The sequence below is a fragment of the Myotis yumanensis genome, unplaced genomic scaffold, assembly GCF_028538775.1.
Source record: "Myotis yumanensis isolate MYYU_CA2020_CCGP unplaced genomic scaffold, mMyoYum1.0.hap1 SCAF_5, whole genome shotgun sequence".
Lineage (NCBI taxonomy): Eukaryota > Metazoa > Chordata > Mammalia > Chiroptera > Vespertilionidae > Myotis > Myotis yumanensis.
Window position 1 is genome coordinate 12,081,637 of NW_027223756.1, and position 144,179 is coordinate 12,225,815.

The 144,179-nt window shown below is 40.4% G+C and overlaps 4 protein-coding genes and 1 pseudogene across 5 annotated transcripts; 2 read left to right on the top strand and 3 right to left on the bottom strand.

The window, feature by feature from the left end:
- Window positions 1-10,308: 10,308 nt before the first annotated feature.
- MAT2B (methionine adenosyltransferase 2 non-catalytic beta subunit) lies at window positions 10,309-27,366 on the bottom strand. 2 transcript variants are annotated; one of them, XM_070414463.1, is made up of 7 exons: window positions 27,203-27,366; window positions 19,969-20,163; window positions 17,225-17,339; window positions 16,869-17,021; window positions 13,052-13,245; window positions 11,607-11,720; window positions 10,309-11,221 (listed from the first exon to the last, which is right to left on the bottom strand). In XM_070414463.1, exons 1-7 carry the CDS (start codon window positions 27,230-27,232, stop codon window positions 11,051-11,053), a joined length of 972 nt encoding a protein of 323 aa, XP_070270564.1. In that variant the 5' UTR covers window positions 27,233-27,366; the 3' UTR covers window positions 10,309-11,050. The 2 variants fall into 2 exon arrangements, with proteins under 2 accessions (XP_070270564.1, XP_070270563.1); XM_070414462.1 differs by lacking the exon at window positions 27,203-27,366 and adding an exon at window positions 25,322-25,478.
- A 3,636-nt stretch (window positions 27,367-31,002) lies between these two features.
- HMMR (hyaluronan mediated motility receptor) lies at window positions 31,003-56,734 on the bottom strand. Its single transcript, XM_070414464.1, has 18 exons — window positions 56,663-56,734; window positions 53,834-53,932; window positions 53,067-53,146; window positions 52,532-52,579; window positions 49,830-50,018; window positions 48,719-48,805; window positions 48,530-48,630; window positions 46,785-46,859; window positions 46,472-46,650; window positions 45,813-46,015; window positions 44,075-44,289; window positions 41,443-41,559; window positions 39,340-39,486; window positions 38,698-38,850; window positions 38,512-38,611; window positions 37,697-37,873; window positions 36,071-36,233; window positions 31,003-35,516 (listed from the first exon to the last, which is right to left on the bottom strand). The coding sequence occupies exons 1-18, from the start codon at window positions 56,676-56,678 to the stop codon at window positions 35,497-35,499; spliced, it is 2,169 nt and encodes a 722-aa protein (XP_070270565.1). The 5' UTR covers window positions 56,679-56,734; the 3' UTR covers window positions 31,003-35,496.
- Window positions 40,079-40,174, top strand: LOC139011856 (U6 spliceosomal RNA; annotated as a pseudogene).
- A 147-nt stretch (window positions 56,735-56,881) lies between the features above and the next one.
- NUDCD2 (NudC domain containing 2) lies at window positions 56,882-65,579 on the top strand. Its single transcript, XM_070414465.1, has 4 exons — window positions 56,882-57,331; window positions 58,950-58,998; window positions 59,211-59,362; window positions 63,790-65,579. Exons 1-4 carry the CDS (start codon window positions 57,095-57,097, stop codon window positions 63,871-63,873), a joined length of 522 nt encoding a protein of 173 aa, XP_070270566.1. The 5' UTR covers window positions 56,882-57,094; the 3' UTR covers window positions 63,874-65,579.
- Window positions 65,580-68,177: 2,598 nt separating this feature from the next.
- CCNG1 (cyclin G1) lies at window positions 68,178-76,064 on the bottom strand. The gene is made up of 7 exons (XM_070414466.1): window positions 75,844-76,064; window positions 74,534-74,797; window positions 72,497-72,750; window positions 71,492-71,570; window positions 71,312-71,410; window positions 70,687-70,881; window positions 68,178-69,407 (listed from the first exon to the last, which is right to left on the bottom strand). The coding sequence occupies exons 2-6, from the start codon at window positions 74,795-74,797 to the stop codon at window positions 70,690-70,692; spliced, it is 888 nt and encodes a 295-aa protein (XP_070270567.1). The 5' UTR covers window positions 75,844-76,064; the 3' UTR covers window positions 68,178-69,407; window positions 70,687-70,689.
- Window positions 76,065-144,179: the final 68,115 nt, after the last annotated feature.

The window sequence follows — 144,179 nt, forward strand, 5'->3', positions numbered from 1 at the left end:
TAAAAGTAAGTATGCTGCCCTAACCGGTTTGGCTCAGTGGATAGAGCATCAGCCTGCGGACTCAAGGGTCCCAGGTTTGATTCCGGTCAAGGGCATGTACCTTGGTTGCGGGCACATCCCCAGAAGGGAGTGTGCAGGAGGCAGCTGATCGATGTTTCTCTCTCATCGATGTTTCTAACTCTCTATCCCTCTCCCTTCCTCTCTGTAAAAAATCAATAAAATGTGTTTTAAAAAAAATAAGTATGCCCACCAGGCCGGTGTGGCTCAGTGGATTGAGCGACCTCCCATGAACCAAGAGGTCCTGGGTTCGATCCCCAGTGGGCATGTGTCTCTCTCATTGATGTTTCTATTTCTCCCTCTCTTCCCCTCTATCCAAAGATCAACAAAAACATTTTTTTAAAAAGGCAAGTACACCCAAGAACATGACTTGGTACAACCTCCGAGAAGGTGCAGCCCTTGCCTAGGTGGACCAAAGTGTCCAAGAGTCTGCCAATCAGAAATGTCAGGATGCCTGAAGTTGCCTCAAAAGAGAGGGAACATATTAAACCACACTCCTCATCAACATACTGACGTCAGCTCATTTCATTTGCCAATTACGTAGTTGAGAGGATAGTGAGGGAAAGGGTTAGCGAACACTTTATATTTTCTCAGGCACCTACGATGGCCATGAACTCTTATGGGGGTTAGCTTTCTTCACACGAATATTCCTATTTTACTGCAGAGGAAACTAAAGCTCAGGAAAGGTGCTTCCTATGCCCAAGGTGGAACTGCCAGTGAGATGTCGGGATCTGCACTTGAACCCAGGTCTGTCTGACAGAAAGCTGATCTAGGAGCCTATGAGAAGCAGAGGTGAATAGTGAGGGCTCTGGGCCAGATGGATCCTGACTCCACCGCTTGCCAACTCTAAGACAAACAACATGCTTATCATCGCTGTGTCTCCCATTTCTCCACCTATAAAGTGAACACAAGAATAGTTACCTGCCCTAGCCAGTGTGGCTCAGTTGGTTGGGTGTCGCTCTGTGCACCGAGGTCGCCGGTTCAATTCCCGGTCAGGGCATGTGCCCGGATTGCAGGCTCGATCCCCAGTAGGGGGTGTGCAAGAGGCAGCAGATGACTGTTACCCTCGCACATCGGTATTTCTCTCTCTCTCTCTCTCTCTCTCGCCCCTCCTCTCTCTCTCTAAAATTAATAATAACTTTTTTAAAAGTTACTGCCAAGAGGATTATTTTGAGTATAAATGGAGTTATCCATGTCAGGCATGTTCCTGGAAATGTACTTAGAAATAAGCATTATTATGTCAAACGCTGACTCTGGAGAGCACTGGGACACACATACTTTGATGGGAGCTAGAAAGGAATGTGATCAAATTGTAAGTCAGAGGAAGGTCAATCAAGGGAAGAGAAATAATGGGGAGGCTTTGGTGTGTGGGCCCGTGGTGATATTTGAGGACAGGCGTGGGGAAAAGCTCACCAAGAGTGACTGCGGACCGATGAAGGTAGAATAGAACATTAATGAAGACAAACTTAGCAATCAGAGGTGTCCTGCGGAGAGGGATGCCCTGATGTTTGTTTTTCATTGGCTTTGTTAGTGTTCCTATTCTTTAAACAGAAAAGACATCCCTGTATTGAACCATCTCAAAAGGACTTGTGTAAAAAGCAAAGTCTATACAATTTGAACTCCTATGAGGGATTTAATTTACCTTCTCGGGCTCAGGCAAAGGCTTCCGGAAACAAAGCACCAACTTTGATTCCTAAATGAGCATCGGTCCCCGTGGTTCAGTTCCTCCAAGCTTCAGGCAGCACAGAACCTAACGGTTCACGCACCGCAGCTGGGTTCTGAGCCTGGGGCTCCCAATGACTTTTTAGAGAGTTTCGTGATTGGTTTGCTTCTGTGGGATTTGGATCAAGATGAAAAATGAGCCCAAGGTTATTTGGAAACGGCTCATAGTTAAGAGACCTTCAGACACTTCACAAATAAAAAAAAAAGTGGCCTATAAATATTGTATGATAACCCTAGAATAACTTCCCACTTGCAAATGTTTATCAAGGGAGGGAGAGGGGAGGGGGCAAGGGAAGGAATTAGCAATGGGTTCACCCATATCTTAAAGGTTAGGATAAATTTTTTTTTAAGGGGAGGGTAAATTTTATTTTATTGGAGATAAAAATCCAAGTAGTTTGGAAGAGTTGAAATCGTTTTACTCGGAGGGGAATAGCAGTTCATAAGGGAAGGAAATTGCATTTGAATTTCCCAGCATTGTGATGAAAGTACTCTATCTGAATGATACCTATTTGTGACAGTATCCCCAGCCACCAACATTCAAACCACCCACTTCTGTCCCCACCAACTCATATGGTCACCGTTGGAGCTGGTGTGGTTCTGTGGTCACAGGGATGGGGTTATGCAGATTGAAGATCATCTGACTTTCTTAATTCATAAAGAAGAAACCAAATGCAACACTCTCACAGGCACTTAACAACCAACATGGTCTTTTCAATCCCTGTCCCTCACCATCCTTTGTGGCACTGGGGCAAACCCTCACCCCTCTTTCTGGCGCAGCTGCCTTTAGGCCCCGCTCCACAGTGGTGAGCCAAATGGGCCAATTTTTCATGACAGGCCTGCTGGCTTAGAAACCAGCACTCACCAAGCAGCCTGTGAGGCACTGAAGAGCCCAGGCGGAAATATAATAAACAATGTTTTGAATTACATTTTGGGCATTTAAAAATGCTCTGGGCTCAATTTCATAAGGCATTTGCATTCGTAACAGAGAAAAAAAAAAATACATCTCCGAGCTTCCAGTCTCAGGTTAACAGACTCTTTTATGTTGTAAATTTTTGCAGGAGCAATTACAAATCGTACACAGACTCATTATTTCTCGAGTACTTTATCAGGACATTTCCCCATACATCTAATTTGTCCTGTCTGAACTGTAACTTGACAGAAGGGATTTCCTTAATTGCTTTTGAAGCCCTTCCAAGATAATCAACTGCTTTTTGGAGCACGACAAAAGACAGCAGACAATGGTGCCAGTCTGTCTTAGGATCACGCTGAAGTTTTTGGGTATGAGATAGCACGGAGAGGCAACATTTGCCTCTTAAACTATTCAGTATCTCCATTTTAATTTGGCTTCCATTTAAATGACAATGTCTGAGAATAGTAAAAAGAAAAAGCCCCATTTGTATCTGTCCCACTGGGGTGGCTGTCACTTTGGGAGTAGATGCAGTCAATATTTACAAAAGAATAAAATACCATCTTTGTTATTATGAAGAAAGAATCTTCACCAAAGATTAAATAAAGATTATAGTAAAAATAAAACAACCAGATTTGGGGGGAAGGAAAACTGTCAAAGGCTGGTTGTTGTGTTTCTGCTATCCCGATTTAACAGTTTTAAGCAAAGGATGGAACATGTTTACCTTGAGTTTTCAAGCTGCCATTTCTAAATTTCATTTTGTAGTTACAGAACACACCGCATCTAATTTACATAGTAGGTAGGATTATGGTCACCAACAGATGTCCACACCCTGAACCCCAGAACCTTAGATGCAAAAATAGAATTTGTAGATATGATTAAGATTACTGACCTTGAACCCTGGCCAGTGTGGTGAGTGGTTAGAGTATCGGCCAGCACACCAAAGGGTCTGGAATTCAATTCCAAGTCCAGGGCAATTACCTGGGATGCAGGTTCCATCCCTGCCCGGTCGGGGTGCGTGTGGGAGGCAGCCAATCGATGTGTCTCTTTCACATCGATGTTTCTCTCTCTCTGCCTCTCCCCTTCCTTTCTACTCTCTCTAAAAATCAATGGAAAAAATATCCTTGAATGAGGATTAACAAAAAAAATTACTGACCTTGAGAAGGGGATAGTATGCCTGGTTCTCTGGGCTACCCAATCTAATCACATGCTTCCTTAAAACTGGAGAAACTTTCCCAGCTGTGGGCAGAGAAAGATGAGACAGAAGGCTTGGGTAGATTCGACATGAGGAATCGACCAGCTGAGGCTGGCTTTGAAGATGAAGGAAGAGGGCCCCAAGATAAAGAATGTGGTATGGTGACCTGTAGAAGTTGGGAACAGCCCCTGCCTTATAAACAGCAGGCGGGGACCTTGTTCCCAGAGACACAAGGAGCTGAATTCTACCAACCAAATGAGCAGGAAATGTATTCTTTCTTGGTGCCTCCAGAGAGGTCTGCAGCCTGGAGACATCTGATTTTAGCCCGGTGATTCCTGTGCCAGACATGTCACCTACAGAACTGCAAGACCACACACTCGAGTCTTAGCTGGTGTTGATCAGTGGTTAGAGGGTCAGTTTCCAGTCAAGGGCTCATACCTGGGTTGCAGGTTCAATCCCTTGTGCAGGAGGCAACCAATCAATGGCACACTCTCTCACTTCACCTCCCTCTCTCCCTTCCTTCCACTCTCTCTAAAAATCAATGCAAAACCTGGGTGGGGTGGCTCAGTGGTATGGTTCAGTTCCCAGGCATATGATCAGGGCACATACCCAGGTTGCAGGCTTGATCCCCACTAGGGGGAGTGCAGGAGGCAGCCAATCAATGATCCTCTCTCATCATTGATGTTTCTATCTCCCCCTCCCTTCCTCTCTGAAATCAATAAAAATATATTTAAAAAAAAAAAAAATCAATGGAAAAATATCCTCAGGCGAGGATTAACAAAAGTAAATCAATCAATCAATCAATTGATCAAATTGTTTAAGCCACTACGATGGTGGTAATTTGTTAAAGCCATGTAGAAAATGAATGCACTGTCTACAGCAAAATAGTCTATTTTGGCACCCAGACCATTCTTGACATGCCCAAATATAAGACATTTAATATTAATTATCTTATTGTGTACTATTCCATCAGCAACACCCTGAAGCAATGGAAATTCAAATACTGCTTGCTAACATCAAATTAAATTATATCTCACAAATGGAAAATATAAAGATTCCAGTGTCCTTTCAGGAAGCTGACATTACTAACCTAAGAACACTGGTTGAGACATTAGGTACAGAATAAAAATCATTAGCTTGTTTTTAGATCAACAATGTTAATACGCTGTGCTGACCCTCCATCGTCTCCCAGGAATTGCTCTTGGCAGAATCAGAGTTGATTGTTCTCTATTTTAAAGCTCAACCTTGGCAGACTGCAATAAGAAGCCCCCAGGAGTTCAAGAAATATTTAGATCTTTTTAACTAAAAGAAACTCGAAAACAGTAGGAACCGTGTCTAATGACAGCGTCACTTTTCCCAGGTGAAATCCGGGCAATATTAATAACCCAAAATAAAATGGTTAATTTTGTGCTTCATTTGTATTAAAGGATGACCTTATCTAAGACACTTATGTTCCAATTGTAGTTAATTAACTTTCCCAGAGGCTAATGGCACATAGCAATTCAGGTGAGCCAGATCACCAAACCTGCTATGGAAGATATCAAATTAAAGGAAGTGGAAGGTTCCGCTCATAAAGCAGGTCAGGAAGGGATTCAGATCCAAGCCTATAAAAATCCATGAAAGCCCGGCCAGCATGGTTCAGTGGTTGAACGTCGATCTATGAACCAGGTCTCAGTTCGATTCCCAGTCAGGGCACATGCCCAGGTTGTGGGCTCAATCCCTAGTGTGTAGCGTGCAGGAGGCAGCCGATCAATTATTTGCTCTCATCGTTGATGTTTCTATCTCTCTCTCCCTCTCCCTGCCTTTCTGAAGTCAATGAAAAATAAAAAAATAAAAATAAAATCCATGAAAGGCCCAGCTGGCGTAGCTCAGTGGTTGAGCCTCAGCCTAGGAACCACGGTTTGATTCCCAGTCAGGGTGCATGCCCTGGTTGCAGGCTTTCTCCCCAGTGTGTGGCATGCAGGAGGCAGCTGACCAAGAATTCTCTCTCATTATTGATGTTTCTATCTCCCTCTCCCTCTCCCTTCCTCTGTGAAATCAATAAAAGTTAAAGAAAAAAAGAAGTTATATATTTTTTTAAAATCCATGAAAGTATGATGTTCCTTTTTAAGATGGTGGTTGGGATACAGGTATCATTTCCTCCCAAAACCCCAGTAAAAAATATTTTTTAAGGAAAGACATAAAATAACAAGAACAGGAAGAACTGAAAAGGAAATTACAGTAACAAGATTCTGGAAGCTAGAAAGGTAAGGGTCCTAAGGTAAAGGAGTTAACCAATCCCAAAGGCTGAATTGTAGGCAATGGGTGGGAGTGCTGAGAACCAAAGTAATTTACACTGAAAATCCTGAAAGGCCTCAGATCATATACCTCTGAATCTTGGGTGAAAGAGAAGGGAAAGAGGAAAGAGAAATTAGTGGAATTGGATCCCCTCCTCAACACCTCCAGATTACTGGACCTCTATCCTTTGGGGAGATTAATGTAGATGATTTCTGGATTGGAAGGAGGGGAGTGGGTGACATGGGCAGGCTGAGGATGAAGGCATTGCACTGAAAACATGAATAAGTCAACATATGAAAGCTGAATGCTAATTGTAGGACCTGAGAATTGTGTGGGAATCCTAACTTAACCCAGCAAGGACCCCAAAATTGCTTATCCTAATCTGGGGCCTAGGTCTATACTAGATGAGTTAGTTGCACTTTCATGTAAGACTAGAGACCCAATGCACAAAATTCTTGCAAGGGCCTTGGCCCCGGCCCCCACCTGTTGCCACCCCCAGGGGCCTCTGCCACCTCTGCCTCTGTTCCCGCCTGCTGTGACTTTGTCCAGAAGGAAGGACATCCGGTCTGATTAGCATATTATGCTTTTATTATTATAGAAAGCCTGTTATATAAAAGGCAAACTTGGTTCTAAAAATGGCTCTCTCCACCACTAATTATGGAATCTCTATTGTATTAACCTAAGTAGGAAGAGGATGGTGTGAGAAGCCCTGGGTGCCCAAGTGTGGCCAGCCCCCCATGCCCATCTGGCCCCTTTTATCTCCAGCCTCTCAAAATAGCTTGAAGGCATGAGAGGTGTTGATTTGCTTAGCTCTCTCCTCCCTAGAGCAATACTTTTTGTGATAGAACTTTCACCCCAACACAGTTTAAGAGTGCAGACCTTGGGCTTCTCTACCCAGCCTCCACATTGCTGGTGGTCAGACCATTGCCCTCCAAGCAGGGGACTGGAAGGCCCTTTTCTGAGAAATCTGACCTGAAAAACTTAATGGCATTGGGGGTTCCCCAATGAAATGGGACCGTTCCCATGGTCCTGGAATAGCTGTTCTCAGTTGCAATGACCTTGCTCCCAGGGAACATTTGGTGATGTCTGGAAACATGTTTGATTGTCATGTCTGGAGGAATGTGACTGGTATCTAGTGAGTAGAGGCCAAGGACACGGCTAATCATGCGAGGACGTCCAAGCCAGCCCTCCTGCACAGACACTCAGCAATTCCAATTAGCCTTTTATGTCTCACTCAGTCACGATCAGACAGCCCAGGAGTACTGGACAGCTTAGCAAAGCCCCTAAAGAAAACAAAACAGACCACGTGAGGAGGAAACAGGTATCTTTTCTTTTTATTGTTTTATTTTTACTTATTTTTTATTTCAGAGAGGAAGGGAGGAGATAGAAACATCAATGATGACAGAGAATCATTGATCAGCTGCCTCCTGCACCGGGGCATGTGCCCTTGACTAGAATCGAAACCAAGACCCTTCTGTAACCCGACGCTCTATCCACTGAGCAAAACCAGCTAGGACAGGAAACAGGTATCTTAAAACTAAAAAACAAGTACAAAAAAACTAAACTATCATCTAGCACTAATATTTCAGAGAAATAAAGAATCCAGCCCTGACAGCTTTGGCTCTGTGGATAGAGCGTCAGCCTGTGGACTGAAGGGTCCCGGGTTCGATTCCGGTCAAGAGCATGTACCTTGGTTGCGGGCACATCCTCAGTGGGGGATGTGCAGGAGGCAGCTGATCGATGTTTCTCTCTCATTGATGTTTCTAGCTCTCTATCCCTCTCCCTTCCTCTCTGTAAAAAAATCAATAAAATATATTTTTTTAAAAAAAGAATCCATACATGTATAAAATAGGATGATGGTTTGTTTCTTGTCAAAGGAAACACTGAGAGAACAAAGAAAAGCTCTTGGAAACTCAGGTAACAAAAAAGAAAAATTGAGAATTGGGTAAAAAATATTTTAAGTTAAGGCAATCTCCCAGAATATAGAGTAAAAAGATAAAGAGCTAAAAAATAAAGAAAATAAATGAAAATCAGAGGATCCGTTTATTAGTTTCCTATTGCTACTGTAACATTGCTACTGTACCACAAATTTGGTGGCTTCAACAGTACAAATCTATTACCTTACAGTTCTAGAGGTCATTATTCTGAAATGGGGTTCATTGGCCCAAAATCAAGGTGTTGTTGGCAGGGTCCTGCTCCATACAGAGGCCCTAGGGGTGAATGTTTCCTTGCCTTTTTTATTATCTGGAGACTGCCTAGATTCTTTGGCTTGTGACCTCATTCTGGCATCATCACTCCAACCTCTTGCTTCTGTGACCACATCTACTATTTATCTACTCCCCTGCCTGTGATACACTGAACCCACCAGGATAATCTCATTCACGATTCTTAATTACAAAGTCCCTTTTGTCATATAGTGTCATTCACAGATCTGGAGATTAGGACACAGACAAGTCGGTGTCGGGGGCATTATTCAACCTACCACAATCAGACTACAGGTGTAATATCCATGAGGTAGAATGAAAGCAATAATGGGTAAGAGACAGCAATGAAATAGTGAAGGATTTGTATTGAAAGGTCAAACGGTCTAGGTTTGACATCAGGGCCAGGGCCCAGGGCTCAGGAATGCTCATCTGGCTCAAGGAGGCCTGGGTGATGAGGGGACCAGTGGGGACCTGGTGTGATTAGAAAATGATTCTTATCGATGACATGAACAAATGAATAAAGGAGCTGCAAATATGGAAGGAGGGAAGCTAAAAGAAACCCTCCAGAGCAAGACCAGAATTGGAGCTATCAATGAGGATCAAACAATTTTATCAAAATTAACTGCTTGAGTTTTTTGACAGTTATATTACAGAGTTATGTGGAAGTGCATTCTTATTTTTATAAGGCATTGTTAAGTTTACATACCATAAAGATAAAGTGGGTGATTTGGCACCATGGCCGCAACTTGCTCTTAAATGGTTCAGGAAAACAGATAATACTCTCTTCTGTGTATATATACAGAGAAAGAAAAAATGATAAATGTGGCTAAATGTTGACAACTGGGGAATCTGGAAAGGGGAATACAGGCATTCTATACAGTTAGGGCAATTTTTCTGTAAGACTGAAATTTCAAAAAAAGAACATGGACTTCCTTTGTAATTAATATAAACAAATTCCAAGGCATATTAAATGAAATAATAAAGTTCAAGAAAATGTGTACTATGCTACTCTGTGTAAATAAAGAAGGGATGGCGAGTGTGAACACATACACGTTTTGCGAGTGTAGTCTTATATACGCAGAGCATCTCTAGAAACATACCAGAATCTGATCTACACTGGTTTCCTCCACAGTTGGAAGGATTGGTGGCTAGAGAAGAATGAGAAAGGTTTTCAAACTCTAAAAATTTGAATTTTGTACCACTTAAAGAAACAGAATGCTTCAAATATATGTGCCAGGCTGGCTACCTTAGTAGCACGTGGGGAACATTTAAAACTAAATTAGCAAACATCAAGGCCAGAAATTCTATTTCAGTGGGCCCAGGTGAGGGCTTAAGTATCGATTGGTGAATATTCCCCTAGTTAATGATAAACATAGATAGCATGGTTTGGGAATTGCTGCTTTAACCAAATCTCCCCAATTGGCTCTTCTTTAAACCTCAAATTCTAAGTAAATTAGGACATTTTATCCAATGAGAGAATAAGATCATAATCCAGGGAAAGAATACCGCATGAGTGATACCAGAAAATCTGAAACTAGGGTGTGCATGGACCCCCGAATAGAAGCCAAGTCATACCTTCCTAAGAACCAAAGATATTGTTGAGGCTAAGGTCACCTGAGTATCACTTAGTGCAGATAATATATTCGGATATTCTGCATTCTTCAGAAAAAACGTTCTATGTAAATATGTAACATCTATGTTACTAGTTATTTTAGTAAAAAACAACCAGCTGACACAGTTGACATAATATCTGGAACAATTTAGATCTCAAGTGGTAGTTTCCTGGTGTGTGTTAGTGTTTTCTATCTCAATATATATTTTAACTACGTTCTCTTGTATGCATCAGATGGTAATAATGTAATTTTTAAAAATTAAAGCAACAAAATAACCATCAGTCTATATGGTTGGTCCTTACATTTAAAAAAAGAAATATAAGAAAACTCAGCATTCCCATGCCAGTAGTACACATTTATTATTATTTTGAATGGTCAAAAGACTTACAAGGCCCATTATTATCAGTATAACCATACATATGAAATATCACTTAGTGACATGGAGTGAAAACAACAGTTTTATATATATTTAAAAATACAGACACATACACACATTCTCTTTCAAGTGTTCACCATACACTGCTACACAAGCAGGAGGCATGGAGCTGCAGGAGTGACAATATACATGACATGTAGAAATATCTCAAGCATAAAAACCACACTTAAGTTGCAAAAATAAAGTTTCTTTATTCAAACATTTTGATCTGGGCTCAAGCAAAGAAAATAATGAACACCAATGATTTTCATAGTATTTAACACTTTAAAACAGAAAAGGGTCAACAGTTGCAATAGTCCTGAAAATGTAGAAGTTTGAGGAATGAACAATGCATTTCATCCCCACTCCCTCAAAAATAAAGTCTACAGCAGATCTGCTTCATCCCGGCTCACAAATACTGAAGAATCATAATCTACTACATTCAAACAGCAAATTAAGCCAGAACAAACAAAATGATAAAAAGAAGCATCATTACATCAAGCAAGGCATTATTGACCTCAGTTTCTTTACACGATTTCACTAGTGCAAGAGCATCGTTTACCTGAAGATCCTAAGTCACAACTAAAGAGCACTCATACAAAACTATTTCCTTTAGAAAGTGCCACATACTCTATCGTTAAAAAAAAGACAACACATACACTAGTGAAAGACCGTCTGTCGCCATCTCTTATCAATGAGGAAGGGCCAGAGTGACTCTTTGATTCCAATTCGAAACGGTGTTCGCTGGCCAATGCCCAAGGTCTCCAGTTTGGAGCAGTCAAGCTGAGAATTTTTTGGACGTTGGGCTCCTAAGACAGGACTGTCAGTTATCTTGAAAGAAAAATAAAAAGAAAACATAAAAAACACATGAAAGGCTACACGTTGAGGTTTTATATACTCTATTTCATTTAGCCCTCAGTACAAATCTTATTAGATCCCTGGAAAAAAAAATATATATATTTTTAAAAAGCTGCTGTAATCAAGACAATACATTTTCTATAAATGTCACCAATACTGATTGGCTCTTTTATGCATAACAATTTAGAGAAAATTAACAATATAAATTGCCACATACAAGCGAGGGCCACTGTGATTAATACCGGAAAATGGAAGTTACCAATACTTCCAAAGCAACAAGGAAATGTTATCAATAATACACACTACAGTGTTAGTTCTGGAATTTCAAAAAGTGAGGCTTTAAATACCATATACTTACTGGTCGTAAGTGACTGCTGGGGAGGTTGAAGGCGTCTGCAATTGCACATGCCATTTCATATTTTGTCATCTGTTCATTTCCAGACCAGTGAAAAGTTCCCTTAATTGATGGATCCTGACAAGGACACAAAATTCAAAATAGTTTTAACTTTCTGATTTGAGTTGAATGGTAGGTTTGACAAGAAAGGTAATCAAAAGGCCCAGGAATTAAAATCTCTCCTCTTTGGAATGTTCTCCACAAGATATCTAAAATCAAGTATATTCCCAACTAACATGAAAAGCAATTTCTAGAATTTAGCCTTGAGTATTTTTTAAAATAAAAATATAGGTGATGCCGAAACCGGTTTGGCTCAGTGGATAGAGCGTCGGCCTGCGGACTGAGAGGTCCCGGGTTCGATTCCGGTCAAGGGCATGTACCTGGGTTGCGGGCACATCCCTGGTGGGGGATGTGCAAGAAGCAGCTGATCGATGTTTCTCTCTCATCGATGTTTCTAACTCTCTCTATCTCTCTCCCTTCCTCTCTGTGAAAAATCAATAAAATATATTTAAAAAAAAAAAAAAAAAAAATATAGGTGATTATTTTAGCGAGAATCCCCAAAATGATTACAGGTTTTTATGGAAGCATAGTTCAATATAATGAGTATTTCTAATTATTCTAAGCTAAAGACAAACCTAATAGAACCAGTTTTCAAGATGAGCTAATTAGTTATAACATTATTAAATACTGTCAGAGTATATATTTAAGATATATATAAAATTTTATGTGTTAAAAGTATAGTCATATTATTATTAATATTCTAAAATAAATCAGTCTCTAGTCTCTTTATGAATACTCTATTTAGCTCCAAGATATTCAAATATTTAACTCCTAAAGTGGCTGAAATTGTGAATTCCTATGTAGAATCTTCTTTAACATTACACAGTGCTTAATCAAAATTCTTAGGACATTAGATTACTTTGTTACCCAAAGAATACAAATTTTCAAGTCATCTTGTAATAAAAGAATGACAGATGGGATCTGTAGTATTTGAGAAATGCAAACACAAGGGTGTATTTTTATAACTCATAAATATAGCCTACTATCTATCTGTAAACTATTTTTGCTTGCTCTCCTCACAGTTTTAAAAAAGCACTTTATAAAGTAAAGCATAGGAAATAGTCAATATTATTAGAATAACTGTGTATGGTACCAGTTGGGTACTAGAAATATTGGGGGAACACTACTTTATTTTTTATTTTGGGGGAGGGAACCCTTTTAAAAGTATATGATTGTCTAACCACTGTGCTGTACACCTGAAACTAATACAAAATAATATTGAATGTAAACTCCAATTGAAAAATCATAAAAAAAATTTTAAAAATAGAAATAAAGCACTTTAACTTCCGCTTATTAACAGGATTTTAATAAGATGGAAGTTAGAAAATCTTCCTTGCAAAGATTCTCACCAGCATTCTCTTCTCTGCTAGCTGACGACACACGGAGGCTACGTCTTTGACGTGCGTTGGGAACCTCTGCTGCCAGTGGTCCATGTTCGCTGACTTATTGCTGAACTGCACTTTATCAAACATAACGGTCACAGAACTCTCCTCCAGCTTTTCAACTTCTCCATACAGAATAGGAATTCTCAAAACAGCAGCTCCTAGAAATGAAGCAGGTAACATTTTAAAGCTGATTGGTTAAGTTTTGATGTAAGATCAAAGTATGTGGATTTAAACAATATTGTAGAAAACTTCCAACAGACCAAAATGACACAGCTCACTGTAATAATGCCCATTTAACAAAAGTCATCTTGGGTGTTTTTAAATGTTCTCTCATTTGGGGTATTTTTACACATAATTTCTTCATTATTATGATCATTAAAAATAAAACTGATCATAACAACTAAATGCAATGAGTGATCCTTGATTGGATCCTAGATTAAAAAATAAAAGGCAATAAAGGACATTATTGGGACAACTGGGGAAATTCCTATATAGACTCTATATTATATGACAGTAATGTTTAATTTCCTGAGTGTGATAACTACATTGTAATTATGTAAAGAGCATCCTGCTTAGAAGATACCCAGTAAAGTATTTTGGAGTAAAATGCAACTGATTCTTAATACAGAAAAAAAAATTTATGTACAAAACACATGTGGCAAACATTGGCAATTGGTGAATCTATATCAAGGGTATGTGAGTATTTACCACATAATTCTTGAAACCTCTGATTAAAGAATTAGGATGTATTTAGATTTTATGTTGGTCCCTAATGAGGGGTTACAACAGACTAGATAATTGACACTTTAATTAAAAATCAAACAGTTTAGAGTCAGCCTGGTGGTCAAATCCCTCTAGTGTTAACTACAACAATTAAGGCTTGGCTAGAACAAGACTGCGCACAGAGACCACAAGGGGGTGCACCAAGAAAGCATAAAAGATGCGGAGACAAAAAAACATGACAGAAATGGAGGATATGGAGCTAAGAATCGCAATTTTGAGGGCTTGCCATAAATTTGTGCAGAGCCTCACGAAAACTAATGAGACCCTCGATGCTACGATAAAGAAATTAGAAAGTAAGCATACACGGACTGAAATAAAGAATATTATACCCAATAGCAGACCAGAGGAGCACAAGAATCAAACCAAAGATTTGACAAAAAACACCCAATTGGAAAAGCAAAATGAAAAAAGAATCCGAAAGTGTGAAGATAGTGTAAGGAGCCTCTGGGACAGCTTTAAGCGGACTAATATCAGAGTCATTGGAGTGCCAGAAGATGAGAGACAGCAAGATATTGAAAACCTATTTCAAGAAATAATGGCAGAAAACTTCCCCCACCTGGAGAAAGAAATGGACTTACAGGTCCAAGAAGCGCAGAGAACCCCAAACAAAAGGAATCCAAAGAGGACCACACCAAGACACATCATCATTAAAATGCCAAGAGCAAAAGACAAAGAGAAAATTTTAAAAGCAGCAAGAGAAAGAGGCTCAATTACCTACAAGGGAATACCCATACGACTGTCAGCTGATTTCTCAACAGAAACTTTGCAGGCCAGAAGGGAGTGGCAAGAAATATTCAAAGTGCTGAATACCAAGAACCTACAACCAAGATTACTTTATCCAGCAAAGCTATCATTCAGAATTGAAGGTCAGATAAAGAGCTTCACAGATAAGGAAAAACTAAAGGAGTTCATCACCGCCAAACCAGTATTATATGAAATGCTGAAAGGTATCCTTTAAGAAGAGGAAGAAGAAGAAAAAGGTAAAGATACAAATTATGAACAACAAATATGCATCTATCAACAAATGAATCTAAGAATCAAGTGAATAAATAACCTGATGTACAGAATGAACTGGTGACTATAATGAATCAGGGACATAGAAAGGGAATGGACTGACTATTCTTGGGGGAAAAGGGGTGTGGGAGATGCGGGAAGTGACTGGACAAAAATCATGCACCTATGGATGAACTCAGTGGGTGGGGAGTGAGGGTGGAGGGTGGGGTGGGAGCTGGAAGGAGGGGAGTTATGGGGGGAAAAAGAGGAACAAATGTAATAATCTGAACAATAAAGATTTATAAAAATATAAAAAAAAAAAAAAAAAAAAAAATCAAACAGTTTAATTAAAATATATTTCTTTATTGATTTTAGAGAGGAAGGGAGAAGAAGAGAGAAACATCAATGAGAGAGAATCATTGATCAGCTGTCTCCTGCAAGCCCCTAACTGGGGATCAAGCCTGCAACCCAGGCATGTGCCCTTGCCCAGAATCGAACCTGGGACCCTTCAGTCCGCAGGCTGATGCTCTATCCATTGAGCCAAACCAGCTAAGGCCAAACAGTTTAATTAAATTAACTTATTAGACAACCACGTATAGATAAGTAATTTGAGGATAATTTTTGCAGGATAATTTACAATACCAAAAAAAAAAAAAAAAAAAAAAGCCTGATAAATGAAATATCTATTAGTATCTATACTAGGGGATGCTTCTCAAAGACAAAAGCAACAGTTTTAGTATAGGGATCATTAAATCAAGTACGATGTAGCCATTGATAGAAAATAGATATCCAAGTGATGGCTCCACCTGTACTAAAATGCAAGTATATGAGGGGACACACACACACACCAATTACAAAACAACATGCACACATTTTAAAAATCCACAAAAAATGCATGCATACAGAACCACATTCGGTGCTTCTCTCTGAGGCAGCAATGGAAGAGAACTTTCACTCCTTACAATTTCAAATTTTACAAAATTCTTTTGCAAGGATGGTACATGCCTTTTATAATCAGCACATACAGATGTATACACAAACACACATAGAAAAGAAAAACCACACAAATAACAGAAGACCTCAATCTAAGACAGTGATTCCTAAAGTGGGCGCTACTGCCCCCTGGTGGGCGCTGCAGCGATCCAGGGGGGCGGTGATGGCCACAGGTGCATTTGTTTTAACTTTTTTTGTATTGCCTTTCTATTCTGAGTTCAATAAATAGTTTCGTAATTTCAAACTTCAATGTTTCTAATTTACACCTTTCTTTACTATATTTTACGAAAAAGGTAGAAACATTAATACATATATCTTTCTGTTTAATTGCTATTAAAATTTTTAAAAAATTAATTTCCAGGGGACACTGAGTAGTATTTTTTCTGGAAGGGGGCGGTAGGCCAAATAAGTTTGGGAACCACTGATCTAAGAGAAATGATATTGGCTCATTTTTTGAAACCAGATTACAAAAATTTGTACTGTATGATTTATTTTTCCTATACACAATATTTATGTACATAGTGATACTAGGAAAAAACCTGGAAAAATTCACAAATCCTTTAAGATTTCTAAAATTATTTTTCTTTTTTTATTAACCACAGTAGAAGCCCGTTGCACGAAGATTCGCGCAATAGGCCCTCCTTCCCCTGGCTGCCGGCACTGGTTTTCCTCCGGCACCCAGGACCCAGGCCTTTGGTCCGTCTGCAGTGGAGAAGCCAAGCCTCTTCGGTCTTCAGTCATCTTTATTCTTTGCTCGGAGCCTTCAGTCTTCGCTCCGTGCCTTAGTATGCAAAGATGTTGGGTTAATTTGCATACTCATCCTAATTGGCTGGTGGGTGTACCGAAGTGACAACCAATTTACATATTTCTCTTCTATTAGTGTAGATTCTCTCATTTTCCCCCAGTGACTTGTTTTTTGACTGATATTTTTTTAATTAAACACACACACACACCATAAACAAAAAGTAATCCCCAAAACAAATCTGCAACTAAAGAGATTGTTGTGTCTTACCTAAATTATTCTCCAGAACAGCCTTTTCTCCTTCCAATTTTGTTTTGCCATATAGATTTAAGGGACTTGGTATATCTTCCTCTCTATAAGGAGGATTTGTTCCATCAAAAACATAATCTGAGCTAATATAGATTAGAAATGCTCCAATTGCAGCTACAAACAAAAAACAAAAAACAAATTATTAAAATTAAAATATAACATTAATCTTATCTGTAATTTTTAATAGCTTATATATGATATTCTCATATGTATCATATATAGACAAATCTCTTATAAGCAATCTATACAAGTTTAATCTTTACAAACTCAGCAATCATTTAATATTTTATAAAATGATTTTATGAAGTAGTCATTACCTGCTTCCTTTGCTAAATTCCCAGAAGCATCCACATTAAGTTGAGCAGCAGCATCTGGCTGATTTTCTACAACATCTGGCCTTCTCTCTGCTGCACAGTGTACTATGACATGGGGCTGGAAGTTAAGCATTGATTTTTAACCCAAAAAAGGAATAAAACAGAGGAACCACAGCCTTCCAACAGTGATTTAATTCTAGAACAATGTTAAGTTCAACATTCCTTCAACTAAAGAATCATTGTATTTGCCACGCTCCCCTTTTTCAAGGTTTGAACTTCCTTAAAATTATATGTAGACACCCTGGCCAGTGTGGCTCAGTTGGTTAGAGTGTTGTTCCGTCACCAAAGGGTTGGGGTTTTGATCTCTGATTGGGGCTCAACCAACTGACATTTCTCCTTCTTAATAATGTTTCTCTCTCCCTCCCTCCCTCCGTACTTCCCCCCTTCCCCCTCCTGCCCTCCTGCCCTCCCCACTTCCTTCCTCTCTCTGAAATCAATGAAAAACATCCTTGGGTGAAGATTAAATAAATAAATACATACATACATAAAGGCTCTGAAAGAGCAATTTGGCAATCCCTAGGCAAAATCACACAAACATCTGTGTCAACTACTATATTTAGAAATACATCCCCAAATTCAGACGGGAGAAAAGACCTATCATTTGTGTGATTAATATGACTTAAATCTTAATAAATCTATGTTAAAGGGAGAGGAATATGAACTGCAAATCAAATTCATAAGTTCAAACATCTTAGACTATTCATTTGAAGAAAATCAACTATCAGAGCTTCACAGATAAGGAAAAGCTAAAGGAGTTCATCACCACCAAACCAGTATTATACGAAATGCTGAAAGGTATCCTTTAAGAAGAGGAAGAAGAAGAAGGTAAAGATACAAATTATGAACAACAAATATACATCTATCAACAAGTGAATCTAAAAATCAAGTGAATAAATAGTCTGATGAACAGAATAAACTGGTGATTATAATAGAATCAGAGGCATAGAAAGGGAGTGGACTGACTATTCTTCGGGGGGAAAGGGGTGTGGGGGACGCGGGAAGAGACTGGACAAAAATCGTGCACCTATGGATGAGGACAGTGGGGGGGAGGGTGAGGGCGGAGGGTGGGGTGGGAACCCGGTGGAGGGGAGCTATGGGGGGAAAAAAGAGGAACAACTGTAATAATCTGAACAATAAAGATTTAATTAAAAAAAAAAAAAGAAAATCAACTATCTATAAAAATTATTTTCCCAGCTGAGCATTTAGAATACCACCTATATACTAAGCACTGTGCAAGGAGCAGGACTTCATCATCTAGTGCAGTGGTTCTCAACCTTGGCTGCACATTAGAATCACCTGGGAATCTTTTTAAAATCCTGATTTCTGGGCCTCATCCTCCGGAATCAGGATTTTAAAAAGATTCCCAGGTGATTCTAATGTGCAGCCAAGGTTGAGAACCACTGATCTAGTGGAAAAGACAGACATATAAAGAGATAGTTTCACCATCACGTGAGAGAAGTCCAGACAGAAATGAAGAGGGTCATTTGCAGAGAAGGGGCACCTACTTCCCAGACGAGTGGAGCCACAGCTAAGATCTGGGAAGAACACTGACAGGCAGGCTGGCCTCCCCACATACAAATTGCCCCCTTCTCAACAACTGCTTGAGGAAGCACGGTCTTAGTTGTTCACAGGCTTGAATGTGCACAATCTGTGGTGCTTCTTAAAATGTAGAGCTCCAGGTCCCATAACTGACTTACTGAATTAAAATCTCTGGGAGAGAGGAGTAAGAACAAGTTTCCCAAAAAATTCTAATGCAGGTGTTACTTGATCCATTATTTTTAGGAAAAAAACTAAAACTTTCGATTTGGTTAGAGGTAGAACAGAAACTAAAGTTTTCTGGAACTTTACTGTGACCATGGCCAACATATTCTTTAACATCTCTGAGCCTTTATCATCTCTAAAATGGAAATACTGTCCATTTTACAGTGTTATAAGGTTTACAGACATTATTTTTAAAAGCTGTATATGCTTAGCCAGCACTGCTCAGTGGTTAAACCAGGAAGTCACAGTTTGATTCCGGTCAGGACATATGCCCTGGTTGCGGGCTCTATCCCCAGTGTGGGGCATGCAGGAGGCAGCCAATCAATGATTCTCTCTCATCACTGATGTTTCTGTCTCTCTTTCTCTCTCCCTTCCTTTCTGAAATCAATAAAAATATATTTTTAAAAAAATACAGTTGTATCAAAAGTGCTCAGAAGAGTACTTCAGAAACATACTTTTTTTAATAAAATGCTTCATATTCTATCTTTTGTCAACCTAATCATTTCAAGGATTTCATATACTCTGACATGCTTAAAAGTGTACTGGGGAGAGGTCAATGGAGGAAAAAGGAGACATATATATAATACTTTAAACAATCAAGAATTTTTTTAAAAAAGTGTATTCTATATTGTTGCTTAATAGATTAGAGTCTAAGTATGGTAACTTTCTTGAGAGCAAGATTTTCTATGTCATCCAGATGTTTGGGTTTTTTTTCTTGATTTCAGAGAGGAAGGGAGAGGGAGAGAGAATCATTGATCAGCTGCCTCCTGCATACCCCACATGCAACCTAGGCATGTGCCCTGACCGGGAATCAAACCTTGACCTCCTGCTTCATAGGTCAACGCTCAACCACCAAGCCATGCTGGCTGGGCCAGATGATTCTTAATATGGTTTACATTTGTTAAAGTAAATAGACTAAACCATACCTGAAAATCATAAATGATGTGATGAACCGCATTCGCATCCAATAGATTAACATGTTCAAATTTTGGTCTTGCTCTTCTAAAACCACAGCCAACGGCATGCCAATTATTCTGATGAAATTCTTTGTACACAGCTCTGCCAAGAAGTCCAGTGGCACCAGTAATCAGAACACGCCTATTGGGGACATGAACTTCCTCCTAAAAGGTGAAGGGGAAGAAAAAGCATTTTCTTTGAAAATATTCTCTCAACAATATTAGTCAACATCACCATCCACTAAATACTTCCAAGTCTGAATAGTTTGCTTCATGTCCCATATCTATAATCCAAGTCTTAAGAACAAAGATCAGTCAACTGCATTGATAAGTACATCACTTAAGTTTTAATAATCTTACCCCCCCAAATAAAAACCTAAGATGATATGGCCAGTAATTAGCTAGTCAAAAAGATTGTGATTTCCTACGTTAATAAAAAAATCTTAATTTTATAATCAATGATGTCCAAATGAACAATAAACAGCAACTTTAATTATGTTTTTCCGTTTATAAAATCTACAATTAGGTTTATGCTTATATTATGGCCTGATTAAATATTTGGGCTTTATTCCACCAATGTTTACAAGTTAACATTTTTGGTTCCCAGTTTTTAACCCCAAGCTTTCTTTAAAATTTCACTGATATATCATATTTTGATAAGTCTGAGTGAGAGAAGTCACATTCCATAGGAATTTATGTGAAGGAAAAATAAATTTGATCCTTATGGCACTAATATCCTAAGTTTAACTAAACTGGTAAATGTTCCTGAATTAAAACTCTAAATGTACCTGCACAGACCAATTAAACTAGTAAACACAGATATAGAGGATAAAAGAAAAACAACAACATGAAAATATTCTCAACTGGTATGTGTTGCATTTGTGAACAAGAAAAAATTCCTTACACATAAAAATTAAAAGGAACTACTATTTAGAAAATAATACCAAGATGGTAACAGCAAATTTCCTCCTAAAATCTTGAATAAAGTCAGCAACTTAAGTTTTATTAAATTTTATCATCCTGAAGACTTTTTATTTCAAAGTGTTGTTACAGGTAACTAACTCTGAGATGTCAAAACTTTAAAGATGCGTACACCAACCAAAGACCTTTCATTATCCCTTAGTTCGGCTGATTAACTCAGCAGACTCTACATTAAAAAAAAAAAAAAAAAAAAAAAAGGCTACCCAAATCAGGTACTTCCATCATAGGAAAAATCTGAAATGAAAGGCTGACAGGGACAATGTAAAGGTAAATTCTAAAGGATATGATTTTTTTTCTTAGATCAACCAATTTCATAACTTTTTACAAGTGGAAGGAAAATTCATCTAGGTTTTCTGTTGTAAAACTTGGCTTGCAGCCAAATGATCTATGAAAATAAGGATTTCAGCCAGCAAAGTATTTTCTTTATGTTTTGGCAAAAAAACAGTTCTTCAAAGACTGAACATAAAGAGAAAACATGCCAAGTCTAGCAGAGATACAATAAAAAACCGATTTACACAGGGTAAGTACAATAAACATCCCTGGGGAAATACTGTTAAGAGAGCTCCGATGTGGTTCCTTCTGAACTTCTCACTTTTTACTTCTGAAGCAAAGGAATAGATTTGGGAACTGCACTTTGAGAACTGTCATCTTGAACTTCAGGAAAGAGCAAGGCTTTTCTCAAAATAAATTTCCCTTATTCAAAAAATTGTCATCTATCTTTCTAGAAGCGACATCTTTTCCCCTTAAATAGAAAAATTAGCCCCACCAATGTGACTCAGTGACTGAGGTTTGATTCCTGGTCAGGGCATATGTCAGGTTTGGGGCTCAATCCCCAGTAGGTGGAGTGCAGGAGGCAGCCAAGCAATGATTCTCTCCTCATTGATGATTCTCTCCCTTCTTCTCAGAAATCAATAAAGATATTTTTTTTAAAAAAAGGAAAATTTGAAGTCAAAGAACAAGCATTATGCAATCCATAAAGTAAACAGTAAATTAAGATGTCTGCATACTCCACTGACTCTGAAGCATACTTTTCCCTCATTGCAACATCTCATGTCAATGAATAAAATAGAGATGCATCTTATGAATGTCAGTTTGGCTGTGCTGTCTGCTTTTTAGTGCAGCTTAAAATAAGAGCCAGATGATTTTATAATCGAGAGCATCTTAGACTTGATGAAATGCAGCATTGTTACAAGCACAGAAAAGCTCTTTAGAGAATACACAACTTTAAAAAAGGATGGGAGATGCATGGAAAACTTATACCCTATACCCTGGGGCAATATGGTCACATGTCAATGCTTAAAATTTTTCTTTTTATTAAAAAAGCAGAGATCGGAAGTGCAAGCACTTCCTGAAACATAAATGATTCTGCACAAACTTATATTTGAAAACCATCAAGTGTCACATAAACCTACATCATACCTTTTGTTCATAACAACAGCCTTATTAGGCAGGGCAGATAGATTTCCAAAAGGAAGGACCTGAAGTCCAGAGATGTTTGTCCACAATAAAAGGAAAAGGTTAAGACTAGAACTTGGGTCTTCTTGCTTCTATGATCCAGGCAAATACATAATGAGTTTTGCCTCGATCCTTTAAACTTATATTTGGTTTCATGACAGTTAAATTTTAGCTGCTCTGCCAAGAACTGTGCCACTGAGAAGTTACTTCATCTCTATCTAACTCCTCATTGGTAAAACGAGGCATTTGGACAAGGTGACTAAGGCTCTTCCGGCTTTATAGTTCTACAATTCTGACATTTCCCCTATTACCCTTATCACAAAGGGGTCCACAGAGAGTGAATTTACTTATATTAAGTTTTACTCTTTTCATAGTCTCTAGAGACTCAATGAGCACATTCTGTCACCACTATAGGGGTCAAGACAAGATTTCTCCATTTAGATTATAAGTTTATTTGGTGGGTGACAAAACGTTTCTCTGAAATTAAAAGATGCCAGTCAAAAATAACTTATTTTTGAGTTTCTATATATAAACAGAACTCTACTAAAGCTTTTGAAAGCATACTGTTTTTCTTTTTTATTTTAAGAAGAAAATAAATATTCCTCTGAAAATTACTTTGGACTATTTGTTACTCTATAAATTTAATCCTGCAAAACACAGGAACATCCAAACACTCTGAGGGACTCAGAATGGAAGAATAAAACACTCTCTAGTTCCATCAAAACCACAATCAAGAGCTGGAAATATTTTGTGAGCCTAAAAATTCTGTATCAATTTTTATTACCTATAGGTAAATTATATCAAACATTACTTTGTTAGTTTGAACATATTTATTTCTCTTATTGTATAGAATCTTAGATGTACAGAATTCAGAAACATCAGATGCCACATTTTCAGATACGAAAAAAAATTCTTGAAAAAGTAAACACATCATGTAACTAAACTAGAGGCCAGATACACAAAATTCCCCCAACAGTAGGTGTTCCTTCCCCCCCCCCCCCCCCCCCCCCCCCCCCGGCTGCCAGCACCAGCTTCCCTCTGACACCGGACCCGGGCTTCCCTGGCAGCCCAGGTTCATCTGGAAAGTCTTCTGGTCTAATGAGCATATTATGCTTTTATTATCCTAGATGTGGAACTACCATTATTATGCTATCTAATCAAATACCGAATTGTAAGGAAAGATAAATGGCTCCTTCAGAATAACCCCAAACAGTGATTTCTAACTTAACACACTGGAATTAAGCACGTCAGAGGAAAAGTAGGGTGAACAATCACTAACAACCTAAAGAGGGATCTTCTTAAATGTTAGTGGTAAATACAACGATGCTTGGCAATTTTCCAGAACTTCTTCAATTTAGCAGTTTCATAGCCATGTCTTTAATTGATCCCCACAAGATTCCCCCTCAAGGCAGGTCACTGAGGAGACATTCCGGGGCTTGAAGCGACTTTTTAGGACCCCCGTGATACCTCGTTGACACTGGTCTCGCTGCTGTCACCCTACTGTGCACCCCAGGCAGTCTTCACAGAAACCACCAGTCTGCTTCGCTCACATCAACTGTAAGACCGTCCTTCCACAGATTTTTGTGTTACAGTGTTTTGTTTTGTTAATCCTCACCTGAGGATATTTTCCCATTGATTTAAAAAAAAAAAAAAAAAAAGACTAGAAGGGAGGGGGGGAGAGACAGAGAGAGAGAGAAACATGGATGTGAGACACAGGGATTGGTTGCCTCCCACAGGTCGGATCTAGCCTGCAACCCGGGTACCTGCCCTTGACCAGAATGGAACCCGGGACCCCCCGGATGGGCAGGCCAAAGCTCTACCCACTGAGCCAAACCAGCTAGGGCAACTCTGCACGTTTTGAGATCAGCAAGTATGCCCCAAGCTTTTGGATGGACCGCTTTTTATTGAAGGAAAAGCAGTCCACGTTCGTGAACTCGTACTGTGCAAAGCATACAGATATACACAAACAAAAACTAACACTAGGTAACATGCACCCAGCCCTGTTCGGGGTACACAGGGACAACATAGCAGTTTAAATAGCCCGCTTTTTTTTTTTTTTCTCCCTAACTCTACCCCCTCCCAAGTCCCAAAGGTATATGCAAGCACGAACTATGCTACATTTCAGAGGAGTTAAAATTCTGCATCGCTCTCTAGAACTGCCATTTCCTCCATCCTTCCTTATATCCACAAGACATATTGGTCTGGGCATTTTACCAGTCTCATCCCCAGAGCTAGATAATATTCTGTAGTAGACGGATGAGTGCTGGGGAGCCTGGGACAGAACACAGACACTGCAACAGCCTTCCTTTTACGCAACCTCCGTCGTAGTTTAAAGCCCCAAGCACCAGTCACAACGCACTTAATGAACACGGACCAAGGGCATTCCCGCTAAGCCTCGATTTTCTCATCCGTAAAATGGAGCCAAACCAATCTCCTAGTTATGAAGATGGCAACGCCTAACACAGTGTCCTGTGTCAACTAAAAGTTCACGTTATCACCTCCAATACCGTTATTCCGGAAAAGCCACCTTTCCCCTTCTTCCTAAGAGGCACACGCGGGTAAGACCGAGGGGGAGGAACAAAGGATCCAAAAAAAATGTTTTTTAAGAAAGGTAGAATCAAAACCAAGACAGCTCAGAAAACCCCTCTTCATTCCTGGGAGGGGAGAGGAGACACCAAAAGGCACCCATTTCCTCAGTTCCGGCCGCAGAGGCTGAGAGAGTAAACAGGAACGGGCGTGCGCCGAGGTAAACAAACCCCAGGGCGCCGCCCCGGGCTCCGGGGCTGAGGAGGTGGCGCGGGGCCGCCCTGAGGCGACTCGGGCCGGGGCGCCTGGAAAACCCTGCCTCTGCCCGGTTCCCGCGAGACCCCCGAGACCACTCCTTCACCTCCACCAGCTGGCAGTTCCCGGGAACAAAGTGGACGGAGAATTCCTTCTCCCGCCCCACCATGCCTGCCGCCTTCGCGTCGCCGGGGCAGCGATGACCACCGGCTCCAGCCCAGGACCGCGCCAGCCGCCGCTCTGAGGCCCTCGGCCCGCCTCCCCTAGGTCCCGGCCGACCTGCTCACAGCTTCCGGCTTCCGGCGCCAAGGCCGCTCCCGGTGATTGGCCACGCCGTGCGGAAACCCCGGAAAGGGGCGGGCACACTGGGGGGAGCCCTCCGCCCATGCGCCAACTGTTAAAGGGACACGCAAAACAAAGGCCTTGGCCTCAAGCCATGAATACAAGCTTTGTTTGGGGGTGGGAGGAGGAAGGCTGTTTATTTTATGTATTTTCCTTTTTTTTTTTTCCCTTGACTAGGGAAGGATTGAATTGGATCGCGTGGAGTTTCAAGTCTGTAGACTGCGCAGTGCATAAAGAATTAATCTGAAACTAATACAAATACAAAATAATATTGAATATAAACTGCCATTGAAAAACAATTCTAAAAAATCAACTGGGCATGTAATACATAAAGTGGGATGAGACGTCTTACAAAGCCATAGCGGCGGAGCGGTGAGGCAAGAGGGAGAAGGAAAGCACAATAGACATGCATCCCTGGAGCCTTAGGAGTGTTTTTTGAGAGATTCAGAAGAGACAAGAAAAACACCAGTGTTGGCAAATGAGCCATTACCACCTCAAGAGCCTGTTTGTCTTTCGGGGATGCTAAAAAGTAGGACCAAGAGTTGAAGAAGGTACCCAGGGAGGGGAGAATAATGCTGAGCACCCTGCATCACGCTTTTTAAAGTGACAAATCGGGTGACTTTCACTTCAAAACGCTTGTCCTATTCTCAAAATCCTTTTTGCTTTAGAGCCTAAGCAGCCTTTGGCAAAAGTCCTGTGACTTTCCTGCCCAGCCCCCCTCCCCCCAAAAAGAACTCATTCCTTATTTGTGGGGGGAACGTGGTGTCTTTGCAGCAGTTAATGTTAGAGAGCCCGAGGACCCCCACTTTCCGACTTTTGTTTCCATCCAGACTGTCCCTGTTCATCGCTTTAGCATTTATTTCGAGTGAGAGCACTGCCCCAGCCCCAAAGGGCAGTGGGGGACTGAGGGAGGAGATTCCAGATCCTCTTAGTTCTCACTTTAAAAACTGGGGAGTTTTAAAAAGTCTCTAGTTGCCATCTAATCTATGAAAAATGAAATTAAGTATTCAATGTGGAGAAGAGTTAAGGGCGAGCCCATGCAATTAGCGCTTTGATTCTCAGAGAAGAGAGAAACAAAAAGTTTACTGCCTGCATTTGAGAATCTAGTTTGTTGATACTTGCAGGAAAAACGTGGGGGTAGTTCTAGGGGCACATGTGCGTGTAATCATCCTCTTTAAAGATGGAAGTTTCTATGTGAAAAAAAAAAAAAAGCCATCATTTTACAGGCACTGTCCAAGTTCGTGCTGTGGCTAAGTCTATAAATTTAAAGAGAGCGACCTGGAGCTAAAAGTTATGTTAGCAGAGTCCATTCACGCCAAGACAAAGAAAGGCTGGAGCGTACACTGTGGATAAAATCCTCATTTATACAGACCCTGCACCTGCATCAGTGCATTAATCGTGTAAATGAAATTGCTGTTCTGTTCTGCATCCCCCCCCCCCCCCCCCCCCCATTAATGAGACTTAGCTGAGTTCTCCGTACAGGGGCAATAATTAAAGTTAGTTTATTCTTCCATGTCCCTAAGTTCTATGTTTTAAAGAAATGAATGGCACCCGTGCTTTTCGGCTTTTAGCAGACATTCACCAAGATGCTTTCAAAGAAACTCTAACTCCAGAATGCCTCATTTCCTGAACTGTTCGCTCTTACCTGTTCCATGTTCTCCCGCATTTCAGGCATGGTTCCAAAATGACCTCAGGAAAACAGATTTGGGGTGAGTTTCAGCCGCTGGTCTCCTCTGGCTGGCTCTTTGTTCTTTCTGCCGAGGGTGCAGGCAGGGAAAACGTGAGCCGCGGTTTCACTCGACCTTTTAAATTAGCATTTTGATGCCAATCCCAGAAACTCGTGCAGTTTTCAACATTGCAGTAAACTGGCAGCTGATTCCCCGTGGCAGTCTTGAAAACACCCAATGAGAAGTTTCCTGTTCCATGGCCAGACTAGTGAGGGTCCATTAGCAAGACCATTAGGAGAACCAACTTTTTTTTTTTTTTTAAAGAAACAACAGCCATAAAACCTCTCAGTGAAGACCTTGCAATTTTCTCTTGCAGAAGAAAAGCAAGAGCCAGCCTTTGGAAAGCACTCACACCAATGCAACTGATTCCCGTTTTGAAATATTGTATTATTATGCCTCCTTACAACAGAATCTATTGAGCAAACTTTCCTGTTGCGTGGCCCCTCAGTGCTTTTTAACTATTTCAGAGGTCAGTAAAAGGCAGGTGGCAACAGCATGCAGAAATTCAAATGCAACAGGTCATTTCCACTAATGTTTTCCTGCCCTCTGTTCCAGAAAATGGCATGTGGGTGAGCCGTAAGTTTGGCCAAGCATGACCGACTTAGAGATCAGTGATTCCTAAACCTGTCTGCACCACGGAGCAAATGAAACATCATTCTGAAGGAATGGCGCACAGTGGTCTTACTTTTAACTATTTCAAGGATGATGAATATGCTCAATTAAATTTTGAACCACTGCTCCGGATTATGGCTCTCTAACAATTTAACAACAAAATGGCTATTCAGATAAACCTAAAAATATCACTTAACTCTTGATATATTACCCACTTAGAGTACACACCTAGCGCACGGTAAACTCTATGTAGCATGCAGAGAGAGAGTCTGAGTAATGAAAAACTTACAATTTTTTTAAAAAGTGATAAGTTAAAATTCAACAACATTTAAAGTTCTGTTCATCAAAAGATATTATTTAAAACATGAATCAGAAAAGCACAGACTGGGAAAATGGTCTTAATACATATATCTGCAAAGAACTAATATTCAGATAAAGAACTCCTACAATTCAGTAATTTTTTAAAAATCATTTAAAAATGAGCGTAAGTTTCGAACAGATATGTCACAAAATGAAAACACAGAATAATCACATAAAATGTAACACAGGACAAGGGTCTCAAGGTCTATAGTTCTTACTAAATACTATTCTTGCTAAATGTGAAAATGTAGCGCAGTATTTTGCAGACTCAGCTGTAACCAGATGAGCTTGACCAGAACCAAACCTGATAGGTTTTGCCAACTCCAAAGAAGTCAACATGTAATTAACCAAATAGTATATACAAGTAATGGCTAAGCCTCCCTTCTGGGAGACAGAGCTTTGGATGTGAACCTCCTGTCTCCTTTACTTGCTGCAAGTAAATAAAACTACCTAAGGACAATCAAGTCTTGTTCTTAAACAGAATACCCCAAGCAGCGAACCCCTCGAGTTCCGTACCAGAAAGATGCTCAACGTCAGGGAAATGTAAATTATAATAACAGTGAAACACCATTACATACTTAACAGAATGGCTAAAGTTAAAAAGACTGATAGGTATTATGTTAAGTAACTCGGCTAGACTTAAATATGCATATGGGAGTTTATTAGGGGATAAAGAAAATAATTAAAAAATGAATCATTAAAAACAACAAGGCTGGATTCCTAATTTACTTATACTAAAGTAAGTTCTTGACAGATTAACAATGTTTAAATGAAAATGTGGAACAAAATCACTAAAGGAAGCCTTTGTTAGACAAAACAGTCTTGAGCCCTGGCCAGATAGCTCAGTTGGTTAGAGCAGTGGTCGGCAAACCTCGGCTCTCGAGCCACATGCAGCTCTTTGGCCCCTTGAGTGTGGCTCTTCCACAAAATACCACGTGCGGGCCCGCACGTACAGTGCAATTGAAACTTCGTGGCCCATGCGCAGAAGTTGGTTTTCGGCCTGGGCGAGTCTATTTTGAAGAAGTGGCGTTAGAAGAAGTGGGGGTAAATTCGCTGAGGTCGACCCCTCAGATTGAGGATGTTTTCAGCAAAGGCCAGCTTAGGAGTACCCTAATTAAGTTAATAACAATGTACCTACCTATATAGTTTAAGTTTTAAAAATTTGGCTCTCAAGAGAAATTTCAATCGTTGTACTGTTGGTATTTGTCTTTGTTGACTAATGAGTTTGCCGACCACTGGGTTAGAGCATTCTGCCAATGCACCAAGGTTGGGGGTTGGATCCCCTTAGGGCAGCGGTTCTCAACCTGTGGGTCGCGACCCCTTTGGGGGGTCTAACAACCCTTTCACAGGGGTCGCCTAAGACCATCGGAAAACACATACAGTGGGGCCTTGACTTACGAGTTTAATTCGTTCCGAGACCGAGCTTGTTAAGGAGCTCATTAAGGAGTTTGTTAACTCAAATTACTCTATCAACTCAATGCAAAAAATCGGCAGAGAGACAGCTGGTATCTCAAAAAGTCGTTAGTCGGGACACTTGTAAGTCAAGGCCCCACTGTATATAATTACATATTGTTTTTGTGATTAATCAGTATGCTTTAATTATGTTCAATTTGTAACAATGAAATTGGGGGTCACCACAACATGAGGAACTGTATTAAAGGGTCACGGCATTAGGAAGGTTGAGAACCACTGCCTTAGGGCACATATAAGAATCAACCAACAAATGCACAAACAAGTGCGATAACAACAAATCTCCCCCCACTTCCCTTTCTCTCTCTCTAATAATCAATCAATAAATAAAAAATCTTGACTCCAAAAGTCCTGAAAGGGTCTATTGCCCAGCTGGTGTGGCTCAGTGGTTGAGCATCGACCTATGAACCAAGAGGTCACAGTTTGATTCCCGGTCAGGGCTCAACCACTGAGCCACAGCGGCCAGGCTAAGGCTAACCCTTTTGGGTTGTTTTTCTTATGTATGGTTTAAGATAAGGTTCCCATTTCATTCTTTTGCATTTGGACACCCAGTTTTCCCAACACTATTTGTTGAAGAGGCTGTCCTTTCTCCATTGTGTGTTCCTGTCTCCCTCAGCTAGTTTCTGGAGTTCTCACAGTTTCTATATTGTGGTTGAATCAGTGTGTCCTTGGGGAGAAAGAGGATCCAAGGCTTCCTGATCATCTTGTTGACGTCACCTCTCAGTTGGTGTATCTTTTCACATCCTTTTATTTTTTCATCTATTTTTGTCTTTATACTTTAAGTGCATTTTATAGGCAACATATAGTCAATTTTACTTTTTAATTTATTTGGCCATTTTTGTATTTTAATTGGAGTCTACGGACTATTTATATTTAATGTTGACGATTGAAATAGTTAAATTTAATTTTACCATATTGCAATTTGATTTCTTTTTGCCCATTTGTCATTTGTCTTTGTTTTTATTGATTTTTTTTTTTTTTTTTTAAAGAGAGAGGAAGGGAGAGGGAGAGACATAGATCAGCTGCTTCCTGCATGCCCCCTACTGGGGATCAAGCCTCAACTAGGCATGTGCCCTGACTGGGAATCAAACCCGGTGACCTATGGTGAATGGGATGACAATCAACAGAGCCAAACCAGCCAGCGCTGTTCTTTGTTTTCCTTTTTTTTTTTCTTTTTTAGAAGTGAAAATTTATTTTTTTCCAAGAAAAACGATTTTAAATATAAAAATGTTACATGCAATAAACATTAATATTTCAAGAATAAAAGGATTTTAGGTATAATAATATTGTCAAAACTGTACTAACATAGTATATCACAAAAGTTGTGGGAAATATTAAAAATCTGCAAATAACAGGATTACTTCTATTAGATTCTAAAATATTTCCCCCCCACTGGCTCTATTTTGTTCATCAGTTTATGTTGTTCATTATATTCCAAAAATGAGTGAGGTCATGTCGTATTTATCTTTCTCCAACTGGCTTCTTTTGCTTAGCATAATGCTCTCCAGGTCCATCCCTGCTGTTGCAAATGGTAGGAGTTCCTTCTTTTTTATAGCAGCGTAGTATTCCATTGTGTAGATGTACCACAGTTTTCTAATCCACTCATCTGCTGATGGGCACTTAGGCTGTTTCCAAATCTTAGCTATGATGAATTGTGCTGCTATGAACATAGGGGTACATATATCCTTTCTGATTGGTATTTCTGATTTCTTGGAATATAGTCCTACAAGTGGGATTACTGGGTCAAATGGGAGTTCCATTTTTAACTTTTTGAAGAAATGCCATACAGTTTTCTCCACAGTGGCTGCACCAGTCTGCATTCCCACCAGCAGTGCACGAGGGTTCTTTTTTCTTGTTGTTTTCCTTTCCCTCTTTTTCTGCCTTCTTTTGATTTTTTTTTTTTCTGATTCTATTTTATCTTCTGTTTTAACTTCTGGCTACAAGTTTTTTATGTTGGTGATTTTCTTAGGGTTCACCACATACATTATTAACATCACAATCTATTCCTAGATAACATACCACTTTACATATACTAAAGAACTTTACAATCACATACTTCTATTTTCCCCTCCTGAACTTTGAGCTTGCTGTCATGCTCTAATTTTAAATATGTGTAAACTCCAAACTACGTTATTTTTGCTTAAACAATTATCTTTTTAAAAGAATAAAGTAGTAAGAAGACCAAACAAGTCATATATTTACCCATGCAGTTACTATTTCTAGTGCTCTTCATTCCTTGGTGTATTCTTTTATAAAAAAACAACAACACTTTATTGATTTTAGAGAGGAAGGGAGAGGGAGAGATAGAAACATTATGATGAAAGAGAATCATTGATCAGCTGCCTCCCGCACACCCCTTACTCGGGATTGAGCCCATAGCCCAGGCTTGTGCTCTTGATCAGAATCTAACCCGGGACGCTCTACCCATTGAGCCAAACCAGCTAGGGCATTCCTTCGTGTATTCTTATTTCCACTTGGCATCACTTTTCTCCTGCCTGAAGGACCTTTCAGATTTCTTCTAGTGTGGATCTGCAGGTGATAATTTTTTAGTCTTTTTATGTCTATAATAATTTTATCATCTTTGTTGCTGAAAACTATTTTTGTTCTAGGCTTAGTTTTCTTCATCACTGCTTTTCAGCAATTTGATTGTGATGATCATATTTCTTATTCTTAGGATTCACTGTGTTCCTTGGCCCTGCAGGCTTAGTTTTCATTCTAATTGGAAAATGCTTCCACCAGTAATTCTTCAAATAATTTTTCTGTCCCCTCCTTTCCTCCTCTGGGAATTCCAATTACACATATATCAGCCTGCCTGAAGTGGTCCCAGAGCACCGTGGTGCTCTGTTCATTTTAAAATCTTGTTTCTGCGTTTCATTTTGGACAGTTCCTACTGCCGTTGCCAAGTTCACTAATCGTTCCTATTGCAATGCCTAATCTGCTGTCATTGCCATTGAGAGTACTATTTTTCCATCTCACACATTGTAGTTTTTGCAAGTTTGATTTGGGTCTTATTTCTGTTACATGTTTTTACTAGGTTTTGGTATGTATGGTTTTGACGCCCTCTGGTAATTATAACCTCTGTGTTAGCCCTGGGTGGATTATTTTCTTCATTAGGGGTAGTGTTTTCTGCCTTTCTGCAGAACTGGATTTTAGAAACCGTGAAATTTACCTTTGTAAGTGCTTCATATTTTAATAATCCTGTAATATTCTTGAGCTTTGTTCCAAGGTGTAATAGCATTGTCTAAAAAACACACAAACCAATGTATGTACCTTAATTAAAAAACACTTTATTGCTTAAAAATGCTCATATTCATCTGAGGTTTCAGCAAGTCATAATCTTTTTGGTATCAATAGACTTGCTTGACATAGGGTTGCCACTAACCATCAATTTGTAAAAAACACATCATCTGCAAAGTACAATAAAGTGAAGTGCAATAAAATGAGGTATACCTATATTCCCCGATACTGAGGCTAAATCCTTCTGTATATCCTACTCAACGCCTTATACCTCCCTAGGTTTGTCCAGCTTGGCTGGTGGTCACAGGCAGTATTTCTCGCCTTGTGTCAGCTTTGAGCACTGTTACTTCTGATTTTGGGGGGTGCTTCTTTCTCTGGCCTCAAGTAGTTTCCTCACATGCACAACTGATGAAAACTTAAGGGACCCTTGGCTGACCTTGAGTTTTCTCTCTGTGCAATTTTCTCCTTTCTCGTACTCTGTCCTGCCAACTCTGGCCACTTTGGTCTCCTCACATCTCAGCTCTGGCTTTTCAACTCTGATGTTTGGGTGGGCTCTGCCTGCGTTCCCCTCTCCTACATCATCCTTTGAAAATTCTCTCATGGCTGTAATCAGGGAACAATGATAGGGCTCACCTTGATTTTTCCCATTGCTCAGGGATTGTTGTCTCATGCCTAGCATCTTGAAACTCATTATTTTGTATATCTTGTCTAGTTTTTTGATAGTTTTACGTGTGTGTGTGTGTGTGTGTGTGTGTGTGTAGGGTAGGGTGAGAAACAATAAATTTGATCCCTGTTACTCCATCTTTAGTAAAAGCAGAAATCTTGGAACTATTTGATTTTATTATACAAATTTCCTAATTTCTACATTTCCTCTGAACTTAATTAAAATGACATTTAAAAATTCAACTATGTATTAAGTTCCAATAAAATCATTTATTGTGGCCCTAACCGGTTTGGCTCAGTGGATTGAGCATGGGCCTGCACACTGAAGGGTCCCAGGTTCGATTCAGGTCAAGGGCATGTACCTTGGTTGCGGGTACATCCCCAGTAGGGGGTGTGCAGGAGGCAGCTGATCGATGTTTCTCTCTCATCGATGTTTCTAACTCTCTATCCCTCTTCCTTCCTCTGTAAAAAAATCACTAAAATATATTTTAAAAAATCACTTATTGTGAAAAGCTATTCTGATTATAATAATCTCTGTTGATCCCTCAAGGGGGAGATACTATTTTAAAAGGTGGATTATAATGTACTAACTGTGTAAGTCAGAAACTTTAGATGGAGTATTACCACTCTCTAAATAGTATACTACCATGTGTAATTCTAGAGACAAGGTAGGTCGGGGAGGGCAGAGGTAATAAATATACCTTAAATGGAAGCATTAATGTAACTTCATATAATGAGTTAATGATTTAATGTGTGATCTCTATTTCACATTTCAGAAATACTAATCCATCATCCAGTAGTCAGGCCGATGCCAAGCAATAGAAGAAAAATTCTATTTAGTTAAGTGCTCTCCCCCTCCTAGGAGTATGCTGGTGCCTTCCCTTTCCCCCTCTTCTTCACACAGGCCTGCATCTCCTAAACTCTAAGGGTCCCCATGAAACTTGCAACCAGGGGAGCAGTGGGCAGCAACAACTCGTCCTGGGCTGACCCCCTGCACCTGTCCCCAAGGGCCCCTCTCCTTTGACTTCTCAATGAGCCAAAACAGCCCTGCAGAGGCTCTCCTGTTGTTTCTTCTGTCCTAAACCCTTCCTTATTTCACTGTTCCCAGCTTTAATAAGCAGTCTCTCAAAATAAAAGTTATTTCAGATTTTTAGTGTTTCTCAGGTTTTTTATGCATCTAAGAATTAACTGCAGAGTTTGTTTCAAATGCAGATTTTCATCCCAAAACTTAGATTTTAGTTTAGTAGGACTGGGATAGAGTCTAGAAATCTGCAAATTATTGACCAGCTCAGTGACTCTGATAAGAGATGACTATGGAATTAAGGCTTGCCCTTACTTCTTGCTTGAACTGGATAAATGGACGATGGGTAAAACACACTGAACATTTTTAGGAGAATAAATGTAGAGGCAAAAACAAGCCAAGGTATTTTGTCTTAGCTTAAGAGATTCAGATCAGAAAAGCCATCCAGGATCAAACTAAAAAACTGGGTATTAGAATCTTGAAACCACCTTTAGTTTAAGAATAGGAGAGTAATAACAAAAAAGTGATTTTTAAAGGAATGCTGATTGCTGGGACGAGTTGTAAAGCCGGAAAGCCAAGCAGAAGGTTTAGAATGAAGTGACGAAAATGAACATCAGGGAGGAGGTACTGACAAGAGAAAATAAAATGTCAGAAGACATATGGGTAAAAACGTTGAACTTGCTTTCAGATACCTAAAAATAGGAAGTTAATATTAAATACATTTTTAAAGTATCCATTACAAACATCACAATAACAGCAACAACAACAACAACAAGAATAAGAATAAAATAATCTTCAACTTGGTTTTTCAGATCTTTACTTGCATGATTCTTGAAACTCCATAGGAGCTCAGTAGCAGTTTGTATTGCCTGGAGGGATTATTAAAAAGAGGTGTTAGTGTCCTAAATCAACACCAGTTCATCAGTCAGTATAAACTAAAAACGGGCATCTGCTATCTTTTGTAAGGTGGACAAAGCAATGTTCACATTCTGTAGCATAGTTTTATTTATATTTCTTCATTCACTGTTTCAACCCATTTTGATTTATTGTCAATGATACCAAGATTCACAATCAAGAGAGAACACCTACTTCTCCAAAACTACAAATTAGACATTTAGGTTAAAATGCTGAGGGTGTGTTACAGGGAATAGTTCTGGTTGGGGGGCAGGTAGGAGCAAAAAAGTCAGACAAGGCTTCAAGGAAGATGGAGTTTCAATGGGCTTGAAGGACAGATGGGATCTGGAGACATGGAAAACATAAAGTATGGAAGGAGGGAAGAAAAGGCATCTCGCACAAAAATTTCAGAATTTCTTTCATAACAGAAACTGTAAAAAATCTTTCAGTTCATAAAAATGATTAATTTGCTAAATGTTCTAAAAGCAAATCCAAAGGAAGATGACACTTCTATGCATTCATTTCTTACCTTCTTTTAATGGGGTTTTCAGAACAAAATTTTCTTTACTTTCATGAAGAAAAGCCTTTGAAGGATCAAAGCGTCTGATGCCCAGAACTTTATTCAACTCCTCCTGAAGGTTTCTCTCACTTTGCTTTATTTTAGCAAGCTGAGAGCGGAGTTTTGACAACTCCTGTGTAAAAAAAAAAAAAAGTAGACAATAAAAAATTATTTAAGATCACGTTGGTAAAATGTGTAACCTATGTTACTGACAAATTACAAAGTCCCTCAGATATCAAACCAAATGGCAAAAATCACTACTAGATAGAGGCTTTCAGACTATGAAGTTAGCCCGGCCGGCGGGATTCAATTGGTTGGGCATCGTCCTATGCACCCAAAGGTTGCTGGTTCTATTCTTGGTCAGGGCACATGCCCGAGTTGCAGGCTCCATCCCTGGTAGGGGGTGTGCAGGAGGCAGCTGATCAATTTTTCACTCCCACACCAATGTTTCTCTCACTTCCTCTCTCTCTAAAATTCAGTATTAAATGCCGAGATCAACTTCCAGCATGAGGACCTGAGGGGCTCCACTGACCTGCTTCCTAGTGAAACTAAACATTAGAAAAAGGCAGAAAGTAGATTAGTGATGGGAGGGAGGAGTGGGTGAGGAGATAGGGAGATAATAGCTAAAGGGTAAGGGGTTTCATTTTGAGGTAATAAAAATGTTCTAAAATTGACTGGTGATTGATGGCTATAGCTATCTGTACATATACTAAAAACCACTGAGTTGTACACATTAACGGTGTGTGAATTATCTATATATATATAAAAGCCTAAGTGACCGTTAGGACTGGACAACTGGAGGACCGGCCAGTAGCTATGATGCGCACTGACCACCAAGGGAGCAGATGCTCAATGCAGGAGCTGCCCCCTGCTGGTCAGTGTACTCTGACAGCCAACCTCCCTTAGTCCCTCTCCCCAGCCAAACTCCTGTGCCCCCCCCACCCCCACCCTGCAGGCCCAAATCACCCCAATTGCCCACTAGGCCGAGGGACCCCACCCATGCACGAATTCGTGCACAGGGCCTCTAGTATTTCAATAAAGCTGTTAAAAAACTTAAATGCCTAACTAGTTTTGAACACTGCCTATCTTTATAGTATTTACTTACATCAAAGATTTTTCTACTTTACAAATAGAAATGGATATGTAAACCTTTCTGAATCTTTCCAATCATTTTTTAGAGAATGGAAGGGAAGGGGAAAGACAGAGAGAAATGGCGATGTCAGAGAGACACATTGACTTGTTGCCTCCCACACGTGCCCCGGCCAGGGCCAGGAACCGAGCCTGCAACCGAGGTATGTGCCCTTCACCAGAATCGAACCTACAACCCTTCAGTTTGTGGGCCGACACTCTAACCACCGAGCCAAATCGGCTAGGGCTCTAGTAATTTTCAACATACTAATGAAGTAGTTAGAAAATCTGAGAACATTAATACCCATCTGGTCAATACTCTAAAATAAAATAAAATAAATCCTTAATTGTTAGATGGACTATCACTTTTTTCTGATACCAAAGTCCTTCATTTTACTTAAATGTTATAAATAGAATAAAAAATACCCCACCCCAATATCTTCAGTAGGACTGTGTTATTTTACAAACCGATTTGAGTTGGCTATTTTCATCTTTCAATTTCACAACATGCTTGATTTTTTGCTTTAGATTCTGATGGCCCAATAATTTAGCATAAGAATCTCTTAGTTTATTTAGTTGGTCCTGAGCTGCACCATGTTCATTCAACAAAGCCTGTTTCTCTGCTTCAAATGCATCCAGTTGTAGCTGAAAAATAGTTTTTTTTATATAAAGTTAAGACTTAAAACTGTTAAATCTTACTTGTCTATATAAACTATATAGAAGACAAAGTTAAAAGAAAATTTAAAAATGAACAAAAACAGATTTTGTTAACATATTCTCAGAGCTCTCCATAAATGAGACTTTAAAAAAAATTTTGTTTTTCATTTCAAAGATCATAAAAACAGGGGAAGAAACAAGAAGACTAGGCTGGCCAGCCTAATTTGTATCAACTGGATCATATTATAACCAGAACTCCTAATCTACTGAAGTACCAAGATTAGCATTTATCCTTTGGCTATCTTAAGATCAGTGTATTAACTTGAGATACACTGAGAAAGATCATAACAAAATAATTATCACAAATTTACATAGATTAATGATCAAAAGAAACTTCTAAGCTATTAACTTTAAGTCTCTTATTAGGAGGTATTTTCTAGACTATAAAGGCTTTACTAAAATATGTATGCATAATAATTTGACAAAATTTACAAGCCTTCTTTAATAGGAAGTTAAATTGGCACTAGACGCACAGCAAAATGGTCTTCCAGAAAAACCAAGTCACTGTTGTGATAAAGCGAATAACTAAAACAAACATGAGTTAAGTTCAGTCCTATTTGACACACCTGAAAAGGCTTTGTTTTATTATATAGTTCTTCATAAAGGAGACGCCACTTATTCATTTCCTCAGTTAATTCTGCCACTGTATTTTCTTTCCCAGCTTTTCTGTAACAGAAAATTAAATTGAAGACACAGTGTATTCGAAAAAATAAACTGAGGCGGGTGGCACCGGGGTTCTGAAGTGTGACTACCTTGCTTCTTCCTCTTCCAGCTGCTTCTTAAAGTCTTCACCTTGTTGCTTGAGCTGGTTCTCCAAATCACTTATTTTTTGGAGAGAAGAAACTGTGATTTCTTTCATTTCTGCTTCTTTAAGTGCTGCTCTGGTCTGCAGATCTAGAAGCATCCTTGGGTTTGAGAGAGAAGAGTCCACTAAACATTTTACAGCCATTTAATTACTTTTTGTTCTTTTCCTTTAAAATTTAAGGACTTCTTTGAGAACTTTATATTTTTACCTAGATTCTTTTTAAAATATTTATTTTTTATTATTGATTTCAGAGGAAGGGAAAGGGAGAGAGAAATAGAAACATCAATGATGAGAGAGAATCATGGATTGGCTGCCTCCTGCACGCCCCACACTAGGGATCAAGCCCGAAACCCGGGCATGTGCCCTGACTGGGAGTCCAACAGTGACTTCCTGGTTCATAGGTCGATAGATGCTCAGCCATTAAGCCACGCCAGCCGGGCTTAACTAAATTCTTTATTTGCAATTTGAGATCACCCAAAGCAAGCCATGAAACGAACTACAACTCCCTGCATCACTTGGTAGCTGGCTTTCAACAACATTGTCTTAATGGTTTGAGGGCCACGAGTACGGTTTTATTTTTACTACATACCTTGCATATTCTTGATTTGAGCTCTCAGTTGCCAATATCTGATGCTGAACATCCTCTGCACTTTTCTCGGCCTTGGCCACTTTTTCCTTAAGTGATGAGTTCTCCAGCTTAAGATCTTCTATCTCACTAGCTGTTAATGCTTTATAGCTTATTAACAAGAAGAATAAGTTAACATACACATGACAAATATGTAGCTCATAAATTTATAGTTTATAAAATTTTAGGTAAGGCAAAAAAAATTTCAGTATCTATTTATGCACTTACACAAGTAAGAATTCAGTGTTCTGAGGTCAGTGCTAATGAGCTTACACTGCATAGGCTTTTCATTCAAATAAAAAAAAATCCAGTGACTACTATGTGCAGGAAGTATGCATACAGAGATTTAAAAAAACCAACTACCAAACATAAAAATTACTCTAAAACAAAAATTCTACAATCCCTGCACTTTCTGTCAGAGTTTATGGTCTTGTGGGGAACATAGGAAAATGCCTCTCCAGGTTTTCACAGAATATTTGAAAAAATAAGTATATAATTAAATTTGTGGTAAGAGTTATGAAGAAAAACTACAGAGCTCCTTAAGCTAATAAAACCGAGTAGACTATATTTTGGTTGGTGATTCAGAAAAGGCCTGAGGAATTCAGTTAAGTTGAGACATGATGGATGGATAAGGAAGGTTTTGCCAGGCAGTTAGGGCCAAGTATTTCAGAGGGAAAAGATGCTCAAAGGCAGGTAGACCACAGTGCATGAAAAGATGAAACTGCTACTAAAATTGGAATGATACAGAGAAGATGAGCATGGCCCCTGTGCGAGGGCGATACACAAATTCCATATTTTCAAGCCAAACAAAGAAACAAAAAGAAAAAAGATGAGCCTGGAGCCTAATAACTAAGAGAGGCAAGAGCAGAGGCTAGAGAGGACTGAGGCCACTCGTCACTGCAGGGCACCATGAGGTTACCTGAGGTCTCTAAGTGTGTGGACTACTCTGGAGACATGTGGAGAATAGACGGGGGGAGGTGCACGGGTGACACATTGGAAGATTAAATACAAGATAATCATCAGTCCCGGTGAGTGAAAAAGGCTTTGACTAAGGAGCTGGCAATGGAAAGATGGGAGATCTCTTTTGAAGGCAGAATTTTAAAATTCCAGAAATAGATTAGGTGTTAGGAAAAAGGGAGAGAAAATGATCAAAGATGACACTAAGATTTATGGAATGAGAAGGCAGGAAGATGTCACTGACTGATATAAAAAAGAATGAGAGACTAGAGGTAGAAAGAGATAGAGAGAAGATCAAGAGTTGTTTTAGACATGTTGCTATTGGAAGATAGTCAGATATCTACTTGGAGATGTCAAGTAGGCAGCTGGGTAGGTGAATACAGAGCTGAATGGAGACGTGTGATCTGAAGGAATAAATTTTAATGGTATTAGCATAGTGATGGTGAGTGGATTCACAGAATGGCTAAGGCACTATCTTTCAAAGTAGCAAGACGGGAAATTCCTTTACAGGATTGAGAACAACACTAAAACTTGCCTAATATAAAATTTATATAACTTATATTTCTGCTGTGACCGAAAAATTATAATTAAAATAGATACCTACATATATTAGTACATGATATGTGTGTGCATATGTGTATTATATATAATATATCACATGAAGGAGATCACTAGGAAAGAAGGTACTATTCAATGAATGAACACTAGGCAATTCACTATCCACATGGAAAAACAAAAATAAATTTGATCCCAATATCACTACACACAGAAATCAGTTCTAGGTGAAAAAGTGAAAAGAGAAACTGAAACTTTTAGAAGAAAAACAGGTGACTGTCTTTATGTTCTTTGGGGCAGAAAGAAGTTCTTAAATGAGATGCAAAAGTGTTCACATAAGAATCTACAAACTTAGCCACATTAAAATCAAAGGGAAATTACTATACATACTAAGACTAACATGCAACGCTAAATGCCCATTTATGGTTGGTCATTATGGAATTTAAAGTGATTCCAATAATTTTATTTGTGCAATTGATTTTGTTGTTCAGTTTTTCCTAAGTACCTCTCCCTGCTCTTACTATGTTTGAGAGTACAGGCTCCCAATAGAAATACCTTTCGAATTGAGCAGTAACATTTCCAAGGTTTTGTTCTGCAGTATTACACCTTTCCTGCAAAAGCAGAGTGGCCTGAGTGTGAGCAGCATTACTTCCCTCCAGTTCAGCTTCTTTCCTAAGAAAAATGCAACAATGAAAAGATAAACTACTAACTACAATCATTGCCCTAAGAAAGAGGTTAGTATTTACCTTTGACACTCTTGGTGTCAAAGGTGAATCCCAAAGCTTCCTGTTTACATTAGCTACTGGATAGCTTAGATGTAAATTTATGAGCGACTACATCTAAAAGCATGGTTACTATGTAGGACTTCATATTATCTTTCCTGTTCTTTTTTACTTTTGTTGCAATCCTCATTTATTTATTTCCACATTTATCTTCTTATATCACATGTATGTATGTAGTTAAACATTTTTGGGGAAGTAGGATAAACAGGCTCAAATAGAATCTTAATAGCAACAGCTAAGAATGTGAATTACTAGTTAAAAAGCATTTGTACTGAATAAAATTTAATTTTCTGCGTGTAGACTTTTAAGAAATACTTAGTACAGTTAAAGATACTTTGTTTTAAAAGTTACAGGATTATGTAGACTTATTTTGATTGTATCAATAACCCACATTATAAATTGTTACTCAAAGATTCAACAACTTATTAAATAATATATATTACAAAATGATGATATAATTTTTAGATATGCATATGAGCTTATGAGATCTTTTAAAGATCATTTGGAACTAAAAACTATAAATAAGAAGCATTATTCACTTACAGACTAAGTTTGACACTGAGACAAGATAACAGTTGGTCGAATTCATTCTGTAATGAGTAGGGGACTTAAAAAAATATACACACAGCAGCTAAAAGCAATCAAATCATACTAACGGGTTTATAACAAAATATTATATTTCCTGCCCCCTAGAGGAATCACTTTCAACTATCTTAGTTTTCCTTTTTAGCATAAAATTTCCAGGCTGGAAGAGATGGACCACAGAAACCATCTCATAAAACTATTTTATATATAATGAAATAGAAAAGTATGGAGATTAAGATTATCTTCCTCAGAGTCACATAGCTAGTAGCAAAATATTTATCTCCTGACCTCTGGACAGTTCTCTGAGTCAGAATAAATGATTGTGTCCACTTTCTTTCTGAAACTGAAATCATCTACTCAGGCACTTAAAGCACCTGTCCCCTGAGACTGGCTGCAATATAGAACAATCCCCTAATTACATTCAGTACTGCTCCTGCAAAAGCAGGTATATATATAAAACCTTGGTGTGCTTTTTAAAATTTTACTTATTTATTTTACTTTATTTTTTTAAAACACCATTTTCCCCCTAACTTTTTCTTTTTTTAAATCACTAAGCATTAAAACAACAACAAAAAAACCCAGAAAATAAATGAATAACAAAAGTATCCAACAAGAGATAGACACAGTTCTAGACATATTACATGTAGGCTCATGTCTAATCTATGCTAGGAAATTTTATAGTGATGAAATCCCAAGGATTCAAATAATATAATTTTTTATTTGTAATCTGAACTCAATAGTCAACTTGGACATTTTAATTTAAGTAAATGTAGTGGAGGACACATAACATGATGAAAGCAATATGGAACTGGAGTTAAAAAAAAAGCATGAGATCTTAGTCTATTTCTAATAATACATTTCTTATTACTTTTATATATATGTTATTTATTTCAGAGATAGTAAGGAAGAGGGAGAGATAGATAGAAACATCAATGACGAGAGAGAATCATTGATCGGCTGCCTCCTGCACCCCCGCCGAACTGGGGATCGAGCCCGCAACCCGGGCATGTGCCCTGACCGGGAATCTAACTGTGACCTCCTGGTTCACAGGTTGACGCCCAACCACTGAGCCATGCCGGCGAGCCATTTCTTATGTTTTAATGTTTCCCAGTTCTAGTTGTTTTTTTTCCCCATTTTGCTTTTTTTTTGTTATGTTTGAAGTATTTGTTCTCCTTCAAAACAGGTAATTAAAGATATAACTCACACTATGTAAACTGATGTACACGTATACAAAAATGGAAGTGTGTCTTATTAAAGGGTGGGAAACTTAATTTTGCGGAGTATTTTTCTAAATCTATTATTATTGTAACACTAATGTCCCTTCATTTTTAGAAAATATGAGACTAATTACAGGATCCACAAAATTTTGGTCATTTAAAAAAAATTTATTTTATTGATTTTACAGAGAGGAAGGGAGAGGGATAGAGAGAAACATCAATGAGAAACATTAATCAGCTGCCTCCTGCTCGCCCCCTACTGGGAATTGAGCCAGCAACCAAGGTACATACTCTTGACCAGAATGGAACCCAGGACCCTTCAGTCCACGGACCCACACTCTATCCACTGAGCCAAACTGGTTAGAGCTGGTCATTTTTGAATTAAAACTCTTAAACCACTGGCTTTAAATAAAGAAAGGGCTTGGCTTTTATGTTGGCTGTCATACTTAACTATGTGTACATCCTATGCATATACTTCTCCTTACTTGCAAAATAATTCTAATCTCACCCACTTGCATGATTGATATGAGAATCCCGAGAATGTACTGGAAAAATACTTTGTAAAATCTGAAGTCATATGTGTAAAGTCCTATTAATACAAACCCCTTCAGCTTTTCTTCCAGAAGTTTCAGTTCTTCAGCTCTAGCTTTTGTCTCTTCTTCCAGCTGTTTGACCAACTTTTCAGATTTTTCCTCCTTCTGCTGTAATTTATCTAGCTCATCCAGAGCTTGCTTTAATTCTTCCTCAAATAGATTCTTCTCTTTCATCATGTCCTCTTGAAAAGAACAGAGCTTCTGCTGAAGACTAGAAGATAATTCCTACATTCAACAGAAAACCACCAAAGTAATTCAAAAGGTTTAAATAACTTAATTTAATAATTTATGAGGTTTTATTAAGGAAAGAAAAATGTACAGCTAATAAAGTAAGAATATCAAATTTGAGATTCTCAAGGAATTTGAAAAAATATGAAGATATCACATTCACTTTGTCAGGGAGTATATCCTATAACTTGTCAACATTGTGATAAATGTTACTTTAGTCTTTTTCCTATGCAACACATATACACAAACCTACTTCTTGTAAAACTAAAATTATAATTCTACAACTGGCGTTTATAACATATTTTTGTCATATGACATTATATAAAAAGGACTGTGATTTCAATGTTATATGAAAATATTTTAAAGTTATATGAGTACACACCAATAAAAAGATAAATATAAGTAAATCACAATTGTAAAAATTGTTGACATCATCAATAAAGAGAAAATTGCCTTGACTGCTTCCCATCCCAATCTTACTTTTCCCATTGCAGAGATAACCACTACATTGATATATATGCTTTAAGGTCTTTACTTATTACTTATATAATACTTCTTAAAATATGAAAGATATATACTGTGTATATAAAAGTCATTTAAAAAACACAAAAATGGTTGAGATTTTTAAGTTGGTATATACAGATCTACTTAATTCCTTTAGTCTTTGAAGGTTCCTCAACAATACAATATTTATATAATATTGTCCAACTCTCACCAAGGGTCTTTTTTCTATCAAACGTTTAAATTTGTGCCAATCGTATAAGTGAAAAGGATTTCCATTTCTTTGATTACTACTAAGGTAGAACATCTAGAAACTGTTACAGGCTATCTGAATTTCTATTTCTAAGAATTATGTATTTCCATCCTATGCCCATTCTTTCTTAGTGGACTATCTTTTTTCTCATCAATATGCAAAATGTTTTTTTATATAATCTGGATTATAAAAATTGTCACTTTTGTTTCTCATATAATCATATGCTTTTTTTCAACATAACTGTAAATGCCTATGTAGTACTCTAACAAGAGTGGGCTGGTAAAGATCTTTAAACAATTTCCTTAATTTTGCTTTCTCTGTTACTTGTAATTTTTTTCACATTATCAATACCCCTGTGGTAAATATTTAAAAAAATGTTTTTTTTTTTAAATTTTTTTATTTCAGAGAAGAAGGGAGAGAGAGAGAGAACAATAGAAACATCAATGATGTGAGAGAATCATCAGTCGGCTGCCTCCTGCATGCCCCCTACTGGGGATTAAGTCTGAAACCCTGGCATGTGCCCTGACAAGAATTGAACCATAACCTCCTGGTTCACAATTTGATATTCAACCACTGAGCTATACCAGCCAGGCATTAACCCTGTGCAGTTAAATCTGCTGCATAACCATGATTATTTCCTCAGCATAAAATTCTAAAAATAGAATTGGTGGATCACAGGATATATACAATTTTAAGGTGTCCTGACCACAAGGAAATGTATGACATAAAATAAGTACTAGTTTTATTTTACATTATAGAAAACTACCTTCTCTTGTTGCAGAAGTGAATCAATTTGCAACTCCTTTTGTCGTAACTCCTTCTCTTGTTGCAGAAGTGAATCAATTTGCAACTCCTTTTGTTGTAACTCCTTTTCATGTTCTTGTTTTTCAAGAATTAACTTCTCTTTTAAGTTTTGCATTTCAGAATTCAGATGTTCATCCCGTTCTCTGTCCCTGCTGATGAGGTCTTCTAGGAAAGAGAAACGTTAACAATGCTGTACACAGATATGAATACTAACTTTGGACCCAGATTCCCATTATATTTCATTATACATACGTTTCATTAACATACATAGCATGTTAACAGAGATCAAGTATTTTCAAAGGAAAAAAAAACCCTCTACAGTTTATATCATTACTCTATATATCATATAATAACCCCCCACACCTACTTCTATGTACCTACCAATTTTAAATGGCTACCGAATGGAGAAGTCAAATAATGCAAAATTGTATATATTTACAAGGTAAGCAACATATTAAATAGAATATACATTATAAAAGACTAAATTCTCATAACTAGAACAGAATTTTTTGTGGTTTACATAATTATTTTAAAAAGTTGTTTTTAAACATAGCAGTGCTTTTCTTAAATGCTGTATATAGTACTTAGCTGAAGACAGTAATACTACAAACACTTGAATACCTTTTTCTTTTTCAAGCAGCTGACATTTAGCATTCAGGTCTTTTACTTGTTCAGACAACGTAACAATATTTTCTTCAAGAGACTGCTTAAGGCTTAAAACTTCATAATTCTTCTCTTTCAAATTTTCTTCTAACTGGGCAATGTCTAACTTGTATTTTTCCACTTGATCTGAGGCACAACTGCATTAAAACAAACTATTTTGAAGAGCACATCTATTTAAGCATAGGAAAAATTAACTGAAAAGAGATGAAAATGATGTATTCATCACACTTCAACAAAATGAGGGCTGATTTAAAACTACTATTGATATTACCTTATTTCTTCAATGTATTCCAAGAGTTTTTCCGTTTCAGATTTTTCATCAGTCTTTTCTTTCTGTATTGAAACACTAAAAAAAGGGTGTGTATATTAATACATACAATGATCACATGATGCTTACTCTGTATCAGAGACTGCTGTATCAGGCAGGCTGATGCCAGAGTCTAAACTCTGAACTATTAATTTATGTGACATCTCAAGTTGGCAATTTAATATATGCAAGTAGGAGACCTAAGTTTTTTTTAGGTGAGAAAGCTTTCCAAATATATACCGATAAAAGGACTGTGGTAATGAGAGTCATCATCTACAGCACTCCAAGTGTCAGAAATAATCTTTTTTGTAGCTTTCCTGGCTTCCCCACCCACCACACATACAAAATAGCATCTGTATGCCATAAAGCCTTTGTTCCAGGCTGCCTTATATGCAATTACTTATGTGTTTACCTCCTCCAAACACCTCAATTTAAGCAATGGGCAAAAGACTTAAATAGAGACCTTCCAAAAAATATATACAAATGGTCAATAAAAATATAATTGACAGTAATAGCATATAAATTAAAACCACAAAAGAGATACTACTTCCCAGCTACTGGAAGGGGTGAAATCGCACTGACGTCTAATGTTGGTGAGGGTGTGGAACCACTGGAACTATGATACATTGCTAACTGGGAGTGTAAAATGGTTCATCTACTTTGAGTTTTTGAAAATGTTATACATGTACCCTATGACCCAGGAATTCCATTCCCATTTACTCAAGAGAAATAAAAACATATGTCCACAAAAGGGCATACGTCACAGTCTCATTCATAATAGTCAGAAACTGGAAACCCGAAACCCAAATGTTGATCAACAGGAGAATAGTAGCCCTAACCGGTTTGGCTCAGTGGATAGAGCGTCGGCCTGTAGACTGAAGGGTCCCAGGTTTGATTCCGGTCAAGGCCATGTACCTTGGTTGCGGGCACATCCCCAGTAGGGTGTGTGCAGGAGGCAGCTGATCGATGTTTCTCTCTCATCGATGTTTCTAACTCTCTATCCCTCTCCCTTCCTCTCTGTAAAAAAATCAATAAAATATATTAAAAAACAAACAAACAAACAAAAAAACCAGGAGAATAGTTAACAGATGGAGGTTTATACACACATGCATGCAATAATAAATGTGCCCCCAAAAGCCAAACTAATTTATGACAATGGAAGTCAGAAAGTGGTTGTGGTGTGGGGGGCATTAGCCAGGGAGGAGCAGGAACAGCAGGCATGGAGGAGCTTTGTGAAGGGATGGCAGTATTCTCTACCATATTCGGGTGGCGGTTATTCAGGTACATACAACTGTCAAAAGTCATCAAACTGACTACTCGTGATCTGGGTATTTTATTGTATGTCAGTGAGAGCTCAGTAGTAAAGACAAGGCTAGACTTGTGCATTAATCACAGCCTCCTATACCAGTGCTTCTCAATTCAGGTCCACTTCACCACTTCCACAAGATTAGGCTATTAGAAAGCTAGCTTGTGAGGCCTCTCCTCATCACTGATACAGAAGATGTACACAAGTAATATTAATCGCATATCTTTTCAGCCTAAATTGTTTGGGGATGAGTAAGTCTCAACTATCACTTGGGAAAAGAAATAAGGCAATGAGAGGAAGGCCATGAGGTAAGTATTGTGGGAAGGTTAACATCCCAGGAAAAAATAGCAGACGAGAGCAGTGAATCCGGACTGAACACTTTCTCTTTCCTTTAGGCACTCACAGTTTCCCCTCGAGCTGTGCCACTTTCCCTTGAGACTCTTCCAGATTCTTCTGGGTGGCCTGCAGTTTCACCTCCATGCCTTGTTGTTTGGCCATCATACTCTACACAACAGAAATATGTTGCAGGAAATAAGGAATCGTTCAGATCCGCAGAACCAGACACAGCACACTCAGCAAAGGCATCACTCACCCTCATCTTAGTTTCTCTTTTGTTTCTAAGCTTCATCAGCTCAAGGCTTAGAATTCTCAGGTTCTTCTGGTTACTATCTTCAGAAAACTAAGGACAACAAACATGTGAACGCTTCAGAAATATGTTCTGCTAAGTTATATAACAAATCACTGAAATATTGGTTAATATTGATTAGTACCAGTTACTGGGACTGTTATTTGCCTGCAGTATATTCTAACAGAGCAAACAGCCTTTGACAAACCAGGATTACTATTTACACTACTATTGTTCTTGTCCCTCCTTCTCCTTCATGTGACTTTCTGGTTTATTTCTGAAAGTAGTTTGGGTAGTCACCTACCTCTATACACTGGAAAGTTCATTGCAAGGCTCTAAAATAAACTTCTTGGAGGGGATTTCATAAAGGGTGTTTGCTTAATAAAATGCATTTAAATTGCCTGGTCTAGTTTGAAATATGTGAGGGGTACAGAGTCCACCCAAGGCCAACTAAATCAGCTCTTCCTGGATGGGGCCCAGGAATCTGTTCCCTTTCCCATGGTTAATTCATATGCATCCTCACTCCCTTTGTAAGCAAAGAGCCCAGCACATAGGCTGTGAATCAATGACTCTGAAACTGAACAGTGATTTACAGCCTCCTTCTACGTCTGTAAAAAGTGAAATGACCATGTTAAGACCTATTACTATTGATAAACACAATTTATTGATTGAACATATTGATTCATTTTGCACTTCATTCCCAAAAGGATTTGAGAGGGAAGCTGGCTATCATCCTTCTCATTATTTCAAAGAAAGATCTTTAAAGTGACTTCTAGATGCAAATTCTGCAACTTTGATTAATGTCCTTATTTATGGAGGTTACTTTGAAAGAGGGGGAGAAAATGTCAGACATTAAAACAAAAAGTAACATGTTTGTTTATAAATTCTCATGCGCTAGGCAACATAATAAAAAAGATACAATAATAATTCCTACTGGAAGTAGCTTAATAGTTAAGGTACATTTAGTGAGGGAAAAAAGACTAAACTAGAGTCTAAAATTCCCCCAAAAAAATAGTGTATGAGAAAAAACATGTTTATTACTTATTCAATTGTCAATATTATCATGTGGCCCAAGTACCTTAGATTTGAGTAGCTCGTTAGTCCTGGTTAATTCAGTGAGCTGCTTTTCCAGCGTAGTGTTGCTTGCGGAGAGAGACGTTTTCTCCCTGACTGCAGCGCTGAGCTTTGCTTCCATCTTCTCCAGCTCAGCTTCCAGATCCTGGAGACGCTTGTCCTGAGTACCCCGTTCCTGCAGGAGGACACGAATCTGGATGGAAACAGGTGAGGAATGAATGACTCACAAACACAACGCCAGCGTAACTAGCTGTGACTGATAATTAAAACATTAAAGTTCTAGGAAAATCTCTTACTGTGACACGATGCTCTGTGTGAACAATCATATTTAATTTATGACACATCTTAAAAATCTGTAAGCATTCCCAGCCACTGTGGCTCAGTGGTTGAATGTCAAACCATGAATCAAGAGGTTACCGGTTCGATTCCCAGTTCCATGCAACAGGCAGCCCATAGATGTTTCTCTCTCTCTCTCCCTTCCTCTTTTTGTATAAAATCATTAAAAATATTTTTTATTTTAAGAAAAAGATCATTTCAGGAGGAAGACATAGGCTTCAATTTGTTGTGCACTTATATAACTTTAAAATATAAACAGCAAAAACTGACAGACTTAAAAGGGAAATAGATGAATTCACAGAACTAAAATTTTAGAAGTACCTCTTAAGTAACTAAAAGAATAATATCAGTATAAATATTTGAACAGAACTATTAACCACCTTGAACTGACATATATGGACCACTATACCTAACAAGTGCATCCATATTCTTTTCTAGTGCACAGAAAACATCTACCAAACTAGACTATTTGCTGGGTATAAAAGTATCAAGAAAGCATAGCTGTAGTAAGTCGCATGAAAAGTATTTTGCATTCTTACTGGCTTTGTATTCATACTAATCTCAGCATTTTAAGCCAGCATTACTTAACTAAACATGTATTAAGCACCACTTATGTGAACTAGAGGCTAGGGACTGACTGGGCTTTAAGAGTCCCGACCATAAGATTTGCTATGCTTACATTATTGCTTTATCAGTGGTGTTTTTAGCATAGTATGATGCAGTAGAAAAATAAACACTGAGATCATCTACATCATACTTTTTGCAACTAAAGAAGCTTAAGTTAAAAAAATAAAAGGGTTTGTAAACTCAAATACCTACATGGCTAAGCAGAAAACATAAACACGTAAAGATAGCCAGGTGAGGGCTGAAGAGCAAATGTGGGGATCTAAAGAGGCAGCCCTGCACAGGTCAGGAGGGGAAAGTGGAAAGTGTTTTCAGATCTGATTTTGCAACAGAAGGCAGAAATTTGAATTTGTTTTGCATGAAACTTTCCATTTAAATACTGACAACCAATTCAAGTTAAAAAAAACAACAGCAAATATTTTGGGGCTTATATAAAATACAGCTTTATTTGCTAAAAATCTCCATTCTAAAAGATTAACTACCATGTAACAGGGCAGCCCCAAGTGACCAGTTCTAATCCTGGCACTGCCACTTACTTGCTATCTAACTGAGATTCACCGATTACTGCCCCCCCGACCTCCATTCATCCCTTTCATGTATCCTCAATAAAATGATAGCCTGGCCAGCATGTCTCAGTGGTTGAGCATCAACCTATGAGCCTGGAGGTCACAGTTCTATTCTGGGTCAGGGCATATGCCCAGGTTGCAGGATCGATCTCCAGTAGGGGGCGTGCGGGAGGCAGCCAATCAATGATTCTCTTTGACTATTGATGTTTCTATTTCTCTCTCCCTCTCCCTCTCTGAAATAAATAAACTTAAAAAATAAAATAATAAAAATGATAACCAATATTATTAAAAATAAATACAAAAGGATCAGATCAACCAGGACAGAGATTTGCAAAGTTACCTTGACATATTCTTGGTCCTAAGCCAATATTTTACTGTAATCAATGAAAAGTTTTAATATATCAAAAGAATATGTCCACCAGAAAGAGTCAGTAATGGAAACATGGATACATTACTGCCGGAAAAGCAAAGCTGGAAGTGACCAGCTTAGCCCTGCTTAGGGAAGTAAGTGGTTCTTTAGGTGAGCTCAGCTCAACAGGAATTTCTGCCATGGTGGAGATGCACTGTCCAGTATGGTTGCCTCCCCTCACATGGGGCTATTGAACACTTGAACTGTGACTAGTGCAACTGAAGAACTGAGTTCTTAATTTAATTTCCTTTAAATAGTCACATGTGGTAAGTAAGTACCATGTAACAGGGCAGCCCTAAATCATTTTATCCTTGAGGGAGGCCTATGCCACTAGTGCAGAGGAATGCATCAGATTAGCAGAACTCCATTTAACTAACCTGCTAGGATTTTATGCTCACTGAGCAATTCCCCAGTTAGTCATTGTCTTAACATGCAGAGTAGCATACAGGAAAAGTAAATATAGACACATATAATTGTAGTAAACCAACATATTAATTTTTCGTTATTATTTTTTCATTAAATGGGTTATCTTGAATCTGTCCCTTAGTAGGCTAACAACTTGACTTTGTCAGCATACCACACAGACACCCAGGCTCTGATATAGAGTATCCAAGCCAAGGGATGATTACCCTAGGCACTGGTCTGAAAGGTATATTTGCCATCCAGTGTGACTCCTCAAACTGCAACAGAGTCCCTGCCTCTTAATTCTATGTAACTCTTCCCATTATACACAGTACATTTGTTTTTCAATAAGTTGAAAGCATTGCTTACCTCTTTTTCCAACATCTTCAAGTCTTTATCATTCTTTTGAGATTCCTTCTATTTAAAAGTCAAAGAATAGTGATGATCAAATTTTAATGCCACAAACATCATAGCTGAATTTTATTTTTAGTTATCAGAAAAGATTAAAGATTCCAAACAGTTAATTTCTATTTTAAAAAATTCCCTGAGTCTATTACATACTTTGTAGGTGATTTAGTAAATGAGGGAAAAGGTTCTTTAAAACTCAAAATATTTCAGGCTTAAAAGTTTTTATCTCAATAAAATTAGATTGTGGGTTTTTTTTTCCTTAAAAAGTCCGAGAACAGAGGAGGAGCTTTATGAAGAAAGCTACTGACTGCTTCTTTCTAATGTTAAACAGCAATACATTTTGAATTTTTAATTATGCTATCTCATAAAGAAAAGAATCTTACAAAGAGAAATCAACTTAAACTTACAGGCCCAAAGAAGGGGGAAAATGCAAAGAAATAAAGACAAACTGAAATGGTACAGTTCATAAAACAGGTAGAACGTAAGATCACCTCACCTTTAATCCCAAAGTCTTAACTTTTCTTGCTGAAGCAGGCAAGGTAGTATCTTTGTCAACAGCAAGATTTTGTTGAGATTCTGCAATAAATTGTACCACAGACAAAACACAATTTCAAAATTTCTTATTGCAATTATTAGTGAAGCGATATGTTATTCTTTTCTTGGCTGTACATTTCTAAATAATTAGTTGTACAATATATTTTACACATCTAACATTTTTCTGATTTTCCTAATGTTCCCTGACAGAAGGCTAAGGTAATTAGCAAAAGGGAAATGAGCCCTAGTTGGTTTGGCTCAGTGGATAGAGTGTCAGCCTGTGGACTGAAGGGTCCCAGGTTCGATTCCAGTCAAGGGCACATGCCTGGGTTGCGGGCTTGATCACCAGTAGGGGGCGTGCAGGAGGCAGCCAATCAATGATTCTCTCTGATCATTGATGTTACTATCTCTCTCCCTCCCCCTTCCTCTCTGAAATCAATACTATACTATATATATATATATATATATATATATGGAAACAACATATCTGTTTTGTATAATTTTCCTGATTATACAATAGTGTAATGATAAAAGCATTATTCTGTAGTAGACTCTCTTATAAATCCATCAAATACGAAACTTACTTATTTTTCAAATACAAAAATTTAACCATACCTATAGTTTCACATTTTTAGAAATACCATAACAGCTTTAAATGTATATACTATTATTCATAACTTTAAAACTTACGAGATCATATAACCATTATTTTATTTGGGGATCCAGTACCTTTTTGTTTTTTAAATCTTTGTGATTTCTGAAAGGATACTGGTCCTTTCAATACTTCTGAAGTTTTCACATCATAAGCACCTGGAGATGGTGCACAACCTAGAGAAACAGAAAACATTAGTGTTTCTTCTAATGTCACTTAGAATCCTAAGTTAAAACATGCAAAGTAAAGTGAGTGATATAAACGTAAAAAATGCTATAAATAGACACTTTGTTCTTTCAAATGTAAAAATAGCACCCATTTGATATGAGGAACAATATCATCTTCTCAAATGCCCTTTATTTCAATTGGGTCAAAGGAATACAGGCAACTGAGCAAAACAGCAAAGACAGTCTTGGGATGAACATTATGGAAGAACAAGCAACATGGTTTTCTTTTTAAGGATTGACTATAAGAAATTACATATTTGGAATCAACGCTACTCAGAGTCACTGAGGTTAACTATCATCAGATTCTAGAAATGAAGCAAATAAAAGTGTCTAGCCCTCAAGATTTAAACTGGAAAAAAATGTATAGTGATAATCCATCTCTGCCCAATATCAATATATCAAAAAATTTATAACGCCATACACTATATTTGTATGTCTCAGAAATTTATATTTTATAACCTCATGTAAGTAACTGGAGTCCCAAATTAAAGGCATTTCAGAGTGCTTATGCGCAGCAAATGTAAGATCTGGCTTTTAGGACTCATAATAACAAAAATGTCATTAGCATAAAGCTTTATTTGATTGGAAATCCATAGAGTTATACTATTCTCTGAAAAGCTATTTACTTCAGAGTTTCATGCAAATAAATAGGAACAGCAAGGAGTTTGACAATCCCAAAGCAACTCGTACTATCCCCTAACTGTTTTTCAAATGGGATGATAAAAGCTCACTGGTACATCTTCACTAGCATTTTTTTTAAAAAAGTGAAACAACAGAAAATATCCGTGTACTCACACATAGCAAATTTTTCTCTGAAATCAATAGAAATATATTTTAAAAAAAACAATAATCAGAAGCTAACACAGGCAGTCCGGCGGTACTTTTGTATGCACATAAACATTCTATGCAGTGCATTAAATAAATGCTTCAAACTTCCAGAACTTTTTAGTTTCTTTTCCTTCCACCTCGAATGGCTAGTTCACCTGCCATTTTGCCTGGCTGACTCTCACTTATCCTGCAGACCTCAGCCTGATGTCATCTCTTCCAGTTTTCTCTGAATCCTCCAATCAGGTTATAACCACCACACAGCAGCCTGTGCATATCATTCCTATCACAGAACTTCCCAGTTTTGCAACGGTGTATGTACTTATATAGTGTACTTCTCCACTTTCCCACACTAGACAATGTACTTATCCATCTCCCACATTAGGCAAACTGCTTGGAGGTAGAGACTGTCTTAATCATGACTGTATCCCCAGTATTTAGCTCAGGGCTGAGGTGAGCAGTGTCGTGAAAACACAGAAAGTCACTGGGGATGTGGCAGACGGAATAGGGTTTTGTAATCAGCCAGATTAGGATTCAAATCCAGCTCTGTCTGCCAATCAAAAGACATTACTATGTGCCAGATACAGTGTAGTCATTGGGAGAAGATGGTGAATAAGAACATTTCCATTTCCATATTGTGTGACGGAGATTAAAGACAGTGACCATTAACTGTATGTTATAATGGATAAATCATGGTTCAGCTCTACCACTTACAGGCTGCTCAGTAGTACAGTTACAAAACCCCTCAGTTTCCTCATCTGTAAAATAAGGACAGTACCAGCAACTTCCTCATTTGGCTGTTGGAAAAAATAAACCAGACCTAGGAGGAAAAATCTTAGCACAGTCCCTGCATAAGAAGTCAGCCTGTAATAAATGATGGTCTTACCAACCACATCCAAGGTTTCCTGGTTGTTGCACGTATGCACCTGCAGTGGTTAAGAGCACGGGATGGATTTCAAGAAGGCCCAGTTCGGTTGTGTAACACAGGAAATCTAAGTCTTGGTCATTTTATTAGTAAAATAACGAATAGGATCACCTCTCCAGGATGTTGGGGAATTAAAACAGAACTAATCATCTATGTAAAGACCGTCCCTATTAACTGCCATCACTTCATTTATAGTGTTTCTGATACCACCACCACAAACTGCCTTTACCAGCCTTCTTTCCTTTATGCCTGAATGGAATATCCAAAAAGAAATCCACACGTACAGACAAAAAGCATGGTCAGGTGTTTCTTTTTTTTTTTTTCTTTTTTTTTTTTACCGCAAGGCCTTCCGCACTGGACCATCCAATAGCTACCAACGTTTTCTCACACCTATTCCTTCTCTCTGCTTCAGTGTCTACACAGCACCGTTTATAGGCTGTATTCTCCAACCGAGTGGAAGCTCCACGGTGCAGACACCTTGCTTCGCTCACTGCTATATTCTTATTATCCTAAGTTATGCTTGGCATGTAGTAAATGCTTAACATGTATTTAAGAAGAAAAAAAATGAATCAATTGAATGATCCCCGTGCCAGCCCCCAAATCGCCTCCAATTGCTCTCTGACAGAGGGAACCGCAAGGGGCAAGGGGCGTGAGAGCAACTCCGGTCCCCCAGTCCCTTCCCCCGTACGCACCAGAAGGGTCATTGAATCGCTTCAGGGGCGCCTTAGGAAAGGACATGATGACCACCAGCTCCACAAGCCGCAGGGAACTAGCGTTCCTCCACAACTTCCGGGTGCTGATTCTGGCATTACTGGCTTTCAAATTCAAATCTCCCGGCTCGTTACCCGCCCACCCGACGTTGGCCAATTGGAAAACCAAAACCCTGGCCACACCAATCCAGGAAAGGAACAGGAAAAGAGCATGCGTACTTAGCTCTCGCCGCATCCAATGAGGTAGCTTGTGTGTCTAGGCTACCAGCCTATAGGAGAGCATGACTGCCTTCGCGCCCCGCCCCCTCCCTGCCCAATCACTGCTGGCGTTACTCAATTGTAACCTACACACTAGCAGCATTCGCGCAAGCGCACTTCAAATCGGAGAACTTTGAAAGTCGACCAGTGGTGTCACAAAGGTGGCGGTGAGTTCCAGCCTCGCTGGTTCCAACCGGCTCCTATCGCTCCTGGAAATGTAAACTTTTCCGGATTTCAGTTGTTTCAAATTTGGCCCTGCCAACGTCCTAAGTAGCCAATGAAAAGGGAAATACGCGCTGAGATGGCAGCTTACAGTTCTGCGCATGAGCGGTGACCCGAGCGGAAACCGGAGCCGGGAGGCCGGGGCGTGGCCCGAGCGTGGAGATTCGGCGCATGCGCTCAGCTCGCTCTGTGCCGCTGCCGCCGGGAGGCACCTGGAGTATGTCGGCCCCTTTCGAGGAGCGCAGTGGGGTGGTTCCGTGCGGGACGCCTTGGGGCCAGTGGTATCAGACCTTGGAGGAGGTGTTCATTGAAGTGCAGGTGCCGCCCGGCACTCGCGCCCAAGATATCCGGTGCGACCTGCAGAGCCGGCACGTGGCGCTGGCGGTGGGTGGCCGCGAGATCCTCAAGGTAGCGGCCGGCCGGGCTGGTGCCCAGATTCCTCGCGGCCTCCCCAAACCCCCGAGTCCTAGGGCTCCCCATTTCCGCAGGAAGACTGTGGCAAGGCCGTTGGGCTTTTCTGATTGTGGTCTGGTCGGAGCCCCCACCTTCCAGTGCCAGTCCTGAGTTGGCGCGGAAATTGGAGGAGCCTATTTTTCTGGCTTTATTTCTAAATCGAATGAAATTGCGCCTGTTGTGCCTCTTCGGGTCTTCAGCCGAAGCAACTTAGCTAGGTCGTCAAAGAAATAAATACTTATATTCCATACACACGCTTCCAGGCGCCGTCCTGCGTGCCAGGATGACAGCGTTGAATGAGACAGATAACGGCACTGGTTATGGCAAGAAGGGAAGCATAATAAAAGTAGCATTGTTAGTAGCATTTATAGTTAAAATCAATTAAATCCAAGCTAGATTCCTTTCTCAGATTAGCTGCTCCAGATGTTTGACGGCAGCGCTGAAGACTGTTTGATGGAATACCTGGTTCTGCCATTTTTCTAGTTTTGAAACCTTGGGCAAGAGATTTTTCAGTGTCTCTAACTTCATCCATAAAGGGCAGTAATTGCATTACCATTTTTATAGGACTGTTTTGAGCATAACATGGCATCCATGTGCATGAAGAGCTGGGAGGAATGCCTGCTATGTAATAAGCACACAGGACATGTTAGCTGTTATTTTTCTATTGAAGTGCTTCGAGTGCCTTTGAGAAAAGCGCGATTGATTTGAAAGACTTTGATTTCTATCAACGTGGACCTAAATGACCTTTCTGAATAGTTCTGCAATTCGTAGCTTCCTGCACAGTGGTTTAAGGTTACAATTCAAATCTCCAATCATTTGGGAATTTAGCAATAACTCTTTAACTCGAGGATTTTAGGTGTATATTTAGACCACTAGGATTTTTTTTTTCCACACGTATTGACATGTGAAAGGAAATACATATTTGTTAACATGATATTTTCTAAAATTTGGCAAAGCAACAAATAAATGGGTTTCAGCATATGCATTCTCTTTTAAACTTATATTTTGCTCTTTACTTAAAACCAGTTTCTGAAGAAAATCAGGAACTACTAATCTTAAATCTATAGTATGTGCTAAAGTAATTTGTTAATGCCAATTTGCCCAACAAAAAGAATGAGACAGTTTGGTTTTTGTTGTTGTTGTTTTTTTAGAATGAGCCAGTTTTTAAAAGTTTATTTTAAAAGACATAATTTCTTAATTTCATCAGGAGAGCTCTTGTAATGTATTTTAATTGATAAAGCATTTCAGTTATTCATTTTATATTTTACTAACCAGTGATCAGTAGTATTTCTTAATCTTCTAAAGATTAAGGATCTAGAGAGCCCTGTGTTTTCTGTCATAGTAAATATTCCAAGCAGTGCAAACCAGGTTTCATTTCCCTTGCTAGGAGGAAACTTAGTGTTTAGCACCTTTCAATGTGTTGAAATGGTATAAAAATTTTATCTCCCTTTTCTAACCAAATTAGACAATTTTATGTGCATTAGATAGGAAATTATGTAAGTCTTAAATCATGAAAGCTTTATAAAAATTAATGAAATTTCTGTATTTTTAGTAACATATGTTTATTTTTCAGGGCAAACTCTTCGATTCTACAATAGCTGATGAGGGAACATGGACTTTGGGTAAGGGTAATCTATTATAAATCCTAGGGTCTTTTCACCAGTTAATTTTGTCTTGGAACTTAGTATGTTTTCCCTGTTGTATTAGGTGCTTTGTCTTTGCAGTTTTGAAAGATATACTAATAGAAATGTATTGAGAGTAATTTTGTGTCAAGATTACCTAATGGTTTTTGAAAATAAAATTTAATGAATTCTAATTTGTGATTTCTTTTTAGAGGACAGAAAAATGGTTCGTATTGTTCTTACAAAGACAAAGAGAGATGCAGCAAATTGTTGGACTTCTCTTCTAGAATCTGAATACGCAGCTGATCCTTGGGTGCAAGACCAAATGCAGAGAAAACTTACATTAGAGAGATTCCAGAAAGAAGTAAGTCAGATAAGTGTATGCATTTGTGTAGTTAAACATATTAGAAACAGAATAAATATTTTTTGAAAGTGAAGGCCTCTTCATCAATATCTCTGCTTTCCATGCCTGTGTCTCAGTCTCATCTCATCAATATATTGGCTTGTTTTGTTTTAACATAAATGGAGACACACTGTATATTGTTTGTATTTCTTTTTTAATAATACATCTTAGGTCTCTTTCTCTTTTAGAACACATAGAAAAACTCACTTCTTTAACTGCTTCAGGGTGTTTTCTAGTTTGAATGTATTGTAATATTTAGCTATTCCCATTTGATAAGATTTAGATTTCCCTATTTATGACTGCTATTTGAAAGAAAGTTTATGCTTTCATCTCTGAAACTATTCAAACATTCAAATGTATATTTTTAGCCTAGACTTTTCTCCTGAATTTTGGACTCTTATATCCAGTTGCCTATTCTATATCTCCATTTGGCTAGCAAACATTAAATTCAGTACGTCCAACATGAGCTTTCTAACGTCTCTCTCACATATGTTCAACCTCTAAGCTTCTCATCTCAGTTGATGGACATGAGTTGTTCTAATAAAAAAGTACACACACACACACACATAGATAGTCCTTGAGTTACATTGGACTCGACGTACATCATTTCGTGGTACGTCGCCATCTCCCATTTATTTATAAAAAAAAAAGTTTCGTCATTTCGATGTCTATATATATATGTATATGTGATTTATGTTTTTTATTATTTATTTACCACAAGTAAAGGTCAGGAATTGTTATCTTTATTTCAAATTTTTTTACTGTTTCACTTCATTACTGTTGTGTATGTGCTCCATGTGAGTGACATAGGTACTTATGTAGGTGGGTTCCAACTTACGGCGAAAATCGCATTACGTCCCGCCGAAGAAATGGGTCTCTGACTTAACCCGAGGATCTATTGTGTGTGTGTGTGTGTGTGTGTGTGTGTAAATATATATACTAGAGGCCTGGTGCATGGGATTTGTGCGCTGGTGGGGAGTGTGGCTTGGGGGGATCAGCCGCTGTGGGAGCACTGCTCATACCCATCAGCTGAGCGGCTATGGACTCACCCTCTGAGCAGCTGCTCCTGCTGTGGGAGTGCCGCTCATCCCGGTCAGCTGAGTAGCACTCCTGCTGTGGGAGCACACTAACCACCAGGGGGCAGCTCCTGCATTGAGTGTCTGCCCTCTGGTGGTCAGTGCGCATCATAGTGACTGGTCGACCTGTCATTCTAGTTGTTCCGCTGTTCAGTCGCTGGGCTTTTATTATAGGATACACACATACACACGCACACACACACTGAGTGACCAGATTATTATGACCACCTGATGTTAGTAGGCAAATTAGCTATAATTTCGCGCTGAAGTTGCTAGAGGGCCAGACCATTATAAATGTCTGAATAGCACAACATACCTAAGTATTGTTGCTGATCAAGTTCATCCTATCATGTTGATGGCGTATCCCAATGGAGATGGCTTCTTCCAACAAGACAATGCGCCATGCCACGGTGCTCGTATTGTGCAGGAGTGGTTTCAAGAACATGAGGGAGACTTTACCTTCCTTAGGTGGCCCCCACAATGACCAGATCTCAATCCAATTGAGCATTTGTGGGATGAAGTTAAAAGAGCCATCAGGCAGCTGGTTCCACAACCATCAAATCTCACAGAACTGGACAGTGCATGGTGTCAGATTCCTCGCATCACCTTTCAACATTTCGTGGAGTCAATGCCAAGAAGAATCGCTGCAGTGTTGAAGGCAAAAGGTGGCCCAATGAAGTACTGATGGGGTGGTCATAATAATCTGGCCACTCAGTGCATATACTAGAGGCCCTTGCACGAAGATTCGTGCAACAGGCCTTCCTTCCCCTGGCTGCTGGCACCAGTTTTCCTCTGGCAGCCGGGACCCAGGCCTTCGCTCTGGCTGCTGCCTTCCGTCTTCACTCCGGCCGGAGTCTTGGCTCCAGCTGAGTCTTTGCTGCGGCTGGAGCCTTCGCTGTGGCCGGAGCCTTCAGTCTTGGCTCCTGGCGCTCCCTCCACTCCCTGCCCTCACCCTCATAGCAGGCGTCATGCATGCGTGCTGCCCAGAGGCCCAGAGTGGCTGGGGTGGCGGGGCCACTGCTATCTTTGTTGGGTTAATTTGCATACTCACTCCTGATTGGCTGATGGGCGTTGCAGAGGTATGGTTAATTTGAATCTTTCTCTTAGTGTAGATGTATGGGGCCCTAGCAAGATAGAGCGTCAGCCAGGGGACTGAAGGGTCCTGGTTCTATTCCGGTCAAGGGCATTGTTTCTCGATTGTAGGCTCCATGTTGATCCCTGAAAAGGTTATGTGCAGAAGGCAACCAAACGATTTGTCTGTTTCTCTCTCTCTGTCCCCTCCCTTCTACTCTCTCTAAAAAAATTAATGGAAATGTATACTCAGGTGAGGATTAAAGAAAAGGAGGTGTGGGGAGTCATCCTCCATTCCTGTCTGTGTCTTAACACCCTATCCATTTTGTCAGGAAATCTTACTGGTACTACCACTGCCACCCTTATCTGGACTACCTCTAATGTCTTGTCTAGATTACTTCAATAACCTAATTGTTCTCTTCACTTCTACCTTTGCCAAGCTATAGTCCTCTCAAAATAGCAGAACAGTTCTTTTAAAATGCAAGTCAGATTACATTACTCCTCTTGTTAGGACTTGTTCAGTCTAGTAAAAGACAAAGTCTCTTATAGGTCTCCATCTGATCTGGTTTTCCATGATCTCCCTGACCTCTTTTCTTTTTTTTTTTTTTTAATATACTTTATTGACTTTCCACAGAGAGGAAGGGAGAGGGAAAGAGAGTCAGAAACATCGATGAGAGAGAAGCATCGACCAGCTGCCTCCTGCACACCCCCCACCGGGGATGTGCCCGCAACCAAGGCACACGCCCCCGACCGGAATCGAACCCAGGACCCCCCAGTCCGCAGGCCAACGCTCCATCCACTGAGCCAAACCAGTCAGGGCATGACCTCTTTTCTTAATGCTGTCCCCCTCAGTCATTCTGCTCTAGCCACACAGGCCATTTTGCTGTTCCTTAAACATGTCAGGCCATTCCTTTTCATTTCCCAAAGCTTGGCTAACTTCACAGTTTTCAAGTCATTGCTCAATGAGCATTCTTTGAGTTTTGATCATTCTATTTAAATACTGTAACCTCTTCATTTCCCTTATTCTGTCCTACTTTTCTTTCCTTTTTTTTTTTCTTTCTATAGTACTTACCAACTTTTAATATACTGAATACCAACTCTTAATACACTAGGTCTGGGGCCTGCAAACTGGCTCAAAACTGCCTGTTTTTGAAGTAAAGTTTTATTGAAACACTGCTATGCTCATTTGTTTGTGTATTATCTTTCATAAGAGTAACAGCAAAATCGAGTAGTTATGACTGAGATTGTATGGTCTTCAAAGCCTAACATATTTACTACCTGGCTCTTTACAGAAAAGTTTGCTGACTCCTGCACTAGATAACTTTAATGGTTTATTATTGGTCGGTCTCTCTCTCTCTCTCTCTCTCTCTTTTTAAATATATCTTTATTGATTTCAAAGAGTAAGGGAGAGGGATAGAGAGTTAGAAACATCAATGAGAGAGAAACATCAATCACCTGCCACCTGCACACCCCCTACTGGGGATGTGCCTGTAACCAAGTTACATGCCCTTGACTAGAATCAAACCTGGGACTCTTCAGTCTGCAAGCTGACACTCTATCCAGTGAGCCAAACTGGTCAGGGCTATTATTGGTCTCTTGTTAGAGTGTAAGCTCCACTGAATCAAGGATCTTTGTCTGTTTGTTCACTCTTGAATTCCATATGCCTCTAATAGTGTCTTCCAAACACTAGGAACTCAATAAATGTTTGTTGAAATGAAATGTCCTCCGAAAGACTACAGCCTGGGGTAATGCTTACTTCATAGGATTGTTATGAGGATTAACTATGTTAATATATGTATAGATCTTAGAACCCAGCCTGGCATATAGCAAGGTCTCAAAAAATGCTGTTAAAACCTGTTTGTACCCTGATACTAAAGTGTTCAAATTAAAAAAAAGTGTTTTTTATCCTATTTATTTCATCCTATTATCTCCTTTTTGCTAAAAAAGAATATTTTAAATACTCTCAAATGTATATGTGTTTGTCCATACACTTGTCAACATTGTAACACGCATGTTGGATCTTCTAAATATTTGTAAGTCTGAACATTATAAAATTATAGTTTTAAGTTACATTTTGGTGATTACAGTGAAGTTTGGTACATATTTACATGTTTATTGGCTATTTAGATTCCCTTTTTTTGTCACCTGCCTTTCAAATCTTTTTTATCATTTTCCTTTGATTGAAGTTACTTATAGTTTTCCTCATAAGTTTTGTCATACGTTTTTGTTCATATCTTTTAGAATCCTGGTTTTGACTTCAGTGGAGCAGAAATCTCAGGAAACTACACGAAAGGTGGACCAGATTTCTCAAATCTGGAGAAATAGCTATTTTTTGCTGCATTCTGTGGACCCTAGCAGATGTTGCCAACTTGTTCAAAGGAACAGATTATATGGTGGAAGAAAAATGTGGATGCCTACAGTAACAAATTGCAAAATATATTTAAGTATGGTTCTAAAAATTGCATTCAAATATGATTTACATAGGGAACCTCTTAAATACTGTGGTAACTATTCTATTAATATATGATAACTTTTTTTGGACTTGGTTTTGCTCAGCATGAAGTTTCATATGATGCATTTTGCTAATTTCATATTTAACCTATATTTTTAATACAAAAATTGTTAGGGTATAGATCATAATGAAAAGACAGGGTGCCTTCAGGGAAAATTAATTTTTTTCTTCTAATAAGTGTGATGTAGGAGTAATGTTCAATAAACTTTAAAATAGGAATTGTGTACCCTTTTGGCTAAGTATACCAGTCCACACAAGGAAATTATATTAATGAAAATTTTAGGAAAGAAAAAAATCCGCAAGTATATTCTGAGTAAGTGAACTTTAAGAGTTAATGAAAATCTCTGAATTAGGATATTATTTCTTGAGAGATCACTTTATGTCAATAAACTGAAAAGTAGTTAACCTCACAGTAGGAATGGATTAATATGAAAAGAGATTTGGTGAAGTGAGTATGATTATTGGCCAAGTGTGTTGTTAGCACCATAAAACAAATTATGGTCAATGATTATAAATCAGTGACATAATTTTGATCTTCAGTGATCCAGGCATAGAAGTAAGAATTGTCTTGAAATTTTATTTCATCCTTTTTATCTTTTTTATAAAAAAAATTTAAACAATCTCAAATGTATAGAATAGTTACAACTAAAGAACATAGAATTGTTTTTTTTCCTCAACCAATTTGTGTAAGTTGGTGACATGATGCCCAATTACCTCTGTGTACCTTAGTGTGTATTTCCTTGAAAGGAAACTTACATACTACAATACAACCTTTAAAAGCAGGAAATAAGCATTGTCACATTACAACTATCCAATTCTCAGACCTTCATTCCTTTCAAGTTCAATTGTCCCAATGTCTTTTATAGCAAAGAGGTATAGTCAGAATCATGCCTTTCCTTTAGATGTCACATGTCTTAACTGTGCTTAAATCTGGAACAAGTCCTCATTTTCTCCTTGACTTTTACAACCTTGGCACTTTTGAAAATTACAGACTTTTTTTTTTACAACATTCCTCAATTTGAATTTTGTCTGATATTTCTTTATTGGTTCAGGCTTTGCATCTTTGGCAGGAATGTTAAAGAAGTGATGCTGTGTTCTTATTGCATCCTACCATGAGTTAATTTTAATTTGTTCTTTCTCTTCTGGTGATTACTTAAATTACTGTTTAAGCCCTAACCGGTTTGGCTCAGTGAATAGAGCGTCGGCCTGCAGACTGAAGGGTCCCAGGTTCGATTCCGGTCAAGGGCATGTACCTTGGTTGGTTGCGGGCACATCCCCAGAAGGGAGTGTGCAGGAGGCAGCTGATCGATGTTTCTCTCTCATTGATGTTTCTAACTCTCTATCCCTCTCCCTTCCTCTCTGTAAAAAATCAATAAAATATATTAAAAAAATAAATTACTGTTTAAGTGATATCTGCTAGTCTTCTCCATTGTAAAGTTACTCTTTTTATGTGTATAATTGAGTACTTTGTGGAAGTCAGTTTCAAATTGTTTCTTACTAAACTTTCATTTTATTGATATCTTTATGGACTCATTATTTCCTACTTTATTCAGCAGGTTAAAATCAATTTTTCCTATTACTTTGATTCTCAAAATTTTTCTAGATTTGGCCAGTGCCAGACCATTCTAAGTGGCTTCTATGTCCTTTTGACATGTCCCCATTATTATCTGAGCAATTTATTAATCTGTCACAAGGCATACTAGGCTTATTATGCTTTCTCTGCCCTAGCCCAAGAATCAGCAATTTTTCCATGGAATCTTGGTTTTCATTCATGGAGAACGGTTTTTAGAAGTGAGCAATTACTGTTGATGTTTGTATAGTGCATACATTTACATCTATATTTATATGTATTGAAAACTATGTTGTTCACACTTGGTTTTTAGTATAGTCACTTTCATTTCTAATCTCTTAGGGTCATTTTTGTTTTCTCTCTGTAATTCCTTTCAACAATAGTGAGAAACCTGATTTTGTTATCCTTAATGTATTTGGTTCCCTATTCTAGGCCTTGTTGCTATGAATGAATGCCTTCTCTCACTGTGTTTAGGCTCCAGCACCCTATGCCAAGCAATGATAGCCTTCTCACCTGGGACCCTTACCCTCCACACTGGGCCACTGCAGCCCAGCCACTCCCTATGTTCATGTTACCCAGTAACTTTAGGAGCGAAATTATGGGGAAGAGGCTTTTTTCTTGTAATTGGCTTCACATTTTAACATTTTAAAAATATTTTATAATTTGAATAAACAAAGTAAAATGAACTTTTTTGTTTGTAGTTTTGTGAATTTTAACATGTAGAAATATGTTACCTCCAAAATCAGGAGATTGAACTGTTCAATCACAAAAATGCCTTCATACTAGATTTGTCTTTTTAACAAGTTCACGTAAATGGAATCATGTGCTATCTTTTTTTTAAAAGAGCTTTATTGCGATTAAATTCATTTTACCCACTTAAAGTGTATAATTCAATGGTTTTTAGTACACTCACATATTCAACCATCACCATGGTCCATTTTCATTTTCATTGCCTGAAAATGAAACCCCATGCCTTTTAGCTGTCATCCTCCCCAGTTCCTGACCTAAGCAACCACTAATTTACTTTCCATTTCATAGATTTCCCTGTTCTGAACATTCTATATTTATGAAATAACTAGAGGCCCAGTGCATGAATTCATGCATGGGTGGGGTCCCTCGGCCTGGCCGGCGGGGCTGATTGGGGCTGCGGGAGGTTGGCCAGCAGAGGGAGGGGCCACGGGAGGTTGGCCAACCCTATTGGGGTCATCAAGGTGGGGAGGGGGAGGGGCTGCGGAGCACACTGACCACCAGGGGGAGGCTCCTGTGTTGAGTGTCTTCCCTCTGGTGGTCAGTGTGTGTCATAGCGACTGGTCAACCAGTCATTCAGTTGCTTAGGCTTTTATATATATAGATAATATGTGATCGTTTTTTACTGGCTTCTTACACTTAGCATAATGTTTTAGAGGATTTCCACATTATGTGCCAGTGCTTTATTTTTTTAAAAAGATATTTTTATTGAACGTTTTAGAGGATGGGAGAAAAACATCAGTGTGAGAGCAAAACATCAATCAGCTGCCTCCTCCACACACCCTACCAGTTCATTTGTAAATTGGGATAACTTCATACATTTTGGAGGATTACATGAGATGATTCATATAAAATATCTGGCAATAGTACCTAAAAATAAAAACTATTATTGCTAACCACAAATATTAGATCAGAAATGTCTATTGTTTAGGTAGTATATAGCTTAATTGGAAATACAGATAAGGTTCAAGTAACCTTTTTAAAAATAACACTTGTGAGAATAGAGCTTATTAAATTATCTGAATCGAGTGCAAAAGGGGACATTTAAGTTTTTCTTTCATCAGTAATCCCTTGTAGTGTTTACTTTGGTTCCTTTAATTAAACATGAACAGTTCAAAATTACATATTGTTTTAGTTCAGTAATAACCAGTAGATCTAACACAATACTTGGCAGTTAACTACCACTATCTGGAATTCTGTTTAATTAGGTAAAGAGGGTTTACACAAAACTTCAAGTGGGCTGAATCTAAGGGTGAAGTTGTATTAAGGACATCCATACTAGTGATGAATCCAAATGATAAAAATAACCATGGTGCAAAAAAATCAATTTTTAATGCACATTAAGCATATTTATCATCATGTCTACTTTAGAAAACCATTAGAGTAAAAGCTTCAAGTAAATAATGGCCATATTATAGAGATTTTTTTTCTGCTACCATACATCTTACTTTACTGAGTAGAGCCCTGGCTGGTGTTGACCAATGGTTAGAGCACTGGCCCCAGGCACCACAGGGTCATGGGTTTGATTCCTGGTCAAGGGCATATGCCTGGCTTGCAGGTTCCAGCCCTGCCCAGTCATTTGTGTGCAGGAGGCAACCAGTCGGCATGTCCCATGTTTCTCTCTCTCCTCCCTCTATTCCTTCCACTCTCTTAAAAATCAATGGAAAAAGTATCCTCTGGTGAGGATTTAAAAAATAGACTGAGTAGAGATAGCTTTATATTGTGGTTCTGCCATCACATTACCAAAATAGTTTGTTGAATCAGAAGAGAAACAAATTAGAAAACCACCCAGCAAAGAAATGCATTTCAATCACTTTATTGAAATGTACATCCTCCTTAGTACTAAAACACAATGGTAGTTGGTTAGGTTACCTCTGCAAACTCAGAATTAACATGGATGTAATTGAAATATTGAAATGTATCAGCCTTTTGGGAAAACTGAAAAGTTACCTACAAAACATATTGTTTACATAAGTATGAGATATACTGTGGTTCTTTGGTTTATTTTCCAGTGCATATTTATTCATAACATGATGTCAACATTGGGCACAACCATCTTGGATGGACTCAGGCTACACATTGCACTGAGTGGTTTATAACGCTTCTAACACTGTAGATCTCCTTGTATTCACTGACTTACTAGCAAGTCCTGAATACTACCTCAGCAACCTCATGATTATAAAGATGGGTATTTACTTAAGACCTTCTGTTGGCACAGTAGGGAAAATTAGTGAAAGTATATTCCCTTCATTTTAAACAGAGTTGTAAATTAGAAGCAATGGCAGTTTTATAAAAACAGTCCTTAGTAAAAACTTCTGGAGTGTTAAATGAGCACGTTTTCAGAGTGATGTTAATTTGAGTCACTAGTACAATAAAACGAATTTTCTCAATGTGACTAGAGATTTTGCATAAAAACTTTTTTCCCTGGACACAAATATCACCTGTCTTATAGAAAAAATGTTAAAGATAATACTCCAAGATTAACAGGGATGTAGTTTTGCTTTATATAAAATGAATGTAATTCCCATGTAGCAATCAAGTCCACATCTCTGAATAATCTATTACTTGCATTATGGGTGCTAAGAAACCATATTCACTGTCTAAAATAGTGACCCTTATAATGTCTTAAAAGTGCATTTATGAAATATTGTTTTTGATGTAAACCTCATAATTTAAAATTTAAATTAAGTAGGTTATCATTTTTAATACCTCCTAAATATACTGACCCAATATAGAAAGTTGGATCAATGTTAGAAATGAAGATTCACAGTTTACCTTCCCAGACTTTTCATTAACATTTCACATTATGGACTTGGCTTTGTTTGTATGCCTCAGCTGAATTCAAATTTAAGCATAATTCCATTATAGCATAATGTTAATTAGGCAGTTTTCCCAAATCTGAGAACATCAATGCTAATCCAGTTACGATGTTTTGAGGATTCACAGCTTAAATTCACTATAACATTATGGAATCCATCCTTCAGGATTGTGGCGAAAGGCTTCAGAGAAGTTTTTGTTGCTGTAATAATCCTATTTAAACAAACAAAAAATCAAGTTATTAGAAGTTTGCCAAACATAAGTATTACTGTTAAAAACGACTTACTGCCGAAACCGGTTTGGCTCAGTGGATAGAGCGTCGGCCTGCGGACTGAAAGGTCCCAGGTTCGATTCCGGTCAAGGGCATGTACCTGGGTTGCGGGCACATCCCCAGTAGGAGATGTGCAGGAGGCAGCTGATCGATGTTTCTCTCTCATCGATGTTTCCAACTCTCTATCTCTCTCCCTTCCTCTCTGTAAAAAATCAATAAAATATATTTTAAAAAAAAACAAAAACAAAAAAAAACGACTTACTGCTCATATCTAAGATTCATAATCATGTCACACGTAGGTGTGTTAAATGTTAACATTGAGTTTTCAATAGGAAAAAAATCACAGATTTATATTTAGATAGCAAGAATATATGTCAGTGACAATCAGGCATGTAACAATTTCCTAGGGTTCTAACTGCTATAGCAATGATACAAACTATAGTGTAATCTGCTGGTTTCCAAACACCCAATGTGAAGACTATCTGGCATAACTTATTTTTCTTTAAATACAACATCCAAGACCATACTGATTTTGCATATAAGGTAATCTCACACTAATTCATATATGGTTCAAACTTTTGGTCCTATTGTCCTACTCAGGCTTGTGTAACTTTAAATGAGCCAGAGTTTGAGTCTACATAAAGCAAAATGAATGATGTTCAATTAAATATTATTGTTTTAGTGCTTTTATTTTTTATTATTATAGTTTAAATAGATTTTTTATTGACTTCAGAGAGGAAGGGAGAGGGATAGAGAGAGAAACATCAATGATGAGAGAGAATCATTGATTGTCTGCCTCCTGCACTCCCCACATTGGGATCGAGCCCACAACTCAGCCATGTGCCCTGACCTGGAATCGAACCATGACCTCTTGGTTCCTAGGTCGATGCTCAACCACTGAGCTATGCTAGCTGAGCTAAGTGCTACATTTAAAATTCCAGTTATTCAACAGGATACTGTTTCCTAAGCTGATAATGTAACGAAATGGCTAAATTACATACCAAAGGTTGGATATTTCCTTATTGTTAGGGTGTTGTGCCTTGAATGTAGTTAATGCCCTAAAATATTAGCTGACTAGATCAGTGAAGTCATTATCCCCTTTGTAGTCCAATTCCATTTTTGTTTGGAAAATAATTCCGATTTTAATTCTTGAATTATAGAAGAAAATTATAGCATTATAAAAATTTTTCTATATGGGAAATAACTATGAACCCAATTTACCAATTAAGGAACCGTTTCAGGAATTGTTGGGAGATGGGTTATTCTGTAGTAACTATGCTTCAATTGCCGTGCAGTCCGCCCAGAAACAATCCATTTCAACTTCTGAACATTTGGTTTGGAGCACTTGTTTGATGAATATTCAGTTAAACACTTGGATACGAGCTCTTGCCAGAAGGTCAAATCTCTGCCATTTATCTGTGCATAAATTTTAAAAAATTATTACTCAATTAGGCCAGGGAGGGTTGGGGGGCAGTAGGGAGGGGGGTAAGAAATCAACCGAAGGACTTGTATGCATGCATATGAGCATAACCAATGGACATAAGACACTGGGGGGTAGGGGAGGCCAGGGGATTGTCAAGGGCGGGGGGGGGGGGGGGGGGGGGGGGGGGAGGACACATGTAATACCCTTTGTAATAAAAAGAAAAAGAAAACAAAAAAACAAACAAAAAAGTTCTATGGTATTTAACTACAGTAATACTTGTAATCTTATTAACATGTGTCTTTCCTTGTCAAAATATTTGAAGCTACTCAAGTTTCAAACACATGATATCTCATTTTAGTTCAGGAGACAGTACAAGTGGATTAGTTTCTTTTACAGCTGCTAACAGGAATGACCTTGACATACCTTGGAATGTTTCTGAAGACATTCTAGGACTTCTGTTAACTCTACACACTTCTGTGCTTGGATCTCCAATGCAATGATAGACAATGCCAACACAGAAGGCTAAAAGAAAAAAATTTAAGGTAAATGTTGACTATAAAAACAGGTACATAAATAGGTTTACTCTTTATATAAAATATTTACCCTTGCTTTAGAAAATAGGATCCTGCAGTGGCATGCCTTAAGTTGAGCTTCTAATCTTTCAAAATTAAGGCTATTCCTCCTTTAAAAAGAAAATGAGATTAATTTTATGTAGATCATTTTACATCTAATCAAAAGTCAAATTTTTAGAAAGACACAAGTCAATTTTAAAGTTTAAGTTTATACACACAGAAAATAAATTATTTGCAGTAAACAATTCCTCTTCCTTCAGAGACATGAACGCCTTAAAAATAAGTAACTCCTTAAGGATAGCAAACATGAATTTTAAGTCATTTGGGCCAAAAAAATAAAAAGTATCATGCCATAACTAACAAGGTTTCTTTTTATCTTTTTTAACTTAAAAAATATCTTTATTGTTGAAAGTATTACAGATGTCCCAGTTTTTCCCCTTTTGACCCCTTTCTAGCCCATACCCATCTCCTGCCCCAGGCCTTCACTATGGTTTCTTTGGATTTTAATAAATCTATTTCTGCATCTACTGAAGTTCCTTTTTCCAGTAATCTGTTAGATGCATACCTACTAGGTTTTATAAATTAACTAGTCTATAAATGGAAAATGAAATCTAAGTAAAAGGTGAAATATCCTTTAGTCTCAAGAATTAGCCTTCACATACTTCCAGAGGCTATTGACAACTGAAAGTCTCATTTCTGCGGGACAGTGAAGTGTGAAATTCAAGGAGCTGCAGGTCCTTTGATAGGAATTCTCCCAGGATATTGATTTTAAGCATCATCCAGACCAGTGATTCCCAAAGTGGGCGCTACCGCCCCCCGGTGGGCGCTGCAGCGATCCAGGGGGGCGTGATGGCCACAGGTGCATTTGGGGGCGATGAGTAACTGCTATTAAAATTTAAAAAAAAATAATTTCCAGGGGCTGAGTAATATTTTTTCTGGAAAGGGGGCGGTAGGCCAAATAAGTTTGGGAACCACTGATCCAGACAATAACATTCTAATTTCCAAAAAGCCTTGGTTCAAGACAAAGATTACATACCTTTCAAATGGCAAGTTCTCTTGAATGAGTGAATAATAGAGTTGCAGAAACTGAAAGGCAGTAGTAGCTTTGACTTTCCAACACACTTTCTCCAATACAATCTTCTCCATTCTCATCAGGTCTGAAACGGTGAACCTATACTGGCTTATTCGGATCAAGTCACTTGCCAATGGGACATTCCTTTCCTCTTCTATTGATTTTACAGCCAGGTAGAAGCAGCTTAGTCCAACACACCCAAGGTGCTTGGGCTGAACCTAAAAAAGACAATAAGTCCATGTCTTTACCTTATTTCAATTAAAAAAAAAAAGATAATCTAGAACTCAGACCCATCATTATGAAAATGAACCTTTGAGGTATATTTGTCATCTCTAAAGGAATTAACAAGTCAACTGTGGCCTGACAATACAATGCACCCCACTTGGAACCAAATTTGGAGTAACTGGACTAAGTTGCAGAATAATGTTTGGGTTCAGCAAATAAAAATTCTTTTTTTTTTTTTAATCACTATAGAACTAAGTATAAGTGCTCTGTTCTAGTTGGACTAAATACGTTAACTGGTCAAAGGCTTAGATGAAGACTGAAACACCTTACAGCTTACACACAAAATTTCTTTCCAGAATGTTGTGTTTTCCCAGGCTGTTTTCTCTGTAGTAACACCTGTTTAAAACACTATAGCATATCACTTTCACTCTGCCTGTAAAGCTCTCTCTGCTACCAAGCTCTTATTTACTTATCACCTTCTGAATGTCTACAATGTGAGACAGTCAAATTATCTCCACTCTGAAGTTGTAGCTCAAATACAATTTTAAGAAGCCTTTACAAGTGTTTGTAACTCTCCTCTTTTTAGAACCCCTTCAGCAATACCTTTATACTTCTTTAGCAGTATAATATATTTACTTTTCTTATTATGCCTTCTTCTGTATGATAGTGCAAACTTTCTCACATAAGACTATATAATATACTGAAGGGATAGATGTATATTACTCATCTGTGCAACATTTATAGATTCAAAGATAATGCTTGCACATGCTGTCTAAAGAGTTGCATAATTAACCTATTCAACAAATTCCTTGAGCCATCCAATTCAACAAATACATTATTGAGTTCCTCCTATATAGGATACATTGTGTTAGGTATCGAGAACTAAAAGATGAGTTTTATTCCAACTGTCAGATTATCTCATTATCTACCAATGACCATGGGCACACAGAGAAGGCAGATGTATTTTTAATAGCTAAGCTAGCTTTGAAAGATACATTGATATCCTGCTTATCCAAATATAGGAAAATAATTATGTAAATGCTGCTCCATCAGAAGATACTCTACTATATATAAGCAGATGCTGGAAATGCCAAACATAAGCAAGACTTGAGTATGTCTAAGGCTAAAACAAGTATAGCTTTATATATGAGTGGAGATCAATATACTTTATTGACCAAGTGGTTGATAACATCTCTAATTATTAATCACAACCTAGCATTCTGATGCTAACACATTTTTTTTAAAAAAAGTGAAAACACCCAGCCTATCAAGAAAGATTTTAAAAAATAACAGCCAACTCTCCTACTGGGAGACTGCAATTAATGATTTGGTATTAGACTATGTTTCAGTGTCAGAAGTTAAATCTAATAAATAATGCATTACTCTTGATTTTAAAAAAAGAGTATTCATCAGTGCTGTAGTACAGAGAATGCCTGGGCTACCTGCTGAAAATAAAAAAGGTCAAGTTTATGAATACCAGCCCAAAGCTAGCAATTCCATCTCTAAAACATTGAGCAAAACAAAGAAACACACAGGGTAGCCCTGGCTGGGTGGCTCAGTTGGTTGGAACATTGTCCCATACACCAAAAGGTTATGGGTTCAATTCCTGGTCAGGGCACATACCTAGCTTGTGGGTTTGATTCCTGGTCGAGGCACGTATGGGAGACAACTGATCCATGTTTTTCTCTCTCTCTTTCTCTAAAATCAGTAAAACATATCCTCGGGCGAGAATAAAAACCAAACAAAACACTCAGGGTAATGTAGCTTTAAACATACCTTCATTTTGGACAGGAATCTGTCCAGTAAATTCACAGCCAGAGAAAATGTCTCTGTGTCGAAGCCAAAGAACTGAGTTAGACTAAGGAGATCCTTCACTTCAAAGTCCCTCAGTCTTGCAGTCATCCTGAGGCCTTTATCGTAAGCAGATTCAATGAGTCTCAAGCCGCAGACCTTTGGCTGGCATTTCGGCTCCTGTTCCAACAGGGCGTTCAGCTGGTGTAGCAGTTTCTGAGAGTCAGTTGTTGTGAGGACCTCTATCATCTATATATAGAACAAAGCCCAGAAAGGATAAGAATAGCCCTTCCTGCACTGTATTGTGCCAAGTGCTTGATAACATAAGTTTCCCCTCCCCCAGCGCTGCTAGTGAATCTAAGTCATTGCAGTTTTAAAATATTGCAAACCTTCCATTCGCTGTCAAGAGATGACTATGAGTTGTTAGACAAGATACCAAAACTTTGAAATTCTGCCATGCATTAACAGTGGGAACTGTTCAGGTTAGATAATTTTTCTTAGCCCTCAGTTCCTCATCTGTAAAGTGGGTATGAGGTTATTATTACCCACCTCACTGACTTGTGTGGAATACATGAGGTCACCTGGGTATAGAGCTTAGCATATACAGTAGGTGCCTAATCAACACTGGGCAATATTAATGACCTTACTTCTACGTCTGTAAAATGAGGCAATAATATGTCTCTCTGGCTGTGAAGATTAAATAAGACGATTCATGCAGAATTTAGCACAGTGCCTGGCCCACGGTGCTCAATAACTGTGAACTTTTACTGGTGTTAGGAAAGGAAGCTTAAGGAGTGTTATAGGAGCACAGAGGGGGTGGGAGGCTAATCCAACCTGCAAGAGGAAACTGGGAGTTTTCTAAATTAATAAATTGAAGTGGGTTGATAATTTTATTGCTTATTAATAATATTGCACATTTGTGTCCCAGGCACCACGCTAAGTCTTGGACGCACACACACACGGTCCCTCCCTACACAACCGAAAGACAGGAATGCAGGGGACCTTCAGCGCTGGGTTACAGAAGGGGGGCGCGGATGACGAGCCACTCACTTGACGGGTTCTCCCCCGGGCTGGTCCCTGGGACCCCGCCTGCCCGCTTTGACACTTGGACCCCGCGGATCGGAGACAAGTCGGACCTGGCCCCGCCCCTCGGGGCTCGGACTCGCCCGGACTTGTTGCTGACAGCAGCGGATTAGCTACCCGAGGGGAAGGACGCGGCCAGACTCACCCCCCATCCCGTGCCCCAGCCTGGCTCCCTCCCCGCCCGCTATGCCAGCCCCGCAGGCCCAGCTCACCTTGATCGCGAATGCGGCTCCTTCGCTGGAATCTTCCCTCCCCGGGCCTGCTCGCACCTCCGCCCACGATATCAGATCCGAGAAGTCCTAGAGGCACGGGGACTCGCGGGCAAGAGGGCACAGGCCCGGGGAGGGGGAGCTGTCCTGGGTGGAGGTCTCCGCAGCGCCGCCCAGACGACACTGCCCTCCTCTGGGTCAGCTCGGAGCCGAAGGGACCGCGACGGGCCTCCCGGGGAATATATCGGAGGGCGGGGCCTTCCTGCTAGGCCAGGGGAGCTTTGTCGCCGCTAATTGGTGCAGTTCATTTGATGGATGGCCCCCGCGGACCAAAGAGGACGGGTTTGTAGAGAGGAGGCCAATTCTCCGCCCCTCGAGACCACGCCCCCTCCCACTAAGAGTCTCTTATTGGAGAATTTCCCAAGGTGTCTTCAATGAAGAGGAGGGCGAAGGACCTGCTGCGCGCACCAATCCTGGCCCGGGCCAGGTGTCTGCGGCGGCCGGATTGGCTAGCGTGCCATTCCCGAATGTACTGGGACTTCTTGTTCCCTGAGGTTTAGCAGAGCGGTTCTACCCCTCCTTCTAAAAGTACCTTGGCTAGTTACCAAAAAAAAGTTAAAAATAAATAAATAAATAAATAAAGTCTGCGTTTTCATTTCAAACGGAGAGGTGGTGGGTTTTTTACGGGCTAGTTTATTAAAGTCCAGAAACTTCTCTTGGTGAGCTGTGGAAATCAATGGATCCTTGTCTTGTTTTGCTTTTTTGCATACTTGGTCTCAGAGTGGAGTTGGGCTACATAAATTCTTGGTCTTACACCGATTTTCTGAGTTTGATGTTTTAAGCCAATTGAAATAAAAAAATTAGTAGTTTTTCAATGGCTTAAAATGAAAAGCGTGGTTGACTCTTAAGAGGAATACATGGGCAAAATAATTGTGGTGACTGTGAATCTCAGTTCACAGGTCTGTGTGTGAAGCATTGTTGTTCTTTTTATTTACTGTGAGTGAACTCAACCTCTGATTGTGAGTCTGTGCTGGGTTAGTAGGAAAATAATGTTTGAAGCCTTTCTGAACTCCCTCTCTTCTCTCTCCCAGATGGCCACAAATGAGAAAGGTCTACATTAGAAGGACTCGTGAGCAAGGAGTCATTTATCAGTTTTCAGGGTCTGTACTTGAATGTCTCTATTCTGATGGCTTCTTCCTAGTTAGTGATTATCTGGGTTTTCACAAAGTAAAAATCTGAAAGTCTTGCTGGCATCTCTGCTGTTTGCCCTACCTTGCCCTTCCCTGGGGCAATGCCACAGAACCAAGTCCTGAAATGAGGGCAGAGTTGTGGGGAGGAGCGGGAGGGACAACTGGGGAGGAAAAGTTAATGCTGCAGAATAATATTTCAACCACATAATCAGGTCAGTTTGACAAAGTGCGGCCTTGCAAATGGGGAAGTGGCCTTGGTTCTCCTTGAAAATAAACTATGCAATGAGTATCAGTGGTCAATGTAAAACACTTAAAAAGTACTTATTAAAATAATTTGTGAGCTTAGAAAATTATGTGTTTCTCTTTTGGGATTTTAATAACAAAATTAGAAATGTATTTACACAGGCATTTGTTCACTAATATCTTTTGAACACATAAAATGTGCTAGTAGAGAACAAAATATACTGGTCCCTGGCCTTGTGGAGCATATAGTCCAATGGACAGAATAAACATTAGACTTTGGAGTAAAACTGACTTATTTTCAAATCACAGGCTACTGACTAAACATTCCTCAAAAATAAGAAGTAAAAGTATTTTGTTCATATGGTTACTGAGAAGATTAAATAATGCAAAGTAAGTAAAGCGGTAGGCACTGTGCCCATAACACAGTAAGTACTTGATAAATTATTAAATCACTAACATTTCTTTTGAAATGTCTTCCTTAAACATACAGTTGTGTTTTCTCTATTGTCTTAGTCTTCTATTCTCAGCCTAGAATCAGAGTATTAGAATTATTTATTTGACACTAAAAGTATCTAAATTGCATATGTTAATTTCTAGACCTTACTGGTACTGGAAATTTTCACGTGAGATTTTAGATAATAACAATTTTATGTAATAAAATGTTTTTTTCTCACATTAGGATTGTGTTACTTTGAATTAAGATAGAAAAATTTTGTACATAAAAAACAGTTTCAATAGCACTGAAGAAAAATTGATTAGTCAAGTCAAATGGACACTCTTTACCTTTTCTCTTCCTCCCACCCTCACCGTCATTTTTATTCCATAATATTGGAATACAGACTATAATTTAAATAATTTAAAAGACCTAATTAGCAAAATGTGCAAATGTAAGACTCAGTTATGTACCCTTGTAAAGGAAATGAGTCCTTTATTAACTATGACTTTAAAGATGTGTATAGTTAATAATGAATTTCTCTGAGTCAAATGGCTGACTTGTAGTGTATTTCCCAGACTTGATGAAATATTCAGCTGCCATCTTCATACTTTTTTCTTCATCAACAACATTTAAGTACAGGAGAAGTGAAGCTCAGAAGGAAATGGCCTTAGGAAAAATAATGGCCTGGAGACTGAGCAACAAATCTCTCTCTCTCTCTCTGTCTCTCTCTCTCTCTCTCTCTCTCTCCCCTCCCTTCCTCCCTCCAATCTAAGGCCTCTATGACACTAAGACGATTTATATTTGGTTCACTGTATTGTTCTAGAAGCTTCTGGTCAAATACCCACAGACTACAATGGAAACAAGCAGCGTAAAGGAGCAGAAATTCTGTGTATTTAGCTTGCTTAAACATTTTTTAATAGATGTAAAGAAATATCACCAAATCCTTTATGTGTTTGTTTCTACATGGATTTTATATTCACAATTTCCAGTTTCAAATTATTCAAAGGACTATTTTTTTTAATTTAAAATATCCTGTTCTGTCAAGTTTAGGAGCTTTATATCAGAGCTGACATAAGAATAACAAAAAACCCCCCGCATTTTTGTACCTTTATGTAGTTAAAATATGATGGAACGAGGCATCAATTGGCTCAAGACGTCTTAAAATATCTAGCTTTTGTTGGAAGTCACTCATGCACAGATTTAGCTCAAACAGAATAAACACTTTAAGGCACATTATAGAAGTTTCTATTTCCAATGGAAATGTACATGTATTTACATTATGAAGCCATAAATACAGTTTGTGTGAGTATGAAAATATTTGCATGTGATAAATAATACTGCCAAATAGCCCTGAAACAGTTATTATTTTTTTTGGAAATAAGTAAATCTCCTGCCAAGCCTGGCCTTGTAGAAGAACGTTTAATAACGAAAAGCAGTAGTTTGGTTGAGACACGAAGGGATAGGCTACAGTTGGATGTCAGTTTTCTCAGTTCTGAGTTCATAACCTCAGTACTTGGCGTAGTTTGCCGTGGTCGCCCCCACCTGCAGTTTTGCTCTCTGAGGTTTCGGTTTTCTGTCTGAAAATATTAAACGGAGAACCGCAGAAACGGACAATTCGTGTTACATTGCGCACTGTTCTGAGTGGCATGATGAAATCTCGCGAGTTGCGCGCGTGGCCCTGTCCTGGACATGAGTCCTGCCCACGTCAGCGTGCCCACCCTGCAGACGCGCCCATGTCAGCGTGCCCACGTCAGCGTGCCCACGTCAGCGTGCCCACCCTGCAGACGCGCCCATGTCAGCGTGCCCACGTCAGCGTGCCCACGTCAGCGTGCTCACGTCAGCGTGTCCTGCCAACGTCAGCGTGCCCACGCTGCAGACTCGCCCATGTCAGCGTGCCCACGCTGCAGACGCGCCCATGTCAGCGTGCCCACGTCAGCGTGCCCTGTCCACGTCAGCGTGCCCACGCTGCAGACTCGCCCATGTCAGCGTGCCCACGCTGCAGCCGCGCCCGCCCTCAGGCCCCGGGATCAGGCCCACCAGCAGGTGAGGCCTAGCTGCGGCCAAGTCACCCTTATTTACTTATTAACGACCCCAAAGTGTGAGAGCAGCGATTCTGGCAACTCGGATATGCCAAAGAGAAGCCGTGAAGTGCTTCCCTTAATTGAAAAGTATAAAGTTCTTATCGTAACAAGAAATGGGAAAAAAAATTGTATGCTCAGGTTGCTAAAATTTAGGGTAAGAACTAACCTCCCACTCGAGCTGTGAAATTGTGAGAAAGAAACAAGAAATTTGTGCTAGTTTTGCTGTCGCGCCTCAAACTGCGGAAGTTCTGGCCACAGTCTGTGATAAGTGCTCCGTTAAGATGGAAAAGGCCTTGCCTTTGTGGGACGGAGGGCCCTCCTGACGATACATCCATCCCCGCCTCATGCTTTGCCACAGCCTGGGTCATTCACCTCACTTCGTCTCATCACGTCGGTGTTGCGTCATCTCATAGCATCACAAGAAGCCGGTGAGTACAGCACAATAAGATATTTTGAGAGAGAGAGACCACACTCACATACATGTTATTACAGTGTGTTGTTATAATTGCTCTATTTTATTATTAGTTACTAGAAGCCCTGTGCACGAATTCATGTACCAGTGTGGTCCCTTGGGACAGGCGGAAACTGGCTCTCCAACATCCCCGAGGGGTCCTGGATTGTGAGAGGGCATAGGCCAGGCCGAGGGACCTCACCCGTGCATCATCGGCCGGGGAGGGACTAGGGAGGTTGGCAAGTTGGAGAGGGATGGAGGGATGGCCCCAGGGTGTGTCTGGCCCGTCTCAGTCCCGATTGGCTGGACCCCAGCAGTAAGCTAACCTACTGGTTGGAGCATCTGCCCCCTGGTGGTCAGTGCATGTCATAGCGACTGATCGACTGGTGAACTGTCTGCCCCCTGTTGGTCAGTGCACGTCATAACGAGCAGTTGAGCGGCCTTAGCATATCATTAGCATATTACACTTTGATTGGTTGAATGGACAACCAGACACTTAGCATATTAGACTTTTAATATATAGGATTATTGTTAATCTCTTACCGTATCTAATTTATAAATTAAACGTTATCACACATATCCGTGTATAGGAAAAAACCTAGTATATCTAGGATTCAGTACTATCCATGATTTCAGGCATTTGTTGGGGGTCTTGAAACATACCCCTGCAGATAAGGGTGACTGCAGTAGTTGGGAAATAATAACAGTACCACCTCAAAGTCAAAGGTTGTTGTGAGAATTAATTGAACTAATGCTTGTAAAGAACACATGTAAGGGCTCAATAATTGTTAGATATTATTTTCTGTAGAAATAGTAATCTTAAAAGATAAATTATAACTTACGGCACTGCTGACATCAATGACTAAATATATTATTTTTTATTTTTCAATTACAATTTACATTCTATATTATTCTGTATTAGTTTCAGATGTACAGCAAAGTAGTTAGAAAATCATGTACTTTACATTCGCGCCCCTCCCCCCCCTCCCCCCGATGTTTCAAGTACCCACCTGGCCCATTACATAGTAGCTATCATGATATTGTTGACTATATTCCCTTTGCTATAAGCTACATCTCTGTGACTATTTGTAATTACCTATTTGTACTTCTTAATACCATCACACTTTTCACCCAGCCCCCAACACCCCTCCCCTCTAACAACTGTCAGTCTGTTCTCTAATGTGTGAGTCTGTTTCTATTTTGTTTGTTTGTTTATTTTGCTCTTTAGATTTCACATATACATACAAGCATGGGCAAAGGAGGTTTACAGTTGTGCGTCCATGAAACACAGTTTATTCTTGTATTATTATAATCATAACCTGCATATCTTTTTCCATAGGAACAACTGTAAACCTACATTTGCCCATCCCAAAATAAACCCCATACCCATTATCAGTCATTGTTCATTCTCTCCTCCCGGTATCCCAGCTCTAGGCTATCAATGATTTATGTTCTGTCTATATATTTGCCTATTCTGGACATTTCATAAAAATGGAATCTTACAACGTATGGTCCCTTGAGATTGGCTTCTTTCACTTAGCATGTTTTCTAGGTCCATCCATGTTGTGGTATGTATCACTACTTTATTCCTTTTAAATAATATTCCAGTGTATGCATATATCACATTTTATATATTCATTCATCAGTTAATGGGCAGTTGGGTTTGTCTCAGTCAACTCAACTGCTATAACAAAATACCACAACCTGGGTGGTTTAACAATAGACATTTATTTCTCATAGTTCTGGAGTCTGGGAAGTCTAAGATTAAGGTGCTGGCAGATTTGGTTCCTGGTCCAAAGTAGCTGTACCATTGCACACTCCCACTGTGTGAGGGTTCCAATTCTCTACATCTTCTTCAACGTTTCTTGTCTGTCGTTTGATGATAGCCATCCTGGTGGCTATGAGGTGGTCTCTCATAGTTTGCGTTTGCATTTGCCTAATGACTTATGATGTTGAGCATCTTTTCATATGCTTATTGGTCATTTTAATATCTTCTGTTGAAAAATGTTCAAATCCTATGCCCATTTTAAAAATCGTGGTAAAATATACATAAGATAAAAATTACTGTTTTAACTATTTTTAAGTGCATAGTTCAGTGGGATTATGTACATTCACATTGGTGTGCAGCCATCACTGCCACCTATCTCCTGAACTTTTTCATTTTCTTAAACTGAAACTTGTACCCATTAAACAGTACCTCCCCATGCCCTCTTCCCTAGCTCCTGGCAACCAGCATTCTGTTGTTTGTCTATGAATTTGACTATTCTAGGTATTTTATGTAAATGAAATCATATATAATATTTGTCTTTTTGTGATTGGCTTAATTCACTTAGCATAATGTCCTCAAGGATCATCCATGTTGTAGCATGTATCAGAACTTCTTTCCTTTTTAAGGGTGAATAATATTCCATTGTATGCATGTATCATTCTTGGGTTGTTTCCATCTTTGGCTATTGTGAAAATGCTGCTGTGAATATTACTATACAGATATTTCTTTGAGACCCTATTCTCAATTTTTTTTTTTTTACAAAGGTATTTATTCCACTCTCAATTCTTTTGGGTATACTGAAGTGGGATTGCTTCATCATATGGTAACTTTCTTTTTAAATTTTTTTGGTAACCACCACTGTTTTCTATAGTGGCTATGTTGCCAGTGGAAATAAGATTCTTCCACAGGTCACGGGAAATGAATTTCAGGGACAAATGCATGGTAGGATTTGAGGTATCGTGGTAAGATTTATTGGAGTGAAAACAAAGGAAGGGCTTAGGTACACTGACTCATCCACAACTCTTTTTTATTTTTTTGCTCTCTCAAACATCTTTATTTTATAACTAGAGGCCCGGTGCATGAAAATCATGCACAGGACGGGGGGAGGGGCGTCCCTCCCTCAGCCAGGTCTGTACCCTCTCCAGTCCAGGACATCCCTCTCGCAATCTGGGACTGCTGGCTCCTAACCACTCGCCTGCCTGCCTGCCTGATTGCTCCTAACTGCCTCTGTCTGCCGGCCTGATCGCCCCCTAACCGCCTCTGCCTGCTGGCTTGATGGCCCCTAACTGTCCTCCCCTACAGGCCTGATCGTCCCTAACTACCCTCCCCTGCTGACCTGATCGCCCCCTAACTGCTGTCCCCTGCTGGCCTGATCGCCCCTAACTGCCTCTGCCTCGGCCCCTGCCACCATGGCTTTGTCCGGAAGGACGTCCAGAAGATGTCTGCTCTAATCAGCATATTACCCTTTTATTAGTATAGACTAAATCCTAGATAAATTATAGGTTATCATTTGAGATATAAAGGGGGAAATAATACAAATAGTTGATTAAAATACAGTCTATTTTAACCTTGTTGCAACCTTTGTATGATCTTTTGCGGAATGAGGTATATGATCTTTCTGTTGACTTCCCATTACCCCAAGATTAACAGAATGTAAAGCCTCCATAAACTTTTATATCTACCTAGGGAATATAGGAGTTCTTTGTATAATGGACTGCATAGCATCTGACTGAGAAATCTGAGTACAACTGTAGATGCTAAAAGAACCTATGTGCTTTCAAATGTCTGTGCACAACTCTTTTTTAAAAAGTATATATTTTTATTGATTTCATAGAGGAGGAAAGAGGGAGAGAGAGATAGAAACATCAATGATGAGAGAGAATCATTGCTCCACTGCCTCCTGCACACCCCCATTTGGGGATCGAGCCAGCAACCCAGGCATATGCCCTGACCAGGAACCGAACCTGGCCTCCTGGTTTATAGGTCAATGCTCAACCACTGAGCCATGCCGGCTGGGCCACAACTCCATTTTAATCAGGCTTTTTAAAATTGTTGTTGAGTTGTAAGTATTCTTTATATATTCTGGATATTAATCCTTATCATATATATGAATTGTAAATATTTTTTCCCATTCTGTGGGTTGTCTTTTTACTGCTTTAAGAGTGTCCTTTGTTGCACAAAAGTTTTTATTTTGATGCAGTCCACTTTTCTATTTTTTCTTTTATTGCCTGTGCTCTTGGTGTCATATACAAGAAACCATTGTCAAATCCAATGTCATTTTTCCTGTTTTCTTCTAAGAGTTTTGTAGTTTTAGCATACCCAAAATAAATAGAAAAAGTCTTCCTTTTTCTCTTCATGTTGTAATCCTGCATGGCTCCTATATCTACTATAAAATGTCTAGATAATCTGAAAGCTTAATTTGTACCAGTATTAATGTGTTGCTCCTGTTGGTTATCTATGGCTACATATGAAACACCTCAAAGCTAAGTGACTTAAAACAATGATGTCATTGCTTACTAAGAAATCTACACTCAGCTGGATTAGGCTAGAATGGCTTGGAGGTTGGTAGCTGGAATTCTCTGAAGGGTCACTTACTCGCTCACCTGTGTGGCTGTCTGGGACTTCAGCTTTGGCTGTGGCCACAGTACTTGTGACCTTTCCATGTGGCTTCTGGGCTTCCTCACATCATGGTGGCTGGGTTCCAAGGGTGAGGAGAGAGAGAGAGAGAGAGAGAGAGAGAGAGAGAGAGAGAGAAAGAAGGGGGAGGGAGAAGAGAGCAGGCAGAAGCCATATTGTTTCGTATTAATTAATATCTGAAGTCAAACCATGTTCCTTCTTTTGTTCTCTCTTGGTCAAGTGGCTTAGCCCAGTTTAAGGGCAGGGAAAATGGGTTCCGCTTCTCGATGGACAGCTGCAAGGTTCTGGAAGAGCTGTAGCTATTTTTGGAAAATATAAACTCTATATCTCCCAATGGTAATATACAAATTTAAAGTGGCAACATCAAAATATAATGAAATGATTGTTAAAGTGGGATCTTCAGGCAATAAAGCACACCTCTGGCAGAGCTATTTAGGCAGCTCTTTCAATTACATTAAGTAGGCAAACATATATTGCACAATACATGGGCCAGTTCTGAAAGGGTACAATGAACTTTCTAAGGATTAAGTGAGCCAAGTTTTCCATGCAAAGTCTTGCGACGTAGAATTTATTTTTGCACTCATTAATCTCAGGATTTGGAGGGAATGTTCTAATAAGTTCCCTTATCACTGCTGCCTAAACATAGGAATATTGCCATCCCAAATGGTCAGGGTGTTATCAGTGTGGGTTCTTTTTTAAAACTCTGAAGCCACCTAATTATAAAATTGGTAAAGATTAGACAGTTTGAAAAATGAATGTTGAAAAAAGTAATATGTCAAGGAAAGTCAGAAAAGGACATGGATTTGAAGGTCTAGAATTCTATGGAGAAAGAGTGATCCTGTGGCAGTTGAGTGCCAGAATATAGACAGTGCCCTAACCAGTTTGGCTTAGTGGATAGAGCATTGGCCCTCATACTGAAGGGTCCTGGGTTTGATTCTGGTCAAGAGCACGTACCTGAGTTGCAGGCTTAATCCCCAGCCCTGGTCGCGGTGTGGAAGGGAGGCCACTAATTGATGTGAAAGAGACATCTTACATGGATGTTTCTCTCTCTGTGTCTCTCCCCTTCCCTTCCCCCCTCTCTAAAAATCAATGGAAAAATATCCTTGGATGAAGATTAACAACAACAATAACAAAATGAATATAGACAGTGCCTTATTCATACTGTTTTTGAACTTCAAGTCTGACTTATATTTGTGTAACCAGGTCTGATTATTTTCATGGTCAATGTGTGCCTGTTGAGAAAGTTACTCATAACTGGGGGGAAAAGAACTGCTCCAAAATGTTATCATTTGTCACATAGCCAATCAGAAAGTTCAACAAATAGATATATTGGCTGTTTTTATGCAAACTCAGGTCTAATCACTGGTACCCAATGATGACTGAAACAGAGCATTAAGTGAATATTGGGTTGTGACAGTCTGGACCAAATCCAGTCTGATGAGCGATGGGATCCTGGGTGTAATGTAAGTGCAGTTTTTGAGGGTAGGATGATGGAGACATTTGGCCTGGAAACTGAGAAGAACCATCTTCAAGGTGAATTAAATCTTGAGCCCAGCTGGCATTGCTCAGTGCTTGAGTCTTGAACTATGAATCAGGAGGTCACGGTTCGATTCCCAGTCAGGCACGTGCCCAGGGTTGCAGGCTTGATTCCCAGTTGGGGGTGTGCAGGAGGCAGCCGATGAATGATTCTCTCTCATCTTTGAAGTTTCTATCTCTGTCTTTCTCTCTGAAATCAATAAAAATATTTTGTAAAAAATCTTGGCTGAGGCAGATCTCATGTTCCAAAGAAGTAGACCGAGGAGGTCTTCTTTGGGTAAATATATAGCTATTTATCTTGTTTTCATTAGAAATATCTTATTTTGCACAAGATGCCTCACTGCCAGGCACCGTGGAGTAAACACTATCCTGCTGGGACTCTCTGGCTCCATTTCTGGTGATGTTTGCTGCAGGGTGCGGGCTTGGTTTTGAGAAAATGATTAAAGGAGGAGGCTATTAGACTAGGGCAGCTCTAATGCTTTGGTAATATGTGTAAGCAGACCTTAAACCAGACTCAATGCACTGGAATCCAAGAAAATGAAAGCTAAGAACCACCTATCACAAACAGCAAGCCAGGGTTTCCCAAACCAGGCAACTGCTTAAGGTACAGCCATTCAAATAGTTTCCTTGCTTGTATTCTCTGTAAAAACCTATTCCCTACCTCCTGTTGGTGGAGTGCTCCTAACCATTACTGGCTTGGGCTGCCTGATTTAAATGGATGTTCAGATAAACTCTTGAAAAAGTTTATCTTTTATCTGTTTGCTTTTATTGCAATGTAATGTAAAGAGCATTAGGATTGGCGGGAGGGGACATAGGGAGAGCTGGCCTCAGAGTCTGTTTTGGTTTGAGGCTTAGGAGAAAGAAAGCTTCCACATGATCCAACTTGATGATTAGAGGTCTTCTTTTTTTTTTTTTTTTTTTTTTTTTAATAATTTTTATTTCTTAAAGTATTACAAAGAGTATTACATATGTCTCCTTTTTTCCCCCCCTTGACATTCCCCCGGCCCCTACCCCCCGCCCCGTGTCTTGTGTCCATTGGTTAATCTTATATGCATGCATATAAGTCCTTCAGTTGGTCTCTTAATCCCCCCCCCCAACCCTCCCCAGGCTTCCCACTGTAGTTTAACATTCTGTTCAATGTTGCTCTGCTTCTGTATCTACCCCTGTTCATCAGTCCATACTGGTCCCCTTTATTTGTCCCAACCTCACTGGAGTAGTCTCAACCTCACCAGGGCTGTCTGAGCCTCACCAGGGCCGTTTCAACCTCACCGGGGCCGTGCCTACCTCACGGGGGCCGTTTCAACCTCACCGGGGTCATCCCAACCTCACGGGGGCCGTTTCGACCTCACCGGGGCCGTCCCTACCTCACGGGGGCCGTTTCAACCTCACCGGGGTCGTCCCTACCACACCGGGGCCGTTTCAACCTAACCGGGGTTGTCCCTACCACACCGGGGCCGTTTCAACCTGACCGGGGTTGTCCCTACCACACCGGGGCCGTTTCCACCTGACCAGGGTCATCCCTACCTCGCGGGGGCCGTTTCAACCTCACCGGGGTCGTCCCTACCTCACGGGGGCTGTTTCAACCTGACCGGGGTTGTCCCTACCACACGGGGGCCGTTTCGACCTGACAGGGGTCGTCCCTACCTCACGGGGGCCGTTTCAACCTCACCGGGGTCGTCCCTACCTCACGGGGGCCGTTTCAACCTGACCGGGGTTGTCCCTACCACACCGGGGCCGTTTCGACCTGACCATGGTCGTCCCTACCTCATGGGGGCCGTTTCAACCTCACCGGGGTCGTCCCTACCACACCGGGGCCGTTTCAACCTGACCGGGGTTGTCCCTACCACACCGGGGCCGTTTCAACCTGACCGGGGTTGTCCCTACCACACCGGGGCTGTTTCAACCTGACCGGGGTTGTCCCTACCACACCGGGGCCGTTTCGACCTGACTGGGGTCGTCCCTACCTCACGGGGGCTGTTTCAACCTCACCGGGGTTGTCCCTACCACACCGGGGCCGTTTCGACCTGACTGGGGTCGTCCCTACCTCACGGGGGCCGTTTCAACCTCACCGGGGTTGTCCCTACCACACCGGGGCCGTTTCGACCTGACTGGGGTCATCCCTACCTCACGGGGGCTGTTTCAACCTCACCGGGGTCGTCCCTACCACACCGGGGCCGTTTCGACCTGACCAGGGTCGTCCCTACCTCACGGGGGCCGTTTCAACCTCACCGGGGTCGTCCCTACCACACCGGGGCCGTTTCGACATGACTGGGGTCGTCCCTACCTCACGGGGGCCGTTTCAACCTCACCGGGGTTGTCCCTACCACACCGGGGCTGTTTCAACCTGACCGGGGTTGTCCCTACCACACCGGGGCCGTTTCGACCTGACCGGGGTCGTCCCTACCTCACGGGGGCCGTTTCAACCTCACCGGGGTCGTCCCTACCTCACGGGGGCCGTTTCAACCTCACCGGGGTCGTCCCTACCACACCGGGGCCGTTTCGACCTGACTGGGGTCGTCCCTACCTCACGGGGGCTGTTTCAACCTCACCAGGGTCGTCCCTACCTCACGGGGGCCGTTTCAACCTCACCGGGGTTGTCCCTACCACACCGGGGCTGTTTCAACCTGACCGGGGTTGTCCCTACCACACCGGGGCTGTTTCAACCTGACCGGTGTTGTCCCTACCACACCGGGGCCGTTTTGACCTGACCGGGGTCGTCCCTACCTCACGGGGGCTGTTTCAACCTCATCGGGGTCGTCCCTACCACACCGGGGCCGTTTCGACCTGACCAGGGTCGTCCCTACCTCACGGGGGCCGTTTCAACCTCACCGGGGTCGTCCCTACCACACCGGGGCCGTTTCGACCTGACCAGGGTCGTCCCTACCTCACGGGGGCCGTTTCAACCTCACCGGGGTCGTCCCTACCTCACGGGGGCCGTTTCAACCTGACCGGGGTTGTCCCTACCACACCGGGGCCGTTTCGACCTGACCGGGGTTGTCCCTACCACACCGGGGCTGTTTCAACCTGACCGGTGTTGTCCCTACCACACCGGGGCCGTTTTGACCTGACCGGGGTCGTCCCTACCTCACGGGGGCTGTTTCAACCTCATCGGGGTCGTCCCTACCACACCGGGGCCGTTTCGACCTGACCAGGGTCGTCCCTACCTCACGGGGGCCGTTTCAACCTCACCGGGGTCGTCCCTACCTCACGGGGCCGTTTCAACCTCACCGGGGTCGTCCCTACCACACCGGGGCCGTTTCGACCTCACTGGGGTCGTCCCTACCTCACGGGGGCCGTTTCGACCTGACTGGGGTCGTCCCTACCACACCGGGACCGTTTCAACCTCACCGGGGCCATCCCGACCTCACCGGCGCCATCCCAGCCTTACCAGGGAAACAGGAAGTTTGGCCCTCTGTCCCCTGCCGGCGGCTCCCCACCAGACAAAATCTCCAGGCGTTCCTGGTGGTTGAACATCCAGCACTCCTGCCCTCCACCAAGTGCACAGACTGCCTGTCTGCTGTCCCCCAGCGCCCCACAAGAGACTGGGACCAGTGGGCATGTTTGTACACTTGCTGGTACAGCAGTTCCACAGTGCCGGCCGAGTCAGGCCCAGCCCTGGCCGGCCCCGGACCCGACTCTGCCCCCCGATTGCGTCCCTCCCAGATGCAAGGAGCTGAAATCTGCAGCCTGCTGGGATGGGCTCTGTACTTGGTGCCTCTGCACATCCTACTCAGTCTCAATGCGCTTCTTTCTATGCGAGGAGTTGAAATCTGCAGTTTGTTGGGTTGGGCTCTGTACTTGGTGTCACATCCTACTCAGTCTCAATGTTCTTTCTCTCCTTCCAGTTGTAGAGCTTCCACTGGGCCAACTTTCCCATGGTTCTGTATGATAGGTGTTTGTCTGATATTTGGTAGTTTCGATGTTGTTGTGTGAGGTAGCACGCACAGGTCTCTTCCTTATGCCGCCATCCTGGTTCTCCTGGGTCTGCTTCTTGAGTGTGTCTCTCATGGCTGCGAGCAGTTGAAGTCTGCAATTTGTTGGGATAGGCTGCAAAAGCGCAGGTGGGTCTTTTTGTGCACCTGGCACAGCTTGGATGGGGATGTAAATTGATTAGGGCTGAGACTCAGGGAGTCGCCATGGCGGAGCAAATAGCACTGGCTGAGTCTCCGCGGCCCCTTGAATCTCTGCCAGGGCTTTGTGTCCCCCAGTGCCGGCGAGCAGCTGTGCAACAGAGTCTCCCTCGCTTTCTGATGGCTGCAAGGCCGTGCTGCCTCTCCCCGTAGGGTCTGGTGCTTCATGATCCCGCCTGAACCAGCTCAGTGGATTTGAAAGTTTGCAGAAGCAAAGGCGTTTCTACTTGAGTCTGGCACAGCCCAGATGGGAATGTAAATTGCGTAGGGCGGGGTCACAGGGAGTCGCCGGGGCGGAGACTCAGCGGCCCCTTGCCTATCCAGGACTCCAGGACTTTGCGTCCCCCAGTGCCGGCGAGCAGCCGAGCGCCAGAGCCTCCCTCGCTTTCTGACCGCTAGAAGGCCATGCCGTCTCTCACCTTGGGGCCTGGGGCCTCAGAGACCCGCCCGAACCAGCTCAGTGGATTTGAGAGTTTGTAAAAGCACAGTCATTCCCTCTTGTGCCTCTGGCACAGCCCTGAGGGTAGGGCGGGGTCACAGGGAGTCGCCAGCATGGAGGAAATAGCGATGGCGGCGTCTCCTCGCCCCTCGCCTCCCCGGGACACCAGGACTTCTTGTCCCTCGGTGCCGGCGAGCAGCCGCGTGTCAGAGCTTCCCTCGCTCTCCGACCACTGCAAGGCCGTGGCCGCCTCTCCCTGTGGGATCAGGGGCCTCAGAGACCCGCCCCGAGCAAGCCCAGAGGATTCGAGGGTTCGTAAAAAACCGAGAATCCATTTGCAGCCCGCGTGGCGTGTGACTGCGTACCTCTGGTTTTGGTGCCTCCGTAGCTCCCACTCAGTCTCACTGCGCTTCTTTCTTTTCCTCCAGTTGTAGATCTCCCACTGGGCCAACTTCCCCATGGTTCTGAGTGGCGGTTGTTTACTTCATAGTTGATAGTTTCAATGATGCTGTGAGAGAGCAGCACACACAGGTCCGCTCCCTACGCCGCCATCTTGGTTCCCCTTCTTTTTTTTTAAAATTAAATCTTTATTGTTGAAAGTATCACATATGTCCCCTTCTGCCCCCCATTAATTCCTTCTAGCCTGCCTCTGCCTCTTGCCCCAGGCCTTCACCATCCTATTATCTGTGTCCATGGGTTATGCATATATGCATACCAGTTCTTGGATTGATCTCTTACCCTCCCCCCTCCCCCCCTTCCCTCTGAGATTCCGAAGTCTGTTCTAGGCTTCTATGTCTCTGGATCTATTTTGTTCATCAGTTTATTTTGTTCATTAGATTCCACATATGAGTGAGATCATGTGATACTTGTCTTTTTCTGACTGGCTTATTTTGCTTAGCATAATATGCTCCAGGTCCCTCCATGCTCTTGAAGGCCAAGGCTGTTGTAAAGTGTTCCTTTCCTATTCTATATCTAGGTAAGAGTAACGATAATAGCTAAGATTATTCCTTTATTCCTGAGATTGTTGTCCATAACAACATCCAAATACCTCTTAATATGATTATAGTTTCTAACACAGGATGAGATTCACAGCTCCTCTCAAACTGGTGATAGCCTACATTTGAGTTGACTTATTTTCCTCCATGGTCCATCACCAGACCTTTTGCCCTCCCTGGATCGCAGGATATGTTCATGAGATTATACTTTTCTTCTTTCTGTTTCCTTGTCTAACAGCTTAGTTTGAACTCATCCTTCAAGGCTGTACTGGTTTCCTAGGCTGCTGTAACAATTTATCAGTTGACATACATTATTTTTTTTTAATTGAATTTGTTGGAGTGACATTGGTTAATAACATTATTCAGGTTTCAGGTATACAAGCACACAATATAATACACAGATGATGTATTGTAAATGATAGGTGCTTTTGAAAGGATTCAGAGTTCTGGTTCTTAAATAAAAAAGGTTTGGTTTTCATTCGTTGAATCACTAGATGGCAGCCCTGTGCCACTTTTGAAGCAGCCAGAAAAGTCCAGGTTTAGGAGGAAAAAAAAAAGAGCCTAGGAGTTTGTAAGGATGCCAGCTCATTCATTTCTATCTTGCGCGTGGTTTTGACATTCTGTTCTTTTGGATTTTTTCCATTAATTATGACACTCAAAGTTTTTTGTTCACTGAGAGGCAGAGAGCCAGAGCTTTAATTAAACCCGTGGGGGCACTGCTGCGGTAACTACTGTGCGCCAGGCACTTTACATAAATTGTTGCATTTAATTCTCATAACATCCCCGTGAAATAAGTATTATTACCTCTCTCTTTATAATGGAGAAAACTGGGGGTCAGAGAGGTTTAGCAATGAGCCCAAGACTACCCAGCTGAAAAGAAGGACTGAGTTTGGAAGCCAGGTTAACTTAACTAATCAGTAAACCACCTTCAATAAATCCTTCAGGTATATTCATTCAAATTAGTATTTTTTTTGAAATCTCAGTAAATTACAGCCCCAAGTTTTATAATATAGGAATCATACATTAGGCTTTAAAATAACTATTCTCCATATGCCAACATAAAAAATTTAAATGATTTCTTTTTTGCTGGGATGTCATTTTAGCCTTTTCTAGATTTAGTATAGAAGATAAATCAGTTTAATGAGGATTGAGAAATAAAAATATCTGATTTTTGCTTCAAAGCTCATTGAAACTTAGGTGTGATTTTCTTACAGTGTACATCATACATTGCTCTCTCCTTGTGCTATAAATTTGTGTTTACAGGTGAAATCATGTACTTCCCAGTGAGTTCAGGAAAATAGGATCCATGCCTGAATTATTTCTCTATATTCTTGTCTTCACTGAGTTTGTGTGTAATCGGAATGGGTGTAATCAGGGTGTAGAAGAAAATAAATGCACAATAATCCATATGAACAAAATATCAAAATTTTACATAAACACAGAATTCATAACAAGGCCATGCTGAGTCATATTGTAACCTGAGGCAAAAGGAGTTTTTTGATGCCCTTTAAATTTTGCACTCAAGGTGGATGCTTTACTTGTCTGATCCTAGTCCCAGTCCTGGAAACACTCCTAGTTCAGACAGGTTTTCTCAACATGTAGCCAACAAAAATATATTGAGTGACTAGTATGTACCCATCATGATGCGCAGTTTTCTAAACAAAATGGTGAGTAAAAATGGACCTAATTTCTGCTCTCATGGAGCCTAGAGAGCAAATACTTACAGTTGGAAAGCTTTATTATGTCGTAAATAACTATTAGTCACTCAATTCTTTGTTATAAACAGGAAAAATAGGTGGAAACTGAGCCATGTGATGACACTGCAATGGAACCTTATTTCACTGATGAATTTTATAACTTCTGAGTACAGTTTGTAGATTGAGATCAGAAAGTATTCTAAAAGAAGTTTGATCTGTTGAAATAAATTGTAGTGCTTAGGTCCTCTTCTTTCATTAGTATTCTGACCAGGGAGATTGATACATTTGAATAATTGGGGACACCATGCAGTATTTTTCAGTTTCATAGTGGTTAAGAAGTGGTTATGAGCGTGGGTTTGGGGATGGTCAGACTTGAGTCTGTGCGTTATTAAGAAGAGCTGGTATCATAATACTGGGGTTTGCTTCCCAGCTCTACCATCTTCTAGTTGCGTAAGTTTGGAGAATTTATTTAACATTTCTGTGCTACTGTTTCCTTGTTGGTAAAAAGAAGGTAGTGAGTATATAAGCTTATCTATGTAAGGTGCTTAGAACAGTTCTTAGTACCTTGTATTTATATTTATGTATATTTCGGCTGGTAATAGTAGCAGCAGTTCTGTGTAAATTACTTGGTTTATCTAAGCTCCAATTGACAAATGAGAGAAAAATAATACATACACCATGAGGCTCTTGTGATGACTTGAGAGAATAAATGGAAATCACTTAGCTCAGCGTGTAAGTGCTCAAAAAATAGTTAGCTCTCTCTTTTTAAAAAATTAATGTTTATCTTCTTAACTAAAGATCCTTTAACATCTAATAGGAACTATAGATTATTCATTCTGTGTGTTGGTGTTGTTCATAGTGTCAGGGATTTAACAGATACTCAATAAACCTTTGATGATAGCATGTTGAAATGAATGACTATTAGAATCATAAAAGCCATTAAGTAGTGAAGTATGCATGCAGTTGTGGTGTGTGTGTGTGTGTGTGTGTGTGTGTGAGAGAGAGAGAGAGAGAGAGAGAGAGAGAGAAAAAATGAGAGAGATTATATGTATCTAGGAAAGTACTATGGTCTGAATGCTTGTGTGTCCCTCAAACTCATACCTGGAATTTTTTTTTAAAAAATATATTTTATTGATTTTTTACAGAGAGGAAGGGAGAGAGATAGAGAGTTAGAAACATTGATGAGAGAGAAACATCGATCAGCTGCCTCCTGCACATCTCCTACTGGGGATGTTCCCGCAACCCAGGTACATGCCCTTGACCGGAATCGAACCTGGGACCTTTCATTCCACAGGCCGACACTCTATCCACTGAGCCAAACCGGTTTCGGCCATACCTGAAAATTTTAACGCCCAATGTGATGGTATTAGGAGGTGGGTCAAAAGGCTCTACCCTCAGGAATGAGATTAACACTTTTATAAAAGAGGCTCCAGAGCTAGCTCAACCCCTCCCAACAAGTGAAGACAGTGAGACTCAGCAGTCTGTGACCTGGAAGAGGGCCTTCACCATAACCTTAGACTTACAGCCTCCAGAACTGTGAAAAATAAATGTCTGTTGTTGCTAAGGAACCAGTCTGTGGTATTCTGTTACAGCAGGCTGACTGGTCTAAGACACAAGTGAATGAGGAGCTCCAATGGATCCAGTGAACCTTTCTTGTGCTTGCCTTGCTCATGTTGAACAAAGACTGAAAAAGGTTTCAAGAGGACAATGCAGAGTTTTGCAAGTGGGAGAAGATATTCCCAGATCCCATCAATTTCCCTGATAAATCACCCAACTCAAGTGAAGTTATTTGAAAAGATATCAGAGTAAATGTAAAGTCAAGGCACACAGAATAGTGGAGTTTTTATTTTCTTTCCTCCTTGATCATGTTCTCAGCTTAGCTCACCTCTTTATTCTCTTTCCACATCTTTTGCAGAAGTTAGAGGGGAAAAAAGCAGGTCAATTAATATTTCTCTGGCCCTGGCTGGTTTGGCTCAGTAGATAGAGCGTTGGCCTGCACACTGAAGGGTCCCAGGTTCGATTCCTGTCAAGGGAATATGCCTGGGTTGCGGCTTTGATCCCCAGTAGGGGGTGTGCAGGAGGCAGCTGATCAGTGGTTCTCTCTCATCATTGATGTTTCAATCTCTCTCTCCCTCTCCCTTCTTCTCTCTGAAACCAATAAAAAAAATTAAAAAAAATTTACTCTGAAGATTAAAAGTTGCAGCTTTTTTAGAGTACATCTTTTAAGCTGATACCACCGGTAGGAGGATGTCTGAATGCCACACCTCTACCATAATTAAAAAGGTTTTCAGTGTTCACTACAAATGAAATCATAACTAATAATTGATAGTAAGAAACAATCAATTTAGTTGTTGGAGTGTAGGCTGTTGTGTTTTTATCATCACAATGTCAGGGTTGTCGGTCTAGTAAAAAAATTCCATTATTATGTAGAATTTTGTCTGTACCTATTAAATAATCAATTGAATTAAACTATCTACTTAAAAGAACTGGTCTAGAGGGTAAGAGTGTGACTCTTTTGGGTTAGACTGCTTGGCTGTGAATCCTGAATTACACTGTATGCCAGTCGTGAGACTTTCAGGGTTTACTTAAACATTTTTTAACTTTATTTTTATTGTTCACACTATTACAGATGTCCCCATTTTCCTCCTTTTTTGCCCATCTCCGCCCAGCTCCCGTGCCTCACTCTTTTCCTCTGGCCATCACTTCACTGTTGTTTGTGTCCATGGGTTATGCATATATGTTCTTTGGCTAATCTCTTCACGTTCTTTCATCCAACTCCTCCTCCCTCCATCCCCCTCCCCTCTGACAGCTGTCAGTCTGTTCCATGTATCCGTGCCTCTGGTTCTATTTTGTTTGTCAGTTTATTTTGTTCACTAGATTCCACATATAAGTGAGATTATATGGTATTTGTCTTTCTCTGACTGTCTTATTCACTTAGCATAATAATCTTCAGGTCCCCTCATCTGTAGAATGGAGATACCTACCTCATAGAATTATTAAATGAAGTGATGTATGCACAGTATTCAGCACAGTGTTGGCTTATATTACAGGTGCATGATAAATATTAATGATCATTATTGGTATGAAGCTGGCTGGGCATCAGATAGTTGCAGCCATTACTGAAGTCATTTCTGAGAGGGGAAAAGTCAGAGCATACATTTTCCCCAAGGTTGCTATTTTGCAAACTTTAATATTAATGCACTCAATTCGTGGGATGAGCTCCAGAAAAATTGGATAGCTGAAGAGGAAAATTACCTAATCACCAATGTGATTTAAAAAGGTTGTTGCAAATGACAACAAATGCTAATACTGAACTGTGAGGGAAGGAGAATATCGATATACAATGTTGTGGATTATTTTATCTCCTCATTTGCACTCAGCATCCCCTTTCTCAAAAAAAAAAGTCAGTGATTAAAAGCTGTTTCAGTGTATATATGAGATGGTATAGAAATAGCAAACTATTTCTTTGAAACTGGTTATAGTAACTTTTGCAAAAAACAAATCCAGGATACAGGAAATTTCTAAATAGTTAGACACACACATACACACACACACACACACACACACACAAAACATAATTTAAGGGTAAGATATTTTAACGTGGCCAAGTGAAGATATATGGGTAATTGGTTTAGGCAGAAGAACTAGGGGTAGTTCTTGTTTACTCTCTAATATAAATTAGCATGAGTAAAAATATTGTGACTACCTAGCATTTGGTAGACTCTGTATTTGATCTGTCAAACATATCTCCATTAGTCTTTCTCTGAAAGGGGTCAGGAGCCTATACATTTCTCTATCTCGTAGATCAAATGTTATTTATTTTATTTTGTTCTAAATTTCAGGATAATTCACCAGTGATTTTATTATAGAGGAATGATTATCTATTGAAAGTGATCAGTTCTAAGTCTGACTTTTGTGTGAATTTTAGGCACATGGAAGGATCATTTATTCACTATGAGATTAAGGTCTATGGGCTTTTTAGAGGGCTGTGATTAAGACCTGAGAAAAAATTCTTTTGATTGGTTCAAAAATGTAAGAAAAAGCTAAAAAAATGGAATAATTGTTAAATTGAATATTAAAAAACATAACACTGTTAATTTCAATAATTCCTAAATATATTTCTTATAAAATTTCATTCAATTTGAAAACATTTTTTAAAGATTAATTTTCTCACATCATAGGAATTCCTAAGTATTTGTGATGATTGCTGATATAAATTAAATGCTCTATATAGAGCCAAATAATTTAACCAATGGAATGTATAAAATGTTTAAGAATGCTTATATAGCAAAATTATTATTAATATTTTTTATTTTTTTAAATATATTTTATTGATTTTTTACAGAGAAGAAGGGAGAGGGACAGAGAGTTAGAAACATCGATGAGAGAGAAACATCGACCAGCTGCCTCCTGCACATCTCCCACTGGGGATGTGCCCGCAACCCAGGTACATGCCCTTGACCGGAATCAAACCTGGGACCTTTCAGTCCGCAGGCCGATACTCTATCCACTGAGCCAAACCGGTTTTGGCAGTTTATTAATATTTTTTAAAATATATTTTTATTGATTTCAGAGAGGAAGAGAGAGGGAGAGAGAGATAGAAACATCAATGATGAGAGAGAATCATTGATTGGCTGCCTCCTGCATGCCCCCCCTGGGGATCGAGCCTGCAACCCTGGGCATGTGCCCTTGACTGGAATCGAACCTCAGACCCTTTGGTCTGCAGGCAATGCTCTATCCACTGAGCCAAACCAGCTAGGGCTAGCAAAATTATTTTAATGAGGCATTTGTGGTATATTTTCCTATGAGTTATTAATATGTTGTGAGGGAGAAAGCTCTAAATATAATAGTGATATAGCCTTGTGATAGTCTCAGCATATGTTGGCCAGGCTTTTCTTTTTAGCTTGATATCCCTCTCTACATGGCCATTATGGTAGAGGTTAAGCACTATGACAGGATTAAAGACTAAAAGCTAAGACAGCAGCTCTGTTTGTGTCTGTCCCATTATTAAGTCAAAAGAGAATAAGCAAGGGAGTTTCTTTTCAATCAATATTGTCAGGTGGGGACTCTATTGCTGTAATGGCCTGTCAGCTCTGATTCACTTATGTGGAAAGATTCGAGGGTGGGGAGGGGAATACTGTTTTAATCATTGTACTGTGAATCGACCTGCTCTTTCTCTATAACCAAACAAGAAAAAATGAAGCGCAAGTGCTCATTTCTTGAATGGCAGGCGAGACTTAATCTTAAAAGAAACACAAAACTCTCTAATGCAATGATCAATCTTGATTTTGGAGGTTTCAATAGTCACCTAGGGTCAAGCTGAAGCCTCAGGTTGGGGTGTGAAGACTTCGGAATCCACCAATGTGCTAAACTTGCACCCTGGAATAAATTTAATTGATTGATTTTGTTTTTTAAATAACGAAGAAAGCAAACCAAGTATGCCGAGGCCACATTTTCTAACTCTAACAGCAGAAAAATAGGAATCTGTTCATGGAATCCTAATACTCGATCAGAAAGTCACTCTGGGTTCCTGTTTTGCATTTTTCTGCTCATTTTTCCAGTGAATATTTTTTAAACCTTTTCTAGCTGCCAGGAACAATGCTAGGCCCTCAGAATATAGCAGAGAACAAGTCAGATAAGCAATGTGTTCTCATTGCTTATGTAAAACTTACCATCTGGTTGTTCTGATTGTGATGGGCACAATTTTTTTTTTTTTTTAGTTTTATTTATGTTTTGGGATGGACACAATTAAAGAAGCCTCCAGGGTTGTAAGGTAGTTAGTAACTGGAGTTTACAAAGGATGGTCTACGATGTCCTCTGGAAGTAAATGGCACTTAAGCCAGGAACTGAAGGAAGAGAATGAGCCAGCTAATTGAGGAGATGGGGAAGAGCATTTCAGACAGAGGAACAGCAGATGCAAAGGTTCAGAGGGGGGAAGAACTACTCTGTTCTTTGTGAATAGCACAGTAAAGAAGGAGCCAGGGAAAAGTAGGGGAGCCCCTCGCCCCATGCAAATGAGAGAATTATCCATGACTTATTTAGTAAATACTGATTAGGAGGCATTGTACTAAGTAGTTTTTAAAAAAAAAATACATTTTACTGATTTTTTACAGAGAAGAAGGGAGAGGGATAGGGAGTTAGAAACATCGATGAGAGAGAAACATCGATCAGCTGCCTCCTGCACACTCCCTTCTGGGGATGTGCCCGCAACCAAGGTACATGCCCTTGACCAGAATCGAACCTGGGACCCTTCAGTCTGCAGGCCGACGCTCTATCTACTGAGCCCAACCAGTTAGGGCTGTACTAAGTAGTTTTAAGGATCCAAAGATTAATATATAGTCCTTACTCTCCAAATTATATAGAAAAGGGCTCTTTCCCTAGTAGAGATTCAGTCTCTAAATCAGCGGTTCTCAACCTGTGGGTCGCGACCCCTTTGGGGGTTGAACGACCCTTTTTTGGGGTCACCTAAGACCATCGGAAAACACATATATAATTACATATTGTTTTTGTGATTAATCACTATGCTTTAATTATGTTCAATTTGTAACAATGAAATTGGGGGTCACCACAACATGAGGAACTGTATTAAAGAGTAGCGGCATTAGGAAGGCTGAGAACCAGTGCTCTAAGTCAATGAAAATATGCTATAGCTTTGTGTATGCTTGTAAAATATATCTCAAATTAAATTTCTCTTAAACATAGAAACAGACAAACTGACTGACAAGCAGAAAAAATCATTTGTGAGGTGGAATTTTTAAAGACGTAGATTTGAGCCAGTCCAGGAAGCTGAACGGTTACCCTAAGACATGTCATTATTTTGATCTCAGGGATTTGTTTGTTTGTTTATTTATTTATTTATTTATTTATTTATTTATATTTTACTTTTCCCACCACCATTTATCCCCTCTATGCCTTCTTCCACCCCCACAGTCTCCTGCCATCACCACACTGTTGTCCATGCCCATGAGTTCTCTCTTTTTTACTCAATTCCCCCCCCCCCCCCCCCCCCCCCCGCCCCCAAGCTGCCTGCCTGCTCTCTATCTAGATCTCATGGCTTTAAAACCTCTGATTTCCTCTGCTATGTGACTTCAGAAGGCGACTTTGATTTTCTGGGCTTCAACCATAATACCTGAAACAAAGAGGTTTGGGGTGGAATCTAGCTGTTGATTTAAGCTTTTTTTTTTGGAACCGAACAATGTAGCCACAATGATTGTCACACAATTGCAGAAAGGAGGGAGGGACACAGCCCCCACATGTGCTGTTTCATTTTGCTGGCATTTTCTTGGGGAACTAGGAAGAGTAGAATAGACGTAACAACAATAAGTGTTATTTGTGAATCTGCTACTTTTGTTCAAATACTGTGGTCAGCCCCTTCATACAGTTTATCTTTTGTAATTCCAAAAAGTACCCTACAATGTAGGTATCATTTTATCCCCACTTTACAGATGAGGAAACTAAAGGTTAGAAAACCCATGGCCAAATATCTAGTAGACGGTGGAGCAAAATTTTGAACCTTAGCTTATGCTCTTCCAACTTTATCTAGGGCAGTGATGGCGAATCTATGACACGCGTGTCAGAGGTGACACGAGAACTCATTTTTTTTTTTGGTTGATTTTTCTTTGTTAAATGGCATTTAAATATATAAAATAAATGTCAAAAATATAAGTCTTTGTTTTACTATGGTTGCAAATATCAAAAAATTTCTATATGTGACAGGGCACCAGAGTTAAGTTAGGGTTTTTCAAAATGCTGACACGCGGAGCTCAAAAGGTTCGCCATCACTGACCTAGGGAAAGCCCAATTGCATGCAAATGGATAGTGGGCCTCTAGAGATTTATCTTTTAGGAAGAACTACCTAAATGGGATGCTTGTTATATCTGGAATGGTTGCTAACCTGAGATGTGAAGACTTGAACAACAGAAGGGACACTTAACCAGGAAGGAAAAAGAGATTAATCAAGAAGAGCAAGACACTAGCATTTATTGAGTGTCTACTTTGTGCTGACTCTATACTAGTTATGTGCTTTCATTACATCTCATTTAAGTCTCCCAACAAACCCCTAGAGCAGCGGTTCTCAACCTGTGGGTCGTTACCCCTTTGGGGGTCGAATGACCCTTTCTCAGGGGTCACCTAAATACATCCTGCATATCTGATATTTACATTACAATTCATAACAGTAGCAAAATTACAGTTATAAATAATTTTATGGTTGGGGGTCACTACAACATGAGGAACTGTATTAAAGGGTCGCAGCATTAGTAAGGTTCCCACTGCCCTAGAGGGAAGTAGAATTATCCTTTCACAGATGAGGATATCAGTCCTTATGAAGAGAGCAAAGCCTAGAGTTTAAGGAACTTGATGTTTGATAGATGGCTGGTGAGGAGCAGAGATGACATTCAAACTCCCATTTTTTTTAGAATCTCAAACCTAGGTATTTCCACCAAGAGAAGCCAAGTTTTAGATAGGAAGATAGATGATTTCTAGATGTTTTTCTAGTTATTAGCATTTATCTTTTCCTTTGGCCTTTTATTTTAATTATTTTTTATTTCTGCATCCACATTTTTCACATACACAAAGCATTATTGACATATATTTTCCTTCCGTAACTTTTTGTTCAGCTTATTTTAATATCTCTTTTTTTCCCCTCTGTCCCCCCACCCCCACTTTGCTGTCTATGACCAAAAGCTGATTAATGAAAAGTTAACAATTCTCTAGCTAACATATTACATAGAACTTTATCCCTTCTGCCAGTGTTGAGGCAACTAATTATCAGCCTCATTTGGGAGCAAGGGAAGCTCACCTCAGGTAGACCAACAGAGCCCGGCAAAGAGAAAATGAAAGCTGGAGTCTCCCAATTCCTTTAGCTCCAAGCCAATCTATACATATAAAAGGCTAATATGCCTTATAAATGTCTGACTATCTGACCAGTCACTATGACTCACACTGGCCATGAGGGGGCAGATGCTCAATGCAGGAGCTGCCGAGCTGCAGTGATTTGGCAGTGCGGTTCTCAGGTGATGCACCCTGAACCCAGAGAGGAGGGAGCCCGATTCCTTGCAGGGCCGCGCAGTTCCACCTTTGGCTGTGGGTTATGTTGTTGCTGGGGCACTGCTGGCCCCGAATTTGGCTTACTGCACACTTGCATTTGCATTCCACACCCTGTACAACAACAACTTGGCAGAGTGCCCTCTCGAACTCTGGGACCCCTTGGGGGATGTCTTGAGAGCCAGTTTCGGCTGATCCCCACATGCCAGGCTGAGGGACCCCACCTACTGGAGGGACCTTACTCACTTCACAGATGCCAGGGCGGGACCACGGGAGGTTGGCTCCAGGCTGTGTCCAGCCTGTCTTGCCCAGTCCCACCCCGCCAGCCATCTTCTAATTAATTTCCTTTCAATGTGCACAAATACGTGCACCAGGTCACTACTCTGATATAATTGCCTGAGAACAAGGACTCAAGTTCTTGGAGTCTTCACAGATAGAGAGTCTCAAAAATAATCATTATAGCAAATCAGGGCTCATGAATATGCATCTCATTTCTGCCTAGAGACACTTGAGTTATCAAAATTAAAAATACAAAATTATGGATTGCAAAGAAAGCAGCAGCGATTTTTTTTTAACAATTGGAAAATATCACTGGAAGTGAAATCTTCCTGCCAACATGAAGAACATAATAATCATGCCAGGGAGATGATGCCTTTCTAAATACTTGTTTTAAATAGATTTTTCTTCCCAAATTCTGTGTAAAGATAGACCACGGAAGCTTTAACTCACATGACTTTTCTTTTTGTGGATTTCAGTTTGAAGGTTATTCATTTTGGGACAGAGTCTAATACCATCTCATTCACAAGATGTTACTATAGTTACCATCTATAACAAGGCAACTTGATTATAGTGCCTTCTTTCAGAGATCTCTTCTTTTTTTCCAGAATCTCCTCAGATGTTCCTATGTCTGATCTGCCAGTGACCTTCATTCTTCTAGGCTTGACCTGCCAGACTCCAAATTGTGTGGCTTAAGCAACAGAAATTTATTTTCTCACAACTCTGAAGGAGAGATCAAGTTGTTGTTGGAATTGGTTGTTTCTAAATTTGTGAGGGAGAATCTGTTCTATGCCTCTGGCCTAGCTTCTGGTGGTTTTCTGGCATCTTTTAGTGCTCCTTAACTTGTAGAAGCATCACCCTGATCACTGCCTTCATTTTCATATATCATTTCCCTTGTGTGTGTTTGTCTCCAAATTTACCCATTTTATTTTTTAAAATATATTTTTATTGATTTTAGAGAGGAAGGGAGAGGGAGAGATAGAAACATCAGTGATGAGGGAGAATCAGTGATTGGCTGCCTCTTGCATGCCCCCTATTAGGGATTGAGCCAGCAACCCTGGCATGTGCCCTGAAGGGAAATCAAACCATGACATCTGGTTTATAGGTCGACGATGCTCAACCACAGAGCAACACTGGCTGGGCAAATTTACCCTTTTTATTTTTTATTTTTAAAAATATATTTTATTGATTTTTCACAGAGAGGAAGGGAGAGGGACAGAGAGCCAGAAACATCGATGAGAGAGAAACATCAATCAGCTGCCTCCTGCACACCTCTTACTGGGTATGTGTCCGCAACCAAAGTACATGCCCTTGACCAGAATCGAACCCGGGACCCTTGAGTCCGCAGGCCGACGCTCTATCCACTGAGCCAAACCGGTTAGGGCAAATTTACCCTTTTTATAAAAATGCCAGTTATGCCCTGATTGGTTTGGCTCGGTGGATAGAGCGTTGGCCTGCGGACTGAAGGGTCCCGGGTTCGATTCCAGTCAAGGGCATGTACCTTGGTTGCGGCACATCCCCAGTGGGGGGTGTGCAGGAGGCAGCTGGTCGGTGTTTCTCTCTCATCGATGTTTCTAACTCTCTATCCCTCTCTCTTCCTCTCTGTAAAAAAATCAATAAAACACATTTAAGAAAAATGCCAGTTATATTAGACTAGAGCCCATGCTAATTACCCCATTTTATACATATTTTTATTGATTTTAGAGAGAGAAGATGGCAGAAGGAGAGAGAGATTGAAACATCAATGATGAAAGAGAATCATTGACTGGCTGCCTCTTGCACGCCCCCTACTGGAGATCGAGCCTGCAACCTGGTTATGTGCCCTGCCTGGGAATCGAACCGTGACCCCCTGGTTCATAGGTTGATGCTCAACCACTGAGTCAAGCTGGCTGGGCAAATTACCCCATTTTCAATGATGGACTACCTCTGTACTAGTAAAGACCCTATCTTCAAATAAGGTCACATTCTGAGGTATGGGGGGAGGGGGTTACGACTTCAACATATGAATTTTTGGAGGGCACAGTTAAACCTATGATACTCAAATATACTGTGTAGATCCTGATATACACACTGAATATATAACTATAAAACCATAATCATATGATCAAAATGCCATTGCCATCGTCTGCCTGAATAAGCTTTCTAAATGTATTTTCCTCTTCCTAACTTGAAATGAGAAAGTCAGAATTTATCAATATCTATCCAGCATTGTGTTGAAGCTTTGCAGTAATCCTTTTTCCTCTCTGGGAAATAGAACTGGATGGACAGCTGGCTTCAGAGTTTGCATGAAGAGAACGTAATCCTCCTTATGTAACCCATCGTGCTTGCAAAATCTGCACTGCAGTTTTGGAGAGGGAAGGAGATGTTTGGAAATAAAGTCTACTGTGCAGGAGTGGAAAAATTTATCTTTTTTTCACATTATTTTTGTTGTTTATATTTTGATTTTGTATTCTCAAAAGGCACACATCCTTGCTTGAGTGTTTTGTCTTTGTTGCACATGTCAGGAATTCAGAAAAGGAGAGTTCTGTCTCTGGGTCTATTCATTGACCTTCTTTGTGATGTACACATTGTTTAACTCCTCAAAGATATGATTCCTTCCTTCCTCCCTCCCTCCTTCCCTCCCTCCCTCCCTCCCTCCCTCCCTCCCTCCCTTCCTTCCTTCCTTATTTAATCTGCAATAGTCTCTCCATTAAAATTTTTGTTAAAGAATGCTATCTACTTATTGAATAAACCAAGTTAATTTTCCTGCAGAATGTCTGGATTCTGGATGTGGCAGATTGTTTTTTTTTCCCCTAGTGTTTAACTTTTTCTTTAAACGCCACATTTCTTGTATATAGTAGGTTAGAACTGGAGGCTTGATTAGATTCTGATTATCCTCCTCCTCTTCTTCTTCATTTTTTTAGAGCAAGTGCTTTTTTATTGCATCAGATGAGGAGATATATAATTTTGAAGGCTCAACTTTTAGGGGTGTCACCCTGATTTCTTCCTTGTAAAGTTCTTAATCAAATTTTACCTACTGGTCTTAGCATCTATGATTATTATCTTAATCCATTATTTTACTAGGGGTTGCAAAATGATGTTTTTCTAATTTTATCATTCTTTCTGCATTTCTTAGCTGGTAGTTTTCAGTAAAAGACTTCAGCAACTATTGGCTTTTCTGAAATATAGTTCATATGGGAAAGCAGAGCTAAATGCTTGATTTATTCCCTTTGCTAATTATTATACTCTGGATTGGTAATATAGCAAATTATAGTGATGAGAAATGAGTTGTCTTTTTCAGTATGGTTTTTAAAAAAAATATATTTTATTGATTTTTCACAGAGAGGAAGGGAGAGAGATAGAGAGTTAGAAACATCGATGAGAGAGAAACATCGATCAGCTACCTCTTGCACACCCCCTACTGGGGATGTGCCTGCAACCCAGGTACATTCCCTTGACCGGAATCGAACCCGGGACCTTTCAGTCCGCAGGCCGACGCTCTATCCACTGAGCCAAACCGGTTTCGGCTCAGTATGGTTTTTCATATATTTGCTACAGATCAGTCAGATGCTATTATTATTATTTTTATTATTATTATTATTATTATTATTATTATTTTGATGCTTAAATTGTCCCACTTTAGGCTACTAGGAGTTTATTCAGGTTGGCTTTTAGGTCCTTTTTAAAACATTTTTTTATTGATTTCAGAGAGGATGCGAGAGGGAGAGAGAGAGAAACATCAATGATGAGAGAATCATTGATCGGCTTCCTCCTGCCCACGTTGTAATGGGGATTGAGTTCACAATCTGGGTATGTGCCCTGACCAGGAATTGAACCATGACCTCCTGGTTCATAGGTTGATGCTCAACTGCTGAGCCACACCAGCCAGGCATTACCCTCCATTTTACACTTTAAGAAACTAAAGCCCAGTGAAGTCCAGTGACTTGTAATTATATCTTTACCATGCAACCACTAAATGCAGGAGCCTAGACTAGAGCAGCATTGTCCAATTGAAATAATGCAAACCACAGATGCATATTTTACACAGAATATTTCCATTTGGACTAGCAATGTGCAGACAACCCAGTACCACCTGTGGCTAATGACTACTATATTGGACAGAACAGATCCAAAGCTCAGTTCTCCTAATTCTCAAACTTATGCACTCTCTGCTATAGACCACAACCTTATTATTATTTTCCATAAAGGAAATAATTGCCTTACAACATACATAGGCAATCAAACATCATTTTCATCTTGAAAAAAAAATGTCATCAGTGGTCATGATGCATTTTGGAGAAGGAATTCTTCTAGATAATCCTTAAAAATAAGGAGACTTTTTAAAAAAGAAACAGTGTACTAATTTCCAATCATAGAATTTTATATTTTTTTGAGAAAAGGTCTTTCAAAAGTGTATTATTAGAGAAGATTATTTTGGTGGCCCATCTCTGGGAGATGCCCACGTTTTTACAAAATGCATTAGCCTCATTTTTGTTTTCATCAATTTTTTTTCATATTTTAATTTTCCATTAGCCCATTTACTGCTTTTTAAAAACTTAAAAAGTAAAGTTATATTACCTAGCTTTAAGAATCAAATAATTTTTCAAGATTTATTTTAAAGATAGCAGTCACCTCCCTATTTCCTGCTTTCTGCTATGCTCAATCCTCCAGGGGCAAATACTTTGAACTCTTTCATCTTATTTCTTTCTATATCTTTCTCCAAAATTCTAAATAAAAGGCTTTTAGTGTTGTATCTTGACTTTTCAGGTTTAGGTACTTTTTTGGGGGGTAACTTTTCTGCTTTGGAAGATAAAGATTTAGCGCTAGCCCGGCCAGCGTGGATCAGTGGTTGAGTATCGACCTATGAACCAGGAGGTCACAGTTTGATTCCCTGTCAGGGCACATGCTCCGGTTGTGGGTTCAATACCCAGTAGGGGGCATGCAGGAGGCAGCCGATCAATGATTCTCTGTCATCACTGATGTTTCTATCCCTCTCCCTTCCTTTCTGAAATTAATACACACACACACACACACACACACACACATTTAGCTCCATTTCCCCCTTCCCCCTGTCTCTTCCACTCACATATATAATCAATCACTCACTCACTCTCTTGACCCCTCTTTTATCCAACACAGTTATATTTAATTTTGGTTAGAAAATTCATTGTTCAGCAATATGATTGAGGTTTGTAAATATTATTTATTTATTTTCGTTTTTCTTTTTGTAAATATTATTTATGACTTAGTCATGTGGTATACAATACTTATTTTTCTTTCCCCCCATAACCTTTTTTATTTCCTGATGAAATTAATAATCTCATTTTGTTGTTTTATTTTGATTTTCATGAATGTACCCAACCCAAAACTCACCTGAGAAGTGAAGCTTGAGATTTCACCTGCAGGATGAGTAGATGAGAACTAGTTGATGGAGGGCTCTGAAGGGGAAAAGCATATATTAAGAGGGGAGAATATGTGCAAAGGTCCTGTGGATAGAGGACAATGGTAGAAGAGAACCCGGGAGGTGGTCAGTGTGAGTAGAATTTAGAGATTAAGGGAGAGAGAAATGACAACTGCTGGAGAGAGAGAAAGGGGCCAGGCCATGCACAATATTAGGCAGTATTAATGATCTTAATTACTATTTAAAGAAATTCACATAAGCATTTCTAGCAGGGGAGAGAAATGGCCAGATTTATAACTTCCTCTTCATTCTGTGCATTCCTTTATGTTTTTATAATAATGTTCTCTTTTGATTAAGTTAACCAGGGTATTTTTCTATTGTTGGCAATCAATGAAGCTTAGCTGAATGCAGGAGTTCTTTTGCATGTGCACTCTGGTGTTGGCACTCAGCTGGACTGGATTTCTTTGTACTGGGCCTGTTTTGTTCTGTTGCCTGAATATTGCCTAGAGCTGCAAATACACTCTTCATAAGCTTTTTTTTTTTTTTTTTTTGCATTTGTAGCAAATAATTGTTTTGCATTCCCTTAATAGTGGTTGTTGCATTCAGATCAATTCACAGCTGTCATTTTTCAGATACAGTTCTCAAGTTAAACCTCTTTTCAGTCATATCTTTTACTGTGTAAAAAAAATAAACCCTTTAATTTGTTTTTGTATGTTATTTCATTTAAGTCCTAAGAATTCTGGGTATGGCATTGTCACTGCATGGTTCAGCTGCAGTTCATTCATCGTCTTGTTTCCATTAATTCAAAATTTTAATTTATTTGTAAAAGGGGTAAAACTTCATGATGTATAAGTATCACATTCTTTGCTTTCTCACTACCTGAACCAGAAAGTTTTGTTCTTGTTCAAACTATCTCCTCTCCCTTTACCTGGTTCAGGTCAGTCAATGAACCAGGGATTGGGGACGGGGGGGGGGGGGGGGCAAGTTTCAAAAAGGACCGAGAGGTTCTGCAAATGACAATATGCAAAAAAATAGTTCTGGTATAAAAGGGAGTTTGGGAGGGGAACGAGGAATCAAGAGTGTCTGTGAAGATGGGAATATTGCATAATTAAAAGCTTTTCTTTCAGAAAATGAAGACTGAGGAATGGGGAGAACAATTTTGGGCAGTTAACATGAAAGTTGGGGTAGAGAGAAATGGGAGAGAGAAATTTTAAGATGTGATGTGATGAGGTTTTTTTTCTTTCAATTATTATTTTAAAAAAATAACTTGAAGTCAGAATCAGAATTACTTATTTTTTCTTTGAGTAATACATTGTTGTGAGATGGGACATATGAGCCCCACTAATATTTGTGTAATATATTTGTACTATGATTGGGTAACAGCAAATGGAGCATCAAGGCATTTTCTGTAAATTAGCATGCCAGTGGCAGAGTTCTTTGAGAGTATGAGGAAAAAGGCTCTGGTATAGTCTAGAAGGCAAGAGCAATAGATATAGTCAATTTTTCTTAGTTTAATGCCTAAGAACATTATGTACATTTCATTTTTGAGAGGGTGTCTCAAAGGATTAAGGAACCAGGACTTTGAGACAAAATATAGGCAATGAAAAATTTTCAGTGGTGAAGACAGCTTTAAAAATTTTGTTAGTGGGGATGTGTCATATTGTTATTGGAGAAAAGCATGGTGGTCTTTCTCCAGTGCTAGTGGGAGTGGGGTTCTTAGAGTACCACTGGAATAAGCATTTCTGGAGGCCCTCATGGGAGGACAAGATATGGTAGAAAGCTTTATTTCCATGGAATTACATCCCTTCAGTAAAGCTAGAAGCAGAGCCACAGTCCAGAAGTTTCGTTCCATGATGGAATTGGGTCTGGTTTAGCATTAAGCTAGTTGCATTCCATTAGTCCATTGTGTGTGGTCCACATGGGTGAATGCAAGGGAACTAAGAGAGCTTGCCCCCTGCAACCAAGAGGGCCAGGAGCCAAGAGAGCAAACTCCTTCATCCTTTGTGGTTACTTTAGATCTCTGAATTTGCAAGCCACCATGCAGGCCTTCCCTGAGTTAGTCAGATTAGCATGTGGCCCCTTTTCATTCACAGAGACTTCTGTAGAATCCTATATAATACAAGCCTAATATGCAAATTGTTCTACTGGGAGTTTGACCACTCGCTATGATATGTGCTGACCACCAGGGGGCGGCATGGAACATGGTGGGCATCAGTGATGCAGCGCTGGCAGTGGGTGGCAGTGGAGGAGCTGCCTGCCCTGATGGGCCCCAATGTGAGCGGAACTGCGGCGGGATGGTGGAGCAGGTGAGTGGGCAGCGCCAGGCTAAGGCGGGTGTGAGCGGGGCCAGACAGCAATCAGTGGCGGGGCGGGGGGGGTGGGAGGCTTGGCCTTGATCGATCACCCCGCAGACGGGATGGTGGAGCAGGTGAGGGGGCGGCGCCAGGCCATGGGGAGGTGCCAGGTGGGGTTGTGGGGCTGCGAGGCTGGGGGCAGGAGCTGAGGCCTGATCCCCGCAGGCCACCCTGAGGGACCCCACCTGTGCACAAATTAAATAGAAATAATGAGATTATCAGTCCCTTAAATCTATATAAATTTTGGGAAGGCATGACTCTATGAAAGTGGAGGCAGACGAGAACACTGCAACTGTCTCCCGTCATTATATTTTGTTAGACAGTTTTCATTTTTTGACTGTTGTGACAATCTTCCACAATCAGCTACTCTAGAAAGTATTTGCAAAGACATCCTTTCTATCCAGAAAGAAGTGATAATTGAGTACAAACACCCAACTTTGTTCCACTTCTAATAGCAAAGTTGGCAAAATGACAAGACATCTAATTTTATGGGGCTACAGGGGCTCTTGGGAAACCCAGGACTAAATACCTTGAACAATTTGATAAGGATTCTGTGCTCTAAATGGCCTCTAGATTAGTGCAGCTGCAGGCAATTTACAGGAGACTGGCAATGTGGTGAGTGGCCCCCGTGGCACTGAATGCTAATCTGAGACTATCCACGCCAACAGCTTTTGCCATTCATCATTCTTACATCCAGATGGCTCCCACTGTCTTTCTAGTCCTCTTTTTGTGCAAAGTGGCTGCTCTTAAATTGCAGTGTATTGGTGTTGGAAGCAATTTTATTATTCATGCAGTAGTCCAATTACTACTCTTTATAGAAGAGGAAATGGAAACCCAAAGAGGGGAAATATCATGGTCACAACTAACCATTTACTTAGTGTCAAGCTGAGGCAAGAACATTTATCTCTTGGATTTTAGCCTCGTGCTCATTCCAGTTCATCAGGATTTCGTATTTTTTGGGAAAACATGTAGCACAGGATTTGGAGTCCAATGTTACAAAGTCCAAATCTCATCTCTGCTATTTAGTAGCTACTTGACCTTGGACAGTTAATCTGGTGTAGTTTTCTCATCTGTAAAATGAGATTGATTATGGAACCTCCATCACAGGCTGTCATGACAACAAATTGATGCTGATATTTCAAGTGCTTAGTATAGTGTTTGGTATATAGTAAATGCTCAGTTAATTAGCTTTCATCATTATAGCACTAAATCTTTTCACATGAAAGAAGGAAGAATTGGTTCTTTTTTTTCTCTTTTTTTAAAATTAAATCTTTATTGTTCATATTATTATAGTTGTTCCTCTTTTTTCCCCCCATAGCTCCCCTCCACCCAGTTCCCACCCCACCCTCTGCTCTTACCCCCTCCCCAACACTGTCCTCATCTATAGGTGTACGATTTTTGTCCAGTCTCTTCCCACACCTCACACACCCCTTCCCCCCCACCCCCCGAGAAAAGTCAGTCCACTCCCTTTCTATGCCCCTGATTCTATTATATTCACCCGTTTATTCTGTTCTTCAGATTATTTATTCACTTGATTTTTAGATTCACTTGTTGATAGATGTGTATTTGTTGTTCATAATTTTTATCTTTACCTTTTTCTTCTTCTTCCTCTTCTTAAAGGATACCTTTCAGCATTTCATATAATACTGGTTTGGTGGTGATGAACTCCTTTAGCTTTTTCTTATCTGTGAAGCTCTTTATCTGACCTTCACTTCTGAATGATAGCTTTGCTGGGTAAAGTAATCTTGGTTGTAGGTTCTTGGTATTCATCACTTTGAATATTTCTTGCTACTCCCTTCTGGCCTGCATAGTTTCTGTTGAGAAATCAGCTGACAATTGTATGGGTACTCCCGTGTAGGTAACTAACTGTTTTTCTCTTGCTGTTTTTAAGATTCTCTCTTTGTCTTTTGCTCTTGGCATTTTAATGATGATGTGTCTTGGTGTGGTCCTCTTTGGATTCCTTTTGTTTGGGGTTCTCTGTGCTTCCTGGACTTGTAAGTCTATTTCTTTCACCAGGGAGGGGAAGTTTTCTGTCATTATTTCTTCAAATAGGTTTTCAACATCTTGCTCTCTCTCTTCTTCTGGCATCCCCATAATTCGGCTGTTGGTGCCAGAGGCTCCTTGAAGTTGTCCCAGAGGCTCCTTACACTATCTTCATATTTTTGGATTCTTTTTTCTTTTTGTTTTTCCGGTTGGGTGTTTTTTGCTTCTTTGTATTTCAAATCTTTGACTTGATTCCTGCGATCCCCTAGTCTGCTGTTGGATCTCTGTATAATATTCTTTATTTCAGTCAGTGTATGCTTAATTTCTAGTTGGTCCTTTTTCATATCCTCGAGGGTCTCACTAGATTTCTTGAGGGTCTCACTAAATTTATCGGCAGTTTCTAGAAAATTCTTGAAAAACCTTATAAGTGTGGTTTTGAAATGTATATCGAGTAGTTTGCTTTCCTCCATTTCTGTCATTTGTGACCTGTTTCTTTGTCTCCGCATCTTTTCATGCTTCCCTGTGTTGATAGAGTGGCTTTCTGTGCTAGGTGTCCTATAGGGCCCAATTACCTGAGGTGGACACTCTTGGTGTACCCCTTTGTGGGCTTTGTGCACAGTCTTGTTGTAGTTAAACCTTGATTGTTGTAGGTATCACTGGGAGGAATTGACCTCCAGGCCAATTGTCTGTGAGAATCAGCTGTGTCTATGGTGGGAGAACTTCTGTGCTGCAGACACCCTTCTGGGGCAAGACTTGCTTCAGTGGGGCTTTGTTGCTCACTGAGTCTGCCCCCTCAGTGTGTCCCTTATGGATCTGAGGAGTTGTAATCTGGATGGTCCCACTCTGACCACTGGGTACACTGGCTCTTGGATCTCTAAGGAGGTGCTAATTTAGCCTCTGCCTGAGGCTACCCAGCAGGAGCTAGGGAGAGATCTTTAGATTCCTCTTCTTTGTTTAGGGTTTGAGGTGCCCAGATGAGGCCCAGCTGTGAAGCAATGCAAGCTGCTGTGGGGCCTTGGACCTTCTTTTGGAAGTTCTGGGTCTCTCTGACCCAGCTGCAGTTTGTTAGGTAATTTTCAGATTGCAAAGGGCCAGGCCTTTCATATGCAAAAGCCTCTGCACACAGCTTGGGTGGGGTGAGGTCTCAGGGAATCAACAGTGCGGAGCAAACAGCTATGGCAGATCCTCAGTCCTACCCTAAGGGGCCCCGCATCTCAGTGTCCCTGTAATCGCTGCAAGCACCCCTGAGAGAAAGCTGCCCTGGAGTTCCGCCTGATGCCAGACAGTCCAGTTTCTCCCCGTATGAGTCTGGGTCTCCAGAGACTCACCCGGAACTGGAGTTCAGAGCAGTCAGGAGCTTGAGACACCCTCCCGATTGAAAAAGACAACCATGTCCTCAGTTGCCAGCCCTTTCCACGTGCGCCTCCGTACCTCTGCACTTTACTTCCGCACCTCCTCTGGGTCAGTGTGCTTTTCTCTTTCCTTCTAGTTGTAGAATTTCCACTCAGCCAGCCTTCCTGTGGTTCTGGATGATGTCCGTTTTGTCTTTTAGTTGTATATTTGAAGTGGTTGTGCGAGGCAGCAATTTCCGGTGTTTACCTATGCCACCAGCTTGGTTTCTCCAGAATTGGTTCTTTTTAGGAGAGAGATCAAAGGAGATGATATTTTGTTTATGAGCATTTGGATAGGAATATTTGGCTTTGTATATACTTATATTATATTTCAGTCTAGTGATCAACCTGATGGCAGAAAATATCCTCCTAGAGTAGTGATGGCGAACCTATGACACGCGTGTCAGAGGTGACACGCTAACTCATTTTTTTGGTTAATTTTTCTTTGTTAAATTGCATTTAAATATATAAAATAAATATAAAAATATAAATCTTTCTTTTACTATGGTTGCAAATATCAAAAAATTTCTATATGTGACACGGCACCAGAGTTAAGTTAGGGTTTTTCAAAATGCTGACACGCGGAGCTCAAAAGGTTCGCCATCACTGTCCTAGACGGAACATTTTGCTGGATAGTAGGAAGAATGTAAATGTTAAGTTCTTAAATACTGTACTTCCTGTTAGTGTCTGGCATATATTCATTGGTAATGATAATCAGTCGACCCTGTCATCAATTTGGGGTACCAAATATTAACAAAAATACTCTTCGAATTCATGATACTGTGTATATTTAAGAAACAGTTTGATTTTTCAAGATTATAAAATGGCTTCAAAATAAAACAATACTCAATCTTTCTGTTACTTCGTAGGATGCTTGGTGAATGTTCAAACTTTCTAATTTTTAGAGACATACTTAATGCATTGAGAAATCTAAAAGAGAAGGAAAATGATATTAAGCAATACAAAGTCCTTTAAATTAATGTATTAATTTTCAATTGAAGACAAAAGAACCCTTGAAATCTTGGGAGGTTATTAGTGTCTGGAAGATGTTCAAAATATATACTTGGAAAAAATTATTAAGGATACAATGATCTTTGACATTTATTTTCCACTAACAAGTGTTTTTCCATGAAATCATAACATTTTTACCATTAATATAGAAGTTCAATTTCCATGGTAACAAAGCCTAATGTATTCTCCACAGATTAATTGCAGTGGAATTATATGAGTTCTTTCTCTTAGCCAAACCTGGGCTACTTTATCCTCACCTCACCTCTCCCTATTCATCTTCCCACAATCTCATATATTCAGCTTCTTTACTTCATTCAAAGCTTCTTTTAAAATCCCACTTTTCTGCCCCAGCTGATTTGGCTTAGTAGATAGAGCATCTTCCTACGGACTGAAGGGTCCCAGTTCAATTCTGGTCCAGGGCAGTAGCCCAGGTTTGGCTAAGAGAAAGAACTTGGATTTTAGGTGTATTAAGAGCAGTGGGAAGCCTTTGAAGGAATCTAAGCACAGGAGTCATGTGCTGCCTTTTGCCTGCCCACATGGTTCAGATTCAATAACTTTTTGGCATAAGAGACATAGATAATACATACAACAAAGGTCCCTTATCAATTGAGGCCAGTGCCTCAGTTTTAGTTTTATAAGTCATCTGCAAATCCTACTGCATTCACTGAAGACATTCTTCCAAAAACAGATCATGTTTCCTACTAATCTGAGACTGGATTGAATCATCTAGATGGGGTTGTGTTTAAAGGACAGTTTGCTGCTCTGCAGAAACATTTTGGCACAATCCTGCAGATTTTAGATACCCTAATGGTGAGGATTTTCTTCTTTCAATGGGAAACCATAGCAACATGCCACTTAGAAGGCACACTATATAATCTATCTGTTCTTCAGTTAGCATTTTGCAGTCCAGAAATAGTCATCATTGCCTAATGTGCGTATGCAAAAGGTCAGGCAAATCTGAACCCCAATGACTACAGTTCTCTCTCTAACCATGGTGTGGGAGTGGGAACTGCACCTTCTATCAGAGATGCCTGATTAGGTGCAATGAGTCCAGGAAGGAGGAAGGAATAGGGGTGGACAGCTCTGTGTTCTTGTACAAATTGCAAGCCAAACCTGAATCTCTAAGTACAAAGTACAGGACTGTGATCCATAGAATTGCTCCTTTTCCAAAATGTCATACACACACAGACTCAGTGCCCCTTGGAATAATTCTTATTAAATTACAAGATTTACAGTTAAGAGATTTTATGTCCCAGCACCTTTTGCAATTCCACACACACTCCCTATCTTGCTTTAGTTGCAAAATAATAACCCACAAGTTCTTGAATACACAGAAGATTTCCTATCTTTTTTAAAAAAATACATTTTTATTGATTTCAGAGAGGAAGGGAGAAACAGAAACATCAATGATGAGAGAGAATCATTGATTGGCTGCCTCCTCCACGCCCCCTACTGGGGATCTAGCCTGAAACCAGGGCATATGCCCTTGACCAGAATCGAACCCAGGACTCTTCAGTTCTCAGGCTGACACTCTATCCACTGAGCCAAACCAGCTAGAGCAGATTCCTTATCTTTATTCAGACTATGGAGAGCCAGAGCTGCCAGCTAGAAATCCATCAATGTATAGAAATTAAAAGGGTCTTTGCTAAAGAACAGGCAGAAGTGGCAAGATCTTTAGGGAAGGGGGTTCGAGATAGTTGGTCACAGTATAACTAGTATCTGGTTGGTGGAAAATGGAGAGGCACCAAGGAAAAAAGGCAAGAGAAGTAGAAAGGACCTTTTGGGGTCTTCCATGCTGCTGATAAGATGTATGGATATGTATGTGTTTTTTTAAATTTTTTTTGTGAGCAATCACATCTTAAAGTGCCATTTCCTTCTCTTTCCCTCCTCACTGGAATAGTTCCCCTTTTTATTTCTCCTTGCGATCTCATTGGGGCTCACATGGCCTTCTTGACTTCTCTTGCTTTGCATTGGCCCATTTGTGAAGTGGCTCCCCAAGTAGCCCATCTCTCAGGCCTCCAGGGGGTTATATCCACACCTTCTCCCTGAACCAAGCATTACCAAGCTTGGTTGCTAAGTATATTTACTTCCTATCCTTGTTGACTCACTTCCCAGTTTGTCAAGGTCGCACTAAGAAAGCCTTTAAAAGAGATTGTATAACTTATACCATGGCAGAGGCCTAGAGGAGAGAGGAACACCACCCATGTAGAATGGGCATTTGCTAGGTGGTCTGCACCTATAGAGAGGGAGAAAGAAGTCAGAACTCCTCAACGTGATGCCCAGTGGTCTTTAGTTCTCTTCATTTACTCATCTATTCCTTCATTATTTTATTCACTCAACAGTATTCCTTGAGCACCTATGTACCAGGTGTGGATACAACAGAGAACTGAATAGACATACTTCCTACCCAAAGATAGCTGCTCATGGTCTGCAATGAAAACAAACAAATAAATAGGCACTTGCAATATAGAGTGATAAAGACAATGACCCTTGGCCATGTGGATTTTATGTGAGTGATCAATAAACTATTTTTTGGATTAAGCTACTGAGATTTTATGGTTGTCACTGCGGTATAGCCTATTTTGTAGCCAACAGATTCATCTGTATGAAGAGGAATTATACCTACCTAAGTCATCTCTCAAACCTTGTTTTTTCATGTTTTAGGAAGAAAGATTTATCAGAGGCCACCAGAATGAATCCACACATTGATCTCTAGTCACAATATTGTAGAAATTGGCCTTTTTCTTCTCCCTCTGTCTTAGCAAAAAGAAAGTGGATATTCCTGCTACTTATCTTAAGTTTAATGGAATCCTCTTGCAATTTGGATAAACTTGGCATCTGAAGAAACCTCACACTATCCATTCTCAGAAACTAAGAAGCAAGTTCTATTTCTTCTTGGCTGCAGTGCTCCTGCCCAATGCAAAGGCAGCTGAGTAATTTCCCCTCTACTTACTGCCTCTCTAGAGCACCAGAGTTGTATTCACTTTAACCTGTATGAGTTATTCATCCAGTGTAACTATTTCTAGCAAGGAAAGTACCTATAGCTGCCTATCCACAGCACTGGGGCAAGGTGATGACAAAAGAGATTTTATTTAAAATGAAATTGAGCTAATTTCTTAAACCATGCAGGCTGTCTCTTTTGGCCATCTACCAGAAGGGGGCAATATAAGAACACAGTTTACATCCTGTACTAACTCAGAAACATTTCAGAATATTTTTTATTAGGAATCATACCAAGTGTTTGGTGAAATAATTTTATGTATGTTTCTAGGGATGAGAAATTCCAGAGTATTAAAACCCTCTCCAACAAGCCTATAGGGGGGATAAATGGTGATGGAAGGAGACTTGACTTGGGGTGGTGTACAAACAATACAGTATACAGAGGATGTTTTGTGGAATTGTGCACCTGAAACCTGTGTAATTTTGTAAACCAGTGTCATTATCAATAAATTCAATAAAAAGGCAAATAAACCCTCCAACATAGATGAGAGATTTTCAATGAACTTAGTTTAAGCTCTAGGTGACCAAAGTGAATTGTTTCTTCCTGAAAGAAGAGGTAAGAAGTTGGTTGGAGGGAGACCAGACAAATGAATTTAAACCCATGGTGTCCTTGTTTAGCTACTACTCTTGCAGGGTTGAAAACTTCTATTTGTAGCATGTGGCTTTCTAATATCCTCCTTACTACCAAAGGCAGCTAACACTCAGCCAGCCATCCTTTGAAAAGGATTATTAAATAATCGCTAATTTAGCATATGCAAGAACTCCAACAACTAGTTATTTCAGAGTAGGAATGCTGAATCTGATAGGTGTGGTAGAAAGAACAGTGAACTCTGAGTCAGCCAGAGAGAGTCTGAGCAAGTCATCTCATCATTCTGAGCTACAGTTATCTCAAATGAGGGGCCTGGATAAAATAATCTCTGTAGTCTGTTCTGTGTTTGAATATCAATGGTTCTACAATGAAGCATGATTACTACTTCTATTATACCTATCACTAGAAATGGCATTTACTGCATTAATGTATATTAGACATTGTGTTAAGTGTTTCACATTCATTATCTACTTTAACCTTGCAGCAGCAGTACAAGGTAGATATAATCTACCTTATTTTAGCAAGTGGTGAAGACATGATCCAAACCTAAACATTCTGACTCCCGAGTCCCTACTTTTAACCACTGCCCAATATGTTTTTTTTTCTTCCAGCACCTGTGTTCTTGTATTAATAGTTTTTAGCATTCATAAACTTGGTGCCAGGCTACAGTGATTGTTCTCTCTTTGGCCTCTACCTTTGCCTCTGCTCATTCTTACTGTCCATCTTCCTGTCTATCCAAGTATTGCTTATCCTTCAAATTCTAGTTTATGCCTGAACCCTTGCCTAACTACTCTAGCCCATACTAATACATTTTTCTTCTGGTATTTTATTGCATTTATATAATTCTGTATAATTTAGACTCAACTCGATATTATCTCTTATTCTGCCCTTTGTATTATATAAGTTAGTCTTGTCAACATTAACTACAGTGCAAGGTTCTTGAGGATGAAGAACACAGTTTAGTCTTTTTAATCTCTTACTATGAAGAGCACATGTTGGAGATTGATAATTTCTTCTTGATTGCTAGAGATAAACCTCATGCAAAATGATCCCTTTTCTAGGTAAACTTAAAAAAACACACAACAAAATCCTAAGATATCTTGACCAGCTGGCATGGCTCAGTGGTGGCGTGTTGACCTATGGAACAGGCGGTCACAGTTCAATTCCCAGTCAGGGCACATGCCCAGATCGCAGGCTTAATCCTCAGTGAGGAGTGTGCAGGAGGCAGCCTGTCAATGATTCTCTCCCATCATTGATGTTTCTATCTCTCTCTCCCTCTCCCTTCCTATCTGAAATATATTAAATACATTAAAAAATAAAAGTATAAAAAAATCTAAACAGGAAGAATTCTACTAAAGTACTCAAACAGTAAGTCCATCCTGTTCCATGGTATATTGTGATGGTATGTTCTATCAGTTTTTCCCTCTTTTCCAGAATAAAGAAAAACCAGAGGAGAGTGTAGGTTTGATTGCACATTTTTTCCTATACTGTCCAATTATTACTGCCTAGACCAGTGATGGCGAACCTTTTGAGCTCCGCGTGTCAGCATTTTGAAAAACCCTAACTTAACTCTGGTGCCATGTCACATATAGAAATTTTTTGATATTTGCAACCATAGTAAAACAAAGATGTATATTTTTGATATTTATTTTATGTATTTAAATGCCATTTAACTAAGAAAAATCAACTAAAAAAATGAGTTTGCGTGTCACCTCTGACACGCATGTCATAGGTTTGCCATCACTGGCCTAGACATTGGACAGCATTTTAGAGCTGGTCCTTATTTATTCAATTTAAATTGTTAGAAAAAATAAAGAAAATCTATTGGCTCATAATAGATTTGATTTCAAGTAAAGATCAGTTTATAAAAAGTAATCAGGGATCAGATTTCTCCCTCTCTCCCACATGGGGTCCAATATCATTGACTTCCTTATTAGGCTCCATACATGGCCATGATAACTGAAGTTTTTCTCTTCAAATGATCAAAATGATTTTATATCTCACACCATGCAATCCAGGTTAAGAACATCCTTTCAGTGTCCCCATACAATTTCTGGCAACTAACCCCTTTCTCATTGACTGGCACTGGGTCACATACCTCCCATTGAACCATATCGGTGGCCCAGAAGGTGGAATACATCAATGGTATTAAGTCAAAAGTAGCTCACTCATTCAGTTAGAACATGAGTAAGAATGGGGAGATGTATATTCCTCAATGAAAATCAGCATTGTGTTGCTGGGAGAAGGGTATTATGGTGGCATAAATTCAGTTTCGATTACTTGTAATGAGTTTCTCACTTGTAAGATGGGTTCTGTTATGAGATAGAAGATGAAAGCATATATATGTATATATTTTAAAAATGCATGCACAAACTTTGAATAGTTATAAAGGCAGTGTTTATTAAAATATATTCATTTTCAAAATTGAGGTATCTGCTGTTACAATGTGTATACATTTTTTGGGACACTGTATATACACACAAAAGTGTGGGCAAAGGTAGGTTTATAGTTGTTTGCATGGTAAACAATCTACACTAATAAAAGAGAAACATGGTAATTAGTGTACGACCGCTACCATTCCCATTGGCTAATCAGCATATCCTTATGCAAATTAACTGTCAGCCAAGATGGCAGCCGGCAGCCATGCACTGAGGCGAACAGGGAGGCTTGCTTGCTCCAGTGACTGCAGACTCCAACGTTCCCCGCCTGACTTGCCGGCCTCTCAGCTGCAACTCTAAGCAACTATGTTTCAAATATAGAAGCTAAACAAAACCCCAGAAACCGGCTTTCAGTCATCCGGGCTTCAGCCAGCCGGACCGCAACATTGTATCAATGTTTTCAGCAGCGAGGCCTCAGAGCTAAAGCTGGCCCAGAATAGAAAAAAAAAAAAAAAGGAAAAAAGGAGCAGTTGGGAGCTTCAGTCACTCGCCAGCCTGAAAACGGCCCTCAGCCCCTCACCCAGACTGGCCAGGCACCCCAGTGGGGACCCCCACCCTGATCCAGGACACCCTTCAGGGCAAACCAGCCAGCCCCTACCCATGCGCCAGGCCTCTATTCTATATAGTAAAAGGGTAATATGCCTCCCGGCACTGGGATCAGCAGAGCAGCGAGGCTCCAGACACCGAGATCAGCGTGACAGGGGGCAGCGCCCAAACCCCCTGATTGCCCTGTGGCTCTGAGTGTGACAGGAGGCGGGGCCACAACCTCCCTATCCACCCTGCTCTGTTCGTGACAGGGGAAGGTGCCCCAACTCCCTGACCAGCCCTGCTCTGTGCCTGATAGGGGGGAGCTCCCCAATCCCCTGATCGCCCTGCAGCTCTGTGTTTGACAGGGTGCAGCGCACCAACCCCCTGATCGGCCCTGCTCTGTGTGTGACAGGGAGCGGTGCCCCAACTCCCCTATTGGCCCTACTCTGTGTGTGACAGGGTAGAGCCATAACCTCCCCATTGGCCCTGTCCTGAGTGTGACAGGGTGCAGCGCCCCAACCCCCTGATCGGCCCTGCTCTGTGTGTGACAGGGGGCGGTGCCCCAACTCCCCTATCGGCCCTACTCTGTGAGTGACAAGGGGGAGCTCCTCAACCCCCTGATCGGCCCTGCTTTGTGCATGACAGGGGGGAGCTCTTCAACCCCCTGATGGGCCCTGCTCTGTGCGTGACAGGGGGGAGCTCCCCAACCCCCTGATCGACCCTGCTCTGTGTGTGACAGGGTATGGAGCCCCAACCCTCCTGATGGTCCCTGCTCTGTGAGTGACAGGGGGCAGTGCCCCAACCCCCTGATCGGCCCTGCTCTGTGCGTGACGGGGTGGTGCCGCAACCTCCCCATCGACCCTGCCTTGAGTGTGACAGTGGGCGGTGCCCCAACCCCCCAATCGGCCCTACCCTGAGCGTGACTGAGGGTGGCATCGCAACCTCCCGATCCGCCCTGCTCTGTGCATGACGGGCCAGCGCCCCAACTCCCCAATCGGCCCTGCTCTGAGCCTGACCAGGGGCTGCACCTAGGGATTCGGTGTGCCCTCTGCCACCCGGGAGCAGGCCTAAGCCAGCCGGTCGTTATCTCCCGAGGGGTCCCAGACTGCGAGAGGGCACAGGCCGGGCTGGGGGACCCCCCTTTCCCCCCCACCCCGAGTGCACAAATTTTTGTGCACCGGGCCTCTAGTATAATAATAAATATAAGAATGAACTCTGTGATCAAAAAATATTAATTATTTCATTAGGATATTATCACTCCACTCATGTCATAGAAACTTGGGTCCTGAATGATTAAGTGACTTCCTCAAGGTAGCAGAGGTAGTAAGTGGTGAACTGAAACCAGCATATTAAGAATATATTCTTTATGAAAAGCAGACATGGAAAGTATTGAGAAGGCCTCGATGTTCAACCTAGAATAGATGCTGCATCGAAACCGGGGGGGTGGGGGTGGGCGGATTAGTGCACAAACACAGAACAAAGGGGAGAGAGAAAGGAAAGTACTGAGGATGGGAAAACAAGTTTTTGAGAAATTGTAATTAGTTTTTAAAAGGGAGATCCTCTAATTACCATTTTTATTTTCTGGTGTTTTACTTGAGGATTTATGGTCGAGAACTCAAGAAAACATGCCATTAACTCTTCAGCTCTTCTGAGGCATGTTGTTTACTTTTAGCTGCTTCCAGCTTCCTAGTTAGGTAGGTAGGCTAGTTAGACAAGTAGCTTCTCTTTTTTAATCCATTCCCTTTGTTTTCTCTTTTTCAGTCATTCCTGCATTCTTTCTTAAGAAGAGTCTATATCAATTTGTGGGAAACCGCTTAACAGTTCAGTTCTTCTCATAGCAATTGAGGCTCAAGGATCATCAGCACTACCAAGAAAATGATCACATTCCCTGAAGTCATCCAAAACATCTTACTCTGAAATAAGAAATAATGGCTATAGCTAGAAAAGAGGTACTGAAGTCTTTGTCAGTGTCGGGTGAGGAGTTCTATCTGTGGGGGAATAGACTAGCCCATTCGGGAACAGCAGTTGGACATAGGCAGTTGCTAGAGCAACTAGCTAGAGGAAGAAGAGCCAGGCAGATGGGACCTGGTATTTATAGAGTCTGATGGCAGGTGGTAGGTGTTAGTCCTGGATTCTGTTTGAAAGGATGGATATCAGTTGGAAAGGATGATATAGCAGGCAAAAGGTGCCTGTAGGGAGGTTTTTATTTTTATTTTTTTGCCTTGATATCCTTTGTACCTAGTATATTGCTTATCACATAGTAAAGTTTCAACATTTCCTCAAAAATGAACAAAAGACAATATTTATTTTATTTTATTATTATTATTTTTTACTCCTCAAGGATATTTTTTCACATTGATTTTGAGAGAGAGTGAAAGGGAGAGGGAGAGACAGAGAGAAACACTGATGTGAGAGAGACACATGGATTGGTTGCCTCCTGCATACCCCCAACCAGGGCTGGGAGCCTGCAACTGAGGTACTTGCCCTTGACCGAATCAAACCCAGGACCCTTCAGTCCATAGGCCGATGCTCTATCCACTGAACAAAACCAGCTAGGGCAACAAAAGGCATTATTTAGAGATGCAGAAAGGCAGCTGGCATCAGAAGTATTTGGTAGAAGGTAGAGAGGAGGCACATTCATAGAGCGGGTTTCCCAGATGCGGGACTCTCAGGACTTAAGCCGGGATGGTATGGGTACACCAGGATGAGTGATCACATGGCCTAGTCCACATGGCCGAAATCTAAAGGTTGAATTCTAGTAATTGTAGATGGCATCCCTTCCCAACTTCCCAGATGCCATACCTGATAATGTTATGGGTTCACTCAGCGAGATAGACCACTGACTCAGAATTTAAATTTAAGAGCCTTTATTAAGCTGGCCAGCTGACTACAGTTACCGCACCCTGCTGAAGCAGAGGCTGAACTGCAGCGCTGACTGCAAGAGTTACAGCGTTTTTATTTGCAAAAACCACAAAGTTACAAAGCCTTGTTTACACAATTAGTTCCCGACACAGTATAGCATCATTACCTTCCTATCTATGTGTTTTAGGAACAGAAAGTACAGCATATTGAGAAGGGGCCATGAGACCATATCTCAAGGCCTGGCCTGATGTCAGTACCTTCCTATCTATGTGTTTTAGGAACAGACAGCACAGCGTGCCCTGTCTGGCCGAAGTGCCAGATATGCAGCCCAATACAATATGACCCAAGTTATATGACAAGTATGGAAACTGTTTACTTGACTCTGATCACTTCTAGTTGTGGCTCCTCTAGAATGAAAGGTGAAGTTTCACTTAAGTCTCAGATATTTTTCAGAAAAATCAGTGACCAAGTGTCATGACTGGAATGGCCATAGGATAGCTACATGAATAAAAGAGAAAGATGTAAATTAAACATCATTCTGCCACTCTGCTACACCCACCAGCCAGTCAGGAGTGAGTATGCAAATTAACCCAACTAAGATGGGGGCGGCCATGGAGCTGGAGTGAGCAGGAGGCTTGGGTTGGCGTCGGTGATGGAGGAAGCCAAGCTTCCTGCCTGCCCTAGCAGGCTCTGGGCTCCACTCAAGGCTACAAAGTTTCAATTATAGAAGATAAATAAATCCCAGATACCTGCTTCCAGTCCGCCCTGGCCTCCACTCAAGGAGGCACTGAAAAAAAAAAAAAAAGAAAAAACGGAGAGGCTGGGAGCTTGGGTCGCCAGGGGTTGTGGCCAGCCTGAAAACGTCCATCAGCCCCTCACCCAGGCTGGCCAGACACCCCAGTGGGACCCCCCCACCCTGAAGGGGCTGTGGGAAGCCTGAAAACGGCCCTCAGTACCTCACCCAGGCTGGGCACACCTCCATGGGGTGAGGGTCCCCATTGGGGGGCTTGGCCAGCCTGCAAACAACCATCAGCCCCTCACCCAGGCTGGCCAGGCACACCAGTAGGGACCCCCACCCTGAAGGGGGTGTGGCCAGCCTGCAAACAGCCATCAGCCTCTCACCCAGGCTGGCCACACCCCCATGGGGTGAGGGTACCCGCTGGGGGGCTTGGCCAGCCTGCAAACAGCCGTCATCCCCTCACCCAGGCAGGCCAGGTACCCCAGTGGGGACCCCCACCCTCATCCGGGACACCCTTCAGGGAAAACCAGCCAGCCCCCACCCATGCACCAGGCCTCTGTCCTATATAATAAAAGGGTAATATGCAAATTGACCCTAACAGCAGAACGAATGGGAATGACTAGTCACTATGACACACACTGATCACCAGGGGGCAGACGCTCAATGCAGGAGCTGCCCCCTGGTGGTCAGTGTGCTCCCACAGGGGGAGCTCTGCTCAGCCACAAGCCAGGCTGACGGCTGCCAGCACAGCGTTGGTGGCAGGAGTCTCTCCCGCCTCCTCAGCAGAGCTAAGGATGTCCGACTGCAGCTTAGGCCTGCTCCCCACTGGCAAGTGGACATCCCCCGAGGGCTCCCGGGCTTCCAGGTGGACATCCCCTGAGGGGTCCTAGACTGTGAGAGGGCACAGGCCGGGCTGAGGGACCCCCCCAGTGCACAAATTTTTGTGCACTGGGCCTCTTGTATGTAATATGGATTGATTCTCAGTCCCACCAAGCAGGACATACTATATGGTTGTTAATAATTTGAGCTGTGGTCACATTTGTGGCCTGGGTTTCTACTCCTGACTTTAGATGGGACCTCAGGTAAGTTCCTTAATTTCTTTCCATATCATATGTGAAATGTATATAATAGTCTCTACATCAAAAGGCTACTTTATTATAAAGCCTAAATGATATAAAATATGTTAAGAACTTAGTACAGCATCAGCCTCAGAGCAAAAACTAATTTGTGGTAGATAGATATTATTCTGTGACAAGGGTTTTCCTTCTTTGGCTGAGGTGGCTTTAATGAAAATGCCTTAAATATTTTTTAAACATAACTTGGGGTTTATCTGGGATAACTCAAGGCTACACCTGGTCCAGAATGACAAGAATGACCAGTGGCTATGATGCGTACTACGGCAGCCAACTGGCTTGATCTGGGCCCCGATTGGCCCCTCCCCCTGCAAGCCCTGCCCCCAGTTGGCCTCCAAAACCCCAATCGGGGGCGGGGCTGGCCAGCCACCCACCCACGGACTCTCTCCCTCTGCTGGCCTGGCCTGATGGGGCCGGGCTGTCAGGACCCTATCCATGCACGAATTCATGCATTGGGCCTCTAGTGTTAGCATAAAATCAGAGGTCTGTTTGCTGGATATTGCTCTCCTTTCTACTCCACCATCCTATATAATAAAGAGGTAATATGCAAATTGACCCTCACGCCCTCACCTCTCAAGATGGCCACCCCCATGTCATCACAAGATGGCTGCCCCCATATCGTCACAAGATGGCCACCCTCATGTTGTCACAAGATGGCTGCCCCCCACGTTGTCACAAGAGGGCCGCCCCCCATCATCACAAGATGGCTGCCACAAGATGGCCATCCCCACATTGTCACAAGATGGCCAGCAGGAGAGGGCAGTTGGGGGCGACCAGGCCTACAGGGGAGGGCAGTTGGGGATGATCAGGCTGGCAGGGGAGCAGTTAGGGGCAATCAGGCAGGCAGGCAGGCAAGTGGTTAGGAGCCAGCAGTCCCAGATTGGAGAGGGTGCAGGCTGGGCTGAGGGACACCCCCCTCCAGTGCACCGGGCCTCTAGTATCAAATAAGTACCATAATCATGAAAGTAGTTGAAGACTTTTTTCTTTTTCCTATTGAGAAATTAGAGAAAATATTTACAAGTGTTTTCTGCTTAATACAATCCTAAAATGTATACATTTGTTTGTAAACAGGATTTTTCTGAACAGATTATGGAAATCCTACTTCATTCTAGGCCTAATGCTGGGTGCTGGTATATGAATGTGATAAAGAACCAACTAGTTATGGTCTTTGTGTTCGCACACTTTAGTCTTATAGAGGAGTTAGACAATGACTAGTAAGCAAATAAGGATATACTTTACAAAATTTAAGATAAATGTCATGAGGGAGAACAATAGGGAGCCATGAAGGGATGTTCTCATTAAAGGTGATGCTTCAGGAAGCCTCTCCGAAAGGTGACAGTTGAGCTGAGCTTTGAAGAGTAAGACAGTCCTAGTCTTTTAAAGGATGAGCAGAAGGATGTTCCAGGTAATGGGATTAATGATTTTACAGGTTGAGGTGGGAAAGAACCTGGGGTGTTAGAAGAACTGAATGAAGCTAGTGTGATTCAATGGAGCCTTGTTAGTGAGAGGGAGAGAGGGGTAGAATGAGGTTAGAAAGAATACAGAGATTGGCTTCCAACAGAGCATGTGAACTCTTGGAGACCCATTAAGGAGCCTGGGTGATTTTGTAAATATAAGGGAAAGGCATTGAACGCTTTCAAAAGGATCAGGCTGACTGTTGTAGGGAGAATGGATAGGATTGGGGCAAGACTAAAAGGAGGAGCTCAATTAGAAGTTGATTGTAATAGCTCAGGCAAGAGATGGACTTGGGTGGTGGCAGTGGACCTGAAGCAAAGCTGATAGAATCAAGTCACAGGTTAAAAGTAGAATAGATAAGATTTGATGATAAGAAAAGAGAAGAGTTAAGGATGACTCTTAGATTTCTGGTTAGAAAAACTGGGTAGATCACGATAGTGCCATTTAGTTAGATGTCAGTGCCAGAGGGCAGGGAAGGTTAGAGGGACTCAAGATCGAGAGTTCAGTTTTAAATATACTCACTTTGAGGTGCTGTGAGTCTTATAATTGGAGATTACAAGCGAGCAATTGTAGAATACCTGTCAGGTACCCAGAAGAGAGGTCAGGTTAGAGGTGTAACCTGAAATCACCTGCAAAGAAGCTAATTAAGGCCACAGGAATAGATGCAATCATGCCAGAAGGGGTACAGAGAAAGAACTGTAGTAGGGGGCCTGGGAAGCACAGACAGACTTAAATGTTTTGAAATCTGGCCTAAAGAAATGCAAAACATTGTATGTTCACATTTGCTAAAAATCCTTTTCCATCCTCCCATCAACCCCTCCCACAAATTTTAAGTTCCACATTTTTCAGTCATGCTTCTTTTGCTCACTGAGCTAACTAATGGAATTTCAGGATTAGCCTTCAGACTGTAGCCTCCTTTAATTGCTGGAGCAAGAAATCTTAGTGCCACAAGGAGAAAAATTTCTACCTGCTTTTGTAGCTGCAGAAAAGCAAGTTCTGTTTCGCATTATAAAATTCTCCTTGCAGAGGATATTTTAACAATAGCATTTGTGAGACACTAGGATTTCACATACTGATAGATCCTGTGAAACTAACCTTTAACCTGTAAAATGTCTGTATATCCTTCTGCCACCATGTTACAGGGTGGGGGTCATTTGTATTTTTCTCCTCTCTGTGCTCTGGCTGTCCTGTCTGGAGCTCCCACATGGGATCCTGGATCTAGGAACTAAAGATATAATTTTATCCTCACTTCCAACCTGGTCTGACCCTCAAGGCTGCTTCTGAGTCCTTGATCTTCTTCAGAGCCCTAAAAATTGCCTGTCTTCTTAATTAAGCCATTTAAAAATACCTTTTATTATGAAAAATGTTCATCATTTATGGAAGTAGAATCCATGCATATTTACATGAAAGTAAAAAGAAACCGCATGGCACACATCACCAACTTCAGTAATCACCAGTTCCTGGCCAATCATCTTTTCACCTAAACCCCTACCTACCCCCCTCCTCCTCCGCTCATGCTTGTATTCTCTTCTAGAAATTACGAGGTATTATATTAAGGAAGCTTTTCTTGTTTAATTTAAATAAGCAGAATTGCATATGCATGCTTTATGTAAATTAAATGTATATTAATTCATTTTTACTTTGATAATATTTTTACTTTTTAATAGATAGTACATTTATATGGTTAAAAATTCTAAAGATCCAAAGGGTCTTCCTCTCTTTCCTCTGTCTTCCTTTCTCTAGTGGCTGGCTTTTAATGTATTTATTCATGCATTTGCAAATGTGTGTGTTTGTGTAAATGAGAGAGAGGGAGAGGGAGAGGGAGAGAGAGAGAGAGAATGAATTATATTTATGATGTGGCCTTGCTTTTTTTCACATAGCAATATCCCTTGGACATCTTTCCTTATCAGGACTTATAAAGCAAAGAGCTGCCTAATAATTTTAAAATGCATAACATTTCATTTTGTTTAACCCACTTCTGTTGCTGCACATTTAAGATATTTTTAACCTTTTGCTGTTATATGAATCTTGCAAATTCAACATTTCCAGCGCATTTAAAAAATTTGAACACCTTGCCCTAACTGGTTTGGCTCAGTGGATAGAGCATTGGCCTGCGGACTCAAGGGTCACAGGTTCGATTCCGGTCAAGGGCATGTACCTTGGTTGCAGGCACATCCCCAGTGGGGAGTGTGCACGAGGCGGCTGATCGATGTTTTTCTCTCATCGATGTTTCTAACTCTCTATCCCTCTCCCTTCCTCTCTGTAAAAAAATCAATAAAATATATTAAAAAAAATTTGAACACCTTGAAACTGATGTTCTGACTTTGCCATTCCAGTTTCTTTGCCATTCTGACTTTGCCATTCCAGTCTCTTTGCCTGTCTTTTAACCCTATAGCCTCCTTCCATGTTCTTTTGTGTGTGAAAATCAAGGTCCACATCTTGCTTTTAGGGCAGCGGGAACAGTGATTTTTGGGAGGATGAATTTTCTGTGGCTCAGCCGGAGTTAGTTAAAGCCTAGGAGCCCAACACACTACAGGATATTAGAGTTGGGCCGTTTAAATTCAACCCTCTCATTTAATGGTAAATGGAGGCCTAGGAGAATGAATTACTTTGCTCAGTTCCGAGGATTCTTAACTTTTCTTTTTTTAAAAAATTTCTTTATTGATTAAGGTATTAAATATGTGTCCTCATCCCCCAATTACCCCCCCCCCCCCTATTCCCTTACCCCCCTGTTGTCTTTGTCCACTGGTTAGGCTTATATGCATGCCTACAAGTCCTTTGGTTGATCTCTCCCCCTTATCCCCACCCTCCCCTACCTTCCCTCTGAGGTTTGACAGTCTGATCAATGCTTCTCTCTCTCTGGATCTGTTTTTGTTCATCAATTTATGTTGTTCATTATATTCCATAAATGAGTGAGATCATAATGCTCTCCAGTTCCATCCATGCTGTTGCAAATGGTAAGAATTCCTTCTTTTTTATAGTATCATAGTATTCCATTGTGTAGATGTACCACAGTTTTCTAATCCAATCATCTGCTGATAGGCACTTAGGCTGTTTCCAAATCTTAGCTGTTGTAAATTGTGCTGCTATGAACATAGGGGTGCATATATCCTTTCTGATTGGTTTTTCTAGCTTCTTGGGATATATTCATAAAAGTGGGATCACTGGGTCAAATGGGAGTTCCATTTTTAATTTTTGAGGAAACTCAATACTGTTCTCCACAGTGGCTGCACCAATCTACATTCCTACCAGCAGTGCACGAGGGTTCCTTTTTCTCCGCATCCTCTCCAGCACTTGTCATTTGTTGATCTGTTGATGATAGCCATTCTGACAGGTGTGAGATGGTACCACATTGTCGTTTTGATTTGCATCTCTCGGATGATTAGTGACTTTGAGCATGTTTTCATATGTCTCTTGGCCTTCCTTCTCTTTTCTTTAGAAAAGTATCTATTTAGGTCCTTTGCCCATTTTTTTGATTGGATTGTTTATCTTCCTTTTGTTAAGTTCTATAAGTTCCCTGTAAATGTTGGAGATTAAACCCTTATTGGTGATAACAATTGCAAATATGTTCTCCCATGCAGTGGGCTTTCTTGTTGTTTTGTTGATGGTTTCCTTTGCTGTGCAAAAGCTTTTTATTTTGATGTAATCCCATTTGTTTATTTTCTCTTTAGTTTCCATTGCCCTAGGAACTGTATCGGTGAAGAAATTGCTTCGGCATATGTCTGAGATTTTGCTGCTTGTGGATTCCTCTAGTATTCTTATGGTTTCCTGTCTTATGTTTAAGTCCTTTATCCATTTTGAGTTTATTTTTGTGTATGGTGTGAGTTGGTGGTCTAGTTTCATTTTTTTGCATGTATCTGTCCAATGTTCCCAACACCATTTATTGAAGAGACTATCTTGACTCCATTGTATGTTCATGCCTCCTTTGTCGAATATTAATTGGGCATAGTGGTTTGGGTCGATTTCTGGGCTCTCTATTCTATTCCATTGATTTATATGTCTGTTCTTATGCCAGTACCAGGCTGTTTTGAGAACAGTGGTTTTGTAATACTGCTTGATATCTGGTATTGAGATCCCACCTACTTTGTTCTTCTTTCTCAGGATTGCTGCAGCTATTCGAGGTCTTTTTTTATTCCAGATGAATTTTTGGAAAGTTTGTTCTAGGTTTGTGAAATACGCCATTGGTATTTTAATGGGGATTGCATTGAATCTATAGATTGCTTTGGGTAGTATGGGCATTTTGATGATGTTGATTCTACCAATCCATGAACATGGTATGTTCTTCCATCTGTTTATGTCTTCCTCTATCTCTTTTTTCAGTGTCCTGTAGTTATTTGCATATAGGTCTTTTACCTCCTTAGTTAAATTTCCTCCTAGGTATCTTAATTTTTTTTGGTGTGATGGTAAATGGGATTGCTTTTTTAGTCTCTCTTTCTGTAAGTTCACTATTGGTGTATAGAAATGCTGTAGATTTTTTGGCGTTAATTTTGTATCCTGCTACATTGCCGAATTCATTTATTAAGTCTAATAATATTTTGATGGAGTCTTTAGGGTTTTCTATGTACAGTATCATGTCATCTGCGAATAAAGACAGTTTTACTTCTTCTTTTCCAGTCTGGATGCCTTTTATTTCTTCTTTTTGTCTGATTGCAATGGCTAGTCCTTCCAGTACTATGCCAAACAGGAGTGGTGAGAGTGGGCATCCCTGTCTTGTTTCTGTTCTTAGGGGAAATGGTTTTAGTGTTTGTCCATTGATTATGATGTTGGCTTGGGTTTGTCGTATATGGCTTTTATTATGTTGAGGTATGAGCCTTCTATTCCCACCTTACTGAGAGTTTTTAATCAAGAAAAGGTGTTGGATTTTGTCAAATGCTTTTTCTGTGTCAATTGATATGACTGTGTGATTTAAAAAAAAATTTCTTTATTGATTAAGTTGTTACATATGTGACTGTGTGATTTTTATCTCTCAATTTGTTTTTGTGATGTATCACATTTATTGATTTGCAGATATTGTACCATCCTTGCATCCCTGGGATAAATCCTACTTATTCATGGTGTATGATCTTTCTGATGTACTGCTGGATCTGATTTGCTAGAATTTTGTTGAGGATTTTGACATCTATGTTCATGAGGGATATTGGCCTATAATTCTCTTTCATTGTGTTGTCTTTATCTGGTTTTGGTATTAGGGTGATGCTGGCTTCATAGAATGAGCTTGGAAGTGTTCCTTCCTCTTGAATTTTTTGGAATAGTCTGAGGAGGATAGGTTTTAGTTCTTCCTTGAATGTTTGGTATAACTCCCCTGTGAAGCCGTCTGGCCCCGGACTTTTGTTTGCTGGAAGCTTTTTGATGACTGCTTCAATTTCTTCCATAGTTATTGGCCTATTAAAATTTTTAGAATCTTCCCGATTGAGTTTTGGAAGGTTGTATTTTTATAGGAATATGTCTATTTCCTCCAGGTTGTCTAGTTTGTTGGAAAAGAGTTGTTCATACCATTTTTTAACAATCCTTTGTACTTCTCTGGGGTCTGTTGTTATTTTGCGTCTTTCATTTCTAATTTTGTTTATTTGGGTCCTCTCTCTTTGTTTCTTGGTGAGCCTGGCTAGAGCTTCACCAATCTTGTTTATCCTTTCAAAGAACCAGCTCTTGGTTTCATTGATCTTTTATATTGTTTTTTTTTTGTCTCTATGTCATTTCTGCTCTGGTCTTTATTATCTCCTTCCCTCTGCTCACTCTGGACTTTTCTTGTTGCTCTCTTTCTAATTTTTGAGTTGTAGAGTAAGATGATTTACTACCATTTTTTCTTGTTTTTTGAGGTAGCCCTGCAGAGCTATAAACTTCCCTCTCAGGACTGCTTTTACTGTGTCCCATAGATTTTGGATTGTTGTGTTTTTATTGTCATTATTTTCCAGTATGTTTTTAATTTCTTCTTTGATCTCATTTGTAACCCAATCATTGTTTAATAGCATGCTATTCAGCTTCCAAGTGTTTGAGTTTTTTGGATTGTTTTTATTGTAGTTTATTTCTAACATTATGTAGTCTGAGAAGATGCTTGGTATGATTTCAATTTTCTTGAATTTGGGGATACTTTGCTTGTGACCCAATATGTGGTCTATTTTTGAAAATGTCCCATGTGCACTTGAGAAGAACATGTATTCCATGGCTTTGGGGTGAAATGTTCTGAAGATGTCAGTTAAGTCCATCTGATCTATTGAGTCATTTAGGATTGCTATTTCTTTGCTGATTTTTTCATCTAGAGGATTTATCCAGTAATGTCAGTGGTGAATTAAAGTCCCCTCCTGTGATTGTATTGTTGTCAATCTCTCCCTTGATATCTTCCAGGAGTTTTTTTTATGTATTTGGGTGCTCCAGCATTGGGTGCATATATGTTTATCAGGGTTATATCCTCTTGTTGTATCAATCCCTTTAGTATTATGAAGTGGCCTTCCTTATCTCTTGTTATAGCCTTCATTTTGAGGTCTATTTTGTCAGATATAAATATTGCTACCCCAGCTTTTTTTCATTTCCGTTTGCCTGAAAGATATTTTTTTTTCCATCCCTTTCACTTTCAGTCTGTGTGAGTCCCTTGTTCTGAGGTGGATCTCTTGTAGGCAGCATATATATGGGTCATGTTTTTTTTAAATTTCTCTTTTGTTTTTTTTTGGGGGGTCATATTTTTTTATTCAGCCAGCCACTTGATGTCTTTTGATTGGAGCATTTAGTCCATTTACGTTTAAAGTTATTATTGAAAGGTACTTGTTTGTAGTCATTTTTATTTTTTATGCTTATGTTTCTGCTTACCTTTTTATTTCTTCTTTTTACAGCATTTTCTTTAGCATTTCTTGCATTGCTGGCTTGGTAGTGATAAACTCCCGTAGCCTTTTTTGTCTGCGAAGCTCCTGATTTCCCCTTCAATTTTGATTGATAGTCTTGCTGGATAGAGTATTCTTGGATTCAGTCCTTTGCTTTGCATCACTTTGTATACCTCCTTCCATTCCCTTCTAGCATGATGTGTTTCTGTTTAGAAATCATTTGATAATCTGATGGGGGATCCTTTGTAGGTAACTCTCTTTCTCTCTCTTGCAGCAAATGTGTCATTAACATTTGCCATTGTAATTATGACTTATCTTGGTGTGGGTCTTTTGGGATTCATCTTGCTTGGGACTCTCTGTACTTGTGTAACTTTTTTCTTTCCCGTATCAGGGAAGTTTTCTGTCATTTTTTCTTCAAATAGTCTTTCTAATCCTTGCTGCTCTTCTTGTCCTTCTGGCAGCCCTATTATACGTATGTTACTTCGTTTTGCGTTGTCCCAAATCTCCCTTAGGCTCTCCTCCTGCTTTTTAATTTTTTTTTTCCCAGTTGCTGTTCATATTGGGCTTGTTTCTGTACTTTATCTTCTAACTCACTAATTCGGTCCTCTGCTTCTTCTAGTCTACTGTTGAAACCTTCCATGGTGTGTTTGATTTCTTCCTGATTTTTGAATAGGTTGTTGATTCTCTTGTCCATCCGGTGTATGAACTGTACGACCATTTCTCTAAATTCTTTTTCTGTCATGTTGCATGTTTTTGTTTCACTTAGTTCTTTTGTTGGTGATTCCTTTTTTTTTCCCTATGGCAATTGTTTTGTTGTCTCCCCATTCTATCACCAGAAGGTTCAAATGTCGAGTTGCGGGGGCCTGGGCCGTGTTCAGTGGGAGCTTCACACCCCCTGAGTGTCACTGAAGAGCTCTGACATCAAGACGTGTGGCTGTCGTGGGTTGGTGGGAGCCATGCTCGCCCAGGATCAGAGTTACAGGTGCTTAGTGTGGCCTCGTGTGCGCACCTAGAATGAGGGACCCTGCCTCCACCATGCTGAAACAGAGACCCCGCTGGTGTGTGCAAAAAATCAGAGTCCCCTAGCGTGTGTCAGGAGTCAGAGACCCCCTGTGTCTGTGCTGAGAATCTAGTATAAGAGTCTCTGTTGCTTGGTGCGGTCTCGAGTTGAGAATTAGGGTCCCTGTGTGCGCATGTGCCAAGAATTGGAGTCACTGGCTCTTAGCATGAATGCACTGGGAATCAGGGACCCCAGGCGCGCACGATGAGAAACAGAGTCATGTCACTGGTGCTCATTGCTGCCTCTTGGGTGGAGAATCAGGTCCCTGGTCTGCTTGGGGGACCAGGTTGCACAGTCCCACTGTGTTGGCAGGAAGTCCACTCCTGCCCTGCAGAAAACAACCTTCCCTGCACTTGCCCTGAATCAAAGTCAGGTGGTACTGCCCCCCAGTGTGGGCGTGGGGTCTGGTCACGTGGTGTGCACTGTGGGGGGGGGCAGGGAGGGGGGAAACAAACTCCCTGGCACCAAGGCCAAATTCAGTGCTGCCCCGCTATGTGGGCACGGGTTCTGGTCACTGGGAACAAACTCCCCAAGTTCCCGTGCCCAGGCTCAAATTTAGCACAACCTCCCTGCTTGGGCATGGTGTCTGGTCGCGGGAAACAAACTCCCAGAGTTCGTGCCCCCAGGCTCAAATTCAGCTCTGCCTACCTGTATGGGTGCAGGGTCTGGTCGCAGAAAATGAACTCCCCAAGATCGCGCACCTAGGCTCAAATTCAGCACAGCCTCTTTGCTTGGGCGTGGGGTCTGGTCCTGGGAAACAAACTCCCCGAGTTCGTGCCCCTAGGCTGAAATTCAGCGCTGCTCCCCTGTGTGGGCATGGGGTCTGGTCGCGGAAAACAAACTCCCCAACATTGTGCACCTAGGCTCAAATTCAGAGCAGCCTTTCTGCTTGGGGGCGGGGTCTGGTTGTGGGAAACAAACTCCCTGAGTTTGCGCCCCCAGGCTCAAATTCAGCACAGCCTCCCTGCCTGGGCATGGATTCTGGTCTCGGGAAACAACCTTCCCGTGTCTGCACACCCAGGCTCAAATTCAGGTAGAGCCGCCACTGCTATGAGTGGGCAGGAGGCCTGTTTGTGCAGAGAGGGTCTGGCAGTTCCTATGACACTGCCACGGGGCTGGCGGGGAGGGGGATTGGCTCTGTGACTCACAGAAATCTGTGGCTGAGGTGCCTGGGGTCTTGGTGTCCGTGGGTCTGCAGCTGTGGTCACAGGTCTTTTACCCGAGTGGCTGTAGGGTCCCGGTTTGCGACTGAGACCAGATTGGGTAGTGGTGAGACTAGGATCCTAGTCTCAAGCAGTTCTGTTCTTCAAGATGGTGTGGTCTCTGTGCCGGCGGTGTCTCCCCAGAGTGTTTGCGGTGGCAGCGGGGGTTTCGCCGTCTAAGACTGCCCGATTTGGCAGCCCCTTGGAAGACCTGTAGGATCTATCTGTCCCTAGCTCTCACTCACACACACCACACATGTCCACACACTCCTCTATCACTCCCTTACTCTCTCATACACTCTCCCTCCCTATCTTCTTGTTGGTCGCCATCTTTTTGAGTCTCTTAACTTTTCTTATTACTTAGAGGAAAGAGTCACAAAAAGACATAAAAAAAATCTAAATATATTTCTTGTAAAGTTGTCTTTAGGCTGTGTCTTCTGTACTTAAGGACTAAAAGGAGAGAATGTTTTGCTGACATCACTGGGAGAAAAGAAGGCTGATATGATATAATCTGGCCTTATTTACACAGCACATTCAGCAGGACAAGGACATAGAACTCTTGTTCGTGGAGTTTCTCTTAAGGCTCATATTCATGACGTTTTGTTCCAAGCCTCTCCTTGGATTTTCATGATACATGATTTCACCTGAAATACAGCAGCAGCAACAACAACTCACACTTATTGAGAACCTACTGTGTTCTAGTGCTTTGCATGTCATTTAATCCTTACAGCCATCCTATGAGGAAGGTACTATTGTGAATGGAGAAGAAAAATAACTTGCCCAAGGTCACAGGTAGTAAGTGATAAATCCAGATATGGATTCTCCAGAATCTGAAGGACAGTGTTTGGGAGAGGGGCACGCAGGTGATTTTGACCAGTTCACAGATGTCCAAATTCTTGCCCTAATCGTGGGGACCAGGTGTTGCACGAGCCTTGGGTTGTACGAGTTTGAGCCAGGTCTGGCTGGGACAGTGTTGCTCAAGGTCTCTCAAGGACACACCGGAGGATTACATAAAAAGAAAGCATCCAGGCAGGAAGCTGTAGTCAAGTCAGGCACACAGTTCAGCCAGAGAATTAACGGAGGGGAGCCGGGCCAAGTCTGAGGGATGCAGCAGGAGAGAAACGGCAGGCATCATGAAAGTAAACAGGTTCAGCATGGAGAGAAAGGGGGTCCTGTCAGAGAGATTTCCTGAAATGCTAGAGCCCCACATCAGGTGCTTTTCATAAAGGAGCTTGCAGCCTCCTTTGTGGGGGAAGAGATTTGATAGTGGGGCTGCTTGCCAAACACAAGTCTGTACAATGATCACGCATTCATATTCTTGAGCCCTGGGCCCCGAGGCTCTGAAGCAGGAGGTCGAAATTGGCCCCTGGAATCCAGCGAGCACCTTGGGTGGTTCTGAAGCAGGAGTTCCCTGGACCTCATTCTGTGAGACTGTGGATAAGTGTAGAGAGCCAAATTGTTTCCTTTCTGTTGCTGTCAAATCCCATTTAATTAAATGCTGGAAAAGAATGGTGTTCAGGAATTGCACATTGGAGGCTAATCAGGATTATAGAGAAAGAAGAAAAAATATTCACCGAGGTTGGGGCAGGGGGGTATTGCCATCTTATGTGCCCATTGGTGGGGTCCACATCCCAGAAATAGCTGGGGCAGGGATTTTTCCTGGGGTCATATGCTTAATGCATGTGTTGGGAGTGTCCTGTTTTCTGTCCCCGATAAATCTGAAGGTCAAGGGAACAAGCTAGAGTGGGAATTTCATTTATTCATGTTTTTATCATTTAATTGCTTAAACATTTATTAGGCACCTACTTTGTGCCAGCCACTGTTCTAGGATTTCAGAGGTATACAAATGAACAAGATGGATCAAGTCCTTGATCTCATAGGGCTTATAGTTTAAAACAGTGGTTCTCAACCTTCCTAATGCCGTGACCCTTTAATACAGTTCCTCATGTTGTGGTGAACCCCAACCATACAATTGTTTTTGTTGCTACTTCATAACGGTAATTTTGCTACTGTTATGAATCGTAATGTAAATATCTGATATGCAGGATGTATTTAGGCGACCCCTGTGAAATGGTTGTTCGACCCCCAAAGGGGTCGCGACCCACAGGTTGAGAACCTCTGGTCTAAAAAGTAATTGAGAGGCATGAGCACAGTAGCTAAAAATGCATTTTCTGGAGGTCAGACTGGTGAAAACCCTGACTCTTAACAATTACTTATTGTGGGACTGCTCTATGCTTAAATTTCTCACTTATGGGTGATACTGATGCCTCTCTCATACTTATAAAGACTAAATGGGGGCATGGGGGAATACATGCAACGCATTTACCATAGGCCTAGCATGTGTGCTAATACGTAGCCTTGTTTTTCCAAGGCTTGAGGCTTAGTCTCCTGGAGTCTGGCTATGGCTCTTGGATTGTCTTCATTCGCTCACTAGCTGAGTGCAGCTGCTGGTCAGGAGAGCTTCCCACCTCACCCATATTTCGCTCAGGAAGGAGCTCCTGTAAACGTCAAACCTGGCCATTTGTTAAAAAATTGAAATTTACAAATTATGTAATTGGGCTGGTGCCAGCCCAAAGTTTTAAATTATTCTAGTCAGAGTGGGAAAATGTTGGGGAAAGGAAAAAAGAAGTGATATTCACTTCATGTGATTTTAAAAAAGTATTCTGCATGAATATTCAAGACCCTCTCCAGCACCAGTCACAGCGGAGACATTTGCTCCCTAAAGTATAGTCTTTTTTTTCTCTTCAGACAATTTTATGTAAAATATAGATATTATAAAAAAGAAAATTGGAGTGAGATACTAGAAAAGGGTCTGCAGAGCCCCTGTATGCTTTGATGATTGTGTCTGAGCAATTAACGATATCTCAAATGCTTCCAGATTCTACAGAACTCTTTCTTAGGAAACTGCAGAATAATTCATTTCTCATACACACCATTTTAGGAGCAAAACTCCTGTCTTGGAGGATATTTTGCAAAGGAGGACTATTTAATGACTAGACTCACTGAGAATGCTTCCATTGCAAATGCAAAGCTTGAGGAGGATCTGGGAAATCAAAGAAATGTGCGTAGTGGGGAGTCAAGATGGCTTTTCAATTGGAACATGCTGGCGTTTACATGGGAACCTTGTTTCTTGGTCTGGTCAGTGCCTCTAAGGATGGTTGGGAAACTTTTTTCCCAAAACTCTTCCCAGATCCCATTTATTTCAAAAGGGAAGAAACAGGCTGATCTGCATTCTGCAGAGGACTGCCCCAGAGCCTCTGCAGTGTGAAGATTTGAAATTGACTTTCTCCCTGGAGGATGTTTCTTGGATGCAGGAGAGGAGGAAAAGTCAGTTAAGCCAAGACATCTTTAAAGATCTTCTCTCAGGAAGCAAGATACAAACTGTGCTCTTTACAATACATTTCCAATGTTCTAAGCCGTGACCTTCTCTACTTCAAAGGAATACCAATGAAAATCAATTCCTCCATGAGAGAGAAACAGAATTTACTGGGGTTAGGAGGTAGGTGAGAAGGGAATTTAGTATGTGAAGGGAATAGCAGTCTTTCTAGAGGTTCTGGGATCTGCTAAACAAATTTTGCCTGTGGGAAAAGAGCTGAATTTTTACACTTTAGAGTGGCTAATGGAACATTTATCTCAATCTCGGGATTTAAAAAAATTACGATTTTGTCACAAAACATACACTTAGAGGCCTCTGAACAGAAAAGTACTTTTTTCTCAGCAGGAACAAGATACTCAGTCTGATCATGTTTATCACGACATTTACAATCATGATGTTGAGGAAAGCCTCAGTATTGGATTGGGCAGATCTGGGTTTGAATGCTGGCTCTGTCATTGACAGCATTGTGTTCTAACCTATCGGAACCTCAGTTTCCTGTTAGGTAAAATAGAGATGATACCTTGCAGAGTTATTCTGATGATTACATGTGAGTATTATGTAATTAATGTGGTACTGGCATTCAATTGGGTACCCAACATATGGTCTGAGGGAAGAGTGAAGATAGGGAGTCACTTTAATGAAGCTGCTAAAATTATTATGAAGGTTGAGGCATGAAGAAAGACACTGTTCTCTTCCTACCTAGCCTGGGAAGCTAAACTCTTTTGAACTTTCCTGTCCTGCGTCAATGCCTGGACTCCAGGTAACCCTCTGATTATGTCTCCTGACCACCTGATTCATTACCTCCTGAAGGAGTCATGTATGCATTCACCTGACATCTACTATTCAGATCACTGGACATGACCAGACTTCCTGGTATTCATCTTCTGGACCACTTGGCATCCATCATCCAGGCTGTCTGACATCTGAATGATAACCATCTAGGACCAATCCTAGGGCTAAGAATGCAGGGCTGATCATTCCCAACAATGTACTTTTAAGTATAAGAAATTTTAACTTTTTTTTTCTTTGGAACACTTCTGGGTTTTTGCTTAGGTGTGTTCACAGTTTGTAAACTCTAAGACCCTTAAATAAATCTTTATCATTTATTTCTAGCCAAAGCCTCCAGACTATTTTTGAGTTCATTTGACAGCCCCCCCCCCATCTCTCTCTCTCTCTCTCTCTCTCTCTCTCCCTCCCCCCCCCCCCCCCCCCACACACACACCCTTAGCTTCCTCTATGGATTGCTCTATCTTCCCTTGCTTTCTCTCTCATTTGCTCATTCTTTAAGGGTCAGTTCCCTTCTCTGTCTTTTCAGCCCTCTTTCTACAAGAATTCTTCTTTTCACTTTTTCCAGTGCTCATTATTTAGTCCATGACCCTCAAGGGTTTATTATTTAATTAATGTGGCAAAACCATAATTTTAAAATTCTCCATGACACCCAAAACTTTGAAAGATACATAGTAAATTTACAATAATTTTTTTATTTGTTTCAGGTAGTAAGCTCTTCAATTTCTTCTTTATGTTGATCTGAGGACATCATTAATACTAATTATGGAATAACCATATGGTTTACATAGGTTAACTCAAAGCTTCTTAAGCACGCTGTGAGGCAGGTAATATTATCCTCATTTTGCCAATGAGCAAACTGGGGTTCAGAGATTTTCAATAATGTGTCCAAGCTGTATTCCAAAGGGTGGATAGTTAGGATTTGAATTTAGGTCTTTCCAATTCTAAAGCTTAAACTCTTTATGCCGCATTAAGTGATTTTTCCATTAAGTTTCAGATGAAAATATGTTTGGCTTCTAAGTCATGGTTTTAGAGCAGAACAGAATTTCTCAGTGCATACTCTTCATTACTGAAACAGTCTATTCCTTGACCCTTCTGTTGTGATGTAGGGACCTTGGGAGCAGTGGAAAGAGATTCTTGATTCCCTCATCTGTTCAGAGGTTTCAAGTCACAGCCAATCTCCAGTCCATACACTTACCCTTCTTAGCATGAGCATCATTGCACAGCCAACACCTTTTTTAGAGTCGCTAGAGAAAGCACTGTAGATAGAGAATAATTCTTTTAAATAAAGAGTTATATATGTGGCTGTGGCATCTGCATGTAAAAAGAACCAAATAAAACACCCATATACAAATAACTTTCATCTTAAATACACATTTTCCTCTGCTATAAAACTTTGATAAATAGCGTGGGAATGAGCTGAACACATCTGTCTGAATAAATCCACACGGCATCTTTCCCTCTTAAAATTAGTGAAAAGGGGACACTGCTATTGCAAATAAATTCAGCTTTCCCCCACAACTGAGAAATATTTTCTGTAGTACAATGCTTTCCAATTATGTTGGGTAGCTTCAGGCTGAATAACAACAGAAGCTTCCAAACTGAATGCTTCTGGCCAGTTTCTGAAGTTTAATAATTTTAGTGGTAGATCTTTTCGCTGCTTAATGGAATATCTAAACATCATATTGGAGGCTAGACCCTAGGCCCTTTGGACAATGATCACCGATTTCCCATTATATTTTAAACTTTCCTATTTTTTTATATTAAAAAGGTACTAGAATAGTAGTTTCTGTATTCTTTTGGAGATAGCAGGTTTATTAATTTGGGCAATTTATTTAATGGTTTAATGTTCTCTTTGAGATGGATTGCTATAAAATTTTGGTGCATTTCTTTTTGCTGCATTTCTTAGAGGGCTGAAGCAATATATTTTCTGGAATGAAGAAAGGGAGACACACAGAAGAGTAGAGCAAGGCACTGTAGGGTCAGGCTTCATCCTTGAATGCAGTGGGTAACACATAATCAAACCAGATTTCTAATGTTTGGTGCAAATTAAATATGGAGATCAATTTTATTTCATGTCTTTCTTAATTAATTCCTAATTTTATCTTTCAGTTTGCTTGAGTGTATCTTCAAGTAGGATTCTGTGTGTGTTTATTTTTGGAAATCTTGTACACCTACCCATATCTTTATATATTTAAGACAAGTGATTTGAATATCAAATTATTAGGTAATTGGATTTTTCCTGCAAAATATAATTTAATGTTAGATCTTAGGCCAGCCTAACTTTTATTCATTGTAGATAATCTGTTGTCTTTTTTAAAAAAAATATTTTTACTGATTTCAGAGAGGAAAGGAGATGGAGAGAGAAATAGAAACATCCATGATGAGGGGCAGTCATTGATTGGCTGCCCCCGTGGGGATTGAGCCGGCAACCTGGGCATGTGGCCTGACCAGGAATGCAACCGTAACTTCCTTGTTCATAGGTCAATGCTCAACCTCTTAGCTCCATTGGCGGGGTGATAATCTATTGTCTTTCTACCTTTTCTTCTCCCCTCCAGTTCTCCTCCTTCTTCTCTTAATAGTACCTTGTTCTTATTTCACGTATATTATAGTTTGTCTAATCTTTTAGTAAAGCAGAGATAGTTTACTTGAAGTTTTATTTTCCTTGCAGAAACTCTGTTTTCTCTAAGGTGCTTTTATTTCTTTTCAACTCTGCCTTTCATGTTTGAGGCTTTTTTTATTGGTGTTGGTGATCCTTCAAGGGTGGGACAATACTAGTAAGCAGCTGACAGGGAGCTCCTGAACCCAGGTGTGGGACTTCTAGACTGTGGGCACCTTTATAGTATGATCTTGGTGGACCTTTCATTGAGGGAATTTCTGATGCAGAATCCCTTTTTTCCATATAACATCTCTATCCTTTACTATGCTTTTTGTTCTCCTATCTAGAGAGTAAACTTGTCTTAGGATCAGCCCCCTTTCCTTTGGGGCAGAGATGATGCACAAACTGGCTGTATGGAGTAAGGAAGGTATCAGGGCAGTAACTGATTTTCTAACTACTTCTTTAATAGTCTTTCAGACAATCCTTTTGTTTTTAATTTCACTTCCATGGCCATTCCCAGGGGACCTAATGTTGCCAATTCCAAAGCCTTTGTAGATTCTGCAAAGCATATTGAGTTTCTTCTTGGCTTCTTCCACTGTTGGTTTAAGATTCAGCTGTCTTTAGGTCTTTTCTTTAGACTCTACCACTCATCCTACTTTCAGAATTTTGCTGCAGTTGTCTTTTTTCTTTGTTCTTGTGGTTTTGTGTCCTTTATAA

Excerpts from the sequence above, each read along its gene's own strand:
- MAT2B (XM_070414462.1), bottom strand. The coding sequence starts at position 25,384 with ATGGTGGGGCGGGAGAAGGAATTCTCCGTCCACTTTGTTCCCGGGAAC. Across the intron at positions 17,340-19,968 it reads ACATCATTTATGATTTTCAG|CCCCATGTCATAGTACACTG; the intron begins GTATGGTTTAGT and ends CTTAACTTCCAG. Across the intron at positions 11,721-13,051 it reads TAGCAGAGAAGAGAATGCTG|GATCCATCAATTAAGGGAAC; the intron begins GTGAGAATCTTT and ends TGTCCTTGTCAG.
- HMMR (XM_070414464.1), bottom strand. Across the intron at positions 50,019-52,531 it reads TGAAGATGTTGGAAAAAGAG|ATTCGTGTCCTCCTGCAGGA; the intron begins GTAAGCAATGCT and ends GTTTCCATCCAG. Across the intron at positions 37,874-38,511 it reads ATAAAACAAAGCCTTTTCAG|CTACAACTGGATGCATTTGA; the intron begins GTGTGTCAAATA and ends ACTATTTTTCAG.
- NUDCD2 (XM_070414465.1), top strand. The coding sequence starts at position 57,095 with ATGCGCTCAGCTCGCTCTGTGCCGCTGCCGCCGGGAGGCACCTGGAGT. Across the intron at positions 58,999-59,210 it reads TGAGGGAACATGGACTTTGG|AGGACAGAAAAATGGTTCGT; the intron begins GTAAGGGTAATC and ends ATTTCTTTTTAG. Across the intron at positions 59,363-63,789 it reads TAGAGAGATTCCAGAAAGAA|AATCCTGGTTTTGACTTCAG; the intron begins GTAAGTCAGATA and ends CATATCTTTTAG.
- CCNG1 (XM_070414466.1), bottom strand. The coding sequence starts at position 74,797 with ATGATAGAGGTCCTCACAACAACTGACTCTCAGAAACTGCTACACCAG. Across the intron at positions 72,751-74,533 it reads GATTCCTGTCCAAAATGAAG|GTTCAGCCCAAGCACCTTGG; the intron begins GTATGTTTAAAG and ends TGTCTTTTTTAG. Across the intron at positions 71,571-72,496 it reads GAGAACTTGCCATTTGAAAG|GAGGAATAGCCTTAATTTTG; the intron begins GTATGTAATCTT and ends TTCTTTTTAAAG.